General features: G+C 34.7%; 8 protein-coding genes across 15 annotated transcripts; 3 read left to right on the forward strand and 5 right to left on the reverse strand.

The window, feature by feature from the left end:
• Positions 1-1,509: 1,509 nt before the first annotated feature.
• Positions 1,510-26,206, reverse strand: LOC128205712 (uncharacterized). Of its 6 annotated transcripts, none has more exons than XM_052907616.1 (12): positions 26,040-26,206; positions 21,204-21,346; positions 20,464-20,521; positions 17,293-17,402; positions 16,074-16,549; positions 15,410-15,589; positions 14,083-14,205; positions 9,428-9,642; positions 8,828-8,938; positions 8,233-8,445; positions 7,490-7,558; positions 1,510-6,931 (listed from the first exon to the last, which is right to left on the reverse strand). In XM_052907616.1, the coding sequence occupies exons 1-12, from the start codon at positions 26,094-26,096 to the stop codon at positions 6,827-6,829; spliced, it is 1,860 nt and encodes a 619-aa protein (XP_052763576.1). In that variant the 5' UTR covers positions 26,097-26,206; the 3' UTR covers positions 1,510-6,826. The 6 variants fall into 6 exon arrangements, with proteins under 6 accessions (XP_052763576.1, XP_052763579.1, XP_052763578.1 ...); XM_052907619.1 differs by having other exon boundaries at positions 21,204-21,336; positions 26,040-26,118; XM_052907618.1 differs by having other exon boundaries at positions 21,204-21,362; positions 26,040-26,059.
• A 2,918-nt stretch (positions 26,207-29,124) lies between these two features.
• Positions 29,125-33,323, forward strand: LOC128205720 (chromatin accessibility complex protein 1-like). The gene is made up of 3 exons (XM_052907631.1): positions 29,125-29,263; positions 31,801-31,921; positions 32,628-33,323. The coding sequence occupies exons 1-3, from the start codon at positions 29,144-29,146 to the stop codon at positions 32,714-32,716; spliced, it is 330 nt and encodes a 109-aa protein (XP_052763591.1). The 5' UTR covers positions 29,125-29,143; the 3' UTR covers positions 32,717-33,323.
• A 7,619-nt stretch (positions 33,324-40,942) lies between these two features.
• LOC128205719 (uncharacterized) lies at positions 40,943-57,887 on the reverse strand. 2 transcript variants are annotated; one of them, XM_052907629.1, is made up of 6 exons: positions 57,047-57,887; positions 56,064-56,081; positions 48,572-48,640; positions 47,652-47,682; positions 43,089-43,134; positions 40,943-42,379 (listed from the first exon to the last, which is right to left on the reverse strand). In XM_052907629.1, the coding sequence occupies exons 1-6, from the start codon at positions 57,560-57,562 to the stop codon at positions 42,316-42,318; spliced, it is 744 nt and encodes a 247-aa protein (XP_052763589.1). In that variant the 5' UTR covers positions 57,563-57,887; the 3' UTR covers positions 40,943-42,315. The 2 variants fall into 2 exon arrangements, with proteins under 2 accessions (XP_052763589.1, XP_052763590.1); XM_052907630.1 differs by lacking the exon at positions 56,064-56,081 and having other exon boundaries at positions 40,946-42,379; positions 57,047-57,862.
• Positions 57,888-62,682: 4,795 nt separating this feature from the next.
• Positions 62,683-69,990, forward strand: LOC128205718 (60S acidic ribosomal protein P0-like). The gene is made up of 9 exons (XM_052907628.1): positions 62,683-62,837; positions 63,593-63,692; positions 63,991-64,066; positions 64,320-64,407; positions 65,560-65,706; positions 66,838-66,946; positions 68,355-68,431; positions 68,831-68,971; positions 69,626-69,990. The coding sequence occupies exons 1-9, from the start codon at positions 62,784-62,786 to the stop codon at positions 69,773-69,775; spliced, it is 942 nt and encodes a 313-aa protein (XP_052763588.1). The 5' UTR covers positions 62,683-62,783; the 3' UTR covers positions 69,776-69,990.
• A 6,775-nt stretch (positions 69,991-76,765) lies between these two features.
• Positions 76,766-78,910, forward strand: LOC128205713 (uncharacterized). The gene has a single exon (XM_052907622.1). It carries the CDS (start codon positions 76,864-76,866, stop codon positions 78,142-78,144), a length of 1,281 nt encoding a protein of 426 aa, XP_052763582.1. The 5' UTR covers positions 76,766-76,863; the 3' UTR covers positions 78,145-78,910.
• A 2,608-nt stretch (positions 78,911-81,518) lies between these two features.
• On the reverse strand, positions 81,519-83,842 carry LOC128205717 (neuromedin-U receptor 2-like). The gene has a single exon (XM_052907627.1). The coding sequence runs from the start codon at positions 83,508-83,510 to the stop codon at positions 82,437-82,439; it is 1,074 nt and encodes a 357-aa protein (XP_052763587.1). The 5' UTR covers positions 83,511-83,842; the 3' UTR covers positions 81,519-82,436.
• A 2,021-nt stretch (positions 83,843-85,863) lies between these two features.
• LOC128205270 (uncharacterized) lies at positions 85,864-98,061 on the reverse strand. Of its 2 annotated transcripts, none has more exons than XM_052906794.1 (9): positions 97,804-98,061; positions 96,770-96,889; positions 95,731-95,852; positions 94,661-94,717; positions 94,216-94,258; positions 89,188-89,454; positions 88,927-88,960; positions 88,517-88,611; positions 85,864-87,627 (listed from the first exon to the last, which is right to left on the reverse strand). In XM_052906794.1, exons 1-9 carry the CDS (start codon positions 97,976-97,978, stop codon positions 87,461-87,463), a joined length of 1,080 nt encoding a protein of 359 aa, XP_052762754.1. In that variant the 5' UTR covers positions 97,979-98,061; the 3' UTR covers positions 85,864-87,460. The 2 variants fall into 2 exon arrangements, with proteins under 2 accessions (XP_052762754.1, XP_052762753.1); XM_052906793.1 differs by having other exon boundaries at positions 94,216-94,348.
• A 2,492-nt stretch (positions 98,062-100,553) lies between these two features.
• Positions 100,554-117,344, reverse strand: LOC128206977 (solute carrier organic anion transporter family member 2A1-like). The gene is made up of 14 exons (XM_052909742.1): positions 117,198-117,344; positions 116,640-116,817; positions 115,793-115,879; positions 114,833-114,949; positions 114,222-114,533; positions 108,199-108,379; positions 107,376-107,600; positions 106,875-107,039; positions 105,908-106,097; positions 104,936-105,089; positions 103,722-103,879; positions 102,176-102,240; positions 101,434-101,735; positions 100,554-101,237 (listed from the first exon to the last, which is right to left on the reverse strand). The coding sequence occupies exons 2-14, from the start codon at positions 116,772-116,774 to the stop codon at positions 101,181-101,183; spliced, it is 2,148 nt and encodes a 715-aa protein (XP_052765702.1). The 5' UTR covers positions 116,775-116,817; positions 117,198-117,344; the 3' UTR covers positions 100,554-101,180.
• Between the last annotated feature and the right edge of the window lie 6,803 nt (positions 117,345-124,147).

The following is a 124,147-nucleotide window of genomic DNA, read 5'->3' on the forward strand; positions in this document are numbered from 1 at the left end:
GCTCCTAAATCCCTGTAACGTGTAGGCAGGCGCGGAAGGTAGAAAAATCCAGACAGTGTCAAAGTAAGATTTCCTACTCTTGATGCTCTTTCCTCCACGGGAACGGTACTGGTCCAGGCCCTGCCGGGTGCGCGCATGCGCCAAAATCTACACTCCGATTTTTTATGTTAATATACAGGAAGGCTCGTACGCTGATGAAAGTACATACATATTAAGACACGCACGCTTTAAACCGTTATCCCCTGACGTCTCGGGGCAAACCAAGGTTTCGTACACCCAACAAGCAAACACGAACCCGAGGGATCCCTTCTTGCGCGCGCATTAGCAGAAATAAGCTCCCCCCCCCCAGCCCAAATATGTATACCAACACTGAAACCCGATTACCTCATTGCATTTAAATGGCGATTTTGAATATTTCTGAAGCTGTAAGCAATTATGAACTAACCAAGTAGTAGACCCTTACGCCGCTCATCTCGTCCTACATCTCGTATGTATGCTTTCCAGATTCGATCACGTACTGCTGTTCACGGCTTTAGCGATATCAGGACATTCAAAATACTGACCTTGTTTACGTCGGAAATAACCTACATGTATTTCGGGAAGAATTTACATAGAATTAGTTGTTGCTGAGCTATGCATATCAAAAACGGTCATAAGTATCATTTAAGTATTTTTACTTAAAACTGTCTAAAACAGGCTCAAGTATCATAATTAAGAAAAAAATGACAAACAGAGACTCGAGTGATTTTGGACGTTATCTTCAATCTTTGATTTTGTATCTCATCATAGTTTTCCTTTCTAAATAAACGCGATGAACGGACTCTCAATTTATACCCTGGCGGCAGTTATTTACGCGGCAGTTTGGAACATTTCAGAAGCTTCCAGGCCACTTTCAACAAGAAATAAGTGCATAAAGAACATTATACAAATATGCAATGCTTTTCAGCTTTGTCCGTATGGCTACGGTATCCGGTGAAAACGGCTGTTACCAGAAAGAACCGGTTTACGACAAAGGATATAAGATTTGACCTTGTGACCTAATTTTTAATCACATGTGACCCAGTTTAAATTTGTCCCGAGAGTTCATCAATGGGGAACATACTGATTAAGTTTGATAAAATGAGTGCCGAATGAAATACATCTAGTGTATTTCAATTGCGTTTGAATGTTTGACCTTGTGACATATTGTTTTATACAATGTGACCAACTTTTACAAGCGGTTGAGAATTGATCAATGGGAACATTCTGACCAAGTTTAAACAATATCTAACCTATTTCTAACAAGATACATGTATGGTTTCGATGAAATACAATCTAAGATTTGACCTATAGACCTATTTTAATCACATGTGACCCAGTTTAAAATTACTCCAGGAGTTCATCAAAGGAAACATTTCCCTATATAGAAAATATCCAGGAAAATACCATGCGTAAGCAAACATTTTAAGGCCGGTTGTATTCCTCAAAACAATTTTCGATGACAATTGAAAAGGAGATCTTTTCTTTTTTTTAAATTTATTTTTTTCTTGGTAGCATAATATACATGTGCATGACATGAATGTATACTTAAATATAGGCGGGAATGGGAAATCTTAAAAAAGGCATCTTTCTTACTCACATTGGGGATGCTATATTGTAATACCAAGCTCACTTATTTTGTTAACAACAGAAATTAATAAAGGGAATTTGTATAAAACAGGACTTTACAAAAATAAGATAAATACAAGTATTAACAATACAGTACATAACAGTGAACACAGTGAGTATTAACACAACAATAATATACAGGGGTTCTAACAGCTGATAACTGTCAATCCTATAAAACAGTTTGGGACTGTTTTGAGTTTAAGGGAGTCATGCCCAACTGAGGGTAAAGGGGCTTTGTTTCCAAAGTCATCTATATTCTTTTCAAGGTACTTCCTTTACTGTTCTTGATGCAAATGTTTGAGCAAAAAAACAATCGTTACAACTGTACAATAGTCTGAAGTTAAAACTTCTCAATCCTGATTTTAGGATAAATCATGTACCGTAGAACCTCTGACTATAATACGGAATGCACATTTTGTGAAATTTAATTAATGACTAGAAGAGATATGTTAATAAATTAACTCTTATTTACCGAATTCATATGACAGTATTCATATGACACCTCACCTTAAAAACAGCCAAAATCAAATGCTTTTATGAATCTAGTTAAATACCAATTAGTCATACACTGATGATCTTCTTCACAGTTGATTAAATAAATAATCAGTGCTAAATTTAAACAAAATTGAAAACTAAAGCAAATTAAAACAATTTTGAAAATATTTTTAAAAGTTTAAAGTTTAATGGCTGTTTTTACATGTTAATTTTTCATTTTTAAATAAAAAATGAATTTATAAATATAACAAGGCAAACTGGACAAACAGAAATGCATTATACAAATATTGAGTACAAATATTTCCCACCAGTTGTATGTGTAGATTGCAGTTGATATATTGTTATTTATACAAAATAATGAAATGTTAGAAAAAACCTTAGACATAACATTGCTAAACAAAAGTCAAATATAATACAAAAAACAATCTCCAGGTGTTACACACTGCGACAGTCGGACTTGCTATTCTACAAGGACATGAACTTTAAATACAAGGATATTTTTGCGAAATAAATTAAAAACAACCGAAACAGAAAATATGTAAATTGTGCTTCAGTTTTCGTTTTTCAAAGTAATATTTTGGGTAAGGCGTAATGAAAAATGTTTGTTTCTGGTTTCCTAACCTAACCTACTTTTTTGCCCTGATCCGTAACTTTTTTATTGCCATAAAAAAATATGTTTTATCATTTGTTTAATTTTTTTTCTTGTAAAAGTTAAAAAGAAACTCTTCAAAATCAATACACAAACATATATAACAAACATACATTTTGAGTGATAAACCTTTAACTACATGCTCATCTCATAAGGTAGAAATACCAAGTTTTCTGCAACTTTCTTTCAAATTAAACATGGTACATAATGTATCCTTTTTAAGAACCATTGTTTTTGACATTTATTCATCCTTTTTGGTATATTTTAACAATTGTATTAATTGTTGTAAATCTTATTTGGGAGTAGGAGTGCATCTTTTAAAAATAATATAATTTTGGCTTTTAACAATACCATTAATACTTATACCGGTTATATAGATGTTCTTAAGCATATAATTAATAATTTCTTGTAACAGAGAATTCTGAAGAAACAATTTTCCAAACAAAAATAAAAAAAAGATTTTCAGACCTACCTACCCTTTTTTTTTGGTGGCATGAAGCCGGAAACAAACATATTGTTTGTGCATGCCTTATGAATACACAAGGTTATAAAGCATGAAATTAAAAGTGAATTTAGTATTGGATTCAGATTTCATGAGTCACAACTACTTTCAATGAGTTTTGGATTAAAGCTGCACTGTCATAGATTTGCCATTTTGATAAAAAAAATAAAAATTGTCTTGGAATGAGTCGATTCTTTGCAAAAATGTCTGGAAACAGGTGATTTAAGACTGCTGATAAGCTCAGAATGCAGTTTTTAATATTTAACGTTAATTAAAAGAGATAAATCATGGCTAAAAGCGGAACTAATGCGCTAAAAAAAATGAGTTTTTCGTCAATTTCCCAAATAATTGAGATCCGTTGTGAGTTGTCTTAATTGACCAAGTTGAAGACATTGAAACCCAAGTCAGCTGATCCTCAGACATAAACTAAAACACTCACAAAACTTTCTATCAGTGAGAGTGCAGCTTTAAGGAAACTAGAGACAAGCAACAATAAACTCAAACTGGCCTAGTTTTCTGGTACCAAGTCCTCCAATAACATACACAGTGATCTCCCTTGACGAGAAGAGTTAGCTGGATTTCAACTATCCACTTTACAAGATATAAGAATCTTTATTTAAAGTCAGGTATATGATAACAAGAAACATTACTTTTTAACCAATTTTGTTTTATTTTATCTCATTCCAGCAATGTTTTCCTTAGATATTTAAAATATTAATCATGGACGTTATCGTTGCGTGCAATATTAGGAGACATTGTCATTTTCAAAGAGAAAGCAAAAAAGCATGAAAAAATTTACAAAATAATAATGAGTTACATTCAACTGACACTAAGATGCTAATTTAAGCTACAGTAAAGATTAATAGAGACAAAACAGCAATACACAAAGAACAATTGTATTTTGAGTATTATTTTGTCATAAGATAACAAAAAAACAAATAACAATCATAATAAAAAAATAAATATCTATAATTATCTTTAGCAATAACAGGAATCACATACTGGCAAGTCAAATGTGTAATTGTAGTCATCATCATCATCATCATCATCATCATCATCATCATCAGCATCATCATCATCATCATCATCATCATCATCATCATCATCATCATCATCATCATCATCATTTAAATAATAGCAGCTGATCAACTTTAAGACATACTTGTAGTTACACAAGTCTCTCATCCTTGTACAAAATAGCATATCTCATGAATTATGACCGAGGCTAAAGGTTTTGAACATTTACAATGCCAAGATCTAGGTTATCACAACACCATAACCTTTTCTTAATAAAAAAGTTGAGCCTATAATAAATATTTAACATAAGTTGTCTTAACTACCACTTAATAAAATTAATGCTACTGATTACATGGAGAATCTTACGGTAATGCTAGATTAAGCATCTTTATTTTTAACCATTGTGAATGGACATCCACAGTTGAAATCATCATGCACTTCATAAACAGCTGATATTTTAAACACTTATTCGTGTTACATTGTAACAATATTTTGCATTTTGAAACACTTAGTTTAAATCTTTAAATTCCTTCTCCAACATTCATGAGAAAAACTGATATTGAATTGTCATGACTCAAAAAGCCATGTGACATCATTAATGAATTATAATGGCATTAGAACAAAAGAAGTGATAGATAAGACAAAAAGGCATGATCTTTCATGAGAACATAATATAGATCTGTGGGTAAATAAATCTTGCAAATAAGCATAATATAATTTAGCACTTTCAGCTGTCTTTGAACCAATGCATCTTTTTAAGATTCCTTAAGCCTTTTGCAATCACACCAATTTCATGGCACTTCCAACTCGTTTTGATTCAAACCTCCCAGCAATTTTTACAAACTGTACAATAATCTTAGGCCACACCAAATTAATGTTTAGTTCCTCAGATTTTTGCCAAAAAAAAATTGGAGCGAGCGAGCGAAAAAAAATAAAAATAAAAGTTTTTTCAGTTTTCATAAAAACCGAAGCGAGCGAAGAGCGAAAAATATATTTTTCCTTATACCGGGTATTCAATATAAATAAGAAAGATTGTTCAAAATAATTGCCCTAAAACCCATTTTAATGCCATCTTGAACTGAACCTCTAATGGACATTGGGAAAATGTCAGAAAACATGCTATTTATTCATCGTATTTAGTACAAACATTATATTGATTTTGGATTTGTAAAAAATGATCACTTAACAGGCATCATCAAACATCAGACTCCATATAACATAGACTAAATTTTGTTTTTATTGTCACAGGAAATGCAATGACATGTGCTTATTAAAACAAAAAGAACAAGGGTATTTTTCAGAGTTCTTTTTTTTTTATTATTTAGATGTTTTTATGCACCAGCCAATTGTATATGCCCCCCCCCCCTTAAGTCCGGAATAGCGGGGACTTTGACTTCCGGTCTCTCAAAACCCGGGTAAAATACCCTACCTGCAGGGACACACTGCTGGTAAAATCCCTGCCAAATGGCCCCGCAACCCCGAATACCTATGTGAGACCCATTCCCGACTATTTTCAATATTAAGACAAAATCACATTCACTAGACACTGCAGGGCCACCTGAAAGGTCAAAACACAGCCCATTGCCTCTGTTGTCCCCGGTATACTCCTGGAACAAGGGCAAGGGGTGGGCGGGGCAGTGGTTACAATTGACAAGTGCATTACAATCCCAGATTATGCTGCAAATAAAAACAAAATACAAGGTGATAAATTTAGGCTTACTTATGTTGAGGTATATCCAGACCAGTGTTTATATCGCTATTTGTGAAAAGATATTTGTTCAAAACTGTTGTTTTGTCAGAATTTGATCAAAAATGAGCTTGATACATCAATTTGGACCAAACAATGACTGTATACAGTATAAAAACACTACGCATCGCTAACTTCCCTTTACAAAAACACGAAAACTAGCGTAGAAAAATTATACTTGATTATTTTTAGCCTTTTAATAAATTATTACCTGAAAAAAATCTGCTTGGCGATCAAAATGAAGGTGCGGGCGCACAAAAAAAATAAAAATATTTTTTTTTACATTTTCAAAAAAATAGGAGCGGTAAATCCGCGGAACGAAATATCAATTTGGTGTGGCCTTAGTTAAAAACGCTCATTTCAGATTTCAAGATTAATCCTAAAGTTGGGAAACACTGATCCTAGAAGTTGTTGAATATGCTGAACAACAATAGGTATATATTAAATGTATTTCATATAGGTGGAGTACTCCTGTGGTGTTTAAACTGTGGACATCAAGCAAGGGTAACTTCATCAAAGAAGGGTTGGTAAGAGAACGCAACATCAAAGGCAAGAAGGCATCTTTTAAGATGAACATGTCAATCAGCTATGGGAATGTTTAGTGATGTATCATATACACCTGATGCCTATTAATTTTGGGTGTCAAGTCTTGGTGACTTTTTCAAGAGTGAGTCATTAAAAGCACAAAACAGCACAGGCAAGAATGAGTAGTATTTTGTTGAACAAAAATAAATAGTGATGTATGCCTGTGGCCATCAAACCATGGACATCAAGCCTTGGAAACCTCATCCAGGATGAGCCGGGAAGAGAAGGCTACAGCAAAGGCAAGGATCACGGTCAGAATAGCGCTGTACGAAATGGACATATTGAACACCTGTAAAAGTGAGAATGATTTTGTACACCTTTGGTCATAAGACAGTGGACATTAATGATATTATTTATTGCATATGATTACGTAATACATCAGGGCTATTCCAGTAAAACATATAACCCACAGGAAAGGCAATTATTTTCATAGTATGGCAATTATTTTCATAGTATATGTATACTTTTTTCGCTAATTTGGACCCCAAAAGGGTAAATTTGCTTCTTTAGGGGGATGGTATAATTTAAAAGTGCCTTCCCCCAGGGGTTTATATGTTTAAATGGAATAGCCCTCATTTAGATCACATGAATGTATAAAATCTTGAAAACAATTGATCATACCCTGAACGACATCAGATGATGAACAAGTTGATATGAAAGTATTATATAAATTCAGATAAAAATGAGGTTAATTCAGAAAAGCAAGACCTAATTTGAATCTCCAGCAGAAGCTTAACAGAAAACAACAGACCTGAATGTCAAACATGTTTTCTTACAGATTGGAAATTATATGTATGCAAGAAAGTAAAATACATGTGAAATTCAATACATCTCCACTTCATTGTACCTGCATCTGTAGAGGCTGTCTGTGGAGAAATTGCAGCAGTTTGTATCTCTCCTTTGTGGGACAAATACACTGAAATATAGAATGATAGTATTTATTATATGCATAATAAATCTGCAAGCATTACATACAGCAAACTATGTTTGTCTGCATTAAACCTGCTGCAATTATATCCCTGTATATCCATCTACTGTCAAGTTTGTTTATTTATTTGAGTTGATCAAGCCCGAGACTTCATATCGTTCGATTGTTCATATATTCAATATTCCTATAATTTAGTTCTCACTAACAACTGTAACTGTCTTAATTGTTCTGATTTATGAAATACTTTGGAATGACAGCAGTTTTTTACTGCTAAGAAACCAGACAAACTTCAGTAACATTATTAATGAACACTTTAAAAATTCCTTTTATAAAGACACTAGCCAAATTTTTAACATTATAAATGAACATTTAACAGATTTTGGACAATAAACTTTAACTTCAAGTGAAAACTACTTCTCATTACTACACATGATACTTACATACATAGTAATCTGCAGCTAATTGTAAATGGTTAACTCTTTGATTTTGTCAAAGTAAGCCAAAACAATTATTAATTGGTCAATATTTATCCTATAATTACTGTTGACCAATCAAATTGTTTTAATGCAAACAAGCCAATAAATAACCTGAGGATAACTCCGGTTTAATACAATTGGCTCCTGGAATATTCTTAAACTTAAATGATATGGAAGGTCACTTACCCTTATCATGGACTGGCCATCCCCGTTAGCCTCAGCGTACGCAGAACACAGGACGAGCAGCAGTAACATTGGGGCGATAAACTCCATAATGCCCAAAATATTGGGAGAATGACTGAGCCAGAAAATCACGTAGTCTGCACACCATATCACCACGAACGCCATCCAACTGGCCAGCCAACGCTGCATGCACTGTGATACATACCGCATACGACTCTGGAAAATACAATGTTAAACACATATATTTCTCTGATGGTTTACAAAAGAATTTGGCAAACATACTGCATGCCATTCTAAAGATATAATACAAGGTAAAAATCATAAGCCTTGCTGAACAAGAATTTTTACATGGTCAATAATATATAATATAAGACGCCATGGAGGGTAATAGCATATGATGTTAACCCAAGAACATTAACCGAGACAATCACTGAGGTTAAAATGAGATGTTATAATTTTTTCGGGGTCTCTATTACGGTACTCACTAATTTCTGACTCCCCATGTGACCCTTCCCAACCAATCAAAATTGCATTCACATGAGTATAATGTACATGTAAGAGTAAAAGGTATTTGTAACACAGTGGTCTTCGAACTTACCGATATTTTCCAGTAGCAGAGGAGTAGTTCATCCTCACACATGACCGGGGGCTGATCATCCAGGAGGTCGGATGTTGAACCGGTTGTCTCAACACTTGACTGGGCTTGTACCTTCAATTATATTTAAGTAGGGTTAAGCTGAAGTTGATGCTCGCAATGTTCATATACATGAAAGTGCTTTCATAGAAATGGAATTATGGCTGCCAGAATGGCAAAACTTGCCTTATAAAATCAAAAGAATCTTGTTTGGAAAAATTGCTATATGAACGATTCAAATTAAGATATTTTTCTAGTTGGTACAATCTTTAAACATTGGTTCTACAGTTCTGTAACATGTAATGGTGACCTTTGTGGATTTAGTTTAAATGTTATTAATTTGACAAATAGCATACAAACATACATATGTTATATGTGTAGAGATGAAATACATCACAATGTGTTCGAGGATTAGAAAACAAGATATAACTTATATTAATTCTGCTCCTCTTCTTAGAGAAAGTTCATAAGAAAAAACAGATGAGACATGACATATATATGCTACGTTGACAATTAGTATAATTTATAGATTTTTTCTTTTTAATATTATCTAACAAACATTACCATTAACTTCTTTTTTGGATAAGTTGGTCTATCATCCAAATCTTCAGGGTCCCTCATAAGAACAACATCATCAGCTGGCTGTTCTATTCCCCTCCCTTGTATACTAGTCTGTCCGTTGCCAAGGGAAACAGGTGCATCATCATCTCGGTTGCCACTGGCAACAAGCTGTTCCTGTGAACTCCCATCCTGTTCTTCCATTAGAAACCAATCATGGTCTGAAATGTCATACACAAAATATATGTGAATTGAATACTATTTAGATACCATATTCATGTATACATACATGCCATATTTTCTGGAGACCATTCAAGGGGATTTGTTCAAAAGGCTGAAAATTCAGGGGGATTTTGGTTGTATTCAGGGGGATTTTTTTAGCAGGTCTAATTTGGCGAAATTTTAAAGTATTTTTAGACGCAAGTACGAAAAAATGTATTCTCATAAGGTTTGCTTTGAAAACCTCTGAACTTTTTCATTATACAGAATTATTTTATGTCATCATGATTTTATCATATTCTTATGATACACTGTCATGTCATACTGTAATGCACTTGCAAAACAAAATATGTCATTGGAAAAATATGTTTTCAAGACAATTAAATTAAATTTACCTTTCTCCAAAGTCTTTTAAAAAAATGTGCTTAATTCTATCAGCTTTGATGACTTTCAGATAAAAAGAGAATAGAATAAATATTATTAATTTCTTCCTTCCAAAATAGCAATATTTCTTTGCCTTTGATAATTACTACAAATTAATTGATCACTTGTTGTAAAAGTTTCCTTTTGGCATTGTCAAGTTGTTTCTTTACATTCAGTTTCACTCACATACTGTGGTTTCACTTTGTCATTATTGCCTGATGTAAAATTTCCGGGGGTTGGATTGAAATTCCGGGGGATTTTTCCCCCCGCCGGGGGATATGGCATGTATGTGTATATGATGTATTATCAGTTAACAGGGTGAAAATACTTCTTCAATTCAACAGATACATTTTAAAATAATTTCTGGAGTCAATATTACTCTACAACTGAAAACAGGACAAAAATCAATATGCAAAAGATAAAAATGTCTTAAAATGAGAAAAGGATTGTTTAAACAATTTGCATTAAGTTTAAATTAAGTTTAAATATTATGGCTACACCAATAAACTGGTATACAGTATACTGATATATACCAGCTGAAGTTATTAAACTGCAGTATGTTGTTCTTCATTATAACCAATACATTGTCAAAATGCATTTTTGAACAAACATTTCCTGTCAGTGCAAAAATTCTCATAACAAAATCATCTCATTACTAGTTATTTACCATATGTTAATTCACTTGTAAAGCTAGAACCTTTCAATTATACATCGATCATGTTTTTAAAGTTTGATGCAAAAGTCAAACTGCTTATTCTGTATCAATTGAATGATTCATGTTTTATTTTGACCACAAAATATTTTGCTTTAATACTATTTAGTTGTTGGCATATCATTCCAGCATGAATAAATACATGGGTGTGTTCCAACCGGGGCGCAGGGTGACTCTACATATAGAATAGTTACTAGATGTTCATACATGCCATATTTCTGAGAGGCTTCCAAGGGGGTTTTGGCCTGAATAATAAAGAGCAATATAGACATTTAAAATATAAGAGTTATTGAAAAAAACTGAATGCTCTACATGCTATTTTTAACTAGGTCAAAGGCCATAACTATGCATAATCTTGGTGCAGCCACGAAGAAAAAAACATGTTGCATAGCTTGACACATGCTGCTTGAAAATTCCTCACACTGGCGTATATATACATATGTAAACACATATGATGCAGACTGGGGGGCAGACAGACAGACAGACAACCATGTCAAGAACTATATGTCTTCTTTCGGTCAAAGTGGAGACATGATTAAAAGTACCGTAATTATTCTATTAATTGCCCATCCTCTAATAATTGCCCACCCCCCAGTTTTTGGATTGAAAATGACCTGTTTAAGGGAAAGATCAAGAAAAAACATTGCCTTCTTCAGAGGCCCAACCCCACTTTAAAAAAAAAAAAAAGCATTCCTTTCAAACCACGAGTTTCCAAACCTCTCTTTATTAAGATCTAATTTCACTTTTTTTGTCTTTATGTCCAAATATTATAATAATGACTGATTTATATCTCTGCTAAAAGCTGATATGTATTGACATGTCGACAAGCTTTTACAAAAGCTTTTATAATTTAGTGTAATGTAACCTAGATGGTGTTGAGGTAAATAAATTTGTTGTTTGACCACGCCGTGTTAAATAATGATTTCCTCCCTGTTATATGGGTACACAACAAAAGCAATAATGAATTGTCTCTAATTAATGCCCATCCCCTACTTTGAACTCCGGTACGATTCTTATTGACGCCCAGGTGATTAATATAATAATTATGGTACTTCACTAGTGTTCTTTTTTGTGTTGAATCCAATTATGAATATGAAAATTCTGAATTTCTTAATTACTATACATCATACATCAAATTTCATGAAACAATAGATATAGGCAAATGTTATTCTCTTAAATGGAAGACCTTGTCTGCACAAATCACATTGCTTTGCAAATTCAGATATAAAAGACATTTTCAATTCAAAATGGCTGCATTCCAATGGCGTTTAGACATTCCTGTAAAACATGCGTGAGTATGTGACCTGTATATCTGATAAACCATTGGGCTGATGTCATTCTTGACTTGTCATTCCTCGCATTTCCTGAACAAAGTTACATATATCAAGCAGTGTCTATTCTAGGACACACAATTGGGGATTCCTCATTTTTCAAGATCAATCACAGCTATTTTTGTTATATGTGTGAAAATCCAACACAATAGCGGATTAACTCAATAACTGTTCAATTTATCATCATCATATTTGTTTACATATAACAACAGATAATATTTTCTTTCAAAAGATTTAGGAGGCAAAAAATCCTATATATTAATATATATATATATATATTAAATATTTTTGTTTACAATTTTTTATCAGTTCAGCATGCATGTTAAGATTTCCAAAAAACAATTCTTTGTAATTGAAACAAAAATTCCAACCTGTTTTAAAGTGAGTGGGGAATCCCAACCTGTTTTTAAAGTGAGTGCGAAATTCCAACCAGTTTTTAAAGTGAGTGGGAAATTCCAACCTGTTTTTAAAGTGAGTGGGAAATTCCAACCTGTTTTCTTAAGTGAGTGGGGAAATTCCCAGCTGTATCGAGATTAATGTACGTTGAATAAAAAACAAATACATGCAACTATGCATGATTAATTACTAATTCATCTAAGAAATTTAAATACCCTATTATTTATCATAAATGCATACTGTGTTCACAACAAAATCAACAAGCAGTACATTTGCACTTATTAACTATGTGTTGAGCTTACAGAACGATATAAGAATATAAAGATCTTTCATGTGTTTCCAGTGTGGAGGCAAAAAATAAGACCTGATGGAATGTGTGAATGATGGTAACAAGGCTCGATTTTTAGAAATGCATTATTCTAAATAATTATAAAAATTAAACATCAAAATTTTTCAATTGGCATTGATCTGGCCTTGAATTAAGCTTATTTTGATACTTGCAAATTTTAGCAATGCTTAAATTTTCAACTTGCAAAACCAGACACTCACTCCCATTTTTTAAGGCAAATCTTTGTTTTTGCTAGGAAAAATATATTTTGTATAAAAAAACAATGATTTAAGGTATGGTTTAATTGTTTTAATGAATAATCTTGTAATTGTACATTAAACGATATCATCATATATGTAACACTGACACTACATACTGAGTAAGTCCGATCAGGCCAGTATTGGTCTGTGCAAAATATTTTGAAAATGTTCCTTTAGTCATCTGTGTTGATGGTCAATTTAATGTTCAACTCCCTCTTCCACTCGAAACAGTTTTAACGGACAGATTTTTTCATTTTGGCTTCTTTTTGGGAACTGATTGATCATCGTCATCAGCGATTTTAAATCAATAAGCGTAAAAAATCTTTTTGCTTGTCATCATTATACAGACTGTGTTTCGATACCATTATCGCTAAATACCGCGGGCAAAAATGGAAACGAATTCGAAAGACCAGTTAAAAAACTAAAGTAACAAGTACCTGCCTGTGGGCATACTGTTGATCTACATCATCAATTTCTGTGTGTTTATCGGAAAACGAAAGTAGGCATTTCTAAAATTAGTTTTATATCTAGTGTGCAGGAAATGATCACCGATTATGTTCATATCTATTTCAAGGATTGCATTTTTTCTGCAAATTTTGAACTCGCAAATTTTTGCGAGTGTCTTTAAATTGAACTCGCATTTTCCAATTTTGGCTCGCATTTTGCGAGTGTGCGAGTGCTAAATTCGAGCCCTGATTGATATGCATGACTAATCTTTTATGGCGGATGTTGATTTTTACAGCATCATTAAAATGACTGGAAACACTTCTATGCAAAAAACATAATTAAAGCAGGAAATATTCATAACTATGGACATACAAAGAAAATGACAATATGCAATGTCATGTAAATGCAGAAACTTATACACTTGAATAATGAACTCACATGGTTCCCAGTTACTGTTATAGAACTACTACCAAAACTTCACCCGAGAATGAGGTTAAATTTACCCTTAGTTTAAACTTAAAAGACAAATACCAAATCAAACTCACTGTTGAGTATTGAAACAGTGTCCTTGTTGAACTCCCCCACCTTAGAGTTTTCCAGCCTCTCTCTCCAGAACTGCTCGTACGTCTGTCCGTCCTGCTCAAGGTCCCGCATGAACCGGCGAATACCTGCAAGGAACGTTTGACACACATCACCGTGACAACACAAAACACGGGAAGTCCAACAGCTCATAAACTTGACTGTCAAGATCATTCATGTTTTTTTCTCAAGTGCTGCTAACCGTCTTTTAAGAGCTCAAGGTCACACATGAACTGGTGAATACCTGCAATGTATGTTTGACACACATCACCGTGACAACACAAAACAAGGAAAGTCTAACAGCTCATATACTTGACTGTCAAGGTCAATCATGCTCTTTTCTCCAGTACACCTAACCATCTTTTAATAACTCAAGGTCAAGAATGAATCGACAGATACCTTGAATGTAGGCCGTGCATATCAATTTACATCAATATCATGGCATTGGAAGCAGCTTTATGTACACAGGGTTCTGTGACCAACAAATAACTTAAACATTATAAGCTTATTATAAGCATGTCATGAAATTACAAAAACTCTGAATGAGAATCTATAGAACACATCCAAAATGTCTTTGAGCTAAAGAAAATAGGTGCCTTAATAATGATTACTTATGACATGTGTTCTAGTTAATGCTTCTTCTATTGAAGTTAATCAGTATAGCAGTGCATTTATTTCAAAGTTAACCATTTCCTTTTTGTATACACCTATTAAATACCAGTTTGATATTACCGATGAATTATTTTGAAGTTTAATTATTGTTGCTCAATTAAGGCTTGGAATTAAGAATACATAATATATCAACATTTGTTTTATTTCTGTTCCTTTGAACCAGAAATCTAGGATCCAGCCATGCCCAAAAACTGACAGAAATGTAGCACAAATTGCCCTACAAACAGATAGATATATATTCCACACTATTAAATGGAATGGTTTAAAATTATAACTTGAAATTCTACATTACAGTTATCTGACTTACTGCACACATCCATTATAAAATCAAGTATATTTATATTCAATAAGTAAATGCAACATCCTTTGCAGAAAATATATTAAAATCTCTAATGGGTAAGATTCTTTGTTTCTATATATGTAAGTTATGTGTCTGAGAATGTGTTTAAGTGTGTGTTTTGTACATTTTGTGTCACATTTGAGTGGGTGTGAATGTGTGCGCTAAACTTAACAACTACAAAAGCATACAACTGTTGTCATATCCTACTTAGAAATGACTATGTATGTTTTGATATGAACTCTTAATGAATCAATGCAAAAAAAATACTAATAGTTTCATACCGATCGTGTGGGTCCTGCAGACAGACATAAGCACGCACCCTACTATCAGGTTCCAGTTCATAGCAAAGACAGAAAACACTGCCCTACCGATGACCATGATGTGACACACGAGGTAGTGCAGCCCGATTGTATTGCAGCGATCTGTGTCGAACGTGATATACGCGTTGTAGAGATTCATACCTGGAAAAGGTTTTAAAAAGCAGCAATAGGTAATGTATACTTTTGTATTTTACAAATCGATCAAAAGTTTAGCCATTAATAAATGTGCATGAAATATCCAGAGTTAGCAATCTGCAGCAAATTGCATAAAACTGGTTAACTATTTGGCTAGGTCATAGCCCAAACAATTATTGATTGGTCAATATTTTGACAATAATTACTGTTGACCAATCAAATTGCTTTTAACTGCCAACAAACCAATAAATAACCTAAGGTATTAAACAATTTGCTGTTGCTTCCACATGTGAATCTAGATATCATTTAAAAAGAATGACTAACACTTCTTCAAATGGAAAGAATAAGCTTTGCTAAGTTACATGTATGTCATGGAACAGTAGTAGTACAAGCAATTATTTAAAAGACATGAAAGCAATGATGTTATTTTATATACCATTTAGCATGGGTTCTTCTTAAAAAAGAAAAGATTAATACATTTCATACACACCTGTAAATCCAAGCCCCAGAAATATGAGCAAGAAAGCTGTGTTGATCTTAAACAAGGTCCTGGAGTGTCTCCTAACACTGGCTGCAAAATCATCATCTCCAAGCAAGCGTCCAGCAAGTTTGAACGAGTATATTCCCAGACATAACCACGCGAAACCAATCAGCAGAGATATGAAACCAATGTGCGCTGTGGTCTTAGAATGCTTACTAGCTATATCATAAACTGTGAATAGGACACCAAGACCAGTAAACACCAGGGCAGAAAGCAATGTTATTCCATACAGTAGATAGGACACCCATCTTTTTGAACTGCCAACTCCCAGGACAATGGTGATAATAGTCCAGCACCAGTCGGGCAATTTCTTTGACTGCTTAATTTTGTGTCTCTGTGTTTTTCTGGGCTTTAATGCATCGGGCGTTGTTTCAATGGAGTCATAGAAGTGTGGCGTTGACAGCATGTTCGGATTCCGGAAGGACCTGCAACAGTGTGTAAAATGGTTGAAGTGACACTCTTTTTCAAAATCAATACAAACACATGTAAAACAAACTTAAATTTTGAGTTATACAACCTCAACTGCTTACTAAATAATACTCTTATGGAAAATATTGATTACTATTAACAATATTATAACCGTGTATTTAATAGCTGAAAACGCAAAAAATATGAAATGATTGGTGAATGCTAAAGTTTACTGCATCTACTATGTTTTTATAAGGTAGCAATACTGTGTCTTCTGCACCTTCTTTCAAATTAAACTTGTTATCCTCCATAAGATCTATTGTTTTCCACATTTGTTCATCCTTTTTGGTAAATTAAAACAATTGTACTAAATGTGTTAAATCTTCAATATTATTTTTTAATTATAGTACATCTTTAAGGCGCACATTAAAGGTCAACGTAAAAAGTTACTTATTTATATCTTTACCGTAATCATAATAACCTGGTATACTTATTTTGGTTTTAATCATTTAAAAATTAATTATACATAAGAATGCATTAAAATTAAAAAAAAAAATTGGAATCAACCTAAATTTTGCTCCTTAAAAACACCTGGCTTATCACAATGAAATGACTATTTTGATTTTTTCACCGATAGTTACTTGTTTTTGATTTGCTTTATTTGGAAAAAATGTTATCATAATTGACAAAATAAATTGCAATATTATGTATAACAATGTATAACTAAACAATTTATAGCTGATTCACTATAATTGCAAACCTGCTAGAGTCAGTTGTTGCTGACCTAACCCTGTTGACATGGCGCTGGTCACTTCCTAATCGCTCTGGCCTCGTCTCACCACTCATGATTCGCTGTAGCTCTCCTCCAGTCTGCTTAAACACAACAATTAAGTAAGAAATAGGCTATGGAATAATGAGCTGAAGATGTACTTACGGCCTAACCAATTTATGTTTTTGTTTTACAAATTTTGGTCAAAATCATTGAAGTGAGGGATGAAATTAAATTCCATTTAATTTCAAAAGAGGAGGGTACAGACAGACAGCCATACTTATTTCATATAACATAAATTTTCGAATGAAAATATTTTACAATCATCCCCTCTGACCTTGGACCATGTTGTTAAAACATGAAATTTCCAGTACTTTAACGAAGTACTTAAAAAATATCAAGAGCTTTTTTAGAACAGCGCTCTCAACTATATGCCTCTTTCTCTTAGAAATCAATGAATTAATGATGATTTCAGTGCCCTGACAATACCAATAAAGAAAAAAGTAAAGCAAGTTAATTAATGCATAAGCCATTATTTGTATTCAGATTTATATGGAGATATGTATCATTATGGTCACAGTAAACTTGGTGAGGTATTTTTGAAATCCAAGTTAAAACCCAAAGTTGCCTTAAAACGTAAACCAAACTTTCTTAGTCGATCAAGGGTCATAATATGTATTTAGGATAACATGGAGTTATGTAACCTAAGTGTATCATGGACGTCAACAATTGTGTCAAGTATGAAGTCCATTGATTCGGAGTTTTAAGTGAAAACCACGACTTGCTCTTAACCTTAAACTAAACTTTCTAAGTTGACCCAGGGCCATATTCAGAATAATATACGGAGTCATGTAACCTATTGTGTGATGACCTTGAACAACTGTGTGAAATATGAAGTCCATTGAATTTACAGTACTTGAGTCCTAAGAGAAAAGGCCATTTAGTTTCCCTAAAGTTTAAACCACAATTTTTCAAGTCATTCAAGACCAGGCCATAATTTGTATTTAGGATAACATGGAGTAATGTAACCTAATTGTATATGGCGTCTGTGTGTGAAGTATGAATTGAATTGAATGAAGCGAATAGGTGTTATTAGTGAAAATCCCAATTTGCCTTCAAACTTAAACCTGACACAATGTGCCCTAAAACTTTAACCTAAGTTTCCAAGTCAATCAGGGGCCGTAATTTGTATTTAGGATGAAATGGAGTTACCGGGTATGAAACTTAATTGTGTGATGGTCCTCAACAACTGTGTGAAGTACAAAGTGAATTAAATGAACATCCTTGGGAGTTTTAAGTGAAAATGCAAACTTGCCCTTAAACTTAACTTAAACTGGATGCCGACACTAACAAACGAGCGAGTAGTATAGCCCTCCTTATTCTTTGAATAGTCAACCTAAAAGTTGTGTGACTTCATGCCACAATGTAATGTAAGGTAAACTTCACTCCCCTCAACTAATAATCACCTGACCAGGTAACTTAGATGATCCAAGATGGAAGTCACACTTAATATTACAGATTTTCTGGATGGCCTTAGAGAATATTTCTTACCCTACAAGGCAAGTTCAAGGCAGTGTTAATTCAGGCCAGAAATTTGGTAGTAAATCTTTTAGATTTTGTTGAATTATAAAGAGGAGTGAATGATAAGATTGATAAAGTTGGTTATTTATCCAAGTCTAGAGAATAACTGCAAATCCAGTATGTACCATGGTCATTTCCAAGCCTGACAACACCAACAAATAAAAAAGAAACCTAACATGCGTGCAGTAAAATTTAATTCAGTCAGCAATCTGCATAAATGCATAAAACAACATAAAACACAGATAGATTTAAATTGACATGGTACATTTTAATTGTTGTACCGAAAATGAAATTATTCATGTAGATAGGTGTGAAACAGCAGTCAAATGTATCAAACTTGTTATTTCTTTGGTTTGGTCAAAGTTAGCCAAAATGTCTATTGATTGGTTAATATTTATTCAAATAATAACTGTTAACCAACTGACACCACGCCAATAGCGATAAGGCTACGCCTGCAGTGTCATGTGACTCCTTTAGTAAGAGCCCTACGACAAAAATGCAGAAGCAGACGATAATAATAAGAAAGTAATACTTGACAATGGTATAAAAAAAGCATGAAACTTGGTAAAACACAGCAATAAAAGCAAGTTCATGTAAAACATTAAAATAGTTCATCATTATTAATTGAATGCAATGTTTGATTTAGGTAGAAATGATTTAATGTCAAAACTTTCAAATAATTTATTTCTTAATAACATCTGAATTTTGTTACAGCAAAAGTCTCTTTTTAAAATTCAAATTTAGGTAAACAAAACATGTATTAATTTCCTTTACAAAAGTCAACTATAACATTGTATGTTTATATCAAATGTCAAACTCAAATGGATTTAGCTGTTTTTCTTCCTTTTTCCATTAAGAATGACCTGTTGTAAACACGTTATATAAATTATTAGTATTGATATAACTACCTTAATGTTTCTCTCAATGTTTCTCTCAATGTATTAATATCAGTTTCAATTTTAGTTTAATGGCCGATTCAGCAAATATATGTTTTTGGCAAAAATTAACATCAAATTTCACAAAATTTAATTAATATCCATATCAAATGAAATACAAAACTGTTTTAACAAGTAACAAAGAAGTCTGAAATGATCATTGTCATTATCACAAGTTTATGCTATGTTTTATCTATACCTATTTACTTTATGTGACCTTAAGTTGATGTCACTGACCTATAAACCATAAGTGATGATAGTAGATCTTTTATCTAGTAAATTAAAAACAAAAGTTGTAACTCAAATCAACTTGTCAAATCAAGATGCCTTTTCCCCAAAAAGTATGTCCAAACAAACTTAAAAACTTATTGTCGGAATATTTCTCAAGATATCTTGTTAATATCTTATTTATTTAATGATTTTAACAAATTCAAAAGACTTTTGAGAATTCAGACATTGTAAATGTATGAATTTGCAAGACATTGCCACCACCACTAAATTATATTATCAATAGAATATGAGTTCAAATGTATATTTCATGTGAAACACATAAAAAATTCCTGGGTGAAGCCCCCCTAAACCCATACATTAATAGGAGCAAGACAACCCCTCCCTAAAATTACAAAGCCACCCCATAATCTATCACCTTCCAGCGCCTCTGCTCTGCAGACATCATTGATTGTTCTTGTAGATTTTTTTCTTCCCTGAAATAAACATCACTGTAATAAAATATTCCGTGTGAGTGCCTGCATGCGTGTGTGTGTACATGTGTTTGTGCGTGCGTTGATGTGTTTGTGTGTGTATTAAGTGGATCAATGGTCTAGCAGTAACACACTTGCCTGTCAATCCATGGGGTGGCAGGTTCGATTCCCCGGCACACCACAAAAAAATACTAATCGTCTTCTGTGACAGACGTTAACTCGGGGTCCAGTAAGACAGTGCTATACACTGGTGCTTGTTTAAGAACCAGGGTAGCTCTTACCAGGGTTACATTCTGTCTGCGCACTATGCTCAAAAAACCTTAATTTAAATTAATAATCTTATCCGGGCACTTGCCAAATGGGCTTTGCCAGAGTGCAAGTATTAATCAAAAGAAAAAAAGTTTGTTTTTTTATTTATAATAAAAATATGAATAAAAATCAATTGAAAGCAAAATGACATTGAACGATATATAGGGTCCGTTATGAAACATCATATAATAACAATTCAATCTGATGATTTCACGAAATATATAAGTAAGCTGGCCACCTTTGGGATATTTCCTTGACTAGTTGAATGAATTACACATTTGTAACACCCTAAAATATAACAATAGTTATATAAAACTGGAAGCAAGATTTCAACATGTGATAAAAAGTCATTAGAATTTAAAGTTTATTAACTAACATTGTGGTGACCCGTCTTCTTTTCCTGGGAGGTTCGTCACGAGTTCTATGTAAACGGGGCGGCTTTCCTACTGGCATACAAAGACAGGCGCTAGCAGGGAAAGGCTCAGGATACAAATCTATTGGCCTGCCTTCTGGAAAGTGCTTAAATAAATTGATACTTCTCATCTGAAGACAACTACAGGTATAAGCCAAAAATAAAACCAAAGTTGTAAAAATGTTGTGTAAAGCAAGTTATCCGGCAAGTATACATAAATACATGGTTGGTGCTGCGATAATCCTGCAAGCAGGAAAGTTTATCTTGGCAAGTCTCAGCAGCATCAACTATGCTTTTGATTTATTTTGTTTATGTTTATTATTCTGTATAATTCCTAAAAAAGTCTTATAATAGAAATGATGGAATCATTGACAGATAAAGTCATTTTTTTTACATTTATGTAAACAAGTTTTAAAGTAAGCACCTTAATAAGATTACTATATAATTATAACATACCTCTGGTTTTTCAAATTTTCCACAAGTTGTCCTCAACCGCACCATGACAGTTAAAAATATCTTCAAACAATTAATATTTCTCCACCCAGTTTCATTTAAAGCAGGTCATATTCTTTCTAGAGTAGCATCTTAGTTTTCTTTAATTTTAGGTGGTTTACAGGTACAACAACAGCAACAAGTACATTACAAAAAAAAAAGTAACAAGAGTGTACAAGTACATAGAATAAAGCACAAAGATGATATCGGCAAAAATATTCGATATAGTACATCGAGACCATAGGCGACGACGACGCCATAATTCGACAAACAACAACAAGTACATTACATAAAATAATTAATATTTATTCTTAAATTTATCTGCCATCAATAACATCAAAATCATAACAAAAATAACAGTTATCATAAATCAAATAAATTGTACCAGAACAGGTGGACTTGTGGCAGCCAAATGGAAATTTGACCTATGTGGTGGAGTATTCGGACAGAATGATTTCGGACGGAAAATTGACAAACTGCAAAATGACCTTACAGATTTGGATAATTTTTCTTGATCACTTCATCTGAGCGGAGATGTTTTGCTTAATCCTTGACCTTATGGTAATGATTTGATAAATACTTGCAGTGTTTGCTTAAAAAATAACGCAAAGGTGATCAAATCTTATTTTGCTCTACCTGCCATCACTGGATTCATCAAAAATGGTCTCAACTCAAGGAAAGAAACTATCAAGTTCTTAAATCAGTATTAAAGATTAATCCATCTGATACTTCATTTACATGACCCCCATGTACCATATGCCCGGAATATATAATAATCATTGCTTTCTTGGACTCAATTTTCAACCCCACCACTGAGAATATTTTTGTGCAAGTTATCATGAGTTATCATAAGTAACAGTTCGCCCATCATCATTATTGATAAGCTTGGGAAAAAAATGGTGGGGTGGGGGGCGTGGTTTAAGGGTTGTGTCAAAACAATGCACACTGCCCCTTAGTCATTCTAAAATGCCGTCCAGGCTTTTTTTAATGATGGTTAGCCTGGACGTCATTCATAATAAAATTCGTAAACATGTTCAAAATGCCGATCAGAATTTGGTCGCAAATTTATTGAAATTATTCCAATTTAGTCTATTAAAACAAAAAAAGAACACTTTACCTGTTAAAACTAATCCTTTTTACATCAATTGCACTATATATTATAAAATAATCACGTTCAGAATTGTTAAAACAACATACATTTTCAAACACCATCAAAATTCACCAAACACCATTGTTTTTGTTAACGAATGTAGCCGAGAATATCCAAATGCATTTTCTTTTCTCTGCTTAAGGTTACACATGACTATTAGTTACTTTAGTACAGCTTAGTACGAGCTGTAGTGTCATTGGCAGTAGTTTTGTTAAGGCAACATATTGTAAACCTGTAAATTATTCAAAACAAATTAAGAATGAAGTGTTTACAAACATTTATTACTTTTGTTAGCATATTGGAACAAGGACATTTAGTTTTTGCAAAATGAATCAAATAGCAATATCATTAAGTTTGTGGAATGTTATCATGCAAAGTATGGGAAGAATTTTCATTTGCATGCATGGCATTTTTTTCAGTTCGTATCATTATTTTCTATTCTTGTAATTTACCCCTCATTTGCGCTCACTTGGATGTCTTTGAACTTTTGTATGCTTAATATTCCTTTGTTTGGTTTCTTTAAAGCATCCAGATTCTGACACACAACAAAAAAACTTTTTTAAGTACTACTTGTCACAAACTTGTGGTAAGAGCAACCTCAGGTACCAACTGGTGATTGTACGAGCTCTCTCCTCCCTACCTTTTTCCTACCAGTAGGCGAGTAAGTTTTCTGGTGTTCCCCAGTGAACGACCATTTGTATGAATGTTGACAAAAACCTGCCATGACGGTTTGAAATTCTGCAATTATTTGGAGGTTTTTGATTGCCATCTTTTGACATAAAAACATTTCTACATTTCTTTCCCCTTTCCCACACGCACCCAGCCTCCCGTCTAAAAACGACCATACATTATAAATAAAATATGTGTGCTTTTACTTTGTATGACAGAAATTAGAATACTGGGTAAAATTACCGGTTTGCCTTTATAAGCTTTGTTAAATTTTATAGCGTCTCTTTGAACCGCTGGCGCGTTCATGTCACAAACTGGGCATATGACCTTCTATAAGATGACATTTTAAATGTAAAGTCAGCGAAGATTGCACAAGTGTCCCATAACAACCCAAGGCATATTCTATAAGAGCATGAAGGCCAATTATCATGCAGAGTCCTGGCTTTGTCATATTTTAACCCCTTGAACACATAAGTGTTACTTCTGTTTACCAATATAGTTCTTTAAAAAAACACACAACAATTCTAAATCTAGTTGTTTTCCTATAAGCTTTAAGCTTGACTATAAAACGCACTCTAGTCGGAAAAAAAGCAAACAACAATGTTCTGTAATTATGTTTTTCTATCAATTTCTTTAAAAATGGTAATTTCCTGAAGATTCCCTTTAGTTGAGTTTTGTATAGGTTTTCTGATGTGAGGAATAAGGTATTTGTTAATATAAATATCATCATGAAACATCTGTTCTAGCGAAACTATATATATACATAATAAATTGATAAGTCAGCAAAATCTCTGATTATTGTAAACTTGGATTGTCGTGTTGAAGTCAAATTTTGATTAATATGTTACACAATAAAACATTTTAATTCACTTAGTGTAACAATGCCGTTGATATATTATGTTAATATTGTATTTAGTCTTATTTTAAATACATGTGTATAATAGTATGCATTGTCCACATTGCCCATAGAATAGTTTGTAAATACATCTTGAATCCTGTATGTGACGATAAATGTTTTTTCAAATTCATTAAGTACAAAAGTGTGGTAACTGATAATGATAGTGTTAGGGGAAGATAATCCATACTAAAAATACTACTTCAGATTGAAACCTTAAAGTATAGTTGTGTGTAACCTTTTTTCTTTTTGGCAGTAAGAAAGCTCCTGTCAACTGAAATCAGGTATTTAAATTACTTTTTTGAAGAAATAGCTTGTGAATTTGCAAAATGGATATGGTTATTGATAAGAATTAATGTATTTATTGGTAGTCTTAAGCAACAGAATACAAATGAAGACCATTTCATTTCATAGACAGTTTTTACATGTTTATGAATGACGTTCCAGGCTAACCATCATTAAAAAAAAAGCCTGGACGGCATTTTAGAATGACTAACTGCCCCTATGATCAGAGTGGCTGCCCCTATGATCAGAGTGGTAGTCCACCTAAATGGCCGTCAACCAGTCTTTTGACAATTTTTAGACTATGGCAGACTGGTGACGTCCACCATCCCAGCAAAAAGTAGCAAACGGGCCTTGCGCAGAGGATCCTCGCGGCCACAATTTTTAAATTATCTTTGTTATAAATTCAAATTTCTACGAAAATATCATTGCCTACTATCAAACACACATTTATTTATGTCATTATGTCAAAAAAACATGTTCAGATACCATAATGCACTTACATGCATCGATTGTATCCATTAATCTGTAAATCTAGGACAAATCTGACAGGTTGTGTACATGTATGAAACGGGGTAGAGGATTTCTAATATTTTCGTCGTTAATAGGCTCGGTTAAATAACACTATTAAAATGCAACCATTTCAATGCGCTGAACGCTAACGTGTTTGATGGGTCAAGTTGGGAGAAGTTGATGATGATGATGTTCGTGATGATGATGATGATGATGATGATGATGATGATTAGGTATCACCATTTTTGAACACTGTTGCGTTGCTCTGCACAATACATAGAAAAGGGAGGATAACTGTGACTGCGCACAGGGTTAACCATCATTGACGGATGGGTACAAATTTATTCGATAAAAATCAACATGTATAAAAAATGGTGGACTGCTACGCTCATTTCATGACCCAGAGTATATTAATGTGAAAATAACGACTCTAACGACAAATCCAACCCAGTTAAGATCACTGTTAGGTACATTTGTAACAATTATATCATTATTAATCAACATCGATGCATAATATTACTATATATTCTTTCGCCCAGTGTTAAATGGTAGAGAGTTGTAGCGTTACAGGGATACACATGAAATGTCAAAATAATAAAAAAGTATCCCTGATCGCTCATTATTGTAGCTAATCAGAGTGGCTGTTACTTCAAGTTTTACTTCTAAATACATATACATTCAATTTAAATTTCGGTACGTAATTTTAAAGATATTAATTGCACAATTATAATATTCAATCAAATGATATTATTTCAATTGTAATCCGAAACCGTACTTATCCGAAATTTACTCTGCTTACTTCATGTCGGATGTTTAATTCGTCTGCATTGACTATGGCAGTCGAGTCACGATCCATTATGTAGCATATCTCATCCGTTTTAACCCAGATAAATGTTTTATAATGACAGTACGGATTGTCTTCAAATTTATTATTTTTCTGTCTGAAAAACAAAACAAACACCCACAATGCAGCAGGCAACAGTTTTCCGGTTTGTGTAATCGATTACAAATGCGCGGTTGCGAACGCTCATGACTGACATAGTCTGGAGTTCCTTCCCCTGACACCATCGTACTGTCTGAAATATCAGTACGCAGGAAACCAAGGATGGCAGGAAACCGGACAAATGACAGACAAGACAGGAAAATTACATGTTACCTGTAGAGTGCCAACTTAATATTGTTGTTTTTTTCAAATCATTGTGTATGAAACTAAACCTGGCCAATAGGTTTCTTTTTTTACATGGTTAACAGACTCGACACGCACTCTAACGTACCCCGAGACCTGTCGAAGCTCCCCTTTTCAACTTGTCACTCGCTTTCATCAGGCGATTAAAACGTTCTATGGTCACAACGGCCCATAGTTTGGTCAAAACGTTCCCATTTAAATTCAAAACGTCCCCAAACAAAAGTCAAAACTCACCAATTAATTAATGACGGATGCGTACAGCAAACTATGAAGTTTAACAAACATGGAATAAATACTGCATCGAGAACATATGAGAACTGTTGTATCCACTTGGCTTACTATATGGACATATTGATACTTATACACGACTGCGAAACATATTTATATGGCGCTGCATTCCCCGATTTCTCAAATAAACCCTCATAATTGTGATATTAGATAAAATAATGAGTCATTCTTACGTTTTATGATGATGTCCGTTCTTTTGCTCTTGCTCGGAAGTGTCATTGGCTCTTTTTTATATACAGCTCCTAAAAGAGCTGGAGCCACTGTTTCGCACCCGTGTTATAAAGTAACACAGTTTTGCGCCTGTATCATTTAATTCCGGTAGTTCTAATACAGTATATACTTATATTCATGCTATAGAAAAGTGGTTCGCTTGTTTGTGTGTGAATCTAAATAAATAACAAGATCCGACACAGGTAAATATAAACCACAATGGATTGTTCTTATTCAAAATGTATCTATCATATTTAAACTGGTTTGTCTTTGATGATCATTTCACATACGTCGTCAATGACTTTCATTTGTATTCGAGTGTATTTGTGTGGGCCTGTAGCATTGCCGTGGGGAGCAAGACCTTGATATAAACCCACATACTCCATAATAACGTATGGGCTAATCCATTGTCGTTTGGACCATTGACGTGTGCCCCTCATTGTATTATTAAAATGCCGCCGTCACATAACCATGTCGCCCGTTTTTGTATGGTTTGTACTGTTTTAAGGTCGGGTATGAATCTGAATAACTAGAGTGTTTCTTTAATCTGGCCGAGGGTTTAAAACACAGTACATGTATGAACCTTTCCCTTTTCTAGAACACAACTCGTCCTCTCTTGTAAAGCATTGACAAAACATTATTACTTTCCTTGACGTAGTATGATTTTGGTCTTTTTACCTTGCCGCTATCCTAACATCCACGATCGTCTGCAAAGAAACTTCTTTTATTTTAAGTTCTTTAATCCTTGTTTTTTTCACTTTTTCATACATAATATACATTCTCTTTTCTGCAGGGGGATCTTGCCTAAACCTAACTTTGAATTTACAAAAAGTCCATTCACTTCACTTGCGTCCTTAATGGAATTATTTTCGACATGACTGTGACTTTTAGAATGAATTTCATCTGATGTAATTGATTTGTTTATGAATGGAGAATCGTCGTCAATACATATGGGCGCCTGATAAACGTCCAAGGGTAATCGTTCACATTTAACCCCATCTATGTCATCATCTATGAAAATTTCTTTGTGGATCTCATCATCATCTTTATCTATTTCTACTAGCGGGGCGAAGAGATTTGGGGCATAATGATAGCCAGTTTGGGGGACGTGCCGCCCGACTCCACATAATTAAATCATACTCACATTTTTTGCTACGACCAACAACCCGACGGGAATATGGGTCAGTAGAAAGGTATAAATTTTACCTGAGTTGTGTAATAAGAACCGATACCTCTGTGTAGAACTGCACGTATTGCATACAGATGTATGAGCTCTGATTCTGTATTCATGAAAATGGTATCATGCACTACCTCAAGTGTAATCACTTGTGAAAAGCCGAGCAAAGACATTTTTACATCATAATAACATTGGTCTGTTAACAATTTTAATGCTACTAAATACTCAGCAATACATGAGTGTCCTGGCTGCCAGTCTCTATCAAAGAGCATGCCCGATATAGGCTGTTGGCATCGCCAATGGTTTTCAAGGGCTTTCCACTTTGCAACAGGATGGGATGGTAATATTTTAGGATGCACGTTGCGGCGTGACCAGTGTTAGTGATTTTGAAAGGCTAACTTTATAAACCTCTAGTAGTTTTTTACTCGTTCCTTGTCACTCTCTTGGCAGTTTGTGGATGCCTCGTCAACAGCGCAGCGCGTAGTCTCTAATTCATAAGTTAATACCTATTTAAAAGGAGTGGAATCCTGGACACTTTCAGTGTATAAATATATGATTATAACTTAGTACTATTAGTGTATTAAATAAATCAAAGCTTAGAAACGCCTAAACACTATTGGAATTTAGTAATGTTAGTATTTCACAGGGGGTTCTGGTAGCTTAGTCCTATCATTATAATAGGAGCAGAACTTTTCATCTCCAATACTTTTCAATATTTATGCGAAAAGCTACAGAAACAAGCTCAGTAGCAAAAAGTTTTAACCCTGTTAAATGGCACTAAGTAAACGCCAAAGACGGCATAGAACATAAAATCACAAACCCCCTTCTCAACGGATATATATGATTATAAATGTTAATATTTAGTATATTACATATATTAAAACATAAAAATACCCAAACCGTAATGAAATATAGTTATATTAGTATTTCGCAGGGGATTCCATTTCCAGTAGAATACGGTAGATTTTGGTAGATAAGGGTGGATTCTTCTGGTCAAACCGGTTTATCATTGTATAAATCCATCAAAGCAATAGTTAAAAAGATGGCGGACGACAAAGGAAAGTGTGATTTGCCTCTCACTCGAGTACGGACGATAATGAAAAGTTCTCCAGATGTGAACAATATAAATCAAGAGGCACTCTTTCTTGCAGCAAAAGCAACGGTAATTTAAAGTCCTTATCCTGGCATGAAATTCATAAAGTAATACATTTTCGCGAACGAACTTTTAATCTGTTAGTGAACCATTTGTGATCAGCTCCAAGAAAGTGACAGTTTTACCGATTACCAGTCAATAAACGTGAGCAATTCTACAAATAAATCAATAAGCTAGTTGAATGCTGTTTTAACATATAATATTTCTTAAGTCACAACCTAATATAATTTATGTTTACAAATTCATCTATAAAACAAGATTATATGTCTTAGTTAGTCTAAAATAATAGACGTGTTATACGGGATTCTTCCAATCCCTAATGTCTAAACGGGAATGTGCAAAAAACGGGGGTGTTTTAAAAATATTGAAATTGTTTTAAGTGAAGTATTTTATGGTTGAAATTGATCATAAAGAGTTAAATTCATATTTTACCATGCAAGTGAAATGTTATTTTGCACTAAACAAGCATTTAATGCATTAAAACAAGTTGTTTACCTTTCCAATAAAACGAAAGTTGACTGACACAGATAACAATTATGCGAATGGGAACAACTCGATACAATCGTAATAACTCGGCCTCCTCCGACAAAGCTTCGAGATAGACCTCGTTATACAATCGTAACAACTCGGGTATGGCCGAAATGTTCCGAGCGATTTAAAACTGTGCCCTGAAGCCTTGCAGGTGCCCTTCATGTATATATCGTTATGTTTTGACAGAATGAAATGAAGAAAAGCCGTCAAACTCATAATTATAAATTGGATATTTTTTTGTGTGCGCACGGAACTAATATAAAATAACATTATCTGGTAATATTTCTTGTTTTTATGATATTTTATAGACGCTATATGCTTTAACCCGGAATCCTGATCGGAACAACTACCCACTTTTGATACTAAACAATTTGTACGTGAAGGATTTGCCATATCAAAAATCTAAAAAAAAATCTGTCAACGTTCAATTATTTGGACTAATGTCTTAGTCAACTTGTTTGATGCATGGGGGATGATACAAGAAGAGGGCACATTGACAATTTGAGAGGTGGTTTAGAACATCATTCAGACAACGTTTTCAGCAATAGGGTGGTTGACAAATGGGACATCCTATCAAAAGTTCTTTAACAGGCTTCTAAATGAACTTTGGGTGGGCCCGCTAAATTTGTTTAAAGGAGCTATAAAATAAATTTAAAGAAGTGTGTAAATACATCTAGTTTTTTTTTAAAACAAAAGACAATGAAAAGATACAAGATGTGTGAGGTGTAAATAAAGTGTATTCCTAGACAAAAAATGTCCAGTAAAAATAAAACAAGCCAAGCATAACTTATTTCATACATAAGTCATGGTATCGTTACCTAATCAGGTGTTGTGAAGGTTTGTAAGCAATCCGGTAGCTTAGTCGGTAGAGCACTCGCCCTGTTAGCAAGGGGTCCAGGGTGTGAAAAATGTGCAGCCAGACAGGACCTCGAAACCGGGACCCCTCTCTAACAACGCGAGTGCCTTACCGACTGAGCTACCGGACTGCTTACACACCTTCTCAACACCTGATCATTAGGTAATGATACCGTGACATACTCCCCTGCCAAGTTTACCAAGGTAAACATGATCTCGACGAAACAACGGATAGGATATTGAGTATATATACAGTCACAGTCCCTTGTTGGGTGCCAAATGTTACTGGGTGAGGAAAATAGGCAGCCAGACCGGGGCTCGAACTCGGGACCCCTCGCTATCAGGGCAAGTGCTCTACCGACTAAGCTTCCGTACCACCTACACACCTCACTACATATGTAGGTCTCGTACCGTGACACATATAAAAATAATAAACTGATACAAAATTGTCCAAATGCCAAATACAAGAAAATCAACAACATCAAGAACAGTTATAAAGAAGAAGAAAACAGAATGAACCAATCAAGAAATTGATTTAATATAAGTGTAGTTGTACTGAATTTACAGTTCATTAGGTCTCTAGATACAACTACATGTACATGAACTTTATACACTGGCAGCATTTTTGTTAGCATAATAATCATGAACATACGCTGCCAAACTTGAAACATACAACGATTGATGAAAATCAGTAAGAAACACTTAAAACAATCAAATTCCTGATTATTTTGTTCATTTATATCTTAATGGTGTAAAACCTAGTTATCAAAATAAAAATAAGATGAACAAGATGAAAAAACTTACAGAAATGTTTCGCATACCGTAATTCCTAAAATCAAGCATGACCCCAAAGACATTTTCCAGTGCAGGGCATGTGCTTATTGCAACCACTATACTAGTACTAAATACTATGAAATGGTCTTGTCACTCTTGTGTATTATATTTTAAAAAATGTCATGGTCTCAGTATTATTTGTTGATATTGAATTTGATTGCTTTATTAAAAGATTCTTATTAAAATAATACTGCATTTTCCACTTTTGGTACCAACTTATGATTTGGCAATAGCTACATTCGAGCCAATCAATGATAAAACCCTTTTAAATTCTCAAAACAGCTTCAATCATTTATAAAATGCATTGATGATTCATACATTTCCAGGAGATGTTCATTCAGAGTCTTGCCCAGGTGTCTTTGGAACAGAGCGATGATCGGAAAATGCTAAAATACAACGACCTAGCAGAAATTGTCGACAATATCGATACACTTCAGTTCTTACAAGGTAAAGTTTGTTCTGTTTTACTAATTAGTAATAAGAGAAATGAAAGAATATGGTTAGGGTAAATTGCTAACATGAATACTGCCAGCCCTTGAGCTTGCGGTAAAACAAATGTATACATGGTTGCTAAAGTAACAGATTACATTTAGCTTAAGCTGTTTTATTTCACAAAGTTGAATGTGAGACTTAAAATTACTTATATTTTTATCAGTTTCTTTTTTATACAAATATGACATCTTATTTTAAAATTAATTATATTTTTATCATTTTCTTTTTTTATACAAATATGACATCTTATTTAAGAGGTTCAGTAGGCTTTTTTACTGCTGTAGTTTCCATTGTGTCTTAAGTACCAGTTAGAAGTAGCAGAATTATTAGCATTAAAAAAGGATCTTACACTCGTTGCCATTTAATACAAAGCAAATTTAGAAACATTTTTAGGAAAAGTTACAAAGCAAGCCTTTGAAAAGCTATATTTTTCTGTAACAAGTTTCATAAAATATAGAATGTCAAGGATAATATGTGTCAACAAAAATGATGATTTTTTCAGTCAAAAGTTTGATGTTAAATAAGTAGGGTAAAATGACATCAATGTGACAAGCTATATTACACTTTAAATGTTATAATAGAAATTGTGCAGTGGTTGTATTACACTCAAAACAAGCAATGTTGTGCGATTAAAAATAATTATGTTTTTTTCTCTTTTCAGATATCATACCTAAGAAGATAAAAGCACGAGAATTTTTTGAAATTATGAAACAATTTGAAGGTGAAAATGAAAATGACAGCGACACTTGATAGTTCTGCGGTGAAGATTTAGAGCATTATGACCATGTTAAGACTTTGACTAACCTGTGAATCATACAATTGTGCTCTGTGGATAAAAACATGTTCCTGGCAGTGATTATCTCAATTTATGGTTTTAAAGACAATACATTATTGCATGGTATTTGTAATTGCCCTTCGGTGTTAGAATTATAAGGCTAATTTAAGACCAGATCTTGTTTATGGTAATCGATTCATTTGAAAGTTCATGTTTTATTTCAATAGAAAAACAAATGTTTCTCATCAATGATCTAGAGACTATATGACTAATAATCCAAAGTGTCTTATCACAAAGAAACTAACATTATCATTGATAATTTTGTCTTTAAAGCAATGATGGACATCTCACTTCTTTTATATATGTACATTGTACATATAGAATAAGTAACTTCATTAAAGAATGATATTATTTTGAGGAATGAATATTATTTATTATTTTGAGGAATGAATATTATTTGATGAAATTGCAGATAACATCATTTTCTTTCATATTTCATTGATTTTATTAAATGTATTTTTTCGCTTTCTGTTTCATTTAACCATGTTTGGAGCAGGGCAAAAATACACAGTCATCTGTATACAGGTTGTTGTCTTTTGTTACACCACCTACCGAGCAAAATACAGTCATCTGTATACAGGTTGTTGTCTTTTGTTACACCACCTATCGAGCAAAATACAGTCATCTGTATACAGGTTGTTGTCTTTTGTTACACCACCTACCGAGCAGAATACAGTCATCTGTATACAGGTTGTTGTCTTTTGTTACACCACCTACCGAGCAAAATACAGTCATCTGTATACAGGTTGTTGTCTTTTGTTACACCACCTACCGAGCAAAATACAGTCATCTGTATACAGGTTGTTGTCTTTTGTTACACCACCTACCGAGCAAAATACAGTCATCTGTATACAGGTTGTTGTCTTTTGTTACACCACCTACCGAGCAAAAAAAGCAATTTGTTTTTCAGATGATATGGAGTTATGTTACCTAACTGTGTGATGGTCATGAACAATGGTGTGAAGTATGAAGTGAATTGAATTAAGGATATTGGACTTTATAAGTGGAAATGCCAACTTGCCCTCAAACTTTAACAGGAGGCTGACATAGACACCAGGGCGAGGAGTATTGTCCTCCTTATTTTTCGAATGGTCATGCTAAAAGTGGTGACATTTTGGGGAGGATGTGACCGTGTATCACCATTGATGATCCCATAATTTATCTGGTTTTACATACTTGCATATTATAACTATGTCCTTTGACATTCATCATGTAACACATGACCTTTGAGAAAGGGATCAGACATTCAACCTTCTGATTTCTTTGTGAGCTTTTGTTTTAAGGAAGTTATTTGAAAATCCCAATATATAGAAAAGTGATCCGCAAAACAAACGTCATTTCTTTTTTGTGATAAAGGGGCATATAACTCAATCGATATTTAAGCAACAGTTAACGAACCTGTTATGTGTGTACTGTCTTTGGCAACATGTGTACCAAGTTTCATTTGAATATTTCAAACTATTTTTTAGCAATGGCTGAGATTAATGATTTTACATACCACCACAGCTGACACCAAGGCAATTAAAATGCCTCAATTGTTTTTGTCTTGAAACAGTTGAACATTCGCGAATAATCGACTGGAAATGGTCGAATATCCGACTGGCGAATATACTAATAAAAGTGAATTAAAACAGTGTTTGTCGCAAAGAAACATGTGTACATGTATACAGAAACATTTGGCGATTAATTTTCCCATATGTGACATTTAAAACCATACATAAAGACATAAACTGAATCCCCAACTACTGACTGGTTTGTTGTTGAACATTCGCGAATAATCGACTGGAAATGGTCGAATATCCGACTGGCGAATATACCAATAAAAGTGAATTAAAACAGTGTTTATCGAATCCCCAACTGGCAACTAGCAGGTAGTTGAATATTCGAATCCCCAACTGGCAACTGGTAAGTACGGTAGTTTCATGATTATTCGAATCCCCAATTACCAACTACCAACTACTTTTTAGTAATTAGCTAAAGTAGAGTTATGGTTCTTGGAACACTGCACTTCCTCTCATTGTGCTTTACCAATGTTTGAAGTTCCAATCAATTCCATTTAGTACTTTTCAAGTTATACTCCGGACAAAAAAAGTAACAAAGGGCAATAACAAGTTTTGCTTATCTGCAGTTACTCATTGCCTCTTATTTCTTTGAAAAAATAAAACAATCGCCAGAATGAAAATATTGTTGCCACTTAAGTGATTTTGGTGCCAATGGCGATCACCAGCCGCAATGTAATTGAATTCAATATGACATGATACGTTCATTTTTATTTTGTTTATGACCTTTACTCATCTTGTGCAATGAATGGTCAGACTTGCCTCCCCTAGTTGTAATGTTTGTTGAATTAGCAATTAAATAATCCGAATAATTTAGGTTTGACAGTGAATGTGCAGTTATAACTGTACAAGGGTGATATTAACACATGAATGCACATGTATTGTCCGGATGCCAAATTATTTCTTGACGGGTTGTGGACTATTATGAACGAGGTTTGACCTTAATTTACCCGTAAAGCCATAACGCTGTTTATCCATCCAAAGCCGTTCTGGCTGTGTCACAAGTCAGTTGTAAGACATTTGAGGCTACGCAGTTTCCAAGTTAAGTGGCAGCTTTTATTATTCTGGTAAGCTGGGATATACCAGAAAGTATTTCAGAAATTTGCTATGCCAGACCCTGGTCCTGTCAGGTGCCTGTCCAGCGTCCTAACCACAAGACCAACCATCCACCCTTTTATTAATGACTTCAAGAGCAGGCATGATAAATTGTATGCCTTCTATGTTTTACATGTCATTTTTGCGAGATTGTGACCTTAAACATGATGGTGGTTTGGCCTTTTGGTACATGCTTATCAGAAGGCGGGGCTTGCTGAGATGACAGAATGATTTTAAGTTTTATCTTGGATATGGCCATGATTATCTCCAAATAAACAGACTTCTAAATAACTTGAAGAATCTGTCTAACAATCACCAAATTTGGTCAGAATGTAATGGGCATAAAATCATGACAAATCACTGAGGAGTTATCGCTCTTGAATTACAAATTACCTAAAATTAGTCTTGTCCGATTTATTACTTAAGAAGCCTTTGTCCCATCATCACCAAATTTGGTCAGAAAGTGCTCGTGCAGAAGATCTCGGTCAGGATTCGATAACCAGCTATGTCACCTCAGTCACTGAGGAGTTATGACCCTTGACTTGGCAAAAACTGTATTACCAGTGTCTCAGCTCACTAATTTTGGCTAATGTGCAACCATTTATTACCAAACTTGTGTTAAAACTCGGTCATATTATATAGTAACAATGCATGCACATGAATCCACCAGAAAAGATTACTAATATTAAGTGGTATATCGTATAGAGTAATTCTCTTTGAATCATTGTATAAACAAATAATGGAAACCTATCAGTTTGCGCTTGTTATACATTATTTATAAATAACAACATAATCTTGCTTTTTTCGTTTACTTTCAACAGTGACAAACATCAGAAACACAAGTACATTTAACAGCATATGTAAATAAATAAACCATGTAATAAATAAATGATCTGTCATATAAAATTTGTCTATATCTCAGTAAGCATGCGATGCTTATAACATTTATATCATTCTCAAAGAAATAACACCAAAACATGGCTGTAATGTAATAAGGATTGACAACCAACTTCTTACATGTGTTTACAAACTAAATCAGCTTGCTGTAGTATACTTACTATACTCGATGTAAGTAACATAGACAGTACTATAACCTTACCAATTATCACAGAAATAAGGAAAAGGAATGTGTTGTGTGGTTCCCATGTGATACAACCCAGTTATGTTCTAAATTTCTTAATTATTATTCACTATTTTTCAATGTTATTTGAAGGAAATATTAAAAATAAAATGGATCTCATTGATGACGATGTAAGAATTTTAAATTCAAATTTTTAAGGAAACAAATGGTTTTGATGGGGCTTTCCATGCAAAACCAGATTTTGAGACATTAAAAAGCAGTGAGCCAGCGTTTAATTTGAAGCAATATTGATTTTTCATTTTTACTATCCAATGTTAGAAACTATCTTTCGCTAGTTCGATTTCTAAGTAAGCTTTAAAGGGACTAACACCAGATTAGCACCAAAAAAAGGTTTTTTCTGTAATGAATCTCAGGACAATTATTTAATAAAATGTTTTACTCTTTGATATCATAATTGTAACCAAAATGTAAAAATAAATTGAGTCAGAGACCGGGTTGGAACCAGTGTCGCCAAAATTAGAGTCCAGTGTTGTATCCACTGTGCTACGAAGGTTCACCCTAAACATTTGGAATATTTAAGCTATACCTAACTTGGTAATATCACGTGATAACATCGACTAGCCAATCACACATAAGAATGAATTCTACTAGGTATACATACCTAGTAATCTTTTTTAATGGAAAAATATGAAAAAAATGCGAAAAATAAATTAATTGTAAACTATGTGGTACTTCAGTTAGTTAGTTTCAATGCATTGTACACATCTATACCAAGTTTTTTTTTCGCTATTTCAAAATACAGTGAATAGCCCCTTCAAAACCTTGAAATTTACCTAAAACTTGCTTTTGCCATATGGTTTAACATATGATAACATTAAATCTAAACCTCTTATCAGCAAAAAACTTTTTTATAGAATGTGAAACACACAATAATTCTGTATACTAAATCAAAACAAGCTGTATCCCATTCCCTCACAGGGTACATGACTTCACAGATCATTGATGCCACAGCAACAAACCTTACTAAATTGAATACAAAGATGTTACTTTAAAAACAACCCAAATATAATGCTAGGCATAATTATTGATGAAAATGTTTGGACGGAATGGTATGAAAAAATCACAGAAAGCGATACAGCTTAACAAGTACATGTGCACTTGGTGCATTCTTAGAAAAACTCAACAAACCTGTATAAGATGAACAAATAACTGAGAATTCATGGCCGTGTGAACTTGATATATCGAAGCAAACATACAAGAGGTGTTTGTGGGCATACTGGTATTGAATGCTTGCAATGATGAGTGGATGTTCGAAAAAACAAGGAAATATTATACCCTTGACTAATTTTAAATTGCTATTATTATTAACCAACTATAGAAAGATAGTACGGAGATGAACAGTAATAGAAAGCCGGTTTTCAACAATTAATCGTTTTATACTTTTATTCTGTCTATACATTATGTGACCCCCATATCAGAATTAAAATCAAAAAGCAGGAGCTTCATCATGCGATCAGTAGCATGCAGATAAATTTTAACCATATTCAGCTATACCCATGCAAGTTATTGAACGCCATCCTATAATTATGGAACATAACAGTTACTTCAACCACAACCCTTGTGATTAAAATACAACTGACGCCCGTGTATAAATTCAATAACTATTTTAATGGGAGCAGTAACTATTACATATGAAACTTTAGAGAAAAAACTACTCTGACAGAGGCCTATTAGAAGTTACATAAGCAAAACTTAAAAGGTTATGCAAATATAATGTTCATGCACCAACAATCGGAGTGTAAACTGACACTGACCCAACTTAGAGCGTAAAGGTTATCAATAACAAAAACATGGTTATTGCAAACATAATGTAAATACAAATAATTACATGTTCAAAATGATAAATAAATAATAAATTATAAGCCAAGGTGCTCTTGGAATTAAACAAACAAGAAAAAAAAAATCTTCATTCAAGGTTTACTGGTACAGTTTTTAGGAAGCATCTAGCTATGATCTAATGTACACTGGAGCTTTTTGTATTATCAATCCATTGGCTGCAATGTTAAAGTGACACTCTTATTCAAAATCAATACTTACACTTGCATAACAAACATAATTTTTTAGTGATAAACCTTTAACTTCTTCTATATAATGCATTTATTGAAAATATTTATTACTGATAACAAGATAGTAACCGTGTATTTAATAGCTGAAAACGCAAAAATATTAAATGATTGGTGCGTGCTAAAAGATTTACGGCGATCTACTATCGTCTCATAAGGTAGAAATACTGTGTTTTCTGCACCTTTCTTTCAAATTCAACACAGCATCCTTCATAACAACCATTGCTTTTGACATTTATTCATCCTTTTTTGAATATTAAAACAATTTTATAAATTGTGGTAAATCTTATTTTGGAGTAAGAGTCTTGAGTGTCACTTTGAATATTGATGACTAGTAAATCCATTTAATTTTGGAATCATCTGAAAGGTTTAAAAAATGAATGCAAATACATTAAAGGTTAAAATTTATGACAGTATGTACTTTTGTTCTTTATGTGAACAGAAATTGTAAGTGAAATTATCGATTTTTTCACCCTTTCAAGTGAAAACAGCGAGTTTAAAATATTTTCAGTGGTAAAATATTTACACTTTCTTTCTCCTCACATTAAACCCTTTCAGACGATAACAAAGAAGTATTGGGTCACAACAAAAATGAAAATGAACTCATAGAACTAATTTATAGAGCAAATTCATTTGCGCAAGATTATTTAACTACATGATTTGTTTTAAATGCAATGCTCATTGATGTTTGAAAAAAGCACACTTTTAAATGAAACCTTCCTGTCAAGACAATTTTTTTAGAATTCATGAAAGTGTTTAAAATCAAGGCCTTTTTGTCAACAAAAATACTACATATTAAGTTTTAACAGAAACAAAAATATCATGTAAAACTACACATATCAAAAACATTTAAGAAATTATGACAAAAATAACGAAATTATGAAAAAAAACACCACACTTTTGTTGGAATTTAAAAAAAGCAGTCGAGTGCACATAGACTTGGTTGAAAAAAGTAAGCCACCAGTAAGATTAAAAAGATAATTTCCATGTATAAATGAGGAACAACTCAATTTTAAGAGTAAGAATTATTTGACATCCAAAACATTAAACTTTCTATAAAAATATGCAGTTCTACAATCGTCATGATACAGAGTAATAAAGAAGTTATTCACCAAGTATTTGCCTTGTGACTGTACAGGCACTTAATGTCAAATTATTAACAGGCAAAAAGTAGAATAATATAACAATGAATTCTAAACAGTCCAACAATTGTTTTTTCAAAATTTAATGTTAATTTTTAATTGGCAAAAAATTGTTACTTAGAAAGTAAAAGTGCTGAAATATATTCAGCAACTCAGAGAAAAGTCAGAAATATTGCTAAGTAAAATGAAAGAATCATCTAAGAACACCAGTAAATATTGCAAGATTTACGCACCAAGTCAAACAGACGGTGCATGTTATACAAGTGAAACCCTGTTAGCCTGAGGTTTTCAAAGGGCAGGGGGCTGCACTGAAAAAAGGCACTGTATACTGGGTGATGAAGAATTTTAAAACTATTAATTTGGCAAAAATGTTAGAAACATTCTAAATTGAAGTAGTCTTTATATATAATCACCTAATAATATAAGGTTTAAAACAGAATTTGATCATCTTGAGCATTCAATTCTCAGCAGGCAGAATTATGCATATGCTGGTCTCCATGAGGGCAGACTGGGGCGATACCAAAACAGGTGGGTACAGCACCCTTCCATAACTCTTTAGCTGAAATCATGTACATACTAGTTGCTATGACAACATTATTTTCATAGTTGTAAGAGTCCAGTATCTGTTTCACCCTTTTATATATCATGTATAAATTTATTAATTCTTCCATTTATTAAAGACCAAGTTGATCCATACAGGTCAGGGGTTCTAACATATGATAGTTGTCAATCTGGAAAAATAGTCGGGGATTTTGTTCGAGTCAGAAGGATTCATGCCCAAAGCACAGTAACGGGGCTTAGACCTTTTTTAAATTGTTTGAAGTCATTTAAATTCATTTCAAGGTACTACTTTCTTCTGTTTTTGATGCATTTGTATGAACAAAAATCAAACTTTACAACTGTACAATAGTCTGAAGTTAATCCTGGACTTTAGAACCCCTGTCATGCAATAGGAAGTTGTTTTGACCGGAAATGGAGAACATTTGTTAATATTCATATGAAATACATATATATAAAAATGTTCATCATCTTTAGTCAACATATCCACCTATGAGATGATCTGCTTAAAACCAGAAATGGCTTAACAAATCAGTGAACTTAGCAATTTAATAATGGCTCCTGTTTAACCCTTAGGCTGCTGATGGCAATTCTAAAGGCTTTGCAAACAGCTTGGAACCAGACCAGACACCGAGTAACTCGGCGTCTGGTCAGGTTCCAAGCTGTTTGCCACTCAGTCAATATATCCCCAAAGTTTTAAGTAAATTGAAAGAAATTTAGAGTAAACCAGACGACATTTTTGAGCAGACGACAATTTACCCAGCATGCAAAGGGTTAAGAGAACTTATGATAGGAATCTCACAAATATAGAACATTTTACAGTTTTATAACAGAAAAAAATAGATTACCAATAAGTCGACTAATGTCTAATGGAAGACAAGTACATACATCATGATAAAACAATGACACTAAAATAACAAGTTATTGAACAAAATTTCAGCAGTGAAAAACAATAACGTATTGTGCAGAACTGAAAGAAGTTTATAAAAATAGCTTGCTGTGTAAAAATAGCTGTATAGTTTCCGGATTCTTTCAAGTGCATATTGACATTACAACACAATTTTTCTGTTAAGTTTAATAAATTGATTGCATTTATCTTAAAAGCTTTAAATCTATTCAAACTTATTATTTCCAGTTTTAAATGGTCAATCTTTTCAACAAGTTACTAAATATTAAGAGTTTAAATTTTTAAACAATTATACAACCATTAGGGCATCCTTTAGAAAAAGATTTGATAGCTGTCGCCCGACCAACTAACCAACTAACCAAAAACATATCAACTCAAGTGAAAAAACAAACAAGCAGACAAAAAGATATGTTATATTTAAGTAAAGTCATTGCTCAGTCATAAAAATAATTCCAGACCTGTCTTGTTCTACTGAAAGAACCCCGGGTCGGGCGACTGCAATCTTGCCTGCAAAGAAACAGACTACAATAGTATAAGTCTCTATTCCTGAATGTAGCAAAAACCTGATTGAATATGCTGTATGTGTAGAGTGTATCTTTTATGAACATAAATCCAGAACAACTGAAGTGAAAGTCAAATGTCCTTCCCTGTTGCAAAGCTTTCCCGGGCAATATAGCTAGGGAACATGTGAATAAACACTGATGCTCTTTTTTTGTTTCCATGGCTACAGAAATGTCTTAATTGAGGAAGGTCAAAAGTTGAATTGTATTTCTGTGGAAGGAGAAAGAAAGTCTTGATGTATAATGGCATTTCAATGATCATCTTCTAACAACATAGTCTTGAAGGTCAATGTCATGAATTGGAGGTCAAGGGTCCAACTCTCTATCAGTATCCTTAGTGACAATGTGAGCAAACACAGCATTTCAGGTACATAAGGTTGATTTAGTTTCCGAGTCCCCATGTTGCCAGGAAATGTCAAACAGATGAGATGTCAAAGTTGTATTCTCTTTCAATCTCCATAGCAACCAGTTGCCAGGCAGTCGGGGAGGTCAAAAATCCTGCTCTATCTCGGCCAACAACATTTCCTCAGAGGTGTCGTAGTGTGGCAAGGACCTAGGTGAAATAAAAACAAAGATTGTTGCAATTGTTTCCACTTACAATTTTTTATATCTGAATAAAGTAACAGTTACCGCAACCACATCCAAAGTTAATGAAATAATACACAATAATTTACATGTGAGTGTTTCAATGTCATTCCCGATGGTAGTTGGTGATGTAACTGTTTTGTGCCATGTTGTCAATGGCAACATTCAATAACTAACAAGTGGTATAGGTGAATAGTGTTGTAGTTCACCCCAACATTGTTATTACATGGTTAACACAACCTCTGTGTATTGATCTTAATCTACTTGCCTTGATTCCTCTTATCAGATCTCTGATCTGAGTATCTTGTTGTGCAGTTTTGGAGGTTTTATTATTTAAATGGACCCTTAATGACCCTGAGTCAATAAACCAATACACAGGAAATTGGCCCCTACTGTGACACCAATGCAATTAGCAGGAGATGCACAGCAGGGCATTATCATGCAAAACATTCCTTAAACTAGGCCATTAAGCTCCAGCTACAGACTGAGAAGGTAACTATCTATGTCTTGACTTCAGATCCTCATGCAGAGCCAGCAATATGGTGAAAATAATTACTGCAACATTGACACTAAAGCTACACCAGATATGACAATACATTGTACTCCATTTCTGCATCAAATAAGGTAAAACACAATGAAACACAAATTCAACAATATGATGTAAGAATGGTACTTACTTCTGTCTCTCAATGGAGCTACTGTACATCACAGGTTCACTGGGTTCTGGAAGAGGAAATGTCATATTTTGATGTTATTCTATCAAGCAAAAGGGTAAATGGGAGTCAGAGTTGCTTAATATATATGAATTGAATATGACCTGTTCCAAACGACTTGCTTTATAAAACATAAAATGATTGCATAGTATCTGCATGTTTCATGAGACTTGCTTTAAACACATGTATACAATTTAAAACATTTTTTTAGGCTTGTATATATGTGCAAGTCTCAAAATGGAGCGTTTAGTAATATTTCAATATATATGCAATTAGGTAAAAGCTACTGAACACAATTCAGCATAGTACGTTGCACTTTTGAAGTTTTTCATTTGTAAAATAACAGTTACACAAAATATGAACAGCTAAAATTTAACGTTTTCTAAAAATATTTGAATGCGAGGAGTCACTGGACATTTTATATAAGTTTCTCAAAATATTCTACTGAATGATGACTAACTTAAGTGAAAATATTAGTATTAGATTATTTTTAGGTCACAAGTCACTAATATTGCTTTATCAACATGATTTATTTTAAAGATTGAATGACATGAAGTAACCTTTTAATGATTAAGAATGGGCGGAGTGAGTGAGGCTTTCAAGCAAACAAGTTGAAATTTTTAATGATTAAGCCATAAGTACTTAATGAAGCTATTCTGCACTTTCATTGGCTGAAAATGTAGGTTGTATTCTAAGTTTATTTTCAATTCAAACTATTGGCTTTTTAAAAAAAAATATTTATTTTATCAATTGCAATAAACAAACAACTATGCCAGGGGCAAATTTGCCACTGTGTGTATATTTGCCCTCCGGGGCAAATTAACCCAACTGGCAAATGTTGGTCATAAATAAATCAGGAAAATGAGTCAATAATGTCAGAAAATAATGGAAATAAAGCAAATATATACGTCACCCCTAGTAATGGCCACGAAAAGAAACCATTTCCTGTTTCCTGTTAGGACTTATTTCTAACTTTCATATTTAAATAACAGTTTCCTGAAAATATGACATCCCGAAACATAATTATTGTCTACCTAGCAAATAGGAACATCCTACATTTACTTAACATCTGAGCTATTCAAATGCAGTGAGAGGCAGTTTAATTACTTTATATTGACACATGAATCAACCATTATTTAAAATCGAAAAAAAATATAATTGGGTCTGCATTCAAAACTGTCAAAAACATAATTTTCATTGGCATAATTACAATTTGAAGCAAAAAAACAGAGTGCAATTGAGAAACGGGAAGGTACGGTGCTATGCCATAGCTTTTTTCTATAAGACCCCTTGGTTGTTTCACACGCCTGGTGTCAGGCATTATTAAGATACACATGTAATTTATTCTGGGTTTATTCAGTACTGGGTTTATTCAGTACTGAGTACTCTAAACTTCCCAGTACCATATATCCTCTTATGCCGAGAGCTAGGAAAGAGAGCTTGGCTGGTACCAATTTTGACCTCTTTCAGTGTATGACTCGATCTGCCAAGGTTTTGAACCTGGTACCTTCCACATGTGGATGTTCTACCACGGAGCTATCAGTATGAACTAGTCAATGGTGCTTTAATAGGATGGCTCAGATAACAACTTTTAGCCTCATGGTATTTGTTTTCTTTAGAAACCTGCAGAAAATTGAATAAAACTTGGGATAAGTTGTCCAAAAGTTACCTTTAGTCTAGATGATTTGATTGGTTAATATCACTTTTTGTATAAATATTGACCAATCAATGAAGATTTAAGGCAATGATTACCATACAAAAGACTTGACTAGTTTTATACAATCTGTTCCTTTAATAGACAAAGTTAGGATTGTTTATTTTTATATAGGCAAATCAAGATTGTAAGGACTTAAGTGACTTAATTATTTTCCCATACACCTACAATAAAAGCGTGTACCCTATATAGGAAACTTTTATTTATTTGGAACAGTAAATAATCAAATTGATATTTATCATAAAAATTGAATATCACATTCCGATTTTTTTGATTTTTTTATGCTTGTTTACTAAAATTGATAAAAACTTGCCAATGCTCATTTGATATTTTTCAGAAAATTTGTTTAAATTATCATTTAAATGTCCCACATTTTTAAGTATTTTCCTTCTTTTCTATCGTTGTTATTTATAAGTATAAAAGGCTGAAAATTCCAATTTACCTGCCACCTAAAATAGCTTTAATGCGCCAAACAAGGTTTTTTAAAATGGGCGATTAGAAATTATACCCAATTTCTTGTATTAGTTAAGAGAAAGTAGCAGCCTGAAGTAATTGGGCGAAAACCAGTGACCGTGACTTTGACCCAACCCCCTCAAAAGCAATCTCAAGCTAGCTCTTCACGTAAGCTACCAACATGCTAATTTTAACCACTATCCATCAATGCTAGCTTAAGTAATTGAGAGGAAACCAATGTTTTATGCCCGCCTACCCGCCCAATGAAATCCCCATTCTCATAACATCGGGTTTTCAATGAAACCTGGTTTACAAATATAGTAAAGGTAATTCAGGATGTTAAGCGAAGTTGCGGCTTGATATCACTATATATATTACATTGAAAACAATCGCCATTTTGGCTTGAGTAACATTTAAAATCTTTCCTGTGTAAGAAAATACTGAAAAGTTATCTCAAAAGGAAAAAAAGAGAGAATTTTTAGTAATGCCTAAATAAAATATTTTCATTTAATTAAATATCAACTGCCTGATAATTTAATACAATATATTGTTGATCTATACAACAATGAATTCTCATGTTCATATAACTTAAGTAAAAATTCCTTATAGATTAGAAGTATTTTATAATTCTTTTCAAACCAGCTACATGTATATATATAATTTCATAAATTGAGCAAAAGTAGGCATATGTTCTATCTATACAAATATATGGGGGATGGATATTGACAAACCAAACACTTTAAATTCATTTTCAAGGTGCCCTACTTTGTATACAACTTTTTAACTTAAAACGATTGCTAAAACTTTAGTCTAATATTCATGTTGAAAGAATAAACATTCTTCAACTCTGATGTTTGCATTTCATGCCATAAATTACAAGTAAGACAAAGTCATTAACATTAATAAGCAATTTAAGTGGCTAAAGCTTTTAATAAAACGTCCCAGTTTAAAAAATAAAATGAAAATTGCCTTAGAAGTTTGATCAAGTTTTCAATAAAATAATGACAAAACACTGCATTAGAAGATTCCATGCTCATTTTGTTGTAAATGTTTAGGCGATATATGCATTTAAAAACTTCAAAATCAAGAGTGCCGTGGAACAAATCCCATCACTCGTCTTGTTTCATTCAAAGAAATCAGCATTACTTGACATTGTTTAAGAAAGAGTTCTTGGTCTTGCTAAACATGTGAGTTTTGTTAATCATGGCGACAAGTTTTATTTGAATATCCTGAACAGTTTGAGAGTTATGACAAAGGTCAAGGTCAAGGTTTTGAACAACAATGACAACGACATTGATGATGCATACGATGCCAATTATATATACCTCACTTTTTATCCTGAACGGTTTGTAAGTTATGACCAAGGTCAAGGTCAAGGTTTTGAACAACAATGACAACGACATTGATGATGCATACGATGCCAATTATATATACCTCACTTTTTATCCTGAACGGTTTGTAAGTTATGACCAAGGTCAAGGTCAAGGTTTTGAACAACAATGACAACGACATTGATGATGCATACGATGCCAATTATATATACCTCACTTTTTACCCTGAACGGTTTGTAAGTTATGACCAAGGTCAAGGTCAAGGTTTTGAACAACAATGACAACGACATTGATGACGCACGCTATGACAATACCTCACTTGTATCCTGAACGGTTTGTAAGTTATGACCAAGCTCAAGGTCAAGGTTTTGAACAACAATGACAACGACATTGATGACGCACGCTATGTTTTGGTGGGTTTTGACCAAGGTCAAGGTATTGTAAAACAATAACTACAAATCCTGAACAGTTTGTGGGTTTTAACCAAGGTCAAGGTATTGTAAAAAAATAACTACAAATCCTGAACAGTTTGTGGGTTTTGACCAAGGTCAAGGTATTGTAAAACAATAACTACAAATCCTGAACAGTTTGTGGGTTTTAACCAAGGTCAAGGTATTGTAAACAATGACAACAGTTTGTGGGTTATGACCAAGGTTATAGTTTTTAACAACAATGACAAAAACATTGACATTAACACACGTTATGACAATAACTCATTTTTTTTCATTTTTTTCCTGAATGGTTTGTGAGTCACTTTTTATCTCTTCGAAAAACAAAAAAGCTAGAAATGTACATGACTGGAGTAAGAACATAGTTTCCTTTCATTCCAATATCTTGGAGACATTTGCCAGTTGTGAACAGTTGTGGGAGATTTTTGTTATACTTAAAAAAAGAAATGTGTTCTTACCAGTAAATACTTACCAATAATCAATACATTCAGGGTATCTCTAACTATGATCAACTGATCAAGAGATTGACATCATCATTGGACTTGAGGAAGAATACAATCAATCTTATTAAACTAATTACCTCGTGGCGAATATATATCATCGACATCACTCTGAAACAGATATAATTAAGAAGTTAGTTTTTCAGTGTATGCAATCAAAACAAATTCTTTTTCCATGCATGACTTTTCATAACTGTTGTCATTGTGGGATTTCCCTGTTACACTTATGTGCTATGCTTTGTTGGGTACCGTGGGCGATTTGGGTTGAAATAGCTTGTTAAAAATCATGAATAATCTATGAAACACTTTCATGCGATCCGCAAGGAACAAATGTGGATATATATACACAGACACTCATTCAAGTGATTTTCTGTAAAAAAAAAAAAGTATTCAGGGAAAAGCATGAATTGAACTCGGTCCGCCTGATCACTAATTTTTTAAAGCAGCTATTTAGACCACTCGCCTGCAGATGCAACTGACAATACAGGGTGATTGAAGAGTATTAATGGTAACATGTGATTTAATGGAATGAGAGTTGTCTCCCCTACCTCATGCATATGAACAATATTATTTCAGTTAATTTTCATTTAACAGAAGAAAGTAGCAGGATTGCCAACGAAGAACAATCATTAAAACATATTTATTATACAAGATCATACAATCACATAATCTGTTTGAACACAAGGCTTGTTAGCCTGATGTTACAGGACTTGCCTTGACACTGTGGCATTTCTCGAAACTTCTTAAGCGTAACATGCTCAAGTAGCTTTAATCTTTTTCTGATATAAAACTTAGTTTTTTGTGATAATCAGACAGATAACTTCAATTATAAATCAGTCAAAAAACTTCCAAAAAATGTAATCATATTAAAATTATAAAAGAATAAATTAGGGAGCTTAGCTTGATCGTGTTATAACAGACTTATTAAGTAGTATTGAGAAATTGACCCCAGCAGTCTCTTCAAGAACAAGCTAAAATAAAACATCAAAAACTGTTGTACCTGTACTGGTGGGGCTTTGTGAACATTTGCCTGCTTAAATCTGGACACATCAAAGTTCTCCACCTCTTTCTGAAATTAAACAATGAACTTATTATTTTCAATTTATAAACTCAAAAATGTATTACTTGTTAACAGGTGCATTAAAGTAAAGTACCTACTAGGTATTAATTTATTAGTATGTAAAGAACATAGACACAACCTTATTGATGATAGAATGGGTGCTATGTTCACAGTAACAGAACCTAATGAACACTTAGAAATTTACAACCTATATTTTTAGCCAATAGAACTGCAGATATACCAATGTTAAGTAGAAGACTTTAAATAATTAGGAATTTCAACTTTCGTTTGTGTTTAAAGGTCGCCCACTGTGAGTGAGCCACTCAACGGATACACACTTCCAGGAGTGCGTCAGCTTTTGCCTTGAAAATGTGTCAGCCAATGAGGTTGTATTCTGGATACACACTTCCAGGAGTGCGTCAGCTTTTGCCTTGAAAATGTGTCAGCCAATGAGGTTGTATTCTAAGTCTGAGTTAGATGACCTGAATTAAAACCTAAATAGTTAAGATCATCACAGGGCTATTTCACTAAGCTCTGCCCATTCTTAATCATGAAGATTTTAATTTATGTCCACTTACTATTACCTATTACTTTGTGTAATATGCATTTCCTGATTAAACTGGCATTTAAATTGTGTTTACAGGTAATACATTAATCAATGCATTATAATGTTTGACTGATTTTACTTAAATGATCAAAACAAAAATAGCACATGATTTGTTTACAGCTTTTCTTACGGGGGAATTCATAGAGCTATTAATTAAAAGAAAAAAACATTTCTGAAGGCTTATATATTTTTAATAATGTACACAAATCGTATGCGTTTTTTGTTGTTGTTTTTTATCATTAAAGTCAATTGTGTTAAACATAATTATGCATTAAAATCCAAATTTGCATCAGCCGATGTGCTGCTTTTAAATATTGGCATTTGGGTAATGAACAGTGTCTGTTTAACTTAATAATTTACAATGATGGTATCAATTACAGAAGCTTTTTAACATCCGCATTGGTGTTATATTCAGAACCTTATTATATTTGCATTGGTGATTTTAATTACAATGTCATTGTTACAATGGTTCGTTCGTAACTTGACTATCTGCATTCACGCTTGCATATAGACTATTAAATAATTATACACACAGTCATGTCTACAATATAAATTAAAGAAAAATATATTATATATTTTGGATAATATACACGAAAACAAAAACATATTTATAATAACAACACCTCAAAACAACAAAACCAGAAACAACATTACAGGCAGTGGTAACACTAAACTACAAGTGAAGGCTGGAAATCGTAAAGCAATTTACGGTAATTTGGGATAATATACACCAAAACAAAAACATATTTATAATAACAACACCTTAAAACAACAAAACCAGAAACAACATTACAGGCAGTGGTAACACTAACTACAAGTGAAGGCTGGAAATCGTAAAGCAAAAACATGCAATAAACGTACGTGCCATACCAAATTTTGCAACCATTTAAAAAATCATACAAATTGTTTTCATCATAATGGTAGCTAAGTTGTAAGTAGAGAATATTTTACCTTAGTTTTTATATATGTTTCTGAAACAATTCTCCACTAAACATCTTATGAAGGCAGTCAAACAAATTCATACCTTCTTAGCTAGAAGGCTTTTGACAAAACCAAACGTAAAATTTACATTTTGACATTTTAAATCTGATTTAATAAGTAAGTTGTTTATCATTTCGAGCATGGTCAATGAGTAGTGAGGGTGAAATTCACCTCCTGCCTCGCATATCGAATCCTTTTTTTTTTTTACCAGAAGCGTACATATCAAGTAGCATTTAACCATTATTAGAATACATCCTACATTTTAAGCCAATGAAATTGCAGATAGACAATCATTTAGTACTAGACTTAATCATTATGAATTTCACCTTTTGTGGGTGTAGGTCCACCTACTGCCACTCATCCGATACACACTCCCTGCTCAGATTTTGCATGGTCAATGTATCATTCAATGAGGTTGTATTCTAAGTCAGTTAAATGACATGAAGTAATTTCTTAATGATTAAGAACGGGTTCGTTTGCTACCGGAGGCTCACTCTGCCAATTCCTATTCATTAAGAATTTACTTCATGTCATCTAACTTTTACTAAGAGTTTGTGTACTAAATAATGAGGCCAAATTTTGAGTTCCGTAAAAAGCCTCAAAGGCTCGCAGTGTATCAAAAGGGTGGTTCCAATCTCAGTAGTATGGAGACATTTTTTAGGAAGTGTTTGAGCTTGCCTGTCTTTATAAATCTTAAAATCCATCAGCCGACCAGTGTTTTACTGCTTTTAACTAATTTAAAATAATCACTATCTATTTAATAGTATTATTAATAAAACTTTCTTTTATCTGATTTTCTTTACAAAAATGTACTCCCCCCCCCCCCCCAACTCTTTAATCTTGAAGTATACAACCTTAAAAAAACACTTACGGTAATAACATGTAAATACCTCAACTATGAATGAATGATTACAGGAACATGGCACTGAGCTCAGTACTTATTCTTGCATTTGAAATACTTGCTTAATGTACCGAACATAGATGCGGCGAAATCAATGTTTCACAACAAGAAACAGGAAATTGAAATCCCAACGTCACTACCTAGAAAAGTACAGACAGAATTACTTAGTCGGTATAGACGGTACTTGAAGTAATCAATTTTAATCATCAAGAGGCTATTTATGCAATGTTTTCCAAATAAGGCTTTTATGTTTGCCTGCCAGACTAGTATTAATTAATTATGAAAATTCAGAACTAAAAAAGGCTTAGAGTACAATCAATAGGACCCCCCCCCCTCCCAGAAATGGAAGTCACATGATACAGGGGCGTATCCTGAAATTGATGTTACAGTATACAGGGGCGTATCCTGGAATTGATGTTACAGTATACAGGGGCGTATCCTGGAATTGATGTTACAGTATACAGGGGCGTATCCTGGAATTGATGTTACAGTATACAGGGGCGTATCCTGGAATTGATGTTACAGTATACAGGGGCGTATCCTGGAATTGATGTAAGACGCACAGTCTTTTGACAGTGTTCCGACCTCAGAACCAAATTTAAGTAATATAGTTAGATGACATGAAGTAACATTTTAATGATTGAGAATGGGCGGAGTGAGTGGAGCATCAGGTCATCTAACTCACAGTCTTAGAATACAGGTGTGAACACGCTGTGTATCGGATGAGTGGCAGTTAAGGCAGACCTTAAAACACCTATGAAATTTGACATTCTTATTGATAAAATTTTAGTAATTACTGCTTATCTGCATTTTCATTGGCTGAAAATAATTAAAAAGTTGTATTCTTAATGATTTAAAACTTTGCAGGGGATTTTGGAGCTCTCCCCAATTTTTTTAAACAATACCTCGTCCGTATGGTGCATTTTGGGCCTATTTTATTACTTTTTTCTCTCAAATATTGACATAAAACGTAAACCACGTTCCCCCTTCTCAATCAAATAGTGGTATATTGAACATGGTTCATGTTCGCTGTCAAATATCTTCGGTATCTTATTAAACAGAACATAATAGACTATTTTTAGGAAAAAATAACTCTATTCAAAAACATTAATTTACATACGGTAATTGTTTTTCATAATTATATTTACTTCTGAAATGATGGTAAAATGCCAGTTAAGTTTATTTAAAATGAAACATCAGATGATTTTAAAGAAAATGATTGTGATCATATTTCTCCAATAAGTCACCTTTATGCATTATCATAAAACAACGTTGAATTGGATAAATTACCATATATAAGGAGGATGCGATTTAAAAAGTTTTATGCCCATTAAATAATGTCTAGGATAAATAGGATTCCCAGTTATGTTTGAGCCCCCCCACTCCCCCTTAAATTGGGATGCCTTGATGAATCACTGCAGTCCATTACATTATTTACCCCATTAAGGTCGACAGATCTCAGGGGATAAGAAGCAGTATTTGCAAATACAGAATTTAGCGCTCAGGGATTAATTAATTAGAAATTAAATAATAACTGTCCCATGGATATTTGAATATGTACCTAATGATTCACATTGTTCTTGAGTTTGCCAAAGATATATATCAATAGTTATCTGTAATTTTAAACTCAATTTGAAAGGCTGATTTATAACATTAACAATGAAAATTAAATTTTAATTTCTCTTCAAATTTGCTAATCAGCGAAACTGTTCCATAAATTATGAAGGATTGTTTACTAATGATATTAACGTATGTATAATCAATACTTAAGCCATTACATAACAAAACTCTTGCAATGAAAACCCTTAAGAAGTTAAGATTATTGAAAACAATCTTAATTGATTGAAATGGTACTTAATTTGATAACCATACAAGACCAAAGTACCCTATACATCAATTAACTAACACGCCATATTTCTGGAAGGCTTCCCTGAAGATTTATGCCCACATACATTCACTAACATATTAAGTCTGAAAATTTGACAAAAGGTAAGACCAAATTTGTATATTAACAAATTTATTTTATACTTTGTACCTTTACTGCACCTGTACTGGCATACCTGTACTATTGTACCTGTACTGTCATACCTGTACTATTGTACCTGTACTGTCATACCTGTACTATTGTACCTGTACTGTCATACCTGTACTATTGTACCTGTACTGTCATACCTGTACTGTCATACCTGTACTATTGTACCTGTACTGTCATACTTGTACTATTGTACCTGTACTGTCATACCTGTACTATTGTACCTGTACTGTCATACCTGTACTGTCATACCTGTACTATTGTACCTGTACTGTCATACCTGTACTATTGTACCTGTACTGTCATACCTGTACTGTCATACCTGTACTATTGTACATGTACTGTCATACCTGTACTGTTGTACCTGTACTGTCATACCTGTATAATTGTACCTGTACTGTCAAACCTGTATTATGGTACTTGTACTGTCATACCTGTACTTTTGTACCTGTACTGTCATACCTGTACTAATGAACCTGTACTGTCATAACTGTACTGTCATACCTGTACTGTTGTACCTGTACTGTCATACCTGTACTGTCATACCTGTACTGTCGCACCTGTACTGTCGCACCTGTACTCTGTCGCACCTGTACTCTGTCGCACCTGTACTGTTGTCACACCTGAACTGTTGCACCTGTACTGTTGTACCTGTACTGTTGCACCAGTACTGTTGCACCTGCACCTGTACTATCGCACCTGTACTGTCACACCTGTACTGTCATACCTGTACTGTTGTACCTGTACTGTCATACCTGTATAATTGTACCTGTACTGTCAAACCTGTATTATGGTACTTGTACTGTCATACCTGTACTTTTGTACCTGTACTGACATACCTGTACTAATGAACCTGTACTGTCATAACTGTACTGTCATACCTGTACTGTTGTACCTGTACTGTCATACCTGTACTGTCATACCTGTACTGTCGCACCTGTACTGTCGCACCGGTACTCTGTCGCACCTGTACTCTGTCGCACCTATACTCTGTCGCACCTGTACTGTTGTCACACCTGAACTGTTGCACCTGTACTGTTGTACCTGTACTGTTGCACCTGCACCTGTACTATCGCACATGTACTGTCACACCTTTACTGTTGTACCTGTACTGTTGTACCTGTACTGTCACACCTGTATTGTCACACCTGTACTGTTGTACCTGTACTGTTGCACCTGTACTGTTGTGCCTGTATTGTTGCACCTGTAGTGTTGTACCTGTATTGTTGCAACTGTACTGTTGTACCTGTACTGTTGTACCTGTACTGTCACACCTGTATTGTCACACCTGTACTGTTGTACCTGTACTGTTGCACCTGTACTGTTGTGCCTGTATTGTTGCACCTGTACTGTTGTACCTGTACTGTTGTACCTGTACTGTCACACCTGTATTGTCACACCTGTACTGTTGTACCTGTACTGTTGTGCCTGTATTGTTGCGCCTGTATTGTTGTACCTGTATTGTTGCAACTGTACTGTTGTACCTGTACTGTTGTACCTGTATTGTTGCACCTGTAGTGTTGTACCTGTATTGTTGCAACTGTACTGTTGTACCTGTACTGTTGTACCTGTATTGTTGCAACTGTACTGTTGTACCTGTACTGTTGTACCTGTATTGTTGCAACTGTACTGTTGTACCTGTACTGTTGTACCTGTATTGTTGCAACTGTACTGTTGTACCTGTATTGTTGCAACTGTACTGTTGTACCTGTATTGTTGCAACTGTACTGTTGTACCTGTATTGTTGCAACTGTACTGTTGTACCTGTATTGTTGCAACTGTACTGTTGTACCTGTATTGTTGCAACTGTACTGTTGTACCTGTATTGTTGCAACTGTACTGTTGTACCTGTACTGTTGTACCTGTATTGTTGCAACTGTACTGTTGTACCTGTACTGTTGTACCTGTATTGTTGCACCTGTAGTGTTGTACCTGTATTGTTGCAACTGTACTGTTGTACCTGTACTGTTGTACCTGTATTGTTGCAACTGTACTGTTGTACCTGTACTTTTGTGCCTGTATTGTTGCACCTGTAGTGTTTTACCTGTATTGTTGCAACTGTACTGTTGTACCTGTACTGTTGTACCTGTACTGTTGTACCTGTATTGTCACACCTGTACTGTTGTACCTGTACTGTTGCACCTGTACTGTTGTGCCTGTATTGTTGCACCTGTAGTGTTGTACCTGTATTGTTGCAACTGTACTGTTGTACCTGTACTGTTGTTCCTGTACTGTTGTATGTGTACTGTTGTACCTGTACTGTTTTATGTTTCAAAACAAGACAATGTGCGAAACATTAAGCATATATGATGATGTACAGAAAACTACAATAACAATCAAATAAAGATTCCTAATTGTGATAAATGTATAACAGAAGGCCATCCTCACAGGTATCCATAAAAAAAAATTAAACCGTAGATTGATCAGATTAATTTAGACGGAAATATGACCACACTAAACAAAAGGACAGCATCACAAACAACAAAAGACATGTTTTGCTAACACCCTCAAAGGGACTCTCGAACGTATTTCAGGTCAGACATTCAGAGAAATGTTTCTAACAATTTAAAGTTCAAATTGATTTTTTGTTCATAAATATCTTAAAATGCTTCATGTTGCCAAAAGCGTCAGCCTTCAACTTACAAAAAGTAAAATGTTCAGATATTGTAAGAATGTGATGTTTTCCATAAATTTGGTGTTTTTTTATAAAAATTATTCAAATAACTCCCATTTGAACTGTCTACAAAATGAAATATGCCCAAGAGTCTCTTTGAACTCAAAAAAATCATAAATAATTTGAATCAAGGGTAGTTGTCAGCTACTGATACTATGTGATAAATTGTAAACATAAACTAGTGATCTACAACAGCAATCATTTCTAATCCATGCACAAGCTTGATGAAAATCTTACCATATTTAAATCTAAAATCTATGTGATGCATGCAAAAGAGAGATTATATATTATTATTTATATTCATATTATTTTAATAACAAAATAATGGAAGCAGAGCAGGGTTCTCATTAAGTTTCAGTTGATACATCTCAATGGTATTTAAAAAGTAACCGGCTAGCTACTTCTTATTCTAATTTTAAATTAAATTATAATTCATCTATTTTTTCCAATTCAAACAGGCTCTCTTGCCATTTGACCTGTCCATTTTAGCCGGCAACCTGTTCTTAGTGAGAACACTGGCAGAGGATTGTAGGAGATGAATTCAGTAAATGTAGTAATTCATCTTTTCTGGCCTGCTAGTAATACTAACTACTGTTTCCAACTCTTACTATATTTGGGGTGTGTGTTTTTTTCAACCATTTTGGGAATGGGATCTTTTTGATTTGAGAAACAAATGCTTCATTTTCACCAGATTTATGGATTTCAGTTTTGACTCTAATTTAACAAGAATGCTTTAAGTAATAGATAGAAATGTTAAAATATTGTTAATAGGTTCCCTCTTTAAGAATACACCAACCTTTAGATACAAAAATGGTTTTGGGTAAAAAAAAGGAAAAACAAAATTGGGAGTTTTATTATTAAAACATTGGTGAAAAAAAACATGATTATGTTTTAACATTAGGAATGGGGCAGAAGCTAGCGCCCAAATCGGTCAGAAAAAGAACACTGGATGACTGTAATAAACTGTGAAAGTGTGAAATCTAACTAGCAATGCATGCTGCGTTTAAACAATCTACATAATGTTGACAGCTATAAAAGCAATAAAGTCTGTGTATAATACAGTTCTAAATCGAATATATTTACCTTGATTTGCTATTTAATGGGATATACCCCTCGTCAATAACTTTATAATATCGCTTCAATAATATTCAGAATATTGTGAATACAGTATATGCGTACCAGATCAAAGTTTATTCCAATAAATGAAATCATATACAAACCTCTTGAATTTCCCATTCTTCTGGATTTCTGTAGATGGTTTTTTGTCGAGCGAGCCCAAGTCGAGGCTCATGCTTGTACTGTTCTCGTTGTAATCTCTGAGCATAAGTCTCTGGATAACTGACTTGTTCATTGTTATTATTTCTTAATCGTTGTTCTTGGTTTCGGTTGTATTCGTTTTTCGTTGCTTCTAACACAGCGTCTATATCTTCTCCTTCAGAATCACTTTCAAAAGAGCCGAGTTCCATTTGTTTTTTACTGTTCACATTTTCTGCGGGTTTTCTTTGGAATGTTGAGTTATTTTTGCCATTAGCAGTCACATTATTTTGAACTGTTCGACTATCATTAATGTTACTCTTTTTTATATCAGTTTTCACACTTTGTTTAGAATCTTGTGTTACATTTCTATCCGATTGGTTGTTTTTTAATGGTTTATTTCCTTTCGATACATTGTCAGCCCTTCTAGGTTGTACATTATGAACAGGTGGGGATTTCTCTTTACTTGAACCAGACCCCATAATTAAGTATTTGAAAGACCAGTTTTATTTATCTGGAAGTCCATTAAAACTTCAAAAACTTCTTCCACACAACTGTTTTCTGAGCATTTAGTTTATGATTACACACTGACCAAACCATAACAATAAAACAAATCCTGTGCACTTTAAGTCATTTTTTTTACACAAAAGTATTTACCTGATCAGAAATTTTAAAAAAATACACGTGATTGAAATTTCTATAATGTTTACATGGTTGTCAATCACTGCATATTGTCAATTAGGAATGTCAACATGGAGCGAGTTCATTTTTAAAACAGGGGTGACAGATTCCTATCGTTGTCGAATAAAGTGGATCAATAACCACCATGACAATACAGCAATATAAGTCTTATCACCGCGTTATAATTATATACTGAAATGCTGTTTAAATAAAGCTGAAGGATTTCCTAAAAGTATATTTTGAAAAAAAATGGTGTTCTATAATTACTCTACATTTTAGATTGGACTGTTCTACTTTTTAACCCAAAGATAAGACCTGCAAAGAAAACAAATTCGTTTACAAAACCTTCCACGCAGTGATCTCCCTTAACGGGTATTTCAGGACAAACATTTTGTCAAGATTTATGACAACATTTACACGTGTTAATTTTGCGCAAATAATGATTTTAGAGAAACACATTTTTTAGTTGACGAGCCGAGATTAAACAAGAATATATTAAAAGTATTTTTATATAAAGAGTGACACATCGCAGCATTGCCAGGTGGTGATCGAGGGTGTGCCCGTTTTCATACGCCTGATTGCGGGCCGTTTGCGCGGCATTCCGAATGCCTAGATTAAATACCCCGGTTTTCACCAAAAAAAATAAACTGGATTCGAAGTTAAGTAAAGTAAAGTAAAGTAAAATTCATTTAAACGCTAAAAAATAGTAAAAAAATGTGATATGTGTGAGAAATGCTTTTATGCCTATCAAATATTTTGAAGTAACTACGCGTAAAAACTATTCCCATAACACAATCTGTAATTTTGGGAGAAATCTTAAACATTCCCATTGGAGCGAAAGATGAATACATTTTGATATTTATGTTCCGAAGATAACTTGAACAAAGTTCTCCCGTTTGCTGTCTTGCTTCGCAATAAGTTAGAAGGTTGATAAGAAGTGTTCAGTGTGCTTAATGAAACCAGTTATTGATATTTTTTATTCGCAAATATAATAGGGTTATTAGTATTGAATTGTAATAGTTGTATTCGACTCGAGTGGACTTTTGCAAATATTAATGGCACATACTTTGAGCTGTGTACTAGTTTTAATTAGTTATAAACCCTTCATAAATGCACATATTTTCGACATATCACGCAATACATATCACAAAATACGGTAGTCCTATCCGGTTCAAAACGGTCGTGTTCCATGCTGCTGACGTCACGAATAATAGGTTTATAAGTGCTGCGTTTTGATCCGGGCGGTTGTTTTCGATCTGAGTGGACTTTTGTGGATTCTGAAACCAAAATCTGCAAAAAATACACGGGAGTCGAATACAACATTCCGGGTCAAAATGAAGTTCAAATAACCCTTTTATTATATTCATTATTTATAAGACAACTTAAAAGCCACAAGTTTTCAAAATAAATGTCATTTTAATGACGCTCTGTTTTGTTTTATGACGTCATTTTAACATCGCGCAACGATACTTGTTGTGACGTGACGTCAGCAGAGTGAAATACGTACAACGGCCGTATTGCATTGGACTACTGCAGTGACGTATTTTTCGACATGTAGTGCGTGTGTATGTATGATGCCATTGATGGGTATGTAATAAAACTATGTATCTGATTTGCTCAACATCTTTTAGACCAGTTACATAAACATCCATTTCAAGTCTCTTTTTGAAGGCTGGATTTTTTACTCTTTTTTCAGTACCGTTAACCGTGAACTTCCAGAAAGGACGCGGTGCATAACTTCATGGTTCGGACAAGCCTCCTGCTTCAGAAACGAATTTTTCATTTTGCTTACCTCTGTTTTTTTTTTTTTTTTCTCGAAAGTGTGGTTCCTGGAATGCATATCGAACAATATACCAGTTGTAGAAATTTATAAACAAGACAAATGTATACATGGTTGTCAAAAACACCACGTAGGCCTAAAACTTGATTCATATTCATTAAGCAGCTTTTGATCTTAGTAAAAAATCAACTTATCAAAAAATGTAAAGAAAAAATATGTACATTCAAATAGGTTGTATTTAAAGAAAATTAACAATGTTTTTACACCGAAGCTGAAGATATGAAAAGGAGCAATGAGAAGTTCAAAATAATAAATGCATGAGACTAAATTTTATGAAACACAGATAATAGATCTATTTAAACTATTCATTGCTAAAAAATCTTAAATTTTCACGAAGTTGAAAAAAAATCATTAAATATGCCCTCTTACTCTCAAATAAGATTTACCACAAGTAATACTATTTTTTTGTAATATTCCAAAAAGGATGAATACATGTCGAAAACAATGGTTCTTATGATGGATACCGAGTTCAATTTGAAAGAAGTGTGCATAAAACACAGTATTTCTACCTGATGAGATTATTGTAGATCAAAGTAAATCTTTTAGTATTCACCAATCATTTAATATTTTTGCTTTTTCAGCCATTAAATACGGGAGCGAGACAAATCGGCCCCTTATCAAATCGACCCCTAAGACGTTTCGGCCCTGCCATTTCGTCCGCTTAATTAAATAAACTCGAGACATTTCGGCCCCTCACAGATTTCCAACAGAGACATTTCGGCCCCTTAATTTTATTTTTATTTTGAATATAAAAAGATATAGATATGTTAGTTCGTTATTTAAGTTTTATCACTCAAAATTTATGTTTGTTATACATGTGTACAGTATGTTTTGATTTTGAATAAGATTGCTTTATGAAAACTGCCCGAGGAGCCAGTGAAATCACTTTTAATAGTTGTAGTTAACCATGGGTCGAACTTTCGATGTCTATTTTTTCTTTCCGCTCAATAAAACACGTGTCTTTCTTTCTGCCATTATTATTGAGAGGTGAGTGTCGTGGGAACGTCTTCAGTTTTATTTAATAAATTTATTTCAATGGAAACCACGAACTAAGTTTTGATAAATTGTGATATTTCCCTTATTATACATTTTTAGTTTGCCGTTAATTTAGTGATCAAAAGAGTCGTAGGGATTCGTGTTAACCAAATAATATGAAATGAATCCTCATCGGGTTCACGGAATTACTGTACTGTTCTGACTAGTCCGTATAAAATAGCCGCTTCAGAGTCTTTGACGATTTTTGATTTGGCGACGTTTAGGGAACAAAATGAATATCCAAATGTTAAAAAAGTTCCCTAATCGCACATTATTGTGGCTAAGTTTTGACAAAACAGTTGAAATTATGTTAATTTGTGGGGAGGGTAGTCCAAATAATTGTATGTTGACAGATTTTTGATGTGGCAAATCCTTCACATACAAATTGTTTAGTATCAAAAGTGGGTAGTTGTTATGATCAGGATTCCGGGTTAAAGCATATAGCGTCTATAAAATATCATAAAAACAAGAAAAATTACCAGATAATGTTATTTTATATTAGTTCCGTACACAAAAAATAAATATCCAACTTATAATTATGAGTTTGACGGCTTTTCTTCTTTTCATTCTGTCAAAACATAACGATATATACATGAAGGGCACCTGCAAGGCTTCAGGGCTCAGAACATTTCGGCCATGGCCGAGTTGTTACGATTGTATAACGAGGTCTATCTCGAAGCTTTGTCAGGAGGAGGCAGAGTTATTATGATTGTTTCGAGTTGTTCCCCTTCGCATAATTGTTTTCTGTGTCAGTCAACTTTCGTTTTATTGGAAAGGTAAACGACTTGTTTTAATGCATTAAATGCTTGTTTAGTGCAAAATAGCATTTCACTTACATGGCAAAATATGAATATAACTCTTTATGATCAATTTCAACCATAAAATACTTCACTTAAAAGAATTTCAATATTTTTAAAACACCCCCGTTTTTTGCACATTCCCGTTTAGACGTTAGGGATTGGAAGAATCCCGTAAAACACGTCTATAATTTTAGACTAGTGGGGAGGGGAGTTATAAAAGTCACAGGCAGCAGCGTTATTTGAAGACAATTGGTTGAAAAATAAGTTAGTTACGTGCTTTTCAAAAACACCACCCTATGTACAAGGGCCTTCACATGTCAACCTTTAAAAAATAGTAAATATTGGGGGAAAAAAATTAGTGGAATTTTTGGTTGATATTTATGTTTTTATGATAAAAGATCATGTTCCAATCAATTTTGGTCTTGAAAGTTTTTTTTTACTAATTTTTTTTTTAGAAGGGGGTGGCCATAGGGTGGGCCCTGTCAACATAACTGCTGCCTGTGATAAAAGTTATATTGAACATTGCTCAGAATAAGTATAATTTGAAATGATCCTTTAACCATATTTGTACGGAACAACTTCTCCAAAGCTGGACCAACTGCGTTATGGCGCGACCTTTATAACCATTGGAAAATACTATTTGCCATGCAAAAATGAGATTGAAAAAATAAACTACCTACAAATAGCATTAAATACTGGCCAGAAAAGGCTTTTATTAGGCTAAATATAAACATCATCACATAAATAAGCAAAGCATCATTAATTCTTTTTAAAAAATGAAAAAAAAAATGGAAAAAGTCCATAATATGATATATGATATGATCAAATTTAACCATGTGTAGCCACTGCCATCATTGGTTGTAGGCCTTTAGACTTTTACGATTACCCAGACCTGAAAAGAAAATACATTTGGATTGGGTTACCCGACCCTACCTAGGAAATGGGTGCGAACCCTACCTAGGAAATGGGTGCGAACCCTTCCATTTTATAGTCAATTGGTATTTGAGTGTGCGATTTAATATGTAGTATTAAACCTTTAAAGCTTTATACTGAAGATTACTTAAACATTTTTCTCCAAGGGTAACAATCTGCTCCAATTTTTCTCCAAGGGTGACAATCTGCTCTAATATAAGGCCTAATATTTTAATTTTTTTAAAGACCTACTGCCTACCTGTTTTGGAAAAGGATGTAGCCCCAACTGAACCATTGGTCCTATTTCATTAATGATGCAAAGATCAATTTTAAGCTTGAAATTGAATAATTTCCAAAGTGTTTCATACGGTTGACTGATTATTTCAGAACCGCCTTGTCTTTAAACAGTAGCCGCGCTATCCCTGATTCACCAAGATGGTCAAGGAAGACAAGACAACATGGAAGGCCAACTACTTCGTCAAGATCGCTGTAAGCATGATATGCAACCTGATTGAAATTGGTAGAAGTCTTTTTCTTCTTTGCCAAGTTTATTCAGTTGCAAGATGTTTGATTTGTTTCATGACAAAATGATTCCAGTGTGTGTATACCACGTGATAAATTACGTCATAGATGCTACGTCAGAAGGCAATATTTTGCTTCAGATGATGACTTTAAACAAAGATAACTTCACTATTTCTTCACTATTTCTTCACCATTTTAAATAAAACATATCGCAGTCTATGCCGCTTACTGAGCGCTGCCTTCGGTCTTTTACCAGAGTTTAGTTCCTTAAAATACTTCACGAAATGCCCGTCTGATGGAGCAATGTCAAAACATCAAGTTTGGAAACAGGTTTGTCGAAGTGTTTGATGAAACTAATGACCTTATCAAACTCCGTTAATACAATGAATGCGGGGTCATAAGCGGCATAGACTGCACTTTGTTCCATTTAAAATAGTGCAGTAAAAGAAAAGTTATCTTTGTTTTAAGACTTTATTTTAAGGAAAATGTTGCCTTCCGATGTAGCATATATGACATAATTTATCACATGGTATACACACACTGCATTCTGTTCTCTTGCCTTTCTGTAAAATAGATATGTTTAGAGTTGTAACCTGTAAATACTTAACAAGTGTTTTCAATATTAATGCTTATTCATAACAGCACATTCAAATATTTAAAGAAAAGCTGTCAGATCATTTTGCGAATTGATTGTTGGATAAAAAAAAGTTGGTATTTTTCAGCAACTTCTGGATGATTATCCCAAGTGTTTTGTTGTGAATGCTGACAATGTGGGCTCCAAGCAGATGCAGCAGATCCGGGCTGCTCTCAGAGGACAAGCCAGTAGGTTAACCTGCATATAAATGATGTAATATCTTATAAGGAAGAAAAATGAAGCTTATGCATTTGATTTGGATGAAAAATAGTTTTCAGTTGTACCTGATAAGCCAAATGCAGTTGGAAATGACTTTCAAATATTTTAGTAATTTTGGTTATGTACTGATTATCATAACCTTCGGCAGTGGTTTTCGTAAGGCCATTAAATCAAGACTATAGATAGTATAGTATAACAAATATTTCTTCCCTGATCACCACTTGGTACGGAATCATGATTAAACGCTTGATGTTTTGCCTTTGCCAGTTGTGTTGATGGGAAAGAACACCATGATGAGGAAGTCCATCAGGGGACACCTTGACAAGAACCCCGCCCTGGAAAGGTATGCAAAACTATTAATAAAAATATATACACATTCAAAGGTCCTAATTAACGATTTTAATTCGTTAAAAATGACTAAATCACATCTTTCTGTGTAAGCACAACCACTAGCTTAAATAGCCAATGAATACTTGTTTCCGAATATCATTTAGAACTTAAGATGTACTTTCATGTTTTTGGGAGAGGTTGGGGAGTATTGCAATATATTTACTGTTGTAATGTATGGAAACATTTTACTTTATCCCTGATTACAGACTGCTGCCTCACATCGTTGGTAACGTTGGTCTGGTCTTTACCAAGGGAGATCTTATGGAGGTTCGGGACCTGCTGCTGGCCAATAAGGTATGGCAATCCTGTGATAGGCTTAGTCCAGAATTGTAAGTGGTAATAATAGTTCTCAATTGTAGTAAGCTAGCTTTGGGCAGTACTAGAAAAACTGCATTTAAGGTAGGGATGCAAACGAATATTCGATCAAACGTTTGGTATTCGAATGTCAAAATCGGTATTCGAATATTCGAGGGTTTTTTTTGTTGAATAATAATAATAATAAATATTTTGCCTACAACTATGTTGTTGTATATAAGATTCGTTGGTCTTGTTTAAACAACGACTGGCCCATAATGCCAGAGGTGTGAATGTGATGACAATACACTAAACATGCCGCATATATCATTTAGGGACATATCGTCGGGTACTATAAAACGTCCCCATGTTTTTACAATGACTGGCTTATTGTAAAAACACGGGGAGTGACAGAAAACGACAAGTGACAGAAATAAAATCCAATTATTTTAGGTAAATTGCTTCTACCAATTAAGAAAATCGTAAATAGACTAGTTCCCAAGTTGGTTTAGTTTTTCCGCAGTTTATATATTAGAGGTCCATCCCAGAACGAGGCTGCTCGTCCTACGGAGACTCTCCATTGGCACATAATGCCATTTGACCAAAAATCCATCTAGGTTCACGTTGTTTACAAATATAAAGGCAGAGGAATATTAATTAAAAGTTTTTGTTCATTTTTCTCTGTTCATAAAGTATGACTTTTTGTCTTTCTGAAATGAAGAATTTCAGAGGCTAATTTGGTGTAATTCAGGCTCCGCCACGCGTAGTTATTACGACAAAGTAGAGCTAAAATGCCCCGGTTATTACTTTAGAGAATATTATAAAAGTTTACTACAACTTTTAAAAGTAGAGAATATTATAAAAGTTTACTACAACTTTTAAAAGATGTATTTTGGTAATCGAATATTCGTTGGAAAGAATTACCCAATATTCGAATATCAATTTTGCCATTCGTTTGCATCACTTATTTAAGGTAATAGAGCATGACAGACATCGCGAATTACTGCAGTTTGGGTCGAAATGCATGTATCAACTTTAAAATCTTGAGTTAATTATGCCAAAACAGACAATAATCTTGAACCAGAAATTATTCAAATTAAGTGAACTTATATCCCCACAAAATTGCATATGATCTCCTCAACCCCTATACAGGTGGAAGCCCCTGCCCGTGCTGGAGCAATTGCCCCTGTGGATGTAACGGTGCCCAAACAGGCGACTGCTCTTGGACCCGAGAAGACCTCTTTCTTCCAGGCTCTCCATATCACCACCAAGATCACCAAGGGATGCATTGAAATGCTGGTAGGTACTAGCTCACTCTCTTGTCAAAGGTATGTTTTTTTTCTGTGGGTTTTAACTTAAATGGCTTAATATTGTACAAGGTTGTATTCATCATGTTCCTTTCCATTCTTGTTTACAGAATAATATTTTTCTCAGAAATTTGATGGGAAGTTGTGTTTTTCTCACTATCATGTGAATATGGCTAGGGTCCTGTGATTTGTTAGCATTGCTTACCCGTGTCATCCATGCTCAAATACATGTCTAGAAAGGATGTTGCTACATTCCATTGAGAAAATGGTGGAGGAAAAGGATACAAGATATAATAATATTAAGAATTGTGAACTTTGCTACCATTTGCAAAAGGTCTTTTGAATTGTGAAGGGGGTCTAATTTGGCCTATTAAGGTTGAGAGAAACACAGGAAGTTCACTTGCTAACTTTGCCCGCTACATATAAAATAATTAAATAACATGAATGTGTCCAAACACGTCTGAAGAAGGGAAAGCAACAACGATTTCATTTACATAAAAGATCTAGTACCCTTTACAGCAGGTTATTGCAATTATAAATCGTTACATGTGTCTACAATGATGAAATTCTTATTACCCTGTTGGGGCAGGGTCAGTGAGAGCGCCAGAAATGGCAGAACCCTCTCTTGCTGTCCTGTTACCATGGTTTAAAACGCCTGAAATATGGCAGACTGAGTAGACTCTTCTTTTTTAAATACAATTTTATACTTAAAATAGGGATGGCAACGAGTACTCGAGATAGAAAATGAATGAAAGACGGTGTTTTAAATTTCACTAAATGCACGGTATACAGACAATATACAGACTTAAAAAAAGTGTCAAGTTATATCCCCTGACAAAAAAGAACAGATTAGCGGTGGTGTTTTCTCCACAGGATTGTAATTACACACAATAATTTTTAATTTCTTTTTTAAATGCAATACCTTCAATATATGGGTCTTACAGGTACTGTCATAATTTGTATTTTGACAATTACATTATGATTATCTTGGAATGTTTAAAATAATTGACCCTTGATATAAAACCAAAAGAAATGGGTGGATTAAACAATTTTGGGGTGCATTTCTAACTGTAACACTGGCTTAATTATTATTCCACTTGCAATGTTCATTTGTTATTTCCAGAACGATGTGCGCCTGATCACAGAAGGAGACAAGGTCGGAGCCTCCGAGGCCACACTCCTCAACATGTTGGGGATCTCGCCCTTCTCCTATGGTCTCGCTATTAAGAGAGGTATATACAGTTTAAACCTTATATTACATGCGTGTCTAACAAAAGCTTTATGCAAAGATTATTTAAATCTTATTTTGTTGAGTGATTTTGCAAAAGCATAATACAGTTAAACTGTGATCGTTCAAACAGGTGGTCATTCAAGAACTGGTGATTGGTCAAGGTAGATGCTTACTCCCAACGATTATTCCTTCTATTTTCAAATAAAATATACTGAAGCTGGATCGAAACCTAAATAAGTGGAGGACCATGCCTGTTGATTGCCCCGAGGTTATAACTTCAAACATTTTCTGAAAGCGTGTTCTAAAATAAACAATTGCCAGGTGTTCAAAATTTAGCAAGTTGAAAAAAAAAATCCAAATGACAGATAAAATTAAATTTGATGAGGTGTGAAAAGCAGTTGCAACTGTTTACGCCTGATTATTGTTTATTGATGAGTGCAGTAGAGAAGATAATTGTAGGGAGTTAAATGTAAACTTGAATTGTTGGAAAATCAGATCACTCGAGGTTTTGGCTTGGGCCCCAGCGTCCTTGAGCAATCGCTGTTTTACTGTATCATGCTTAGAAGTAATAGATGCTTGTGTTATGATGCTTTTAAGGCCTTCTGGAATTGATCAAATGGGATTAAATTTTGTTTAATAGTATGTTTTTGCTTGAAGAAGATTGCAATGATGAAATTCTCTTGAACCTGTTGGGGCAGGGTCAGTAAGAGCGCTAGAAATGGCAGAACCCTCTCTTGCTGTCCTGTTACCATGGTTTAAAACGCCTGAAATATGGCTGTCTGAGCATGCAAGAAGAAGACCCTGCTTTCCAACATAGCTTGTTTGTTAAGACAGTTATAAATTGATCAGATTCTCACTTTTGTCTGCTGTTTATATAGAAACCAGTACCAGAAACTTCCACATGATCATATTGATGTGCATTATAATATGGTTGAAGAAACCAGTACCAGAAACTTCCACATGATCATATTGATGTGCATTATAATATGGTTGAATCTTGGAATAGAGTAGATTTTGCTTGAAACATTACACTGAATATTGAGTATATTTATTTTAATACTTGAATGACCAATAAAAATACAAATATCACATGTTTGTGCTAGATTTAATATTGTATCCATTTTCATGTACATGTATTGAGACATTAGTGCATTCTCGTTCATAAAAAAACCATTATTCACAATAACCCACTTACCCAAAGCCCAGGACAAGTAAAATTGTCAAAGGGCAAGTAAGAAATTCAGTAGGCTTTCCCGAATGGACAAATTCAATCGAATATTGGTGGAGGCAGTAAAAATCTGAAGTAATGATTGGTACAAGGTTTTGTATATAAATTTAAGCGAGTTTATACATATTATATTATCAATGTGTGAATCTCATTGAATTACTTGACATGTTCTGTTTTTCAGTGTACGACTCTGGCTCAGTGTTCGAGTCCAAGATCCTGGACATCACCGATGATGCCCTGCGTGGAAGGTTCCTGGAGGTACGGGCTATAGTCATTGTTTTAAGAGACATCTAGGCCAGGTTTCATTGGTGTCCAAGTCCACCTCAAGAGTAATACGCTTTCATTAAATGGATGGTAATGCATGTACATATTGTTTGCTTAGGGCAAAACCATTGTAATTGAATATAAAAAGACCTGCATTAGTTTTTCGTTTAATTCTTGATAAGATTTTTATTTGAAAAGTAGCATACTTAAACTGTGCTGGGGTTAAAATAAATTATAAGCATAAGCTCTCAAGTCTGTGGCGCAAATAAAATTAATGTATGGCTTATTTACTTCGATCTTCAGGGTTTTGACTGTAAGAACTTGAGTTTATATGCAGTGTAACATGTATGAATTTAAATTAAAAACTTGTGAAAAGTACACGTCTATTTACAGGGAGTGCGAAACGTTGCATCAGTCTCCCTGCAGATCGGCTACCCAACTGCGGCTTCCGCCCCTCATTCCATCATCAACGGATTCAAGAAACTTCTTGCCATCGCTGTAGAGACAGACTACACCTTCCCTGAGGCTCAGAGGGTACGAAATTTAAATTTGTTTGTTTTGTGGAATGTAATTTAAATAAACTAAACATTAAATGGTATTGCTGTTCGATCTGTTAAGTTATTTAAAGTAGGAAAATTAATGTTAATGAAGTAATCTTGGAGGAGTCTCTGTTGCTCAGTGACTGGATTCACCCATTGGCAGGTGATGTATGTACCTGGTTGTTGAGTTCTTGAATATTCTCTTGTTTAAAAATATGATTAATAATGAAAAGGTGTGGGAAATTCCATTATAGTTAGGTGAATGACTAAACTGAAGACAAACTGGGATGATGAACTGTTTTCTAACCTGTTGGGGCAGGGTCAGCGAGAGTGCCAGAAATGGCAGAACCCTCTCCCGCTGTCCTGTTAACCATGGTTAAAAACGCCTGAAATATGGCGGACTGATCAGTTTATCACTCAATAGTACATTTGTTTATAAAAAGCATCTAAAATAGACCCATCAAGTTTGGAATTGTCTGTCAGATTCCAAACAACCCGTCTGATGTATATTACCGTAAATTATTAATTACAAAACGGTAAAACAAATAATGCGATCATTTGTATGTGAACTGTCCTAAAAACCTAATCTAACGCAACACTGATTTTAATATAGCTACACTGAACTTCAAAGCTTACCTCTTCATTTCAGACAAAGGACTTCTTGGCCGACCCAACTGCGTTCGCAGTTGCCACTGCCCCAGCTGCAGCCTCTTCCGCCCCAGCCGAGGAGAAGAAAGAAGAGAAGAAGGAGGAATCCGAGGAGTCTGATGACGATATGGGCTTTGGGCTGTTCGATTAAACATTGTGTCCATCACCCTAAGGATTTTTCACCTGTGGGATGTGACCATGAACTCTGGACAGTCTCTGTCTGTGTCATATGTCTCTTGACTCGTTCCTTATTTAATTAATAAAACTAAATTAGATCCACAATTGTGCTTAATGCATCAATTGTCTCGTTTTTTCCATCTTGTAAACAACTTTGGATTTCATTCAGAATAAAGCATCTGTTGGTCATGTTGACTTCCATTATATATTTTCCTGTGCCAGGTCTTGGTTTCCTGAATGAAGCACGTTTATATAGAATATTGCTCTTTTGCTCCAAAATTTTCAAGACTGGTTAATAAAGGACACAAACTGCCTCGCCGATTACACATCGTGACTAATGTGCTCTCTACAATTAGTCTGAATCGTTTCTGACTGACCCATTAAAAGATACTTTTTATCCTTAGACTGAGCACTTTTGAAACATGTATTTATCACAACATCTTAATGACGCATGATTAAAATAAAGAATGCCATAATGGAAAACAAACTCGTTAGTTTGATTAACTAGTGATTTCAATTATATCCGATGGAGCAGTTGTAAATATGGTTCGCTATATAAAAGCAAATGTTTAAATACATTGCCTGAAAATTCATTCTGATTTTATCTTTGATTTAAAAAGAGCAACGATGTACATGTTCAGTATAAAAATAAACGAATTATGTTGGGAACTTCTACAAAAACAGAATTTAAACACACATTTAACCCGGCAAAATCTAATGGGTCCCCAACATCACACAAGTTACAATGTTTGTTAAAAAGACACCCTCTGCAATATTGGCTTTTTATGCCACCACCAGGCTTTCAAGCGGTCCCTTCTTTTCCTACTTTTTTGTGAGGCTCCTACTTTTTATGCCCCCACAAAGTGGCGGCATATAGGGTTGCCCTTGTCCGTACGTACGTACGTACGTCCCGAAGATTGTTTCCGATCTAATTCTTGAAAACCGTTTGTCCAATCCTCACCAAACTTTAAACACATGTTTGTGACCATAATATCTTGATCAAGTTCGATAGTCATGGAAATCGCTTTAGTCATTTAGGAGTTACGGCCCTTTTTTGCCAAAAATTCCCGAAGATTGTTTCCGATCTAATTCTTGAAAACCGTTTGTCCAATCCTCACCAAACTTTAAACACATGTTTGTGACCATAATATCTTGATCAAGTTCGATAGTCATGGAAATCGCTTTAGTCATTGAGGAGTTATGGCCCTTTTTTGCCAAAAATACTTCAAAAATATATGTTTCCAATCTAATTCTTGAAAAGTATGTGTCCAATCCTCACCAAACTTTACATACATGATTGTGACCATAATATCTTGATCAAGTTCGATAGCCATGGAAATCGCTTTTGTCATTTAGGAGTTACGGCCCTTTATTTGCAAAAAAAGACTTGAAAAATACGTCCCGAAGATTGTTTCCGATCTAATTCTTGAAAACTGTTTGTCCAATCCTCACCAAACTTTTAACACATGTTTGTGACCATAATATCTTGATCAAGTTCGATAGCCATGGAAATCGCTTTAATCATTTAGGAGTTAGGGCCCTCAGATTATCCTGAATAATCATTATGGCTTATTTTCTGTGACAAAAAATCGAAGTGGGGGCATCCGTGTCCTATGGACACATTTCTAGTTTCTTTTTTGTGCTAATAGTTCAAGAAATAATAGAAAAGATTTAACTAAATGCATTAATTGAAATAATCTAAATTTTGATTTTAATAAGAGGCCATTTCTAGTATTTTTGTAGGATTAGTTTGATGCAGTAGGTCTACAGTGCAGCAACAGGGGTTCTATGATGAGAATGAGTGGTGCATGATCATTAGAGACACCCATTTCAGGTTCCTCTCCTCATCCTTTGGCTGAATCCCTTTAGAAGCACTGGTTTCTAAGCAAAGATAACTACATGTACATCACAATTGATGAATAGGTTTTTAGTTGTCATTTATTTGCATCCAAAAAGGTAAGTAAAGAGCCCTTCTATTCCTACTTTTTGCTCTTAATCGCCCTATTTTACCCTACTTTTTCAAAAAAATCCTCCCTACTCTTATGTTATTGGTTACTTGAAAGCCTGCACTACAAAAAAGGTTGCATATAGATTTGCCCTTGTCCTTCCGACCGTGATTGACCCTCTGTAATTATGATTCATTGAGAGCAGCTTGTTAAAATGAAACGCCTCTGACTTAAAGTTAAAAGCCACATCTTATGAGAAAGCATAAGAGAGAAATTAACTTCAAATTGAAAAAAACATTTCAGCAAAGTGTAACTAAGTATTATTAACTAGTACGAAGGATTTTCAGCGTAAAAATTGTACACCAGATGGTGGATAAGATAGGGTTAAAATCTGTGACATTTTTTGTGAAAAATGCACAACCCCACAATAAGGGAAAAGTAATTTAATTTAAATTTGAAAGCCAACGAAAGAATCTAGTTTTAAGCTTGACTTAAGCGAAGAATAAGGCGTATTCGAAAAATAAGGAGAGCTATACTACTCGCCCTGGTGTCAGCCTCGACATCACACCTTGGTTAAGGTTTTGCGTGTAAGCACCTTTAAGTCATTATTTCAGAAAATATACCAATTCTCCAACCTTCTTAATTTATGAAGTTTGATAACACTGTACTGAATTAATGCAAATATTGGGCCTTTATAATTTTCAATTAAAAAGTTCTGGTTAAAGTTTTGATAATTAGCACACAAATGTTAATAGCTCTATATCTATATCTTAATCGAGATAGATAACTCTTTTTTGCATTTAATGCAAATCATGCCCCTTCATTATTTCATTTATATTTTTTTTATAGGTTCGCATGTACCCACATTTAAGTCAATATCACAGCAAATACATGTATTTCAATGAACTTTGAGCCAGGTGTTTACAACTATCCAATCCACTTAGTTAATCGACATAGATAACCCATTTAGCATGTTCGTTTGTCATTCAATTAAGGTTTTGCAAGTCCTCGTTCATATGTCAATATCCAACAACCACTTAAAGAATTGCATTGAAACTTTATATATGCGTAAATATCATGAACCATCCCTGAGAACAGAACCCCGGATAACATAAACACGGGAACAACATGAACCACCCCTGAGCACAGAACCCTGGTCAACATGGAACACGGAAACAACATAGACCACCCGGGGCACAGAATCCTTGTCAACATGAACGTAAGATCAACATGAACAACCCCTGAGAACAGAGCCCTGATCAACATGAACAACCCCTGAGCACAGAACCCTGGTCAACATGAACATGGAAACAACAGGAACAACCACTGAGCCCTGGTCAACATGAACACGGGAACAACATGAACAGCCCCTGAGCACTGAGCCCTGGTCAACATGAACACGGGAACAACATGAACAGCCCCTGAGAACAGAGCCCTGATCAACATGAACAACCCCTGAGCAGGGAACCCTGGTGAACATGAACACGGGAACAACATGAACAACCACTGAGCACTGAGCCCTGGTCAACATGAACACGGGAACAACATGAACAGCCCCTGAGAACAGAGCCCTGATCAACATGAACAACCCCTGAGCAGAGAACCCTGGTGAACATGAACACGGGAACAACATGAACAACCCCTGAGAACAGAGCCCTGATCAACATGAACAACCCCTGAGCAGAGAACCCTGGTGAACATGAACACGGGAACAACATGAACAACCACTGAGCACTGAGCCCTGGTCAACATGAACACGGGAACAACATGAACAGCCCCTGAGCAGAGAACCCTAGTGAACATGAACACGGGAACAACATGAACAAGCACTGAGCCCTGGTGAACATGAACACGGGAACAACATGAACAGCCCCTGAGCACAGAACCCTGGTCAACATGAACACGGGAACAACATAACTAACCCCTGAGCAGAGAACCCTGGTGAACATGAACACGGGAACAACATGAACAACCACTGAGCACTGAGCCCTGGTCAACATGAACACGGGAACAACAGGAACAAGACTTGAGCACAGAACCCTGGTCAACATGAACACGGGAACAACATAACTAACCCCTGAGCACAGAACCCTGGTCAACATGAACACGGGAACAACATAACTAACCCCTGAGCACTAAGCCCTGGTCAACATGAGCGTGGGACCAACATAAATCACCCCTGAGAAAAGAGCCCTGGTCAACATGAACACGGGAGCAACATGAACAACCCATGAGCACATAACCCTGGTCAACATGAACACGGGAGCAACATGAACAACCCTTGAGCACAGAACCCTGGTCAACATGAACACGGGAACAACATGAACAACCCTTGAGCAGAGAACCCTGGTCAACATGAACGCGGGAACAGCATGAACAGCCCTTGAGCACAGAATCCTGGTCAACATGAACGCGGGAACAGCATGTACAACCCTTGAGCACAGAACCCTGGTCAACATGAACGCGGGAACAGCATGAACAACCCTTGAGCACAGAACCCTGGTCAACATGAACGCGGGAACAGCATGAACAACCCTTGAGCACAGAACCCTGGTCAACATGAACGCGGGAACTGCATGAACAGCCCTTGAGCACAGAACCCTGGTCAACATGAACGCGGGAACAGCATGAACAACCCTTGAGCACAGAACCCTGGTCAACATGAACGCGGGAACAACATGAACAGCCCTTGAGCACAGAACCCTGGTCAACATGAACGCGGGAACAGCATGAACAACCCTTGAGCACAGAACCCTGGTCAACATGAACGCGGGAACAGCATGAACAACCCTTGAGCACAGAACCCTGGTCAACATGAACACGGGAACAACATGAACAGCCCCTGAGCACAGAGCCCTGGTCAACATGAACACGGGAACAGCATGAACCACCCATGAGCACAGAACCCTGGTGAACATGAACACGGGAACAACATGAACCACCCATGAGCACATAACCCTGGTGAACATGAACACGGGAACAACATGAACCACCCATGAGCACATAACCCTGGTGAACATGAACACGGGAACAACATGAACCACCACTGAGCACAGAACCCTGGTGAACATGAACACGGGAACAACATGAACCACCACTGAGCACATAACCCTGGTGAACATGAACACGGGAACAACATGAACCACCACTGAGCACATAACCCTGGTGAACATGAACACGGGAACAACATGAACCACCACTGAGCACATAACCCTGGTGAACATGAACACGGGAACAACATGAACCACCACTGAGCACAGAACCCTGGTGAACATGAACGCGGGAACAACATGAACCACCACTGAGCACAGAACCCTGGTGAACATGAACACGGGAACAACATGAACCACCACTGAGCACAGAACCCTTGTTAACAAGTAAATAACTGCGGGAGAAACTTTCGTTATTATTTTTTTATGATTTCAAGGACCATGATTGATCATTGTTGACACTCCCTTTTCTCACCAATTTGTGGTATGTCGTTCAATGTTGACGAAACGTTTTGGGTAATTCCGGAAATGTGCAAACAGATCACCTGATCTTGCTTGAGGAAGTGGTCGAAGAGCAGCGATGAAATGTAGGTCATTGTCACGGAAGTGAACGACTAGATATTACTAAGTTTGACTTTTAGCTTGCCGAAATCTTTAAAAATGAATATAAAATGAAAATGTACGAAATAATAATTAATCAGTGTCTTTTTTATTATTCGTTACTTTTGACCTAAAATTTTATTTCCAGTTTCAAAGGCTTAAAACTATTATGTGTAAAAATGATGTTTTTACATGGCCGATAAGTGTCTGAACACTGATATTTAGGTTATGTTTTTTGACAAATTTGTTTTAAAACTGATGCCCGCTTGGACTTAGTTCTTAAATAGAAATGGAAACTGTCATGTTTCCATAGTAGTTTATTCATGCTAGGTTCTTTCTAAATGGCATGAAACAATCGAATATTTTGAAAAGAGGTAAAGAAGGTTTGCTGAGCCAATTTGTATTTAAATGTTTCTGAAAACTGATCACAATATTGATGAAAAAGTTAAAAAAAAACAAAACCAAAGCTACGAATCTAACATGTAACAAAACACATTCTACAGCAGCATCGAATATTTGACTCATTTACCTGGAAGTGCAAGGTGAAAGTTGCCCACTGTATTACGTAAATATAAAGCCATAATAGTTTTACAGATGCAAACCATCTCTCGTATGATCATATGAGATATGTACACCTTGTGACAACGATATAGTTTATCTTTGATAATAAAACTGTGTTATTAGAGTCAATTGATAAACAGACCCCGTGAATACTTTGTAATACTATTTAAGTCAGTCATTTGGAGTGTTAATCTTGACAAAGATACACGCAACATTTCTCTCATAAAACCTTGACATTTTTTAAAAACTAATGAAAAGAATTAACATTTGAAATGGCAACTGGAGGTGTAAACAGCAATGATTCAGATGTGTGTCTGCATTGTATGGAACCGTATAGGGATCCGAAGTATCTTGATTGTAAGGATACTTTTTGTGCACACTGTCTGGAAAGCTGGATAGATAAGTGCTTGGATCTTAAACAATCAATCCAAAGCTTTCCATGTCCACTATGCTTTAAGGACATTCAGGCATGTATATTGAAACCAGACGATATTCATACCTTCGTGTCAAGTCTTCCTTCTAAAGACTTTTCACAGTCATATAATAGTAGCTCAACAAAGTCAGATAGAACAGATGCAAAAGAAGCAAGCACAGAAGTGGAGTATTGTGATCCGTGCAAGTTGGATGATGATAGCGTCGACGCAAAGTTTTATTGCTGGGATTGTGATGAAAATCTGTGTAAAAGTTGCTCCAGTTTTCACAAGAGAACCAAAAAACTTAGAGATCACCTAATAATTCCTATTGATGAGAGACAGAGCCGGTATTTGGATAAATGTAATATCCAATCCTATTGTGACAAACATCCCGAAAGGAAATTAAAATATTGTTGTTTAGATGAAGACATACTTTGTTGTGAAGCATGTTATGTTGAAAATCATCACGATTGCACAAGTGCAATTCTCATTTCTGACTACGCAAGAAACGAGAAATTTCAAAGTGAAAAAAATGAATTATTGAATTTGATCATGACACATCGTGGGTTTCTTACAAAGTTGCAATCAAAAGAAATCAAATTACGAACGCGTCCAACAATTATAAGGCGATTACTTTCATTAATAGATGATGTAGAAAAACTTGAGAAAGATTATACAAACCAGGAAACTACAAATATTGCAGTAAACATAAAACGTATAGAGAACATTGCTTCATGCTTTCAAGCAATACAGAATGCAAACACTCCCTCTGCTATTGTTATCTGCAAAAATCTTAAATTAAGACTTAAGGAATCGGAAAACGAATATGAACAAGTAAGTGGTGATTGCATTGGTAGAATGGCGAAATTATACGAGTGTTACAGCTCCGAAATGCGCCTCATTAACAGTAAAGACAAGCATATACGGGAACTTATTTCCGTTGTCAAGAATATCACAATGAACACAGTCAGTAAGAAGGTTAAATATTTCAGAACAACACAGTTTCTTCTCGAGTCAGCACCCTCAAACGCTATTCTCATGGAATCAGGTGAAACAGTCATTTTGGACACAACCAGAAATATAGTAAGGGTTTACAATACTGATGAATGGGAGGAAGTCGGTCACCTATCGCTCGGAGGTGTGGTTCATTCAATAGCTAAGACAGAATTGGAAACACCAACATTGTTGGCCTCGATTCCTGGTCAAAAGAAAGTTGTAATGTTTGACATAAACGATAAAAAAGTAAACATTGTTGAAGAAGTCAATCTTTCAACCGCATGTTTCAGCATAGCCCCGATAAAAGATGAGTTATACGCTATAAATGATAAAGGAACTATTACACAACTTTCGTTTACCGATAAAAAAGAATCGTTTGTGTATTTAACAAAACGACCTGAATTAAAAGAGTTCGATCCCTCCGACAGTCAGATTTGTGTCAATATGCACAAAAAGCTTTTAGTCGTAACTTTTCCACGACGTGATACAATTATGGGATTTCATTTGGACGGACGTGTTCGTTGGTGTTTAGTTGACCATCATTTACTTCAAGGATTGCGAGGAATGGCGTTTGTATTTGATAAGTTACACGTTTGTTGCGAAGCGACAGCTTCGGTACTGCTGGTTGGAAATGATGGCAAAATAGTCGATGACTTTTTTGGCAAGATAGTTGATCTCCATAGACCCCTTGCAGTATCGTTTGGCTTTTTAGATGGAACATTTCTAGTTTCAGATAATCATGCTGGTCACGAGCTGAAATATATTTCGTGTAAAGACCTTGCGTATGATCCTATGGTAGACCCATTGCGCATAATGCACCGATGTGTTTTATTGTAGACCTTTTATATATAATAGTGAACAAAGTTCTACAGAAAACAGGCGAGAACGATGTGAGTCCTGTTGAACGTTATTATTTTTGGTCCTACTGAAATCGAGTTCTATGCAACCCCTTGTTTCAGACCACGTTTTAAATTGACGGGTCAATGACTTGCGACATAGGAAATCTAAAAACTTCTTTTACTTTTTATATATAAAGAAAAGAGGCCATTTATCAGTATTTTGCTTTTATATAGTAATGTTCATTAATCTGACAATCAATAAGCTAGCTATTGTTCTTTGAACATTTAGGTGTTTTACTTTTGAATCGTTGTCGTAGTAAATCTTGTAATAGTTAGTGTTTTTTTGTCTTCTAAGCGATAAATGCCACAGGCTAGGAGTAGCCCGCCGCCGACTTATCGTATAGAAGGTCAAACATAAATGTACACTTTCTGAGTGTTCTGTGTGAAGCCTATTAAATGCATTTTAATAGCCAGTGCTCATGCGCGAGCGTTGAAAGAACTGGCCAATAAATAAAGCCAATCAATGAATGGATGGAAATTTGGAGGTTGTCTTCGGTACCTAGTAATTGAAATTTGGCAGTTGTAATCTTTTTCAAAATAATTTTGGTTATCAGAGCTCTTTTAAATGATGTAATGTGGATCTGTGCTGCGATCTCATTGGCGGAGACATGAGTCTGAACACTAAACTATTGAAGATGTACACTATTTAAAGGCCAAGGAGAATGTGATGATTTTTGATCAGTCATTTTATAAATGAACGTAAATGTATGTGTGAACATTAATCTGTATCGTTATCCAAACACTTGAACTTTGGAAATTTATTAATTTAACTAGTAGTACTGATACAAATATGTTGCTAAAGATATCCCTGGGTCAGTATTCAATATTAAGTAAGTAACTTATCCTTATCCTTAAACATGCCTCAGTGTTTTCATTAAGCCTATTGGTCAGCTAAATATACAGGCATATCAGAACTCTTAGTTTCTAATCTTAAATTTAAGTTTGATCCAAGTTGCTTATTGAATACGACCCCAGGAGGTTGCTAAAACCAAAAATGCTGAATGTTAATTGAGTCATATACCATTGTATATTATATGTATTATAAGTTCAAATTTGATAAAGCTACATTCATTCTGTTTGTTTTGTTGTTTATTTGTTGCGCGTATTAAGTTGGCTCTATTTTTTATTTATGTCTTGTCATATCTCTGTTTTTGTACACCTACGAGATGTCGTATATAGGTCTCGGATATCAATAAACCATACAACTTGAAACTTGAGTTAAAATGATAAATGTGTTCGATACCGTAAGAATCTCTTAATACGTTACTACGCAAATTGACATACCAAAACTGTTTTTGTATGTTACAATAAAAGAGTATATTCCTACAGAAGGAGAAATTTCTTATTTCGAACATAGTTTCAAAATATGACTATCAAAACAAACTATATAATTCTATCAAAGTAACTTATTCATATAATGATTCGTTCATAGACTTACAGTTTAGGTCCCCATCTTGATAGTGAATCTTTTACAAATTATTAATGGTGCGTTTAGTAATAGGGTAATAATGATTCATTTAGTTCTGAGCTCAATAATGCATTATATATTGTAAGTACATGTTACATGTGCCGGAGTATAAGGTTAACGGGAAATTGATAGAATAAAGGCAGCATGGTGTTGCTACCTTAAAACCTTTTTTCCAACTAATAATGCCCTTAAACATAGACAATGATATGTGACATCTGCTTAATGCTTTTACCATGTTCAAATTGTAACTATTGGGTCAGGATAAGCTCCGTGCGGGAACTCATTGTTTTTTATGCATCTAACGTAAAGAGGGGGTCCGTCGTCCAACCATTCGTTCGTCACAAAATCTCATGTCGCGCATTTCACGTTATGCATCTAGGTTATTGTCAATGGCTGCACCCCGGAGTCCAGAGTTATGGCCCTTGACGTATTTATGCAATAGCATAAACATCATGCAATCTTGTGTGGTGCGTTTTTGCTTCGTTATACCGTGCACCTATTAAAAGGCATTAGCTATACACTTGCTATTGTTAAGGATTTCGCGCCTTTACCCCTAGTTGATACATTTAAACGGAACATGAAATAGGTATATTGATACTTGAGCGAGTCATATTCAAACGTAAACATACGTTTTTTAGGCTTTTGATGGTTTCGCTTCAGGATGCAAATAAATTTGAGTCACAATCCGTCTGCACTTAAACGCAAACTAATGAAGTATTTCGAATAGGTATACGTTCCAGTATTGGTAAAATAAGGGGAAGAGGGCAAAACTACCATGGCTCAAAACTACCATGGCCCCAAACCACAATGACCCCAAACCACCATGACCTCAAACTACTATGGCTCTAACCACCGTGATTCAAACCACGAGCACCCAAAACCACAATGACCCACACCACAATGACCCCAAAACCACCATGGTCCTAAAACGTGACCCTCAACCTATGAATAGCGCTATTTTACTTAACGGTGTAAAGGGCGGAAACCACATAATCAGAAGTTGTTCAACGCTCACAAGAGTCGTTCATCTATATGCTATAAACACAGATCCACGTAAGGTTAAGCTTAAATGCCTAGATTAAGCCTTTTATAAGTGACCTACACCCCCTCAAAAAAAAAGAAAAAAAAACACACATTTCAATCATATATGTCACAGCTCCTGGGAAATTTGTGATCGAAGCCGGTTTTTTATGTACCATGAAATCACATTCCTCACAGGTAAAAAATTGCATCATTTTTTTAACAAAAAAAGTAAATTTTACAACTGAGTCACATATGTCACTGATTGCTATTTCCAGTATTGCAGATATATTTTGTTGATATACATATACTATGCTCCAAAATATTAACAAATTATTTCTATTTGAAGGCAAAAAAAATGCTTTAGTATTCATGACCTCGGGGTTTTTTCATCATCGCATATGCTACATAATGTTGTTTTAACAAACATTGTACTTCTTATAAAATGGTCGATTTACATTTATGCATTTTGGCAACAATTAAAGGAATTATCGCAGACAAGATGCAAAAGTCCAAAGAATTAACATTTACAGCTGATTTCTTTTGTCTTCTTTTGTCTTAATGCGAGTTAGAACTAGTGTCATGTTCGGATCTACGTTTGGTATTAGAATTTCCTAATGCAATCATGTTGCCTTTTTCACGGTACAGTTAAAAAATCTGACATTCTAAAGACCCAACACAAAAATTTTCATTGGCTCTGAGGTGACACCCGTAACATTTTATTTATTTTGTGGCCACAACTTATAAAGGTGAGAAAAAAAACATAGCAGATTGGGGCCACAACTTAGTAAAATGAGGAACAACACATCTAACAGCACATTTTATACTCTTTGGAACATAATTATATACATATTAAACAGTACATGTTATACACTTTAGAACATAATTATACACACATCTAACAGCACATTTTATACTCTTTGGAACATAATTATATACATATTAAACAGTACATGTTATACCCTTTAGAACATAATTATACACACATCTAACAACACATGTTATACTCTTTGGAACATAATTATATACATATTAAACAGTACATGTTATACACTTTAGAACATAATTATACACACATCTAACAGCACATTTTATACTCTTTGAAACATAATTATATACATATTAAACAGTACATGTTATACACTTTAGAACATAATTATACACACATCTAACAGCACATTTTATACTCTTTGAAACATAATTATATACATATTAAACAGTACATGTTATACCCTTTAGAACATAATTATACACACATCTAACAACACATGTTATACTCTTTGGAACATAATTGTTAAAGTATCTAACAGTTTTTGTTATAATCTTTAGAACATAATTATACACATATCTAACAGCACATGTTATATTCATTGGAACATTAGTGTACATATATCTTACGGTACTTGTTTTACTTTTTAGAACATAATTAAACACACAGTGAACATGTAAACAGTTCATGTAAGACTCATTGTTATGGCACATGCAACTTACACAAAATAAATTTAGTGATGAACTTTTCTGTTCCAATGCAGAATAATTTTGTCCACTTCAATCGGCGTATGGTCTTGGTACAAATGACCCGGATGTGGGTTAAATAATTGGTTTGTTTATTATAATACCAGATTACAATTCGTGTTATTGTTTTTATTCATATTATGTACGCACTGTTACACAGTCAAAATGAAAGTAAATATATAAATTGCCGATTTAGTGCTTGATGTAAAAAACAAGCTGCGATCTCTTTATCTCTTCCAAGCACAAACAACTTTTCTCACATATTCTCGGAATTCGGAGTTAAAGAATCCATACATAAAGGGGTTAATTGCAGAGCTAAATAGATAAGATCTGATTCCAAATTGAAAAGCAACTAGGTCACTGTCGGATAAAAAATCAGATTCAAAGGTACCATTTTTTGCACGCCATATGACTAACAGAAAAAAAGGTAGAAAACTGACAACAAACACCACCGTAATCACCACCATCAACATCGTCAACCTAACTGTACGAGGTTTGGTATGGCTTGGCTGCGTAGCCATTTCCACTGCCATTCTCGCACTTTGTGTACTCCGGTCCATTGAGTCTCCACTATAAGAAGGTTCCACTCCAATGGCCGACACTTCGGAAGTTTCCGAATATGTTTTCCGCTTTAGGAGGACACTCCAAACTAAGGCGTACATTACACATAGTATGATAGTAAAACAAATGAAGATAACAAAATGCGTTGAGTTAAAAATCCATAGGTAATTACGATATTTTTCTTCTTTGGTTGTAGTACAGGTATATCCGGTAACTTGCTGACCATTTTCATTTCTCACGTCTACCGGTACTGCTTTGCAAAAGACCAATGAGGGCCATGAAAAGAACAAGGCGCCAACTATAGAGCCAGCGCATGCCACTTTTGTTTGATTGTGATTTAACTGCCTTCGGAATGGTCTACAAATCTTTCTGTATCTGTCAATGGATATTTCCAACAAAACTCCAATGCTACCAATTGCTGCAAAATGGTTCACAAATCGAAAGATTTTACATGCAATACTGTTGTCATATGTGAAGAACAATCGAAGGGTAGCTATCTCAGATGGTATTGAAATTCCGCAAGAGATCAGATCATAAATGGCCAAGGTGCAAATGAAAACAAAGTGAGTAGAGTTCTTTGCATTACGTCCGTAGAACAGGACCACTAGAACATTTCCGATCAGTCCTACACACATTAAAATGACAAGATAAGCAATCACTGGCGTCATCTGGTCAGCTGTCTTCGCGTTGATGCGTTCCAATATAACCTTTTCATCGCTTATATTGAAAGTGTTATTCATGTTATTTTTTTGTAGAATTCCATTCGTAATTTTTTTCAATAGCAACGCCTTTTCATATCAAATGGTATTTTTCTGTTCTGCAATGCCTGATATAGCAGTAGTTGTATGTTTCTTTTATTTCGACTACATCATTGACATTGTTGCTCAAAGTGTTAGTCATTTATTTCACTGCAACACAACAAATAACAACATTCATCGTATTAACATTTAAAGTCCGGTAGCTCCAATTGTATCTATTGGTACAAAAAACGCTGCTAGAGTGTTTAAGTGTTCGTAAATGCGCACATTGTCAAAACCTTCAGTAATACAGAGCTGTATCTTTAGTCGTTAAATGCAAGATAAAACTGAACGCAATAATTAAAACCTAACTTCCTGTATATTGTCTTATTTTTCAACATTTCTTAATTAAAACGTTGTGCCACTTAATATGGTTATCTGTTTGGCTTCTGGTAACATTTCCTTTAGTTTTAGCTGTATGTTATAGATAGATGATATCAAGTAAAATATTATTGGTTAAAGCTGCACTCTCACAGATTGAACGTTTTGACAACTGTTTTATTTTTTTGTCATGAAACGGGCCAACTTATGCAAACAACTCTCACAGATTGAACGTTTTGACAACTGTTTTATTTTTTTGTCTTGAAACGGGCCAACTTATGCAAACATGCATGGAAACAAACTGCTGACAAAACATAGATCGTAGATTTGTATATTTAAGTTAAAAAAACATGATGTTTAATGCATTTTTTCTTAAACAGTTAGTAATGCTTTTAGCCATAAAACATTATTTTTCGGACGGAAATATCAAAATCTGCGATCTGATCTTTTGTCTGCAGTCTTTTATCACTTATTAGCAGATACTTACACAAAAATTGGCTCATCGTATTTTTTTAGTATTTTATTGTGTTGTTTTCATTATCAGATGTTGCTGACGAAGATACAATTGGCCTTGATTGTCTCCGTTGTCAGTTAAAAGTTACTCAGAAATCAGCTTTTGCTCTTGGAATTTTTTTTTTACAGATGACTTATAGAGGTCTACCTAAGCAATGGGATTTCTTGTTTCATTTTACAATGACCAATGGGATTTCTCGTACCATTTTACAATGACCAATGGGATTTCTTGTACCATTTTACACTGAGCAATGGGATTTCTTGCACAATTTTACAATGACCAATGGGATTTCTCGTACCATTTACCAAATGACTAATGGGATTTATTGTATCATTTTACAATGACCAATGGGATATCTCGTACCATTTTACAATGACCAATGGGATTTCTTGTACCATTTTACACTGAGCAATGGGATTTCTTGTTCAATTTTACAATGACCAATGAGATTTCTCGTACCATTTACCAAAGGACCAATGGGATTTCTTGTATCATTTTACAATGATCAATGAACAGTTGTATTATGTTTAGTTCATCTATGTTCATTTCGCAGGAAATTACGCTGAATTCAGTTGGCATATATCCAAAAAATGTCACTCATATCATACGTCCTTTGTAACAGTCTGTCTGAAAGTTATTTGTTACCTCCAGCAAAGTGAAACGATGCCAATACAATATATGCTATGATCTGTGCTCTTGAAGAACAGCCATGAGTTCAGTTAATGCAAACATTATGTATTGTCCAAGGTCGAAGTTACATATGTACAGGGAAGTCGAACTAGTATGACTGAAGGAAAACACCGGTGGAAAAAAAACGGGCAATTATTAAAATGCCATAAATGTTGTAAAGTTACTTAAAAGGTATTTTAGAAAAGTATTCCGAATAAAACATATCTGGGTGGACAAAACCACCAAAAGGAACCGCCGCCCAGAAACTAAATGTGTTTGCTCTGCAACACGGATTCAAAAAACGTTTGCTAACGTGAGCGACCGTAGCCATAACTTAACGTAGGGCAGATGAAAGAGGTCCAAAGTGGTGACGACCTTCAAATGTCTTTCACGATGGTTTGTCTCTTGTAAAGTGTCTATGACATTGTTGTTTGAAATATTATAATTCATCCATTGAACATACACGTGTTTTTGGTTTCCTTCTATCCAAATGCATGGGCATACGCGCTTTAATTTTGTGTTGTTTTTAAATTGTATGTACCATTTATATAAGATGGTATTTTGCCGAATTTCAAATGTTTCCTGTATAGAAACATGTGCATAACTGTTTCCGAAACTTCAGTAAAATCCTTGAAAATTGTTGACAAAATATGCGATTAAAATAAAAAGTTTGGCTTTTGTCATTCAAAACTTTTTCATATTTTCGATCATTGCGCTACAAGCCTTCGCTCTCTGGTGAGAAATAATATCATTTACTTTCAATGACGACTGATCAATGAAACAATACAGAAGAAGAAAAATAAAAGTTTATTCATGAAAATATAACGATCGATACATATTTGATAATGTCAACATCACCCGTGATCAAATTCATGCACACATATATATGAATAACACAGTTTTAATAAAAAATAAAAGGAATACAAGTATATATATACTTTTACACTTTAATACGAAAAAGCAAATGATAAATCAAATTTACATATACATCAAGTATAGTTTATAAGATGAATAACATTATACATATTCAAAATAACTGATAATTTTGGAAAACATCTGATGATTCTTTAAGGTATATAATTGGTCTAGATACTACATATAAACGGTATAACACACGCACGATACTCCTGGACATACTTGCTGTCTTGGTTTGTTTCAAATTGAGTGAATTTATACACTTTGTTATACTAAGGGCGTTTTTGTTGGTTATAAACTGGTTTCGGTTTTATTTCGGTTTCACGAACTGTGCATTTGTTGTTACAGTTTCAAATAAATCCAAAACCAGTTTTATCGTTTTTTTTAACGAAAAACGAAACCGGTTGTCGAAACTATTGAAACCCCTACCGGAGGCGGTTTCATCGGTTAGTTCCATCCGAAAACTAGTTTACTTTGAAACCAACATGGCGGAAGGTGATCAACCACGTTTGTTGAAACTCAATCCCTTTGATAACAATGCTTTACAATGGGCAAATGAGCTAAATGATAAAGGTTATATTTATAATTGGAAATAATGGCTACATGCAGTAGCTCCTCCATGTTGTTTAAACTGTACACAAAACCATGCATTGGTTACTTCAAGCCAAACTATCAAAACCGAGTTCGAAACTGATGAAACCATTGACACCAAAACTGAAACTGGTTTGGTATCAACAAAAACGCCCTTAGTTAAAATTCAAGCAGATCAAGAAGACTTGCACCCAAAAAAATCATAATGTTCAATAAAAGTTGTTATGTACATAGACCGTGTAAAGTCTCGGAATGGTATCGGGTATTTATCTTTACAAATGAAAACTTGTTTTCATATGTATACATACATAATTGTATTCACAGTCGAAAACAGGAATGCGTAAATTGTCTTGGCAGCACTCACACACATGCGCACGCACGTGCACGCACGCACGCACGCACGCACGCACGCACGCACGTTCCCGTACTCATTCATTGATTCATTAATTATTCATTTAAAACGATAAAGAAATAGTAAATTAATCTTTGATTGTCCTGGAAGTTTTCATAGTTATGTATGCTAACTATTAACTTTAAGCATGCAGGGGCGGGTCCAGGATTTGACGTTAGAAGGGGTGTAACTTAGCAGCGTAACCTTTGGACTTGCGCCCCTTACTCAGAACCGAGTTTGTTGGCAAGTGTTGGCAGTGTGAGGGTATTCCCCAAGACATTGTAACAATTTCTAGTCCGAAATGGTGCATTTCGGGCTTATTTTAAAACTTTTCTCCTATATCAAAATAAAAATTCAACTTGGACAATTACAAATATTGCCTTCCGACGTAGCATATATGACGTAATGTATCACGTGGTATACACACACTGATGTAGTGTCGTTGAAGGTTTGGCGCACATGCATGCTTTCCAAATGACTGCCCAAACACATTCACCATGGCTTGTTTGGAGATATCTTTGGTGCGGCGCACAAAGATTTATACTTATGACTGTCCGTTCTTGGACCTAGATCATTGTAGTCGGTGGATTGGTCCACTGTCCAGACAGTGCGGTACTGGTGTTCGTTTCTTACTGGATCAATGCTTTCGTACTTCTGATCTAGAAAAAAACCGATCTGATAAGCTGAACAGTTGAACCCCGTTGGCTCGAACTCCCAGGGACCGGCGAAAATACCTCGAGCCTCAGAAAATTCTAACCAAGCGGGAATGCTGACATTCAGTCTAACGAAATTGGTCCTTTACATCCAGTTCTAGCCAAGCGAGTTCGAGCCAACGGGATTCGACTGTACATTCAAAATGAAGCATCGAATATACCCATATACCCAATATAACTTTCCTTACAGTACACCATTTTACATGAAACAAAGGGCAGTCTATGTCGCATAAAGAGCCCCGCCTTCCTTTGGTTACCGGAGTGTGATAACGTTGGTTAGTTTCACCAAACACTTCGACAAACATGTGTTGACAGTGCTCCGTCAGACGGCCGTTTTGAAAAAAAGGTTTGTTAAAGTGTTTTAAGAAACTAAACTCTCAATCAAACTCTGGTAAAACACCGAAGGCGGGGCTCCGTTAGAGGCGGATACTGTGCTATGTTACACGAATGTGATAAAGGATAATTCGTTATATATATTATACGCCTAAAAGCGGAATAAAAATACATTTAACTGTATTTCATTAGAAAAACACGCCAATGTGTATGAACAAGTAACGTCATTTCGGAAATTAAGTCGTTTAAAGTATATGTCTCATGCCTGTTCGCGCTCAGTTGCAAATATCAAATGGTTAAAGTTGTTTCAAACAGTGAAATATCATTTTAACACCACTGATACATTACTATAGATCACCTGAAAGCATACAATTAGCATATAATAAAATATAATGAATGGAAATCGGAGTTAAAATCTATGAACATATTGTGTACTGTTTTTCAAAATGATGAAACCTTAACCAAATCATTGTTTTTGACTTAGCTCATTTGAAGTACCTACCATCTTCAACATCCTCGTAGTGATGGAAACGGTAACTGCTGTTAATACTTGACCAATTTTGCGTTTTCAGCGTGGCAGCAGATGGCAGCTTATGGCTAAAATCACAATGCGTGTCATCAAAATGCTAATGAGTAATGAGGAACATGGCATATTACATAATACATTGATAATCGAACAGCTAATACAATCGAACCCCGTTAGCTCGAACTCTCAGAGACCAGCGAAAATAGCTCGACCATCGGGAAATACGAGCCAAGCGTGAATGATTACATTCAGTAAAATTAAATCGGTTCTAAACATCCAGTTCGAGCTAACGAGAAAATCGAGCCAAGCGAGTTCGAACCAACGGGGTTTCAATTTACTCAATTTGGATAAATTTCATCAAGAGTTATGAATAATGGTATACCTACATTTGTTCAGTGTCAGTTCCTGCTCCGTGAAAGCCTGTAAATATAGCCCATGTGATGGTAAAGCAATTAATCTGCCGAACACTTCTTTACTACGACGTACTGGCACTACTGTTACATTTATGCAAAGTGTGTTTGTTATTTCATGTTCAATCAATTAGTAAATCACGTCCCAGTTCGTTGCATTGTATCGATATATTATAGCACAATCTAATTAAAGGCCTTAACTCCAAGAAAAAAAGTATTCAAGTTAAAATATATTACCTGTCCATACAATTTGACCTCGCTTGAACATGACAATTCCCACAACAGCTGACAACGCAACAATAAATGCTAGAGCACACATCGTTATAATCAGTCCTGTGTGTGTTGGGCCGTCGTCTGTGTTGTTGGACGCGTTTGGTTGTCCATCTTGATTATGCAGAATGGTACTATCACTTTGTTTAGCATTCTTTGTCTTGTGCCGAACAGGATTCAGCTTGGTATACATTCCATTCAAATCACGAGACGTGTTTTTGGAACAATCAATATCTAGGGAAAACGCATGAAATCAGTAAAAATGTGAATCTTTCATAAATAGTAGAAAGTTCAATTTTCAATTCATTTGTAAAACAAAGGTGTTAGTCTTCCATGGGGCAGTTACCTGATCATTTATCTATAAAGCTAATATGTATGTTATATAGCTGTATCGAATTATGACACGTCTGTCGTTCAGTGTCTGCTAGGCTCTGAATCCGATGTAACTCGTTCAGTGTATGTTAGACCCCTAACCTTGTGTCTCGCGTTCAGAGTCAGTTGGACCCTGAACCTTGTGTATCTCGTGAAATGATTTTTAGGCTCTGAACCTTGTATATGTCGTTCAGCGGCGTATGTTAGTTCCTGTACCTTGTGTTTCTCGTTCAATGATTGTAAGACTATAAACCTTGTGTCTCTCGCTCAAAGATTGTAAGACTATAAACCTTGTGTCTCTCGTTCAAAGATTGTAAGACTATAAACCTTGTGTCTCTCGCTCAAAGATTGTAAGACTATAAACCTTGTGTCTCTCGCTCAAAGATTGTAAGACTATAAACCTTGTGTCTCTCGCTCAAAGATTGTAAGACTATAAACCTTGTGTCTCTCGCTCAAAGATTGTAAGACTATAAACCTTGTGTCTTTCGCTCAAAGATTGTAAGACTATAAACCTTGTGTCTCTCCCTCAAAGATTGTAAGACTATAAACCTTGTGTATGTGAGGCTCTGAACCTTGTGTCTCTCGTGTATGTGAGGCTCTGAACCTTGTGTCTCTCGTGTATGTGAGGCTCTGAACCTTGTGTCTCTCGTGTATGTGAGGCTCTGAACCTTGTGTCTCTCGTGTATGTGAGGCTCTGAACCTTGTGTCTCTCGTGTATGTGAGGCTCTGAACCTTGTGTCTCTCGTGTCAGCGAGGCTCTGAACCTCGTGTCTCTCGTGTCAGTGAGGCCCTGAACCTTGTGTCTCTCGTGTATGTGAGGCTCTGAACCTTGTGTCTCTCGTGTATGTGAGGCTCTGAACCTTGTGTCTCTCGTGTATGTGAGGCTCTGAACCTTGTGTCTCTCGTGTATGTGAGGCTCTGAACCTTGTGTCTCTCGTGTATGTGAGGCTCTGAACCTTGTGTCTCTCGTGTATGTGAGGCCCTGAACCTTGTGTCTCTCGTGTATGTGAGGCTCTGAACCTTGTGTCTCTCGTGTATGTGAGGCTCTGAACCTTGTGTCTCTCGTGTATGTGAGGCTCTGAACCTTGTGTCTCTCGTGTCAGTGAGGCCCTGAACCTTGTGTCTCTCGTGTATGTGAGGCTCTGAACCTTGTGTCTCTCGTGTATGTGAGGCTCTGAACCTTGTATCTCTCGTGTAGGTGAGGCTCTGAACCTTGTGTCTCTCGTGTATGAGGCTCTGAACAATGTGTCTCTCGTGTCAGCGAGGCTCTGAACCTTGTGTCTCTCGTGTATGTGAGGCCCTGAACCTTGTGTCTCTCGTGTATGTGAGGCCCTGAACCTTGTGTCTCTCGTGTATGTGAGGCTCTGACCCTTGTGTCTCTCGTATCTGTGAGGCTCTGAACCTTGTGTCTCTCGTGTCTGTGAGGTTCTGAACCTTGTGTCTCGTTCAGTGTATGTGAGGCTCTGAACCATGTGTATCTCGTTCAGTGCATGTGATGCTCTGAACCATGTGTATCTCGTTCAATGTATGTGAGGCTCTGAATCGTGTGTCTCTCGTTCAGTGTATGTGAGGCTCTAAACTTTGTGTCTCTCGTTCAGTGTATGTGAGGCTCTGAATCGTGTGTCTCTCGTTCAGTGTATGTGAGGCTCTGAACTTTGTGTATCTTGTTCAGTGTATGTGAGGCTCTAAATCAAGTGTCTCTTGTTCAGTGTATGTGAGGCTCTGAACTTTGTGTATCTCGTTCAGTGTATATAAGGCTCTGAATCGTGTGTCTCTCGTTCAGTGCATGTGAGGCTCTGAACTTTGTGTATCTCGTTCAGTGTATGTGAGGCTATGACTCTTGTGTCTCTTGTTCAGTGTATGAGGCTTTGACTCTTGTATCTCGTTCAGTGTATGTTATGCTCTGACTCGTGTGTCTTTCGTCCAGTGTATGTAAGGCTCTGACTCGTATGTCTCTTGTTCAGTGTGTGTGAGGCTCTGACTCTTGTATCTCTCGTTCAGTGTATGGTAGGCTCTGACTCTTGTGCATCTCGTTCAGTGTATGTGAGGCTATGACTCTAGTGTCTCTTGTTCAGTGTATGTGAGGCTCTGACTCTTGTATCTCGTTCAGTGTATGTTATGCTCTGACTCGTGTGTCTTTCGTTCAGTGTATGTGAGGCTCTGAATCGTGTGTCTCTCGTTTAGTGTATGTGAGGCCCTGAATCTTGTTCAGTGTGTGTGAGGCTCTGACTCTTGTATCTCTCGTTCAGTGTATGGTAGGCTCTGACTCTTGTGTATCTCGTTCAGTGTATTTGAGGCTCTGACTCTTGTGTCCCTAGTTCAGTGTATGTGAGGCTCTGACTCTTGTGTCTCTCGTTCAGTGTATTGTAGGGTTTGACTCTTTTGTCTCTCGTTCAGTGTATGGTAGGCCCTGACTCTTGTGTCTCTCATTCAGTGTGCGTTAGACTCTGAGCCTTGTGTCTCTCGTTCAGTGTATGGTAGGCTCTGAACCTTGTGTCTCTCGGTCAGTGTATGGCAGGCTCTGAACCTTGTGTCTCTCGTTAAGTGTACTGAGGCTCTGACCCGTGTGTATCTCGTTCAGTGTATGGTAGGCTCTGAACCTTGTATCTCTCGTTCAGTTTATGTGAGGCTCTGAACTTTGTGTCTCTCGTTCAGTTTATGTGAGGCTCTGAACTTTGTGTCTCTCGTTCAGTGTATGTGAGGCTCTGAACCTTGTATCTTTCGTTCAGTGTATCTGAGGCTCTGACTCGTGTGTCTCTCGTTCAGTGTATCTGAGGCTCTGAAACTTGTGTCTCTCGATCAGTGTATCTGAGGCTATAAATCGTGTGTCTCTCGTTCAGTGTATCTGAGGCTATGAAACTTGTGTCTCTCGTTCAGTGTGTGGTATGTGAGGCTTTAAACCTTGTGTCTCTCGTACAGTGTCTGTTAGGCTCTGAATCGTGCTTCTTTCGTTCAGTGTATGTGAGGCTCTGACTCATGTGTCTCTTGTTCAGTGTATATGAGGCTCTGAATCGTGTGTCTTTCGTTCATAGTATGTGAGCCTTTGAACCTTGTGTCTCCCGTTCAGTGTTTGTTATGCTCTGACTCATGTGCATCTTGTTCAGTGTATGTGAGGCTCTGCATCGTGTGTCTTTCGTCCAGAGTATGTTAGCCTTTGAACCTTGAGTCTCTCGTTCAGTGTTTGTTATGCTCTGACTCATGTGCCTCTTGTTCAGTGTATGTGAAGCTCTGAATCGTCTGTATTTCATTCAGAGTATGTGAGCCTTGGAACCTTGTGTCTCTCGTTCAGTGTTTGTTATGCTCCGACTCATGTGCCTCTTGTTCAGTGTATGTGAATCTCTGAATCGTGTGTCATTCGTTCAGAGTATGTGAGCCTTTGAACATTGTGTCTCTCGTTCAGTGTTTGTTTGATCTGACTCATGTGTCTCTTGTTAAGTGTATGTGAGGCTCTGAATCGTGTGCCTTTCGTTCAGTGTATATAAGGCTCTGAACCGTGTTTCTTTCGTTCGGTGTATGTGAGGCTCTGAATCGTGTGTCTTTCGTTCAATGTATATAAGGCTCTGAACCGTGTGCCTTTCGTTCAGTGTATGTGAGGCTCTGAATAGTGTGTCTTTCGTTCAGTGTATGTGAGGCTCTGAATTGTGTGTCTTTCGTTCAGTGTCTGTTAGGCTGTGAATCGCGTGTATTTTAGGCATTTTTAATATAATAAAAATGGAACAATACAGAGCGTATATTCAAAGCAACAGCATCACTCTCTTTGACTGGATCCTGTAATAACTCAAAAAGTATACAAGCTAGATTTATGTGTATAGAGGGCAACTCGGCCATTTTACACTTTAAAGACAACACATCTGGTTGTTATAGCAACACAAATAGTGAAAATATCACTTTTTGACAGGATCTTGGAATAACACATAAAATATAAAAGATGAGCATACAAAATAGCATTTTGGATGTAGAAAGAAACCATAAAGAGTTTATGCACACGAACATAGAGAAAATACGATTTGTTACTTGATCTTGGTGTATTTCGAAAATACTTCAATTTTGTCCTATTCCAATTGTTGTTGTTATGACATGGCAACAACAACAGTAAAATGTTAATTATTTTTCACTGGATCTTGCAATAACTCAAGAAGCTTGCAAGCTAGGTTAACGAAAACGTATTTTCTTTGTCGGCAACAGAAATAGTGAGAATGTATCTCCGTCAATCCGAAAACAAAAGGATCCGGTGATAACTCAAGAAGTATGCAAACTAGATGTATGAAACTTTGTATACAAGTATTAGGGACTTATAAGGAAAGTATGAACAGCATTTATAAATATTGTTACTGTGGGAACAAAACCGGAAAGGGACTATTGTGTTGCTAGTAATACGCGGGCTCTTGTTTAAATTATCACAAAATTGCTCCGTTGAAAAAAAAGAACAGAACTTTAACTTACAAACATAGCACAACTATGAAATATGTAGCTAAATATTGTGCCTGTCTTTTTAAATGTGTTTGACTTAAAATCACCAGCAATCATGCTTACACTGTCTCTATACAACCTTACGACAAGCAATAGTAGTTTGGATACTTTGTAAGAGGAATATTATTTGAGAATGTTTTATAAGATACGTACCGTCAATCCCATTCCCATGCCATTCATATTCGAACTGTCCGTTCTGCGCCCCAAAATACAAAGCCGTGATGTTGATATATGTACTTTTACACAGAATCATTCTTGCATGTGATAACTCTTGTTTATACCCTACCTACAATGTCAACAATGAAGAATTTATTATTGAATATTATATAGCAATTTGACTTTCTTAGACATACTGACTAGGCTACTTATCACATTTTTTGACGCAAATCTAAACTACTTCATAACGTTGCATTTTCAAATCGGATACTTTAATAAAAGATGCTCCGTACAAATGTTTATACATGCATGAACTAATTCTCTTTGGAAGCTTATGTAGATTGGATTTATACATTTGTTGGTTGTGTACATAATTATTTGATTTTTTTCTTGTTTTATTATGTTGGTATTGCATAAAACAAGGATACAATCACTGCTTTACCTTTAGACATTTTCTGGTTCGTTCAAGCCAAATGGTTGTGTTGTTTGTTCTATTTGTCTGTAAGTAATAGTTAATTCAAATTAATTAGACACTTAATTATATTCCGTTTTATACCGTATTTCATAAAAAATAATGACAAATTTATATTGCATCTAACGGATTGTATAGATTTTATTGGTACAAATATAGGGTAATATAGATTAAAGACATTAATTCATGCTGATGTTTACTACTCACCAATTTCGTTGACATTTACACTGGCTAATATATAAAATTCACCAAATGGGTTACTTAATTCAGGCTGGTGTATACTATTCACCAATTACTTTGACCTTTACTGCGTCTGGTGTATAAAATTCACCAAATATGTTGATCTGAATTCGGGGTGGTGTATAATAATCACCAAATACGTTAACCTTAATTCAGGCTAGTGTATACTACTCGCCAAAAACAACCTTAATTCAGGCTGGTGTGTGAACTGCCAATTACGTTGACCTTAAATCAGGCTGGTGTATATTTCTCACAAAATACGTTTAACTTTGTTTCGGCGGGTGAATACTTCTCACCAAATACATTGACTTTATTTCATGCTGGTGTATACTTCTCACCAAATATGTTGACTTTAATTCAGGTTGGTGTATACTTCTCACCAAATACGTTGACCTTAACTGCGGCTGGTGTATACTTCTCACCAAATACGTTGACCTTAACTGCGGCTGGTGTATACTTCTCACCAAATACGTTGACCTTAACTGCGGCTGGTGTATACTTCTCACCAAATACGTTGACCTTAACTGCGGCTGGTGTATACTTCTCACCAAATACGTTGACCTTAACTGCGGCTGGTGTATACTTCTCACCAAATACGTTGACCTTAACTGCGGCTGGTGTATACTTCTCACCAAATACGTCGACCTTAACTGCGGCTGGTGTATAATACTTACCAAATATATTTACCTTAATTCAGCTTGGTGTTGACAACTCACCAAATATGTTTACTTTAATTCTGGCTGGTGTTTACTTCTCGCCAAATATATTGACTTTAATTCAAACTGGTGTATACTACTAACCAAATACGTCGACCTAAGTTTAGGCTGCTGTACACTTTCCAAGCTGGACATTGTCGATTCTAGGCTTAGTTTAAAGGCTCCTGCCAGACTGTCGTTCAGCATCACAATCACAGTAGAGTTACCTGCCAATGTTTATTATAAAGCATACATGAAGCAAAAACAGCCAGGTTGACAAGGTTTTTGTTTTAAATGCATGAAAACTCATTGTTTGAATAGTAATGACAACTGTTAGTGTTTATTTGTGGATTAATGAAAGGCATTTGATTTCATTGTTAGGCCAAATAGTTGGCAAATACATATTGATTGGGTATAATAGGCATGCGACTCAATATTAAATGCTTTCGTAATTACACCAGGGCATCAGAGGTTTGATAATACGTGCATTACAAATATGAATTTTATGTGAAAAATATGAACTAAAAGAACGGGAAAATACGCCTGATATTTCTCTCTGCTAGAATCAGTGTCGTTTTAACAATTCCGTAAAGGATCAACGGTAACAAAATGATAAAAAAATATATACTAAACGTTCAGAAAATTGTTGAAGTTATTGTTTGTCTTTTAAATATCAACAAAACTGCTGCAGAGCTTTTGCTGTTGTCATTGGTGTTGTTTTTGTTGTTTTTAGTCGTAAAAAGGCGTAACTCAACAATAAAGAAAGAAAAAAGAATTGACATTGCTTTACATGTGTTTACTGTACGTGGCAACACGGGTTTCATATTGCATTAGAATATCTTGAACGGTTGTTGAATTATGTCAAACGATAACGCTTGTTTACGCAGAAGACGACGCCGAGGACGACGATAACACCAAAGCTATCACTTTAAATAAATAGACAGATACCACAGATAGACATTATTATCGTTCGAAAGACGACTAGCTTATATGACAGGAAATCGTTACACTTTTACCTTTACCGTTTGAATACACGTCGACAGCCATTCAATGGTAGCAATTAATATATGTGTGATGTTATGATATTAACTAATGAAAATGTTAAATAAAGTGTTTAAAACAACAAAAATAAATAATCATTTACCTAAGGAATAAAGATCGCGGATGATGAGTGAGTCTAACGTCCCGACATCACTGGGAAGAAGTGTGCAGTTGCTGAAAACTATACTGCTGTTCTTGCTTTCCACAACGTGTTGGTCTGAAACTTCATATGAACAATAACGGAATTAACTAGCTTGCATATTTTGCAACAGTGATTTGTGTGAACAGTAAATAAATATTTGTTCAGTTTGAACTACAGTACGAACCTGAAACTGTCAGTATATGCAATATCAGCAAACATGTTTAAGCGGCTGTTGCCCTCAACATAGAGGTTTAAAATGTTCATGTAACGAGTCGTAACCTGTCGGAACTCCTCAACCATTTTCCATCGAAAACAACCTCGTATGTATATGGACGGTTTACAATGTCAGACATTTTTACAATTAACTACGACGCAAGTAGATCGCGTAGTAATTTCAATTTAGCAATTAAACTTAATGACTTTACTCTTGGGCATATTAATTATTTATGCAACAATACACTATACTGACAATCAGTTTAAACTAAACAATACAAAATACACGTTATAAACTTATAACACTACACTTAATTAATACTATTATTTAAACTTTTACGAATTACTTCTACTGGAATTCCGCCATACATCCGAGGTTATCTTAGATGGAAAACGGCAGAGGAGTTCCGAATAGAGTCGTAACGACCTTTATCAATGAATTGTCACTGTATTGTCGAGGATAGAGAGTGAGTAAGATGTCTAAGACAGTAGCTTTAAAAGATGATAGATTGCATAAGACATTGTTGCTCTTTCTTCTAGGCCTTTCTGGTTAATTGAATGGTTTTGATTGTGCTGCAGTTCAATTTGTTGTCAATGTCTGTCCTAATGGCCAGGATAATGCGGATTTAAAGAAATAGTCATAACTTTGTTAAACATAGTTGTATTACAATACTATCTTTGTATAGTAAAACTACTTAAAAAAGTCGAACGCGAAATTACAGAGTGCAATTTAGAATATTAAATTATCAACTTTACAAATATTACAGAAGTACAAATGTTACCTTTGCAATCAAATAGTAATAATAAGTCCGAGGCAATAACAGCCATCAGTAGCACCGCCTTCATGGCGTTAATATTAAAGGTAAGATCAAAGTAAAACTTATTTAGTGTTTTCCTCAGAGCTAACATCCTTCCTTTTTGCCTATACTTAATGTTATCGTAATAAGCTAATAACATATTGTTTCGTGCTTTCCTGCATCTTTAGCGAGCAATGTAACAAGGAGGATATGCGACTGATTATCCCTATGATATACTTAACAATCTCGCAACATACAAGTGTATGACATCATTGGTTGACAAGTACAGGGCAGATAACCCCAAATAGGAAATTCATTCAAGTGTTACCATTCGGAGCTTCTCGGCCATTTTTTCGAAAACAACCTCGGATGTATATGGACGGTTTATAATGTCAGCAATCGGTACACTTTAACTACGCTGTAAGTAGATCGCGTAGTAATCTCAGTTTAGAACTTAAACTTTATGACTTAACTCTTGGGATCTCAATTGTGTTTGCAATAATACGCTTCACTGGCAATCAATTTATGTCTACAAGTACAATTTAAAACACTACATTCTATTAATAAAATAATTCAATTGTTTACAACCTACTTCTTATGATGAACCGACATTCATCCGAGGTCGTTTTCGTAGAAATTTAGAGTTACATACCTTTGCATCTAACGCATACAAGAATAATTGAGTTGAGTCAGACTGCCTGCGATAAGACTGGTGCTATGGTGCCCATGCTGTTATAAGGTAATACTTATGCTTGGGAGCTAAATCCTCTGTGATTGAATATGGTGATTTGAAAATAAAATCGCTGAATGTGCATGATACACTTGGTATACATTATTCACATATTCACCGCTGTGAATATTCTCCGAAGCCAATCTGGATGACTTTATATATTTTTAAGTGCGTATTTCATCATGTTTAAGTGTTTTTTTTTATAAGAGACGTAACTTTTTCTCTTACTTTGCTTTATGTTTCGTACACACAAGTGGAATGGTATTGGGGGAGGTGAAAATCAGTATATATGCTTGTGCACATTTAGAAATTTTCAAAAGAATATACAGGAACTGTATTTGGTTGCCTGTTATGGGATTGAAGGGCCGAGCACGTATACGTCCCAGCAGGCGAACGACGTCACTTTGACGTTGAATAGCGGTCATGAGGTCGACAACAAAACATCTTACCGATACTTTTTCTAGTATTTACCAGAAAGTGCATAAATCCGACTTTTACCTGAGGTACATGCCAAATGGAATAAGTCGTCTGTGCACCGCCATTTATAGTCGACTTAAGACCATTTTTTTGTCAAACATTTTGTATTTCAGACACGATTTTGATTAAAACACAACTTCGCAGGAAAAAAAACACAAATGTCTGAGTCTAAGGCGGAGATTTTTGAGTCTGATTTTGAAGATGGCGGGGAAAATGTAAAAATCACTGTGTTTTTGGACATATATTTTACCTGGTAGACAGCTTTTGGTTGTGAAGTGCGAAACAAAAAAATCACTGAAGGCAAACGTTCGACGAAACCAATGTTTACAGATGCGGAAAGCGAGATTTAGAGACTTTATGTACCGCTTTCGGATATATTATTCTACTTTGCATTTTTTTGTCATCCAAAATTAAAACGTTGATTTTGTTAATTTCCTGACGCATTCCTATCAATTGTTAGGTCTTTTTTAAAAATAGTTTCGGGTTTATGAATGTGGCAAGATATTTTTCTCTTGATTTTGCAAAAGAATGCCCCTTGAAAATGGACAATTCAAATATCGAAACATGCTTTCAAGCATCAGCCATTTATTTGGATATATAATTTTAAAAGCAAATGTATTGTATTCTAGTTGTGGTTTTATCATCGTTGACATATTTTCACAAACAAGCAGCAGAACTCACATTCCAGCTCTTGAGACAGCTCGTAAAAGCACAAACGGGTTTCATATGAACACATACATTTTACCTGTTCAAAATCGAGATCAGTATGTGTATACCACGTGATAAATTGCATCATAAATGCTCCGTCGGAACGCAATATTTTGCTTTGAATGAAGACTTTAAACAAAGATAACTTTTCTAGCTTTTCACAATATTAAATGAAACTTAGGCCGTTTACAGAGCCATCATGGCACGCCTTTGTCTTGTACCACAGTTTGAGAGCTAAGTTTCTTAAACACAAACCGTTTCACAAAACTGCCGCCTGATGGAACACTGTCTAAACATTATTTTGGAAACAGGTTTGTTGAAGTGTTTGAGAAAACTACAAGTAATCACCTTATCAAACCCCGGTAATAAAACGAAGACGGGGCTCTATAAGCGGCATGGACTGACATTTGTTTCATCTAAAACGGTAAAGAAAAATAAAAGTTATTTTTGTTTTAAGTCTTCATTCGAAGCAATATACTGCCTTCCGTTGTAGCGTTTATGACGTAATTTATCACGTGTTATACACACACTGGAGATGCCATGTGTGAACCACTGACACCTGGGGCCATGAACAGTCCAAGAATAAACTCAGACTCAGAGAACATTTTTATAACGGAATAAAAATAATATGTATTCCATATCTTTACGAAAAAATATGTTAATAGTAGTAAAACATTCAAATAGTGGTATATTTCAGCAAGTATCACCATCAATGCTCTGATAGAATGAATATTACAATGAAATATAGTTTTGCCATTGTAATGAAATTGGGTGGTCAGTGTATATAAACACAATTCAATGTTTTATACTTTAATAACGATATACATCTCATGATAGTTATCACAACTCTGCTATGTACAAAAGCCTGCAGCAGTAATAAGAATAACATTAGACAATAGGCGGAGCCTAATATTCATTAGCAGCTCTGAGTAACCATGGTAACATTTTATACGAATGGAATACCAAACAATAATAAAAATAATAGTTAAAATAAAATAAAATAAGATAATAACAAATAATGAGTCTTGAGTCTGAACTCAGACTTGAGACTGTTCGTAATCACTACCCCAGTACTACGACCTTGAAGCGCTATTAACTGAGATATCTTGTTGACGTGTTAATATTACCGCAAACAACAATTGTTAAACTCGGGGAAAAAGAAACAACATGATTAATTTAGATAACCTAAAGTATGTTTGGTTTTTATTGCATTCGTAGCTTTGTTCGGTCAACATCGTTTACTTGAATTCGTACAAATAAACCAAAGTCAAAATTGCAATAAAAACATCCCTTCAATCGAAAATAAAGAACATGATAACAAAACAAATATTTTAACACTCAATATCCTGTACAAAGCTATGGTAAGTAGATATTTCCTCGACAACCATTTTGAAACACAAGTTATCAGTCTTAGTTGTATACATTCACAGTTTCGATTAGTTTAGTTTCAATTTCCATCCTCTGAAAGCGTGTCTTTCTCAACGTCTTTCTTCTGAGCAATTATCTGAAAGATTGAGCCAAAATTAAAGAAAATGTACACACATTTTGGAAAATGATTTATACGTTTCATTAGCACATCTATCTTTAAACGCGACTTAATACATCCCGAAATAAATTGGTCATAAGCGATCACGAATATTGTTTTGCTTGGATAACATTTAATTTGAACATAAAAACATTAGAACAAAATAACTCGTTACATTTTCATTTCCATTTCCATTCGGTTTTGCGCCCTGAACATTGAGTTTGACCTCTCGCTTTTCAATCTCCCTCCTCATTCCATCTCCCCAATCATCATGACCCTTGTACCGGAAGTAGAAAATTAATGACGACAAGATGATCATTGCCAGGGCCGACGCTATGATACGGTAACCATGGACGGCGTTCCGGAAGAAGACAATATCGTACAGCAAGCACGATTGGCGTTCTCCGCACGTGTACTTCCACAAAGTGCAAGTGCCGTCAATAATGGCGCCAAATACAACAGGCCCTGGCATCCATCCTGGAATAAAGTTCCCTTTGATGAAATTGTCAATAATTTATTGAAATGCATATCAAGCTGTTTGCACAGAGGCATTAAAAGAATATTTGCGAATGTTTTCTGGTTTGATATTTGTTTGGTTGACACAATTAGTCTAGAGAGAAACTTTTCTATACACACTTCGTTATGTGTATGATGCTTCTACTCACTATTCCTATTTCTGGTTAACACCTCGTGAAAAGGCATGTATGGGGGCGTAGTATAAGTGTATACCCTAAAATTGTGAGTGTATATGATTATTAAAGGGGCCTTTTTCCGAGTTATAGCCATGTTTCATCAAAGCAAACCACCCTTGAAGGTTTTAAGGACATTAACTTGGACAATATAACCCTGAAAACGTCTGGGTTCTCTTTGCTTCCTTATTCAACGTTTTTCGCGTTCAAACCTTGAAATATGTTTACCTAGGGCCGATGTTAAAAATCCGTAGAAGGCTGTAGATACGGCTCTGTCTCGCTCTTCCACACACCTGAAAGAAAATGAGAACTTGAAATCCCCAGTAAATTTTTACTGACCGTTCCAAGGCGGTTCCTAACAATCCTTGATAAACACCCTTAGTTCATATATTATACATGTATTGTGTTGTTTGTGGAGTTTTGTGTTGTTGTTTTGGTTTGTGATTGTTTGTTTTGGTGTTATATGTCATTGGCGTTGTCCTGTGCCATTAAACGGGGTTTATGTTTAGACTTTCGACTACTGGACAAGTTTTTTCATATGAATATTTAAACAGTATGAAATGTATCCGACACGTTAAAATGGGAATTTTTGATGTCTTGTGACACTATAATACTTTTGTATTGTTAAAGGTGTCCAATATACGTAAACATGGGAATTTCGGATGCCATGTGACTCTATTTAATGTTTGTATTGTTAATGGTGTCCAATATACGTAAACATGGGAATTTCTGATGCCGTGTGACTCTATTTCATGTTTGTATTGTTAAAGGTGTCCAATATACGTAAACATGGGAATTTTGGATGCCGTGTGACCCTATTTTATGTTTGTATTGTTAAAGGTGTCCAATATACGTAAACATGGGAATTTCGGATGCCATGTGACCCTATTTAATGTTTGCATTGTTAAAGGTGTCCAATATACGTAAACATGGGAATTTCGGATGCCATGTGACTCTATTTAATGTTTGTATTGTTAAAAGTGTCCAATATACGTAAACATGGGAATTTCGGATGCCATGTGACTCTATTTAATGTTTGTATTGTTAAAGGTGTCCAATATACGTAAACACGGGAATTTTGGATGCCGTGTGACCCTATTTTATGTTTGTATTGTTAAAGGTGTCCAATATACGTAAACATGGGAATTTTGGATGCCGTGTGACCCTATTTTATGTTTGTATTGTTAAAAGTGTCCAATATACGTAAACATGGGAATTTTGGATGCCGTGTGACATTAGTCCAACATATACAGATTAGCTTATGTATGGGTTGTTACACAACAAGTGAGGGAACGCTTATATTTTATAATAATACCAAGTAAACAGGGACACGCCTTACTGATTACTAAATGATACAATGATCAGAGGACAAAGCCAAACAGACAATCAACATGAGACACTAGACAAAAATGATATACCTAGCAAATAATATGTTTTGTTTATCAAAACATTGCTAACATCAAATAATTTCAAGAAAAAGCAGGGATTCTGTGGAAGGTCAATACAGGGTCATCGAGGTCTCAACACTACAATTGTCAAAACCATGAGTGGCAATTTCGGTCAGGGATGATAAATGATTATTTGATATGAATATCAACGTAATATAACTATCTGATCCTGCCGACGACGGTCACTTAATAATAGCAACAACTAATATGGAAACCAATCATTCCTGTATCATTCGATTCAAATCCCGGGATGAACTGCTTGGTATGAGTAAGGAGGCAATGCTATCTGCAATTGCACATTAACAATTGGTCTTCTTTTAATATACCTGAGTTTAGCAATGAATGTGGGTATAATCTTCAATGCTGTGAAGAGACTGCCGACAAAGGTAAAGGCCGCGTACACATACAGGTTGGTAGAACATCCTTGGTCACACAGGCCTGACTCCGCCTGGCCTCCCTCAATACATGTGCAGTTAAACAACGACTGGAATTAAAGGATCACAGGTCCGATACCAGCATTGATCAAGATAACACTGCTTGCAAATGTACTCATTTCAATGTTACAAAAAGCATTGAATGACCGTGGCTATGCTACGTCCAAAACAATCACGCCTCAATATCACGAAAATACTAAAGTCAAATCTAAATCTCAACTCTTTTTTATTAAATTACAGCATCATAATATACAAAATTGTAAATGTTTTACCCTTTTTAAAATCGCATTCTCTCATACATTATGTTGATAGAAAAAAGATGAGAGCAAAATTGTACTTGAGTCCAATTTATTATTTTTGAGTTTTACTCAAGTTCAATTTTGTGCTGTAGAAATATTATTTTTAGAATATTTAGCAGTCGTGTTAATCAATACATTTCAGGTGAGAATTTGCTTTTGAAAATAGTAAAACATTAGTATTTTTTAATAATGTCAAACTGTAGTGTGGACAAATGAGTTGAGACTGAGATTGATATTTGACATAAGTATGTTCGTGGTGGTTTGATTTTTAAATCAAGTGAAACATCTGTAACCTTAAAGCCAACTTTAAATATAAAAACCCCACCCCAAACCTGTCACTGTCATCGATTTTGCTTATTCATTTACGTATTACTTAACTCCTTGAAGACACTTACTCCTGAAGAGGCCGGCTCATTACCGCACAAGGCATATATGAACAGTTTGCATCCCAGCAAACACCAGATGTTAGAATAACGTTGTATCAACGTTCGATATACATAACGATGTCGGCGACGATAATCCAACATCGGATTAACGGTAATGGCAGGTTATATGCCTTGACGAGTATGATATTAGGTGCTCTCTAGGTCCACTTAAGCTAAGATACTAGTGGTAAACTTGAAGAGTTCCATCAAGGGGGATAAAAACTCCAGGGTTAAATTCCAGAACTACAACCTTTTTTTATAATCACAGTTCTTAAAAATACATTTTAAGATTGTAAGTTTTATTATTTCAAATCTGCAGTTAAGTTTTTTTTTTAAACAAAACAAAGTATGTCACGCACAAACCAAATATATTGAAACCCACACTTTTATCCTTGACGGAGCATCCCGCGTGACAGGGGCTGAAGTACGACCTTCCATCCTGTCCGCAGATCGGAAAATATTTCTGGTCGTTGCACTCACACCCGCTCACGCAGGGGGAAGGAACTAGTTTGTACGGAGGAGGTACGACGCTGGATCTAGATTCCAAGATATATTAGGTGATAATAAATATATGTACATCTTCCGTCGCGTGGTTTCTCAAAACATTTGCAGTCCGCTAACTAAGTAAGGTAGATTTTAGGATTTAATATCTCAGTGGTTAAAACAGGGCGATGTGTTCGCCATTTTATTGGCCAACATAGCGTATTGAGGTCGCTGTTATCTTTATTTATCGTTAAATGTTTATGCAACTTGTATGCAGATAGTTAGTCCAATTATTATCTGCAGGCAGGGCCCCAACTTGCAAATACGTCAAAAAATAACATTCATACTGCCCCTCCCCCTTCTATACTAACACTTTTTGCATGATTGTTTGGAAGAACGTCTGCCATTTATGAAAAGTGCTGTTGGCTAAATATTTCTCTGGCATAAAGCCAAAATCCAAGATGGCCGCCAAATTGTGAAAATCAGCCCCATACAAATAAAATCTACCCAAAAATGTATTTTTTATTTAAAGAGTAATTCAGTTGTTTCATATCATTGGTATTATATTTGAAAAAAATGATAAATAAGAGTTTTTTGATAACCTTTGCAAACATGGAAAGAAAGTGGTTCTAATTTACCATTGTATTAAAACACTCATATTCATATAACTACGAAAATATGTTCATTTCATAAGATATAATAACAAACGCTGAACTTGAAACACAAAGACGACCTCAAGTTCATGTTTTTAACAACAGCGTTGTTTCGATAACCGAAGTATGTTCGAACTTTTTTTAGTCTTATTTGTGTGCTGACATTGTTTTTTCAAATAGTAATAATTAAGTTGGAATAAAATCGATTTGATACTTACATCTGCGCATTATCACCGAACAGCACCGGTTGCTTACATCCGAGGAAGAAGCCACAGGCACTGCACAATATGTTCACGGCGTAGAAAATGAGAAGCATTTTGATCGTGGTCAGTGGAGTCATCGGAATACGGCGGGTAATAATCCCACCAAGGAACGACCCCAGAGAAATAGCTGCAATGCTGCTTAGAGCTGGAAACGAAGTGTCTTTGCATTTGGTGTTATCTTAAAAAATATTGTGCCTTACTGTTTCTATGTTCTAGTCCCTCTCTGCATAAGGTCGTTTATAATAATCTCTGAATGTCAGTCATCAATGACTTGGTTGAACAAATATTTTACTACTTTATTTTAGTTCTAACATAAGAACACAAATAACAGTTAAATCTCTTACATGTTATTCAAATGCAAAAAAGTAATTGATCGGCGGATGGACATCCGAAAAAACCCCATAGCAATGTAATTAAAGTGTGTGTATACCACGTGATAAATTAATTTCGTTACAAATGCTACGTCGGAAGGCAACATTTTTCTTCGAATGATAACTTAAAACAAAGATAACTTTTCTTTTCTTCACCATTTTAAATGAAACAAATGTCAGTCTATGTCGCTTCAAGTGCACCGCCCTCGATTTACTACCGGAGTTTGATTATGTTATTAGTTTCCTCAAATACTTTGACAAGCCTCTTTCCTTTATCATGTTTTGACTGTGTCACATAAGGCGGCGGTTTTGTGAAACGGTTTGTTTAAGTGTTTTAAGAATCTAGACTCTCAATCAAACTCTAGTAAAGAACCGAAGGCAGTGCTATGTAAGCAGCGTCGATGTTGAGTATGATGAATAATAGTAACTTCTTTGTTAAATGTCTTCATTGGAACCAAAGTTTTGCCTTCCGACGTAGCATTTGTGACTTGATTTATCACGTGGTATTCACAAACTGAGTTAGGACGACTAGATGCAAAAGACAAGCTTACACAGAATGATATTCGCCTGCCAGACAGGGACACTATACTGGGAGGCCAGGTATTTTGGCATAAATGAGAGTACGCCAGCCACGCCCATTAGGTTGACAACCGTGGACAAGGTCAGTACGAGATACGTCGGGTTCTTAAGGAGGCGTAGAACAGCGGCGAGGAATTCTGAAACACGAATCATCATTGATCCATCGACATATTGTTATAAAATGCCCATGTACAACATTTTAAAGGCAAACATTGATATCCAATTTAAAATAATTCTGAATAGATTATTATTGTATTGAGTATTGTGATATTAAAAACAATTTTGAGAACTTTTCTTTCGCAACTTCCACAAGTACGTGTCAATTTAAATTGCCATTATTTTATTTGTTTGTAAGGCTATTGTCCGAAAGTGCGTGGCATAAACATATTCACATCAAAACCGTTAAATTCCGTTAACATTTAAGCTTACCAGCTACACAATAACTTGAATAACCATGAATGTAAATAACACACCTTTGACTTCCTTTACAATTGCCTCTCTGGTAGAGTTCTTTTCCAACTTCTGCAACGCCTTCTCTTTGGCAATGGTGTGTAAATCCCCACGCCGTTTATGCGACTTCAAATAGCGCGGGAAACACATGATTGGGATACTGAATAGTAGCGAAAAGCCGCCAAACACGAGAAAGCCCAGCCACCACGCTCCAATCCATCGAGGGTCACGTGGCGTTATATCAACAGCTAAAAATAGTTAATTGTGTATTTTCACATAATCTTTATAGCAGCAGATTGTATTTGCAATCTAAAACATTCTGCACTGAATGTACAGTATGTGAGTTACACAATATCAGCCCATCTCTAACCAATAGTAAACAGGTTCCTTTAAAAAACTCAACTTGTTTTACAAAATTTGAAGATAGACAGTCTTGCCATCGAAAACCTTGTTGCTAAAGTATAAAAATCACATATTAAAAGCCATTATTCTTTAATTAAGATTCAAACGGTTCATGATTTAAACCATTTAAACTCTAAGTATAATGTCATACTTAACCCAATGTTTCGTGAAAATAGACAGTTGTCAGTCAGTCAACAATAATGTAAACATTGCATATGTTAAGACGTTGATATGCCAGTATATCAATAACAGCTACTTTTTACAATAGGAGATGAACATGACACGTGTCAACATCAAAAGTTGAACATATGATATACACTTAACTAAAATATTCACAGAAGACCAGAGTTTGTTATACGTAAATATTCAATTGTACAATACAGTCAACCTAATAAGACATCATATGTTTAATGACAAAGTGGTAATTGGTGTTAACCATCTTACATTCCAAAGTGACATATATTTTGCTGAACAGTCCGCCAAGCAGGTACGCGAGGGCTGGTCCGAAAATTCCTGTCCCAGTTAAAATTCCCATATAAAAACCCGTTTTTCGCTTTTCAACGGCATCGTCAATATATATGGATACAAAAGGCATCCGGCACGATTTCCCTACTCCTTGGAAAAACTGTAATGTAACAAGTAGAGATGTACTGGATGTTGCTCCATATGTGTACAATATTGCATTTAATGTATTTTATATATTTGTACAAGGGTACGGATGACATTCTGTGCTTCTGCATACACCCAATTGCTAACTATGATGTGCAATCTCCAAATTCTTAACTACGACATAAAATCACAAAATTATTCATTAGGAATGCCATTGTTATTAAGAATGGTCTAATATCACATTATTGTAGCATATGACGTGCAATAATGCAATTGCCTAAAATCACATAAATGCAACCTATGACGTGAACTCACACACATGTAAACTATGACATGCAATCAAATACTTTTTTACTTATGACATGCAACAACATAAGTCTTCTCTATAGCCTCAAATCACATAATTGTTACCTATGATGTGAACTCACAAAAGTGTTTCTTATGACGTGCATTCATTTAATTGCTATCTATGACGTGCAATCACACAGTTGCTTCCTATGACGTAAAATCAATGTATTCTGATTCAAGATTCATACCAAATATAAGATAATATATGTAATAATGTATTCTCATTCAAAATTCATACCATACGTAACATAATGTATGTAATAATGTATTCTCATTCAAGGTTCATACCATACATAAGATAATATATGTAATAATGTATTCTCATTCAAAATTCATACCATACGTAACATAATATATGTAATAATGTATTCTCATTCAAGGTTCATACCATACGTAATATAATATATGTAATAATGTATTCTCATTCAAGGTTCATACCATACATAAGATAATATATGCAATAATGTATTCTGATTCCAAGTTCATACCATACAAAAGATAATATATGCAATCATGTATTTTGATTCCAAGTTAATACCATACATAAGATAATATATGTGATAATGTATTCTGGTTCAAGGTTCATACCATACATAAGATAATATATGCAATAATGTATTCTCATTCAAGGTTCATACCATACATAAGATAATATATGCAATAATGTATTCTGGTTCAAGGTTCATATCATACATAAGATAATATATGTTATAATGTATTCTCATTCAAGGTTCATACCATACATAAGATAATATATGTAATAATGTATTCTGAGTCCAGGTTCATACCATACATAAGATAATATATGTAATCATTTATTCTCATTCAAGGTTCATACCATACATAAGATGATATATGTTACAATGTATTCTCATTCATGGTTCATACCATACATAAGATAATATATGTAATAATGTATTCTCATTCAAGGTTCATACCATACATCAGATAATATATGTAATAATGCATTCTCATTCAAGGTTCATACCATACATAAGATAATATATGCAATAATGTATTCTGATTCCAATTTCATACCATACAAAAGATAATATATGTAATAATGTATTCTGATTCCAAGTTCATACCATACATAAGATACTATATGTAATAATGTATTCTCATTCAAGGTTCATACCATTCATAAGATACTATATGTAATAATGTATTTTGGTTCCAGACTCATACCATACATAAAATGATATATGTAATAATGTATTTTCATTCAAGGTTCATACTATACATAAGATAATATATGTAATAATGTATTCTGGTTCTAGGTTCATACCATACATAAAATGATATACGTAATAATGTATTCTCATTCAAGGTTCATACCATACATACGATAATATTTGTAATAATGTATTCTCATTCAAGGTTCATACCATACATAAGATAATATATGCAATCATGTATTTTCATTCAAGGTTCATACGATACATACGTTAATATATGTAATAATGTATTCTCATTCAAGGTTCATACCATACATCAGCTAATATATGTAATAATGCATTCTCATTCAAGGTTCATACCATACATAAGATAATATATGTAATAATGCATTCTCATTCAAGGTTCATACCATACGTAAGATAATATATGCAATGATGTATTCTCATTCAAGGTTTATACCATACATAAGATAATATATGCAATAATGTTTTCTGATTGCAGGTTCATACCATATATAATATAATATATGTAATAATGTATTCTGATTCAAGGTTCATACCATACATAAGATAATATTTGCAATAATGTATTCTCATTCAAGGTTCATACCATACATAAGATAATATATGTAATAATATATTCTGGTTCCAGGTTAATAACATACATAAGATAATATATGTAATAATGTATTCTGGTTCCAGGTTCATACCATACATAAGATAATATATGTAATAAATATTCTGGTTCCAGGTTCATACCATACATAAAATAATATATGCAATAATGTATTCTCATTCAAAGTTCATACCATACATAAGATAATATATGTAATAATGTATTCTGAGTCCAGTTTCATACCATACGTAAGATAATATATGCAATGTTGTATTCTCATTCAAGGTTTATACCATACATAAGATAATATATGCAATAATGTTTTCTGATTGCAGGTTCATACCATATATAATATAATATATGTAATAATGTATTCTGATTGAAGGTTCATACCATATATAAGATAATATATGTAATAATATATTCTGGTTCCAGGTTAATAACATACATAAGATAATATATGTAATAATGTATTCTGGTTCCAGGTTCATACCATACATAAGATAATATATGTAATAAATATTCTGGTTCCAGGTTCATACCATACATAAAATAATATATGTAATAATGTATTCTCATTCAAAGTTCATACCATACATAAGATAATATATGTAATAATGTATTCTGAGTCCAGTTTCATACCATACGTAAGATAATATATGCAATGTTGTATTCTCATTCAAGGTTTATACCATACATAAGATAATATATGCAATAATGTTTTCTGATTGCAGGTTCATACCATATATAATATAATATATGTAATAATGTATTCTGATTGCAGGTTCATACCATATATAATATAATATATGTAATAATGTATTCTGATTCAAGGTTCATACCATACATACGATAGTATATGTAATAATGTATTCTGATTGAAGATTCATACCATACATAAGATAGTATATGTAATAATGTTTTCTGATTGCAGGTTCATACCATACATAAGATAGTATATGTAATGATGTATTCTGAGTCCAGGTTCATATCATACATAAGATAATATATGTAATTATGTATTCTGATTGCTGGTTCATACTATACATAAGATTATTTATGCAATTATGTATTCTCAGTTCAGGTTCTTATCATTCATAAGATAATATATACAATCATGTAGTCTGATGCAAGATTCTATCCAAACATAAGAAAGAAATATCATTGTTTCTTTGCAAGTTATACAAGTGTATTAGTGTTTACTTTACAAGAGGTATTAGTGTGTTCTGCAAGAAATATTAGTTTTGTCTTGCAAATGTCAGTGTTTTCTTTGCAAGAGATATTAGTGTTTTCTGCAAGAAATATTAGTGTTTTCTTTGCAAGTGATATTAGTGAGATATTAGTGTTTTCTGCAAGATATATTAATGTTTTCTTTGCAAGTGATATTAGTGAGATATTGGTGTTTTCTTCAAAAGAGATCTTTGTGTTTTCTTTTCATGATATATTGATGTTTTCTTCGCAAGTGATATTAGTGTTTGTCTTCTCCAAGAGATATTGGTGTTTTCTTTTCAAGATAGATTGATGTTTTCTTCGCAAGTGATATTAGTGTTTGTCTTCTCCAAGAGATCTTAGTGTTTTCTTTTCAAGATAGATTGATGTTTTCTTCGCAAGTGATATTAGTGTTTGTCTTCTCCAAGAGATCTTAGTGTTTTCTTTTCAAGATAGATTGATGTTTTCTTCGCAAGTGATATTAGTGTTTGTCTTCTCCAAGAGATATTGGTGTTTTCTTCAAAAGAGATCTTAGTGTTTTTTTGTTCATGATATATTGATGTTTTCTTTGGAAGTGATATTAGTGTTTTGTCTTCTCCAAGAGATATTGGTGTTTTCTTCAAAAGAGATCTTAGTGTTTTTTTCATGATATATTGATGTTTTCTTTGGAAGTGATATTAGTGTTTGTCTTCTGCAAGAGATATTGGTGCTTTGATCAAAACAGATATTAGTGTTTTCTTTTCAAGATAGATTGATGTTTTCTTTGCAAGTGATATTAGTGTTTTGTCTTCTGCAAGAGATATTGGTGTTTTCTTCAAAAAATATCTTAGTGTTTTCTTTTCATGATATATTGATGTTTTCTTTGCAAGTGATATTAGTGTTTTGTCTTCTGCAAGAGGTATTCGAGTTTTTAAAAAAGGAGATATTAGTGTTTGCTTTACAAGATCTATTAATTAAAATATATTTGGCCTTTAGGTTCCCGGTCACGAATGTATGTGGCAATTTCAACCTTAAGAAAAAAACGATTCCTCATCTACACTATCTGCCACAGTATATCAGTAAGGTATTATAGTGAATGAATGATATTGAATCATATTCACGAGATTTACAAGCTCTTACTATGCATTTAAGCTAATCTGCCTGACATTATAATGATGTTTTTGTTTAATTATGAAGGTGATATTGGGAAGGTAAAATGGCACTCTCTCGAAAACCTATTGCAATACAAAATGGCTGACAGACGTAAATAATGATTGATTTTTTTTGTTTAGTGATAAAATCTTTTACAAGAGTGAAAGCATACATACAATATTTTATCAGAGATTTGCTGAATCTATTTCTGTTTCTAAGGAAAAAAACAATATGAATATGTGTGTGCGCCTTTAAACGGATTGGTGATTTTAGAGCTATGCAATTTATCAAGATCTTGTTTCAAAATGCATTTGCATTAAAACGCAAAAATAAAACATTTGAGGTGCCCCAATGCACAACACTTTCCAGTCAATAATGTCTAGTGGCTTCGTGATATTATCTTTTAAAATGAGAAAGATATTCAATAAAATATTAACAATAGTGACTAAAGATCACGTCTTGGTTACAAAAATGCAACTATTTGTCACAAAAGAGAACCAATCACCAAAACGTCACACATTGCTGTTTGGACAGTTTCATGCATGTTGGCACATGCAACCATTACCTCTCTTGTATCTTTTTTGCGTTAATATGCAATTGCTTTTTAGAACGACAAATATCTTACGAATGCTAAACTTTAAACCTTAAAAAGACAAAAAAAATGTATTTTCGCACTTTGAAGGTTTAAACAAATACACGTAATACATGCCGTTACCTGAACGACTCACGACTTGAATTGATGATCTATTGCTTATGTAAACTGTTAAATGTTTAGTAAAAGAGACTCGCTCGTGTTTTTGTAAAATGCACTTTTTTGTTTGACGGAATAAAGTGTGGCAAATCATTAGGAGTGTTAAAACTAAGACACCAAAAGCTGGAACACTTCAGCAAAAAAATGTTAAAATTTGCTCAAATGTCGCCTTTGAAGACCACAATTTAAAAAAGCGTTAATAACGCTAATGGTCACTTAATTGCAGAACTGTTGTTGCGTGCTTAGTTATCGACATAGCCACGTGATGTTATCAATGTATTCTTAAAATGTCAGAATATCCATCTTTTTTAGTTAAAGTCATGGTGGCCTAGTGGTGAAGACGTCGTTTTTCTATATATGTTTTTACTTCACCGGCTCGGGTTCAAAACCCACTAAAACCAAAAAACTATTTTTAATACTATATCGTATCGCTTTTGCAATTTCGATATCATGAAGTAAAATAATGATGATAATGAAATTAAGCGTTTTAAGATGCAATTCCGGGAAAACTAATTATTGGTCCAAAAACATGAGCGAGAAGCTTTGATAAATTTGTAAAAACTGTTTGCTTATTTCCAGCTTGCTTCTTGATACTCCCAACTTAAAAGGTCGAAACGCAACTTACCATTCCAACGGCGATCAAAGTGAAGGCCACTTTCTTTATGTATAACTCTTGTAGCCCAGCAGTTCTTTCGGCTGTTGACGACTGTGCGTCACAACGGGCATCGTAATGGCCGACTCCACTGCTGTTTAGACAAAGCGGTACCTTACTGCTACTGGATACAACTGATTTCACGGAGATGTTTGAATCCGGCATAGGTTGGCGGTCGGATAAGGCATAGGTGCTTCTGTCGCTGATAAAGTAGGGCAACGCACACATCAAACCACATACACCGAAAAAAATGGTGCTGGTTCCAAGACCGCGGGGAATATGAACCTGAAATAAAACTTATATTAAGAATTGATAAAAATGATTGGTAGATGACAGTTGAAGGCAACTACTTATGTTTTCTAATACAAGTGTGTTGTAGTAAACATAATTTTATATAATCATACATATAGGTTGTCTTCATTATGACATTTATACAGCATGTAATTTCGTTTCTACATATCGTTGTATTCGGTGAAATAATTTGGTTAACAGGCGTCGTTTATGGTGGAATACAATTAGATGCAGTTATTCAATCATCTTAAAGCAATTCTGTATTTTGCAGAAAATATACCACAGCGACTCACCTTTCTTGCGATGTAACCCGCGAAAACAACACAGAGGAGATATCCAATGTCGTTGCAGCTCATCAAAAATCCGGTCTCTGCACTGCTGAAGCCAAACTGTTTCTCCAGCATTGAAACCTACAATTAAAGTGTGTATTTAGGGGTTACAGTTATTCCACCATACTGAGGTTCATACTTTGATTGGCAAAAGCGAGACTTTACCGAGACTTGGACATGCTTCGTTAACGAGTAACATAAAACATACATCTATTACGCAGATTTTATATGTATTTAAAGACATCTTAATTGCTGTCAATTGATATCAACTTGCGCAATAATATCTAATATTGGTGTCGATCGTAATCGTACTACTTAGTAGCGTTCAGGAGGCCTTGGAAGACAAGCCGGGGTGCTCCGATTGTCTATCAAAAGTAACATTCTTTTTTGGAAATTACGTTTTTTAATCCAGAGGGGTATCTTTCGACGAAACATTACTGAAACTATGGAATAAAAAGAAATCATTTTAGTTTGATGGGCAAAAACCTACACATAATTATTATCTATTTGATATATTTCTTCTGCCATTAATAAGTGTAATGTAAGATTTGTTTTTATGTTCTATGTCTTTGGCGTTTACCCAGTGCCATTAAACCGGGTTAAGTTTAAAGTTTTTGCTACTGAGCTTGTTTCTGTAGTTTTTCGCATAAATATTGGTTTAAAGAAAAATATTTTAGACACATCAATTTGGTGTCCCCTGAGCTCAAATATAAATCTATCGAAATGTATTGTTTGTTGGGTTATTAAATAAATACAACATTTGATTGGTCCAAATCATGGTCAAAATTCACTTTATACATACCGAAGGCTTAATTCGGAAAGCCAATAAACTATTAAGTAATTAAAAAATCAGACGAGGCAACTTATTTTTAAATGCATATATCACGTGAACCGAAAATTAAATAACAAAGTACAGTGCCTCACCTGTGAGTTAACATACGTAGACAAAGTCTGTGTCAACAGGCCAGAGAAGCTGTATAGTCCAACAAAGGCTCCAATTCGGGCAAACACCTAGCAATGTATGTGCAAAGGAGATAATACATACAATATTACATCACAACTTCTGTAATACCAATATGAATAGTTTAATAGTCTAGTTTGAACTTATTTATTTATATCAAATCATTTTTGAAGGAGTGAGAACAGGCACTGTTGCATCTGAACGTTCATAGTATCACTATAAATAGTTTAATAGTCTAGTTTGAACTTATTTATCTATATCAAAGCATGTTCGTGAAAGGAGTGAAAACAGGCAATTTGTCATTAGAACGTTCATGTTATTAATGAATGAATAGTACTGTATGAATATTATATGAATACGTAATCGATAAGACATATATAAACAGCTAAGTTACTTCGTCTGGGCTGAAAAATAATGGAACGTCCCTCGTTTAACTAGCTACGCTGAACCAGCACGTTGGTCATATAAAACCCATTGCAAAACTCTTGCACAACATCTAATCATTCTGAGTGCAAACGCTATCGAATTGATATTGTAGTTAACCTAAACATTTGAACGACTCCTTGTTACAAAATAATGTGTTTCACCCAACCTGTAATGAGTCTGGTTTGGTATAATCATTTTGTGATCTATAAGACTTCGTCTGGGCTTATATCTCCCAATTAACCAGCCCATCGTTCATATAAAACTCCGTGTAAGACACAAACACATCTTCATTACTTTTCAATTCAAAGCAGACGCTTCAAATTAACAATCACTCAAATAATGCGGAATGTTTTAAAGATTCCTCAAAAACATATTTTAACCAACCTGTAATGACTCTGGCTTAAATGAACCCAGTCCACATTTCGTGTCGTTCTCTATATCTTCAGGAATTTCAAACTCTGCTGTACCTTCTTCAGGGTGCAGAGGGTCTTTCTGGTCATCATTCTTATCTTCGTTCATTTTTAGGGATTTGGTGAGTTGGGGTTGACCCGTTAAGAAAGCCCTGATAAAAAATGCCAATGTGTTTGCTTGTCCCTTAAGTTTCCAACGTGTTAGTATTTTAATATGAAATGAAATATTTTATTTCTATTTTTCAAATATCAGTACATATTTGTAAAACCAAACTTGAGAAGAAATTATAACCAGTGTATAAAGAGTTTTTTAATCTAGAATCACCGTAACATTTAACTAGCATATGAATAGTGAACTGAGTATTTTTATAAGGATAACCGCAGAATAATGATTAAAAAGTCTAAACACATTTAGAATAAATTTAAGATATCCATTCAATGCCAGAACACGAAACATTTGATACGAATATCCTGTTTTATACGAGAAGGCATAAGGCATTTAGAAGTAGAATGATTTTTTAGTGATTTGTACCTGTGTCACTGGTGTTTTCCACCGAACTGTCGAACTGTTAGAAGGTTACTTGCTGAAAACTAGTAAAAGATGACACCAGCCATGACAATATCTAAATGTCATATGTATACTTACAAAGACTTTTAAGTCCAAAAAGCTACTTAGGAATGAAATGTATGTCTTACACTATTACCAATTTATAGTCAAAATAGTAATACTTAGAACATGTTGGAACTATTTTTTAAGAAGAGTTCTACATTTTAACTAACGTAAGCGGTTCGTTAAAGGGAAGCACATTACTATATAACCACGTGCAACCTGGGTGCTACCTATGTGCGTATCAATTAATGAGGGCTTATTTGGAACGATGATTGATGCACAGACATAAATGTTCACGTCTCGTGTTCCATATTAAACATCGGTTGATAGTGTAATGTAGTCGTCAAATGCTAAAATCACTTAATCAAACAGATATCGCATCGCTTAGGGCTATATTAATTTAGTTTAAACATAATTTATTTCAAAAAAATACATTAAATCCATTATTAAGCATGTATCATAGTAAGGATGAAGGAAGTAGCTGAACGGTAAAATTATTACCTCTCTTCTTTTTATTGATCTCGAAAAGAAAGACGAGGGTTTGCAAATATATTCGATTTAAAGTACATTTTAACTTCAAAAGCAGAACAAAGAAACAAGAACATATAAAAAACTACTAAAAAAGAAGTCTCCCCTCGACACACACACCCGGCTTCGCATGGTCATATACAGCTGCAAAACTCCTCATGTCGTTCCATATTACATCAGGTCGCGAATATTGTGCCCAATTGCGCGCATACGAATATCTCATAACGCCTATAATCTTACAGAGAATGTCGCTTCATCTCCCAAAGAGTGTGCTTTACTGCGTGCATACGAATACGAATTATATCATTTGAATGTCATATCATGTAAGAAAATAAATTGTTTACATTTTACAGTTTTTTTAATACTTTAAGAAAATGCATTTCTTACCTCATCGTTTCCATCGGCAATAGTTAATGATTGCCTGCACGAAAGAAGCGTTAACTGGCATTAAGGAGTAAGTCGTAGACACTGCCGGTCAATTAAAGTGTTATACATTCGACTGTAAGCATGTAGACGCCTCATTTTACAAGCTCACAAAAAAAACGCCGTTGTTAAATTCCATTTATTATTTTTATGTTTTTTATTTTGACAGGAAATGATAATTTACTTTACAATTATCAACGGCCAAACTCTTGTTTTCAATTTACCGGGCTAATTTCCTTCTCCGCTTCCATCCGGCCCGTTTTTTTCCCTCAACACATAGCGTTGTTTTATGAAAAGTGGAACAATAAAATATATTTGGAAACAAAATCACGAGAAAGATTGCCAGTAAAAGCAGCAATATTTATGCGAAAAGCTATAGAAACAAGCTCAGTAGCAAAAAGTTTAAACATAACCCCGGTTTAATGACACTTGGTAAACGCCAAAGACATAGAACATAAAATCACAAACAAGACACATGGAAGAACAGCACAAAACCCCACAAGCAGCACAGTGCAAACATACAATATATATATAAAAAATAGGAATGTTTATCAAGGACTGTTAGGTACCGCCTTGGAACGGTCAGTAAAATGTAAATTTACTGTGGGTTTAAACCAGTTTAATTGCACAAACCTCACTCTTATCCCAACAATCCAAAATACAGATAAAACGCAAAATGTAAATCTTATCAAAGTATACATTAACTTGAGGAAACTTAACAATGAAACAAAAAATAATAAACTTATAGGCAAACCCCAAGTACTTCTATGATTAGAGATCCAAAAGTCAAAAGTACCAATATTCGTTCCGCATGGCTACACTTGTCATCGATTTAGAATCTTACGATCGCTTGTTCAAGGCCTTCCACCGTTCAAAATTCGTTTGAAGGACCAAAACATAAAATGTTTTTTTTTGAAAAATGCACCATGTGTAGCTGTAATTAGGAGTTGAGCAAATTTTACGAAGGAAGAATTTGTCCGATTTCTAATCAAAAAGCATTTGCATTTTTCAGGAACACATAATAAATATTTTTGTTTTAATATACTCAGTCTCAGTGCTACAAAATCAACAATGTATTGAGACGTTGTGTTGATTATAGCTATTTTAAGAAAGATATTTTTGCATTTTGTACCAAGGAAATGAATTGAATCCACTATTTTCCATTATTTTTTGAATACCTTTCTCATTTTAAACGGTATCATCAAAACATTTCATGACATTGTTGATTAACAGGTCTTGGGAATTTTAACACAACAACACATTTATATAATCGACAGACTTTTTGGGAAGTAATACAAATACCTTTTAGTCCAAAATCTTATAAATCTTCCCTAGTAAATCTTGGTCAACTCCTTTTTACCACAAATCAGGATATATGTTTTACTACCTAAAAACGATTGATCCTCAAAACCTTTTTTTTTTCTCCTTCCCCACCCACTTTTGCACTATGGTAAGACAAAACGTGAATTTTCATAATTTTAAAGGAAGTATAAAATCATTCTTTTATAAACGTCGGGCGAATGTGTAAATGTCTGTATTGATTAACATTAAACACAAAATATGCCTTTTTAAACGAAATGATAATTGCATAATAAAAAAGGTCCAATCTACGAAAAAAGCCGATAGAAATGAGCAGATACCTTGAAAGAATGCAAGGCAATCTATGTAAGTTCCTGTCAGTGTTCGGTTAATTGAGCACATACAACATTATTGAACATAGTTATGAAAACGTGTGTTTTCTTTTCAAGAATAATTAACAATATTTTCTTCCTTGGTGCTCTATTTGAACCCTGCAAACACATTCAAATGGTGCATAATGAAGTCATCCCACGCATAGTTGGTTAACTGGTCACTACTATCACATTTTTGACCCAGTTTTTTCTAGTTGGTCTAAATGCCTGACAAAATCATTACGAGCCAAGTTCAGCTGATATTTTGACCAACTAAAATGATATGATGCCTAAATTATGATTCTGTGTTATAGTGTCAGATTCAACTTTTTTGATTAGCATTCTTTGTTTCGTCTGTAACAGTCATAAATGAATTTTCTATGTGTTTTCTAATGTCGTCGTTATTGCGCGCATACTTGGACATTATTTGGACATGGAACAACAGCACAAAACTTCACAAACAGCACAATACATAGATACTATATAAAAAAACGTGTGTGTTTATCAAGGATTGTTAGGTACCGCCTTGGAACCGTCAGTAAAATGTAAATTTACTGTGGGTTTAAACCAGTTTGTGCGCACAAACTAAACCAGTTTGTGTGCACAAACTCACTCTTATCCCAACAATCCCGAATAAAGTTATAACGTAAAACACGAAAACAAACAATCACAAACCAGATACATGGAACAACAACAAATCACTTCACAAACAAGACATTTAACGTTCATTCCCCAAACACACATCGTATGACTATGCTCAACTAGATAGGAGCTGTCATGCTTTTCGCCTTTCTACACCCCTTTTTTACTATACTAACTTCCTTCTCGTCCATCATAATCATAACAGACCCCAATGTTGTCAAACGTTTTATTGTTTTTCATTGCATTTAAATGAATACAGTCTAAACAAGTGTCAAAAGGAATGCGCATGTTTGTTTTCAAGACCAATACACTAAACTGATACCCGATGATCTGTTTCGTCCCGGGAGTTTGGGGAAGGTCATTATATTTCGGTTTTGAATTGAGATTCTTGTATCGGCATCTTGTGGAACAGGCAAGTAAGAACTTAGACTGGTCTCATTCCGTTCTACTCCTCAATAATATAGTGACAACTATGTTGATAAATACACTAACTAGAAACCATTATTAAATCACAGGCGTTTATTTACAGTTTCAGGCAGGATGATCGTTTACGTAGGCCCCTTTCCTGTCAGTAGATTTGTTCGATGCCCAGACTTTCCAATTGGAGACTTACCCCGGTTCACTGCTTGCCGGGTTGTGGTCCCATCATTCATAACCCCGCCGGTCTCACCGAGCTTAGAGCGATACACCATTCGGAACTAGGGTCTGTTTCATTAAAATATCCTGATCTGGGACTCCCGGTTGACATTCCGGGTTAGAATATTATCGAAGGATATTTGTGAAGTACATTTCATGGACAATTTTGTATTGAAATAAAGAGTTTAAAATAAGATGTCAAGAATTGGTATTAGAAAATCTATTCTAGCAGTTCCTTCATTTACAATTATGTTCTTAACTAAGCACCAGTTTGATTTGTAAGATATTGAAAGAAGATTAGTAGTAACGCGACACCAAGTAGTGCTATGCAGAGCAATATATAGCTAGAGGCGGAATGCTTTGGTTTCAAACATCTTTGTCAATGCTACAGCGTTATACATAATTATGTTCTAGCCTGTGTATTTGAACTGGGTTGATAATAGATAGCCGTTAATATAGAAAATATTATGCGCAAGGGTATACGGAATATTAAGTAGTTCCGATACATGGATAACTAACTATTCACTGGTTACAAACTAGGACCGTCACCGAGATTATTTAACATGCAGGAGTTAATAAAATGGAATCCGCGGCAAGTTTTGGAGATATATCATTTAGATTTATATTCTGTATTCTCGTAAAAATATTAACCTTCAGTTATTTAATACAAATAAAAATATAAATGGTGTTTTAACTGCGTGCGCCATCATCTAGTACATGTAGATCAGAGGATATATTAGTGTAGTAACCAGAGATATTTCGATCAGTTATATTTAGTTCACCTGTTCTGGTGATTTTAAAAAAAATATGGCCTATGTGTCTATGTGTAGCCAATAACTGGGTCAGTAGATGTAGGTGCATAGCTTAGGGATGTCGATATATTTCGATTGCGGTGAGGTTAGGTAAATGTTAGCTTACACATTTTAAACTTTATTAGTAGCTTTGGATAACCATGCTGATGTGCCTGTGCATAAAGTACAGAATATGTGGACATTTGATTTGTTTCATTTTAAATGTTTTTTTGTTGTTGTTTTATTTTACTTTCATGGTGGCAGCGAGAAAATAAAATGACACTAAATTGTTCCGAATTATTCATCTAGGTGAAATAGAATGAAGAAACACCCAATTAAAATATTGTTGAGAGTTTCAAGAACTATATAGATTATGTAGGGTTGTGTTGGTGGTCTGGTGGATATGCTACTGCTTTAATAGATATACGCATGTTTTTGCATGGCATCTTTCTACCGGTTATGCATCTGAAAACACTTATTTTATAATAATGTTACTCATTGTTACCGAAATTACAGAAATAATACATTTGAATTATAAGCAAATATTCTGGTTTTAGTGGGGAGCGACCCGCGTCGGTACAGTCAAGGAAGAAATATATAAAACTGAGACCACATATCCACAAGTATATTAGAATGTGTTAATCTTAAAGCATTCTTAGATCGACTATTCCAGTAATAACGAGGCTTTACTTCTCGCCCCGATGTCGGCGTTGGCGTTGGCGTCCGGTTATAGTTTTAGGACAAGTTGGCATTTTTACTTATAACTCCAATACCCTTCATTCAATTCACTCAATCCTTCAAACTGTTGTTCAAGGCTATCATACAATGAGGTAACATAACCCAATAATTTTCTAAATACAAATTATATCCCCTGATTGACATTGGAGCTTAGATTAAAGATTTAGTCCACATTGTGTCAGGTTAAAATTTTAGAGCAGTTCTGAAATTTACTACTAACTTTGACACCCCTTTTCCAATTAACTAAATACTTCTCTTATTGACGACCATCAAGTAATAAGGTAACATATCACCATTTCATCCTTTATAGCCCCTGATTGACTTTGAACATTGGGGTTTTAGGGCACATTGTGTGCGGTTTAAGCTTAACGGCAAGTTGGGGTTTTCACTTATTACGTCTATACCTTTCATGTAATTGACTTAATAATTCATACAGTTGTAAAGGGCCAGCACACAATTAGGTTACATAACTCCATATTAACCCTTAATACAAATCATGGCCCATGATTGCCGTTTTTTTTTTTAAATCGTTGCTTTTGCCAGGCACATTTTTTTATATTTTAACCAGGTTTTCACAAAGTGGCGCCAAACTGACATATGGAATTATATAATGAAGTTGGTTAGGTTTGACATATGGTGACCACACTTTGTATATATATATATTAAAAATATGGAGACCTTTCATGGTATTACATTTGGAGTCCTTAGGGTCAAGGTCACTATTACAAAAAATCAAACAGGAGGTACTGAATAACTTTGGTTAAGGTTGACATATTGTGACTTAGCTTTTATATTTTAACCTGGTTTTCACAAAGTAAAACCGTGTGGACAGAAAATAAATATTTGCTTAGTTGGAACTACAGCTTAAGACTGAATCTGGATTTAACGCTGTATTGTTTACGTGAAATTTAAAAGTATTCGATAAATAAACGGTATTCAAAATCTAGGACTTCGAAGACAATATATGAGCATATATCAACACAATTTGTTGCAGTGTTCTAGCCATCAGTATCTTAGTTTTAACACCCCAAATGATATGCAACACTTTAATTTGTTATAGAAAAAAGTGCATTTAGTAAAAACTGAGCAAGTCCCTTTAACACGCATGGTTGAAATTCCAATTTGGGTTCTTTACTTTTCAAAGCCATGCATTGCCTAACGGGTCCCAGACTTGCAAAAACCATGTTTTCTGCTTGGTTGTACTTGTAATTGTGTAGGGTCACTGCACCTACCCTTATTTAATACATGACCAATGCGATAACGTCACACTCTACCCAACCCCTTAGCAGTGAAAACACCAGTGCTAGCAGCGCTTTGATTCAAAGTATAATGGATCAATCGTTAATGTTGAAACAGTCCACGACCATTAATTAGTATCTCTTTGTCGCGTGAATTGTTAGGTTCATTTGTAAGTGAAAAAATTGGCAGTTGAGAAAGTGAAAAC

This window comes from Mya arenaria, chromosome 10 (assembly GCF_026914265.1).
Source record: "Mya arenaria isolate MELC-2E11 chromosome 10, ASM2691426v1".
Taxonomy (NCBI): domain Eukaryota; kingdom Metazoa; phylum Mollusca; class Bivalvia; order Myida; family Myidae; genus Mya; species Mya arenaria.

Bases quoted from the DNA above. Each gene is read 5' to 3' on its own strand.
- LOC128205713 (XM_052907622.1), top strand. From the start codon at position 76,864: ATGACACATCGTGGGTTTCTTACAAAGTTGCAATCAAAAGAAATCAAA.
- LOC128205717 (XM_052907627.1), bottom strand. From the start codon at position 83,510: ATGAATAACACTTTCAATATAAGCGATGAAAAGGTTATATTGGAACGC.
- LOC128205270 (XM_052906793.1), bottom strand. From the start codon at position 97,978: ATGTTATTAGCTTATTACGATAACATTAAGTATAGGCAAAAAGGAAGG. The intron at 96,890-97,803 runs GTAACATTTGTA...GTTCATATGAAG, and splicing joins ATTACTATTTGATTGCAAAG to TTTCAGACCAACACGTTGTG. The intron at 94,718-95,730 runs GTTAGTAGTATA...TATTACTTACAG, and splicing joins AACTTAGGTCGACGTATTTG to ACAAATAGAACAAACAACAC.
- LOC128205718 (XM_052907628.1), top strand. From the start codon at position 62,784: ATGGTCAAGGAAGACAAGACAACATGGAAGGCCAACTACTTCGTCAAG. The intron at 64,067-64,319 runs GTATGCAAAACT...CCCTGATTACAG, and splicing joins AAGAACCCCGCCCTGGAAAG to ACTGCTGCCTCACATCGTTG. The intron at 64,408-65,559 runs GTATGGCAATCC...ACCCCTATACAG, and splicing joins ACCTGCTGCTGGCCAATAAG to GTGGAAGCCCCTGCCCGTGC.
- LOC128205720 (XM_052907631.1), top strand. From the start codon at position 29,144: ATGGCGGACGACAAAGGAAAGTGTGATTTGCCTCTCACTCGAGTACGG. The intron at 29,264-31,800 runs GTAATTTAAAGT...ATACATTTCCAG, and splicing joins TTCTTGCAGCAAAAGCAACG to GAGATGTTCATTCAGAGTCT. The intron at 31,922-32,627 runs GTAAAGTTTGTT...TTCTCTTTTCAG, and splicing joins TACACTTCAGTTCTTACAAG to ATATCATACCTAAGAAGATA.
- LOC128205712 (XM_052907616.1), bottom strand. From the start codon at position 26,096: ATGGATCGTGACTCGACTGCCATAGTCAATGCAGACGAATTAAACATC. The intron at 20,522-21,203 runs GTTAGTTAATAA...TGTTTATTTCAG, and splicing joins AGAAGACGGGTCACCACAAT to GGAAGAAAAAAATCTACAAG. The intron at 14,206-15,409 runs GTATGAAACTAT...CGTTCCTTGCAG, and splicing joins CTGCAGGACCCACACGATCG to GTATTCGCCGGTTCATGCGG.
- LOC128205719 (XM_052907629.1), bottom strand. From the start codon at position 57,562: ATGGGGTCTGGTTCAAGTAAAGAGAAATCCCCACCTGTTCATAATGTA. The intron at 47,683-48,571 runs GTACAACAGTTT...TATCTGTTTCAG, and splicing joins ACAAAGCCCCACCAGTACAG to AGTGATGTCGATGATATATA. The intron at 42,380-43,088 runs GTAAGTACCATT...TATTTCACCTAG, and splicing joins AGCTCCATTGAGAGACAGAA to GTCCTTGCCACACTACGACA.
- LOC128206977 (XM_052909742.1), bottom strand. From the start codon at position 116,774: ATGAACGAAGATAAGAATGATGACCAGAAAGACCCTCTGCACCCTGAA. The intron at 114,534-114,832 runs GTGAGTCGCTGT...GTTTTATTTCAG, and splicing joins CGGGTTACATCGCAAGAAAG to GTTCATATTCCCCGCGGTCT. The intron at 107,040-107,375 runs GTGTGTTATTTA...TTCGTGTTTCAG, and splicing joins AATTGTAAAGGAAGTCAAAG to AATTCCTCGCCGCTGTTCTA.